This window comes from Taudactylus pleione, unplaced genomic scaffold (assembly GCF_031769625.1).
Source record: "Taudactylus pleione unplaced genomic scaffold, aTauple2 ptg000095l, whole genome shotgun sequence".
In the NCBI taxonomy this organism is placed as follows: Eukaryota; Metazoa; Chordata; class Amphibia; order Anura; family Myobatrachidae; genus Taudactylus; species Taudactylus pleione.
In genome coordinates, this window is record NW_028284497.1 from 35,293,474 (window position 1) to 35,437,652 (window position 144,179).

The window sequence follows — 144,179 nt, forward strand, 5'->3', positions numbered from 1 at the left end:
CATAAATATTGGGACATTGACAGAATTTTCAGATTTTGGCCTCTATTCACCACCACAATGGCTTTGAAATGAAACAAACAAGATGTGATTTAACTGCAGACTTTCAGATTTAATTTGAGGGTAATTACATCCAAATCAGGTGAACGGTGTAGGAATTACAACGGTTTCTATATGTGCCTCCCACTTTTTAAGGGGCCAAAAGTAATGGGACAAACTAAACAATCCTAAATCTAACTTTCACTTTTTAATACTTTGTTGCAAATCCTTTGCAGACAATTACAGCCTGAAGTCTGGAACGCATAGACGTCACCAGACATTGGGTTTCATCCCTGGTGATGCTCTGCCAGGCCTCTACTGCAATGTCTTCAGTTCCTGCTTGTTCTTGGGGCATTTTCCCTTCAGTTTTGTCTTCATCAAGTGAAATGCATGCTCAATCGGATTCAGGTTAGGGGATTGACTTGGCCATTGCATAACATTCCACTTTTTAGCCTTACAAAACTCTTTGGTTGCTTTTGCAGTATGCTTCGGGTCATTGTCCATCTGCACTGTGAAGCGCTGTCCAATGAGTTCTGAAGCATTTGACTGAATATGAGCATATAATATTGCCCGAAGCACTTCAGAATTCATTCTGCTGCTTTTGTCAGCAATAAATACAAGGGAACCAGTTCCATTGGCAGCCATACATGCCCATGCCATGACACTACCACCACCATGCTTCACTGATGAGCTTTTATGTTTTGGATCATGAGCAGTTCCTTTCCTTCTCTTCTCTTCCCATCACTCTGGTACAAGTTCATCTTTGTCTCATCTGTCAATAGGATGTTGTTCCAGAACTGTAATGGCTTTTTTAGATGTTGTTTGGCAAACTCTAATCTGGTCTTCCTGTTTTTGTGGCTCACCAATGGTTTGCATCTTGTGGTGAACCCTCTATATTCACTCTTGATTGTTGACTTTGACACATATACATCTACCTCCTGGAGAGTGTTCTTAATTTGGCCAACTGTTGTGAAGGGGTTTTTCTTCACCAGAGAAATAATTCTTTTGTCATCCACCACAGTTATTTTCCGTGGTCTTCCGGGTCTTTTGGTATTGCTGAGCTATCCGGTGCATTCTTTCTTTTTAAGAATGTTCCAAACAGTTGATTTGGCCGCACCTAATGTTTTTGCTATCTCTCGGATGGGTTTGTTTTGATTTTTCAGCCTAATGATGGCTTGCTTCACTGATAGTGACAGCTCTTTGGATCTCATATTGAGAGTTGACAGCAACTGATTCCAAATGCAAATGTCACACCTAGAATCAACTCCAGACCTTTTACCTGCTTAATTGATAATGAAATAATGAGGGAATAGCCCACACCTGTCCATGAAATAGCTTTTGAGTTGATAGTCCCATTACTTTTGGCCCCTTAAAAAGTGGGAGGCACATATTGAAACTTTGTTGTTTTGTTGTAATTCCTACACCGTTCACCCGATTTGGATGTAATTACCCTCAAATTAAATCTGAAAGTCTGCAGTTAAAGCACATCTTGTTTGCTTCATTTCAAAACCATTGTGGTGGTGAATAGAGGCCAAAATCTGAAAATTCTGTCAATGTCCCAATATTTATGGACCTGACTGTATATATATATATATATATATATATATCACACCAATTATATGCTACAAACCTGAGTGATGCCATTCTGCCACTTCAATATAGGCAGTCTAGGAGGGTGAGTAAGTCAATGACTATTCTTCAGTACTTGTTTCTTTTATCTGCATACTGGCCAAATAAGGTACAATTACAGTTTAATGCACAGTTCAGGAATATTAGGTACAGGTTTGAATTGAGTCTAACGGAAATACATTAAAGGCTTGAAATGTTTTATACAGTAGCTTGACCTACTTCCCTGCAAGTATGCCACAACTATTGTGTGTACACTACAGCCGCCCTTTTTGCTTAATTACAAAATTGGATGCATCATGTTAATTGGACTGTTCAGCCTTTTGTGTTCCATATAGTACTACATCTTCATTTGGAATGAAACAATGGTCCAAATTGTCTTGAACCCTTATTGCCTTTTTAATATAAAATATGTCTAATGTGTGCCATAGATTTTTCCACATTTAAGTATCACTATGTTCCGAAAAAAAAGTTGAATTAGCTATCCTATTATACATCCATTACCATTTTTAACACAAAGTGCAAACAGATTTACAGTAGTAATGGTTTATGACTACTTCATGCTGTGAAGGGAACTATAGCACAGTTCTGCTATAAAGAGTTGGGTACACTCCAGGATTCATTGGGATTTAAAGGACACAGCTATTATGAATCAATGATATGTTGTACTCTCAGTAAGATCAGGAAGGTGAGACAAGTACTGTAAAACATCTAACTGATCTTATATTGTAATACATTTCTTATCACTTTGCATGTAAAGCAGAAACCTACTCTCTGATTAGAATACAAAATGTTTTAAAATGAACAAAATGTAAATATTACATTTTGAAACAATAATTTCTTAAATCAAGGGTTGGATTTCACTAAAATATATAGATGAATACCAGGGCTGGTTCTAGCCTTTGTGGAGCTCAGGGTTAAAGTTTCCTTTGGGCCCTGAGCTCAGGGGGCATGTCCTGATTTGAGGCATGGCCATGGCTGCAAAAAAAAGACATAAAAAATTCTAATTGCGGGGCACACTGCACAGGGGCTCACTGTTTGCCAGGGGGGAGGTAAGAATTAGGCAAATGCTCCTCAAATCTATCTCCCCTGCTGCCTCTCCCAGAATGCCATGTGCGGTGATGTCACACAGTGTGATGTTGTCATTCCCGTTACCAGCATTGTGGGAGTCAGTGGGACGGAACAGCATATCATGGCACTGCTACTATAAAGGGGGTGGGCAAGAGCGGGCAGGCATTACCAGATTAGACGGTGCCGTCAGGGTGACTGCAGGTGTGCTCTCAGGCCACAGTGCCCTGGGCGACAGCCCTGCTTGCCCGCCCCTAGAACCACCACTGATGAATAGAACAAAGAGACATATAAAGCTAATTTGATATATATATATTAAAAGTTTTTCAATTAAAGGCAATGTTAATAAAAACCCTTTTGAATGAAAATTGGCACAGTGATTTTGCACAATGTGGTTATGACTCAAATGTACAAATATGCATTTAGATGACTTTTACTGAATAATACATTATTTAGTCTACACCTTGATAAACTTAACTATGCTGGTATTTTTTGTATGCCTATGCAGTTTAAATTATTTTAGTATTAATCTTTGTTGACTCAGTAACATATTTTCTAAATAAAATAAATAAGCAAGTTTTTTATTATTTTATATATATATAACAATACATGATTATGCCGAACTTCTCAGAGAATATTCTAGAGAGAGTATTTGTGTCACTGTGTTTTCCCCTGCATTCCATATTCATTTAGACTGCTTTTAGAGACATTGGCAGTAAAAAGGGTGAAATACCCCTGTATTAAGGGTTTCAATAGCATTAGCTGATTTTTAACAACATTGGTGGTAACAATATACTGTTCTAAACAGTGAGATAGAACAAACACTAAATTTTAAATGGTGGGTTTCATACAAAGTGGAGCTGAGATAGTTAAATATATTAAAATGCATTGAAAATAAGTAAACTGCTGATGGCGCTTGCGAGCGGGTCTGAATCAGGCCCTAAGTCCGCAGTTAGCATCGTTTACAGTAAATACCAAGGTTAGGTTATTGCGTTCTAACTTTGTTGCTATGGTTTATGTATTTCCTGTTACTGCCTTAAGCTTAGTTTCAGAACAATGCTCTTCTTTACACTGCTCCTGTTATAGTGTTGTATTTACTTAGATTTTGGGCAGCTGATTTTATACCACTTTGTTCATTGTGTTTTATTGTGGAAATTAATGTGCTAGAAACAACGTTTACATTGTGCCTGGTCATATTGGCTAACAAGGTATCACTGGTGACCAATACATTATAATCAGAGATGAGCGGGTCCGGTTCTCTGAGAACCGGACCTTTCCGAACTTCCCGGCCAGGATCCGAGTCTGGCTCAGGATTTCCCACCTAACTCAGATCCCAAAACAAGGCAAAACATCATTATCCTGCTGTCGGATTCTCGCAGGATGTGGATTCTATATAAGTCCCTCCCCGTAGTGATCGTTGCCATTTGCTTGCTGAGTCCCGGGCTGTCAGGGCTGTGCTTCGTCCAAAGGGGGCTGTGTTGTCCAATATAGGGGTGTGCAGGAGTATGCTGTGCTGGGCTGTGTTGTCCAATACAGGGGTGTGCCGGGGTGTTCTGTGCTGGACTGTGTTGTCCAATCCAGGCAGGGTGTTGTGTGCTCTGTCCAGGGGGCTGTGTTAGTTTTATGTATTATTGCCTTGCTAATCCATGGGTGTGCTGTGCTGTCCATCAAGGGGTGTGCTGTCCAGGGTTGTGCTAGCCATCTAGTGTGCTGTCCACACAGGCTGTAAAAAAAAAAAAAAAAGTAACTTAAAGTTTAAAAAAATAATAAGTTAAATAAAGTGCAAAATATTTTCTTGTGCTTTACTCCACACTGTGACGCTGTATGCCATACCCCCTCCCCCCTCAGTGTATCCAAAACACTGTGACACTGCTGGCCATATTGTGAGTGATGCTGTAGGTTCATCATACAGCAGTGTATAATTCATAGTGACGCTGTTGGTCAGTAATACCGCAGTGTAATATTATTTATACAAGTATTGTGACACTTTTGGTCAGTATTACCACAGTGTAATATATCCATAAAAAATATTGTGACACTGTAAGGGATAGTGCAGTATATACATAAAAAATATTGTGACACTGTAAGTGGAAACGCAGTGTAATATTCAACACTTATTGTGACACTTTACGTGGTAGCACAGTGTATTCATGAAAAATATTGTGACACTAAGTGGTAGCACAGTGTATTCATAAAAAATATTTTGACACTAAGTGAAAATGCAGTGTAATATTCAACATGTATTGTGACACTAAGTGGTAGCGCAGTATATTAATGAAAACATTTTTGACACAAAGTGGAAACGCAGTGTATTATTCATAAAAAATATTGTGACACTGTAGGTCATTGATATCACAGTGTAATATTTAAAAATTGGTACAAATTGATGTCTGTGCTGTACCCCACTTCATCCATATTTGTTGATATGGAGAGCAGCCAGGTAAGAGGAGAGCAGGAACCACATACTAGTGCTGTCTACGTCATCTACTAAAGCCGATGCCCAAGGGACATACGGGGCTTAAGTCACGGCATCTAAATCAAAGAACCAATCTTATACAGTGGCAAAGAAAAAAACATCAAAGGGAAAGTAAGCTGCAGAAAGACATAAAACTGGCAATATGCCTTTCACCACACGAAGTGGCAAGGAAAGCTAAGGCCTTATGACTGCTGGTTCTGTCTCTTATGATGATTTCAGCACAAGTGAACATGCTGACATAGAAATCTAGGATACTTCTGTGGAAGCACACCAGGATGAGGAAGATATTTGTGAAGCTTACACTGATAAGGATGTTGATGATGAGGATGTTGATGATGAAGATGATGCTGTTGATGAGGATGTTGTTTGTTTAAAACAGGCACCAGTGGAAGAATCAGTTGTTGCCCATGATAAGGAAAAGCCCTTTGTCATGTCTGGGCATAAGACAAACAAATCCACTTCTTACGTGTGGAATTATTTCTACCCAAAGCTGGACAACAATTGTCAAGCCATCTGTACCCTTTGAAAAGCCAGAGTAAATAGAGGTAGGGACCCTAAACATCTAGGAACCTCCTCCCTATTATGTCATCTGGAGTGAATCCTTTCAAAAATTTTCATAAAATTCAGAAACTTTGGCTAAAAAAGTAACAACAAGCAGTTCTGCGTCAGCTAGCTCTCTTCTCTCTCTCTAGATCCAAGCACCTGCTATCTTCATCACCAACACCTTCATCAACAATATCCTCAATCATGAAGCAATAGGTTTGTTTGGACCCCCAGAAGACAAGTTACCAATGGGCAGCTGACATTGCTGGAATTGATCTCTACGTGCACAAACTGGCTTTACAGAGGCAAGATGGTGTCGCAATAATCATCCGATTCCTCACCCTCATCAGTGTCTACACCATCTTTCTTCACACAATATTAATTCATCCCTGCTGGAATCCACCATTACAGATGCCTCTGCAATTTTTGGACATAATTGGTGGTAAATGGAATTTGTAATCATTTTGATGAACATCATCTTTTCCACATTTTGAGGAAGTAGCTTCCTACGCCGATCGCTGACAAGGTACCCGGCTGTGGTGAAAACTCTTTTGGAGTACACACTGGAAGGTGGGCAGCTCAAGTAAAGCAAAACCAGTTTGTTCAAGGGACTCCAAATTGCATTTTTTTGCTGCTAGTAGTCAAACAGACTGTCTGACATGCCTATTTGGAGGCTATCATTAAAAATAGTCCTCAACCATTCTTTGAATGGTGACCATATCAGATGGAGTCATGGTAGAGGTCTCAATAATTCATTAGTAGGCAATTCTTTTGGACCCAAACAGATGTCGAAACTTGGTTGTGTTAACTCTGCATCACAGTGGGTCTTTTTTGGGGAAGTTCGGTTTTTTCTTGGCAGCCGCACTTGGTGGAGAAACTGAAGGAGGAGCCAACGCTACATCACGTGCAACTTTAGCAGACAATTTGCTTACCAACAGCTATTTGCATCTCTTCAGATCTGTGTCCATTCGGAAGAAAGACATGACATATGACTTCAACCTAGGATCCAGCACGGTTGCCAAAATGTATTGATCAGATTGGAAGGTCCTGACAACCCTTGGATCCTGGTGAAGCAAATAAAGGACTACAAGTCAAACATACTTTGCAGAATTGTTTCATTTCAGCTTGTCCTTCAGTTTCTCAAGTTGCTTTTCCAGCAGTCTAATTAGGGGAATTACCTGACTCCAGCTGACAGTGTCTGAACTCACTTCACAGGTGACTACTTTGAAGGGTTTCAGTATTTTCCACTGGGCTTGAGTAAGGTGCATTCCCCTCCTCTTCCTATGTCATAGTTTCTTGTGTAGCTTTGGATGGCTTTTTGCTATTCCTCCATCAGCTAAACATATAAAGGGTGGGTTTCACCTTGTAACTACCTCTTGCTTCAGCTGGTGGCAGGGCAAATTAAACATTTCTTGCAGGTGCTGCAATCTTCTACATGCACCTGCTGAATGGGGAAAATGTCCAGAAATTTTTCAGGCAACAGAGAGCATCTACTGCATGTCCCTGTCATTTAAAAAAAAAATTGCACCATCAAGTTGATTGCATGAGAAAAACATAGGAAATGTTGGAATTCACCCAGCTGTAATGCTCCCACAAAATTGATGGCATTGTCATAAATCACATATCCTGAGGAGAGTCCAAGTGGGGTAAGCCATTTTGCAATGACTTCCCTGAGTTTTTCTAAAAGGTTGTTAGCAGTATGCCTCTTAGTGAAACCGGTGATGCACAGAGTAGCCTGCCTCTGAATTAGTTGCTGTTTCTTATATGCTGCTGTTGGTGCTGCTGAAGGCAATACACCCACCCAGTGGGCTGTTACAGTCATGTAATCTTGCATTTGCTCTGTTTTGCTTGTCCACATATCTGTGGTTAAGTGGATAGTGGGCACAACAGCATATTGGAGGATACTAATTAAGTTGTTTTTAATGTCCCTGTACAGGCTGGGAATTGCTTTTCTACTGAAGTGGAATCTATATGGGATTTGGTAGCGGAGACACAGAAACTCAATTAACAGTCTAAAACCCACTGCATTATTGGTGGATATTGGACACACCTAATACCAGCATAGATGTTATGGAGTACGTGATCCGCTGTGCAACTGGGTGACTGCTGTCATACTTGCTCCCCCTTGCAAAGGATTGTTTGACAGTCAATTGTTTATTGTAAACTACTACTAGTAGTCTTCCTGGTCCCCTTCTAGGATGAATATCCACTCCCAGCAGCAGGCATAGCGCTCAAGGATTCTTCTGGGGCAAGGACTGATGTGAATGATTTAAATATTTTTTGTAAATGCTTCCCCTCCTCCCTCATAATTTTGCTTTGGAATCAAAAAATTATATAAAATTTAATACTAATCAAACCTTCCTTTTCCTGCCTTCAACTACATATATACTCCAACTCTGTCAGGCCTCTTGAATAATAAAAACATTTGTTTCCTGATGTGCCATGTTGGAAGTTGAACTGCCTCAGCCTCTCAAATCTTCTACATGTAGTTCCTGAATGCCAAAAATGTCCAGAAATTTTTATGGCCACAGACAGCATACCCTATCTCCCACTTTCATTTTTTTTTAAATTCTGAACCACCAAGTTGATTCGGTGGGGAAAACATGGTAGATTTTAAAACTTACCCAGTTATTTTCATTTCTCCCAACACTGACTGGTTGCCCCAGAACCCTGGTAAATTGATAGGCTGTTATTAATAACAGTTCAGCTCAATAAATGCCTTCTTCCTTTGTATGTAGGTGATTCAAGGCGAAATAACTTTATAATGTAGATTGTATATGGTGGGTTTCATGAGAGAAACCAGAAATATGAGCAGCAGCACAGAGCATCTTCCTGCCAGGATGTGTGCAATAAAGTACAAATACATTGAATACAAAAGTTAGTTGTGTATATTGTTTACATAAAATACATATTTAATTGTTACATACAGTGTATAAAGCAGGCTGAGGTAACCTGAGGCATGCCACATGTTGTTGACAAACAACTTCCAGTAGATCCGGCAAACAGCACGGATGCTGGGAGTTGTAGTTCACCTTGAGAGCTATAGGCTGCTTTCCTCTGATGTAAGCAGCAAGTCTTTGGTCCCATTATCCTTATCAACCTCCCTGAGCACAAAGTACATTAAATGTCTGTTTAAACTTTACAGTGTGTACTATTTAGCAGCACCTCCACAAGTAAGGCAACCACATTTCTATTAGATGTATTAAAAAAATCCTCCAGATCAATGATGTCTTTTAGGAACTGAAGAACTTGATCTACATTGATATTCCATCAAGTTTTCTTAAGAATCAAAACATTAAAATAATAAATACATTAAAAACGAATCAATCTTTTCCCTGTCTTCAGTCCATAAAAATATTCCAACTACCTTGGGACTCTGAACAAGTGTTTGAATAATGAAAACATTCTTGGTTTTTAAACTTCCTATGGGATCGTATAGTTTATTAAACTGCCATCCTGTCTACCACTGCAGTGCCACTCTGTACCATGTTGGAAGCTGAACTGCCACATGTTAGTGCCGCCCACTGCTGTCACTTAGCTTAGTCAGCTAGCTAGCTCGATGCAACCTTTTGCCTAAACTGGATGAAATCAATATTGTGAGCTGTGAGGGTCAAAATTGACTCTAAATGAGAGGTTAATAATACTGTAGGAACAAAAACAGGCCCAAATTATGTGATTTCAGCTGTTTTCATGATCTTTTAGGAAAAATACAGAACCAAAACCAAAACACACAAGGGTGGTTTTGTAAAACCAAATCCAAAATCTTGAAGGAGATACAGTTCCAAAACCAAAACACGGAGTTCAATGCTCATCCCTAATTATAATGGGACCAATATTATCTCTGTTCTAGATCATCTAAATCTCTCAATACAAGATTTTCAGCTCAAGACAATACTTAATGACTCAAGCTCTACTGCTGTAGCTTAATGAACTTGCCTGACAGTTTGGTCTGAGTTATAGTTAAACGCATAATGCCAACAGAACATGCACATGAAAATGCCTGTGCAAAATATGTTCATCTTCATTTCTCAGCCAATCAAAAGCAGCAAACGTAACAAGACCATTTGTGGTTCTACAAGCTCCAGCATGTGCAAGCCATTAGGCCTGCAATGAGCATACTGAGACATACAGAGCCACAAGAATTCCTAATTATTAATATTACAACAAGACTACCTGCTCGGGGAGTGGCATAATGTTTTACTGACTGGGTCCCCTTTAGGTGCTCCAGCCCCATGCATGAGCTTGGGATGGAGCACATTACATGGATGATTCAGAGTAGCATGTTGCTACAGCCGCAGCAGCATCTTTTGCCATAGTCGCATCTGTGACTTTATATTAATGCCAGTATCAGCCCATCCTTTGGTGTATAAGTGTGCGTCTGCATGTGCAATGACTGGGACGCCCACTTTGTACAACTTTAAGCACAACAAACCTGCTTGGTGAATCTATAGATGCTACCATTGGATGCACTTGCAAGTGCCTCATGCTCGATGCAGAGTCTCCAGCAGTTTACAGCAATTAAGCATTGGAGGTTGCAAGCACTTCAGTGACATGCCCGCAACACTCCCATAATACACCCATAAGACAGTGCATCTCCATACATCTCTGAAACTCCCTTCACTGCCCAGGAACACCCAATACATATCTGAGACCATGCTTCTCAATCATTGCTGTGCCTCTGTGGATACACACTATAAGATGCATGCACTGTGTGACTCTTTATAGCAACTTACATGCATGTGCAGTTGAAAAACTTGAAAGATTTTTGTGAATAACGGCATTGCATGTGACTCAGAATCAGGCCTTATGACAGGTTACCACATGCTTTGGTTCTTTCCTTATAATGTGACAAGCCCAACCTGATAAAACCTGGAGCTGATTGCCATATTTACAAGGTGGTTCTCAAACTCATTGTCTCCATGTTTTAATTTGTAACCAAGGTTGTAGCGCTGATGAGGGTTATGCCTCCAGATAGTGTCCTTTTTTATTTATCTATTACAGTTTTTCCTTTCATTTCAATAGAAAATTCTGGTAACAGATAAAACCCTTATCTGCACGTATTTAAAAGTAATTGCAACTGAGCTCTTTGGGAAACCTCTGCAGTACAATGTTGGAGAGCACCACTTTCATTACATGAACAGCAGTGTGCTATGTCTGGGATTATTGAAAGGCTTGCTCCATCCCTAGCTTGACAGATCTTCCAGTTTTACTAAATAAAATTATATTATGTGAGCAGAAATTTTCCAGTCACATACAGTAGCACTTCCGAGTGTGCTTATATACTTCTAGATATAAACTTCCATGTGTTTTGTCATATCATTTGCTGGATTGTGGGGTATATGAATGCCAGGAAAAGGAAAATTAAATCATTTCTGAGAATTGGAGTATTTGGTGAGAAAAGTTACATGAATTTTCATTCGAGGTAATAAATTTGTGCATTTTAAAGTTTTAACTACATTGGCAATTGTGTGCCTATAAATCCCATTGAAAGCAATCTTCTACAACTAATCTTTAGCTGCCATCAGGATATATGAAAATCAAGTTGTAAGTATAAAGCAACTCCATGGCAATATACAAATAGAATACCTGCCTAAACATGTTGCCTCACCACTTGAATTGTATTTACATCTCTCAGAATTAGCCCAACCACATAGAAATTTCATAGTGTTGCAAAAATGGAAAGAACAGGATTTGCACTTCACATTTGCATTATTTGCATTATTTAAACTTCAATGTATCATTGTTTTTTTCTGCATATACATATTTGTATATTATATAATGCCATAAGCTATCCATTCTGCGTCATGCGCAGTAGAGTAAACGGCCACACGCACACACCCCTGCTGACAGTTGCCACCAACTGGTACTAAAGATGAAGTAATGCAACAATCAATGCAGCAGCAAGAGATCACATTGAACTGGGCCCCAGAGTAAGAAATATCTGGGATGAGGGAAGGCCCAGGGAGCCTAAGCCTGACAATAGTGGAAGCCTTCAGAGGCAGAGCCTCCTCTAGGTGTCAGTGACATATTTCCTGAGGTGCAGGACGTTCATGGGGGGCCTGTATAGTGACTGAGGGTAGAGACAGCTACCGTAGGCCACACCTGAAACCCCAACATCTTCTATCAGCCCTCGGCAGATAAGGCTGGAGCAGTACGGAACCACAAGCTCTCACTCCCCTAACCCCCAGCATGTGACATGCTAATAGGTCCTAGAGCTTTGCAGAGAAGGCTGGAGTGGTGTGGATCCTCCTGCATTTGCTCCTTTTCACCCAGGATACAGCTTAGCATGGCTATTGGCACCAGCAGGTGGAGGGCTTTCACGGGTAGTCACCTTCACCGTGCGCTTCAGCCTGGGCAGTTATTTTTTTGCCACCGTACACTCATATGATGGATGTATGTAACAAGGGGTGAGGGAGAGAGAAAAACAGGAAAGAGAGGGATGGCAGGGGGAAAGGGAAGCAAATAGATGGGATAAGTAAATGGGGAAAAGAAAAAAACAGGAGAAAAATAGAAATAGAGCTGGAAATTGGGGGAGCTACTGACTGAAAGATGAGTTTGTAGTGTAGTGTAGTTGTAGTGTGTGTGTTTATGTGTGTAGATGTATATATATATATATATATATATATATATATAATATATAGAAAGTAGACATTGAATTTTGGCGCTCCGTATAGGTTATGCTGGTTGCAACTTTCTGTCATAAATTCTGAAATATTGAGACCTCTTATCACACTGTTCTCCTTTCAGTAGGTGGCAGCTCAATCCAATGGTAAGACCGCTTGGTAGGACAGTCAGCAGCTAAAATATAAAAACAGGACAGGATGAGTGCCTGATAGTGTGGTATTTTAAACAATACTTACAGTAATAATACATAATGAATTGTTCGTACCCTTTATACGCTTGTTAAGTTAGCGTATCCATTATATCTCAACGTATACATCAGTAGTCCCCTTAGACTCCAATACACCAATCCCAGTTGTCTTCAACCTTAGCAATTGTAAATAATCCAAGTCTATATTTCACCCCTGAAGAAGCCTGAAAGAGGCGAAATGCGTAGGGCTCCTGTGCACCTCCTGCGCATTCACTGCCACTGCTGCTATGCACCTGGTAGACCTCCATTGCTACTTATGATCTGCTAATCATACCCCTAAAGAAACCAGCCATCCCAACCTCTAAGATAAGCAACCTCTTTTTTTTTCCATTAATGTAATTGTATATATTTGTCTGAATAGAGATCAGCTAAACTTACACTGAAATATAGACTTGGATTATTTACAATTACAAAGGTTGAAGAAAACTGGGATTGGTGTATTGGAGTCTAGGGGGACTGCTGATGTATACGGAGGACATATGATGATTCATTGAGATATATTAGATACGCTTACCTAACAAGCGTATAAAGGGTATGAGCAATTAATTATTTATTATTACTCTAAGTATTATATAGAGCTTGTTGGAGGGGGCGTGTCCAATGCCACCCCCTCCCTCTTAGCTATCAGCAGTCCAGGACATGCTGCTATGTGCTGGACTACAGTGGGAGACCAGGGAGACTGAGCAGCAGTAGCAGTTCCTCTTCTCTGCCTGTGGGGAGGAGCGATCACACTGATTGCGCATCCTCCCTTGCATTTGCGCCGGGCGCCCTCATCCCCACTGCACAGCACCGCTAAGGAGCTACAAATACATTGTTATTTCTCTTTTTGCTAAAGGGGTGTGGCCATGCCTCTCACAATTAGGCCACTCCCCTGATAGTAATGGGGCCAGAGCTGGCTCTCTACAGCCCTGTATATATAGATAGATATATACACACACATATGGATAATAAGGGATACAGCTTTTCTTATTGTACACAAGTTACAATTTGAGACAAAGCTAATTGTTTATACAAAGTGACTTTCATATCCAAGTGTATGTCTATCTTCACTGACAGATATGTATTCCATCAGTGAACACTTTAAAATGGGTCATGTGGCACAAGTGACATCACTGCTCATATAAAGTGACATTTTACAGGAGTGACATAACCACATAATACTACATAATTCATATATATAATGTTTTATCACTTGGTTTGACAGAAAGCAGAGATAGAATAAATCATAGACCTGATGGTGAAAGTACAGTATACATTTTTTTTCCTATGGTTGAACTTAGTACTGGAGGTTTTATGTTCAAGCTATTAAATTACCCTGCAGTGAATTTTAAATAAAGGTAGAACTCTCAACATAGTTTTGTTAAAATTATTCTTACCACTGCTTTCTGCTTTCTTCTTCTTTTTGTCAAAAGCTTTTTAAATTATATATTAGCGGAAAAAGTAAACAGAATAAAATGGCTCATTAAATATTAATGGAAGATGTAGTGCAATTGTCCTGTTCTGCACTTAAAACAGCCTGAATGATTGAGCTGTGAATTGCTTTCCCAAGGGTATTGAAATATTCATCACTGCTATTTAATAAATGTTCACAGCCACTCATGTTTACACTACACTGCTTGCCAGAGAGCGCTTACTACAGAAAACACTTTAATGGAAGGTGATTTTTTTCTCCACAGTGAGTCAAGTCATATTATACAGACAGTGAGGATGTGGAGACAGGCAAATCTCTGAACTGACAAATAAGAGTCATGCATAACTTACCAGCATCTATTGTGGGAAAAGTGCTGCGTGGTAAAATGACTTTCTACCTTTAAAAAAAAAAAGATTTACAGACCTAAAAAATTAATCAGCTTTTCATTTTTCTGAGTAATAAACAATTCTTTGCTGTTCCAAATCGATTTCCTGAGCAGAAATGCATACAGAGATGAACAGTTTGGCTCCATAGATTTTTTTTTTTTTAGAATGTTTTTGTGTTTTAGGAAATGCACCAATAAAAAGGTTACAAATAGAAAAAAATTACGTACACATCACATTCAAACAGAATAACATGGCCTTTGCCTGTATAACAAAACATAAAAATAACTTAATTAATGATTTACTGTTATGGACTGATGATCTGTAATCAAATCTGCCATTTTTGTTGTGCACTTAAAAATTAAGTAGCAACAATTACTTAGGGATTTTGTGCCCATAAGGTATACTCCATAAATGGGCAAGGATCCATGGAATGTGTCTCATATATGACAAAGATCTCAACCAGGCTTGAGGGTCACAACTAACAGATGAAACTCATTAGGACAAATCTAAAAGTAGGTTGAGATATTTTAAATCCCAAGTCGAGATGCAATATGTTTCTAGAAGGGGAAGGGGTTCCTCCCCACAACAGCAGATATGACATGACCAGCATGCAAAGGGATGCTATCAATTTATAGAGTACTAGGAAGCTATCCAAGCCTTTCACTTCCCCTCTAAATGCACAGCAATTTTGCATGCACTACCATTAAGTGCACAGATCTACCCTTTCATGAGAAAAGCAGGGTGAAATGGAACACAACATCCATTGTATTTGCAGCTGGCACAAAGTTCGAGTGAGCTGGACAGTCACAGAGAGTTGGTACTTCAGCATTAAATTTAATAGTCTTCATTTTCAAATGAATAGCCCCTACTATCACCCAACAAATAAATTAATATCTTCCACCGACCATTATATTATTAGCCCCCAACTTTACCTAATCAATTTAACAGATTCAAACTCTGCTAACACTTACATGAAAAGCCCAGATGTTTTAGTATAGTATAAACTTTATCCAGTCCACTCCAGCACTTACATTAAAAGCCTTGTCCCTCACTGTCCGTGCACATTTATTTCTTTCATCCAGTTCTTCATCTTTCTGGTGGAACTGTATCCTGCCTTAGCTGTCTGCACATGTATCAAGTCAGGGGAGGAGTGAGGCTGGGCACACAATGGGGAAGGGCGAGGTGGAATGAATCAACGTGATGTAAGGTGGCTTACCCCAAAGAAGGGGACAGACAGCATGACCCACACTGTGGCCCAGCCTGGTCATTCACCACCCCATTACTGGGCCTGGTGTCTACCAGACAACTTAAATCCCTAAGAGCCCATTTGAATCTTTAATATGTGTTTTTAAAAATGTATCTATGCATTATCAAGAAACTCTACTCTTATAAGCCTCTATTGACAATAAATGTTATTGCAATGTGAAAGCTACAGTACTAAGAGTTACTGCATCTACAAATTTGATATAATGGTTCCGCACAGTTTAAGTACTTGATGTTTATAAACATTCCTCCTGAATGTGACCATGTTTACAGTAACCATTCTGCTGAAGGTAGTAAAGTAAAGCAGCAAACATGTAGTGTATGAGCATTTTATGCAGTAATTCTTAAAAACCAAAAATAAAATATATATCTGTTGTAATATTATTTGTACAGTATTTTAAATTTGTAATTTCATAATTCCAGAATAATACAGATAATGATCAACATATATGTATACTGCATGACATTGAACACAACAATCCAGCTGTATAAGTGGATGTAGCTCAATAATGGCATAATTAAATGCATTTCATTAGGAGTGTTAATGAAACTAACAACCTCTAACAACTCTCATATCAACATCATGGAGTGAGTAGAGTTGACGCTATACAGTTTCCCACAGATAAATAAACTGAGAGTCTGATTCAGAGATGTACGCTAATGCACACGCAACTGCATGCTCTCACGGATCACAGTTGCAAAAATATGCTAATGGCTTTCAAATCATAGCCGAGCATAGGGATGCCCACTGCTGCCTTCTCATATCCAAATATAGAGTAATGAGTCCCAGGTGGTGCTAAGTATCTCCTGCAGCCCACTTCAAATGTCTAGTTTCACCTCACTAAAAACATAACACACAAAATAAGACTAACAAGTAAAATGTGGTGCTGGATCAAATAGTCAATATTCTCAACAGAATCTTTAGATATACAACAAAAACTTTTTTTTGTTGTATTGTCTATCTTCTCCTTATCCCGATATTCTGTCCCTCTTATGATTTCACTTATTTCCAATGATACAAATAACTAACTGTACATCCATTATTTCAAATGCAATCTGCAGGACACGGTATCCAGATTCCTCAGGTGTAGCGTGTCCTAAACCACCGTCAGCGTAGGCACCTCCAACTGTTGCCTACTTTCTCTAATACTTATCCTCTCCTGCAACTGCAATATACCAGCTTGAATGTGGCTGCTGATATGCAGACACAAACTGCTCCAGACATACTTCACTTTCTATTTTCTATGCAAAGTGCTGCTATGCTCCTGATTGGTTGCACACTATGTACTAGACTTCAGTGCATGCTTCTGATTTTGCTGCATCTAATATTAAGATGCTGCTATTTTGTGGGTGGGCAGGAACAGTAGTGGATAAAGATCTTGATCCTTGGTTGAATTCTAGGAATGGGCAATGGGTGACTGCTGACCTAGTTCATGCTTGTTAAGATGAGAATCTGAAAACATGTACACTATGATCAAATAACTAACTGACTTAATCGACGTACATTGGGCAACTATTCTGCATATGCAGTATGTATGACTAGCAGCAAACACTGCAGCTCTCCTGACATGCAGAAATCTCTCCTGCTGCACAGGAGATTGCAATGTCTTATTTATGCATGCCCATAAAACAGCATTTAAATGGTCAGATATGCATACATTTGCATAGACACCAACCGGGATGCTTCCAAAAATACTCTCTCACCAAAGATCACCTGACAGGAGAAAGGCCCAATGGCTGATCAATGCATAATTGGCAATTTTATTTATTTTTGATAAAAAAAAAAAAGCATAATTAAAAAAAAATTGCTTACATCATAAAGAAGGTGACAAAGTCTCCACAATAACTATATAGTTGAGGTGATGATATATTCATGCTGCCACCCTTATGGGTGTGAGCTCAATTGGCAGGATTCTCCCACTTATTGTATGGACACGACACCAGAAAATCTACACATTTCATCCATAAATGGACTTCTTAATGGGTAATAAATCAAAAATTATAATGTAATGTCTTAATTGATGTACTGGAAATCTTTCACAAATCTTTATTCATACGAATAAACCCAAATGGGGATATTTATAGAACAGGCATATAATTGGAGGGCACTTTCACATTGTTCAATTATGTTTGGCTCTCACAGCTCATCTGCACACTAGATTTTAAAGGTGACTATTTAAAGTTTGATTCTGATATGGTAGCAGCTACAAAGTTTATGATTCTGAGTGATAGATCATGTACTTGCAGAAAAGCAGGGTCCCTTGATGGGGCTGCAAGCTTAAGTGTTTTAATCTAAATATGAACTAATGGTGAGTGCAGAGCTTCATATATATATGAACTATCTGAAGTAGCAAGCATTGTCCAGGTTTAAATCTTCAATCAATTAAGATTTACAATGTGATGTCATCCAAATCCATCCAGTGGAAGGCCAAGAACAGGCTCCCTGGGTCAAAGTTTTGCATGGTACAAATTCATCCAGTGGAAGGCACAGACCAGGCTACTGTACCTGGGTCAAAATTCTGCCAGGTGCACTCTGCTGTGAGGTCCAATTGGGACACCAACCACTCCATTAGGGATCCCAGACACCTCTCTGCAAAGTTTGCATCCAAATCCATCCAGTGGATTGCCAAGAATAGGCTCCTTGGATCAAAGTTCTGCCCAGCATACACCAACAGGAGGTCAAGATTAGACCTTAACCATCTAGTAGGTCTTATGGGTTCAAATATTATCACTCTGTGAAGTTTTGTCCAAATCCATCCAATGGAAGGCTCAACACAGGAGGTCAAAGTTCTGCCCAGCGTAAACCAATGGGAGGTCCGAACTGGACCCTAGCCCCCAAGTATGTCTTCCAGGATCCAATGTTACCACTCTGTGCAGTTTTCTTCCAAATTGTGGTTTTGTCCAAATCCATCCAATGGAAGAACCAGTATAGGCTCCTTGGGTTAAAGTTCTGCTCACCACACTCCGTGGTGAGGTCCGACCAGGACTCCAACCACTCCATTAGACATCCCAGACCAATTGCCACTCCTCTATTTTCACCAAAATCCATCCTGTGGAAGGACCAGAACAGGCTCCCCGGGTCAAAGTTCTGCTCCGACCGGGACCTCAATATCCTTGTGTGTCTTCTGGGATCCAATGTTATCACTCTATGAAGTTTTTCTCCAAATCCATCCAGTGGAAGGCTCAAAATAGGTTCCCCAGGTCAAAGTTCTGCCCAGTGTACACTAATAGGAGGTCCTACTGGAACCCTAACCCCCTGAAACATGGCCAGGATCCAACTGGACCACCTTGCATTGGTTTCATCCCAATTGGTGCAGGGGTGACACTGCATAACTGGAGAAACAAACAGACCAATGAATTTTATATATAAGATGAAAACAAATTGTGCACTCTAATGTAGTATATTAGTGAGAATGTTTTTTAAAAATGTAAAATTTCCAAGTGCATATTTAGCTGTGTATACTAGTAATAACTGCTCTAAAGGAGCCTCTAATTGTTCTTGAGGTTGTTCTTAGGTATCCTCCTCACAGGTCAAGATAAATGGCAAACATATAAAATAAAGGGAACAGAAAATAATGTAATACTTTGTACCAATAACAAGACAAGTTCTCATGAAAAAGTTTTTTCTTCAGCAGTTGACCTATATGCAATAGTGGTTCTAGGCAAACATAAACCAATTCACCAAATACCCAGTCGTATGAGCAGCGTACTAAAAGATTCTAGAGTTTTTATATCTCAAATACTGTGTATGCTGATGTTTCATCATTCAGCAAGCTTTTATGGCTCCCTCACTCCTTATTGGAACAGGCAGCTACAGAAGCTCCTTTTCTATGAGCAGTGTGCTTGCCTTTTCCTGATGACATCATATCGAACGACATGTTTATTGCATACAATTTCTTTCTCATTTCCTCTACACTGTCAGCTTGTTCCCACTAAGGCTATCTATCACCTTTGGATTTCTAACACCAACATCCATCATTATCTTGTAGGGTCAGTGGTAAACAACATGGTTCCCCTTACACTCCACAGCTCAGATATAGCAGCACAGTGGCTTCACGTCCTAGACCAGTGTTTCCAACTTCAATTTTCAAGGCAGCTAACAGTCCAGGTTTTAAGGAAATGCATGCTTGAACACAGATGGATCAATCAAAATAACTGTGGTACTAATTAAGTCACCTGTGCTCAAATATGGCTATCCTTAAAACCTGGTTTGTTAGTATACCTTGAGGACCGAAGGCTGGGAAACAGGGAAACAATGTCCTAGACCAGTGGTTCCCAAACTTTTTAAAATCACGGCGTACTAGTGTATCAGCATTGTTTTCACGGCACCCCTAAGCCAAAAGTTTGTTATTAAGAAATGTAAAAAAAAATGTATTGAAGTAAATTGTGCTTACCTGTCATCCTGTGGTGGACAGGTTTGCACTTCTGTTTGTCCACATATTTACATTTCATTGACCATAAATAATTTGATTTGGTGCTGGACCACCAACCTGAGGCACCCCTGCAAGTGTCCCGAGGCATCCCAGGGTGCCATGGCGCACAGTTTGGGAACTACTGTCCTAGACTAATCATTATAATCAGGATACTCAATATCTTATACATGCTCAGTACTTTTTTTTTCAAAATGAGACATTTTTTTCTTTTGATATACAGTATACTAATTCTCAATTTTTGCAAACTAGTAATTTTTAGCATTTTCTTTAGAAAGCCCTACACTTAAATTTAATTGTAGAATTCAAAACATTGTTACATTATTAGATTCTACTAAATAACACCTTAAAATTGAATGTTAGCAAAACTATAGTATGTGTTTAGGTGCGTACACACGGAACGATATCTTTCAACGATATGAACAATATCACAATGTTATATCATTCATATTGTTTTGTGTGTATGCAATGAACGACCAATGATGTGTGAACCCGCTGGACAAAAACTATATAAACCATTGTCCATGTATGCAGGGCAATCTGGACAATATCGTTAATTATCCATATGGGAGAACGATCGCTGGTTGTTAGTCATTAACAATATCTTTGGTGTGTGGATGAACAATATCATTCATCCAGCACACCAGGTATTTCAAGTGAGATCGTTCAGCGATATCATTTGCTGAACAGATCGTTCCTTATGTACCCAGCATTACACTGATCTACAAATCCAAAGAGTTGACATTTAGATAGAAAACATATTCAAGTAAGGTTTAGAGCAGGCCATCATTATAGTCTCACTACCTGGTGCCTTTATTTTAAGGAATATTTTGGTAAGTTTTGTTCATGACCTGGAGAAAATATTTCTTTTAAAATAAAGGGTTATATATATATCTATAGCATTCAATCAGCTCCGATTACTTTATAGACTGTACATAGTAAATGCTACTTCAAAGCTGATTGGTTGCTATGGGCAACTTCTCCACTTATTTACTCTTTATACTCTTTTTTTACTTGATACATCACTCCCATATCAATTACTCATATTCAAAACTCAAAATGTTATATGCATGATTCTAATAATAGTCAGCAACAAACCAGATCCTAATTTCAATTTTGCTACTAACACTTTTTAGCACAATATTTAAATCAATATACTGTAATAATATTAAATCAAAATTAATTTCACTAATTATTTATTAGAAAATCAGTACTTTCTAGCAATAGTACTCCACTTAGCTCAAGTGGGTTGGGAATTACTGTATAAAATGATAATGAAAATAGAGTAAAAAATAGATTGTTTACAAATAATTTTGACATTTAAAAAAGTATTTTCTGGAAAGTGTCCTAACCCAAAACAATTTAGTACAATACATATTATTGTAAGCTAAGAAAAAACTAAATATATTTACATAATTGTTATATGTGAAATATACTTTAAATATTGAGTATACATTTTTATGAAGCCTTTCATTATTTCTTAACTTTATTCTAATTCTATAGAAAAAGTACTCAAATTTAGATTTAATCAACGAATTTTGCCACGTTGACCATTTGTCTCTTGACTTTAGTGCAGTATTTTAAAATATGCAGCAAAACTTTTACTACATACTGTATTTTTGCTAAAGTATTTTTAGAAATTAATTATTTTAGGTTTTAGATTCATGTATTCATTGATTAGAACTTAATATACAAAGAATAATAGCACTATAATAGACACAAACCAATAAATAGATCAGCAAATAATATAGATTTATTAATACACGCAATTAAACACACAAAATATTACATGAAATGATATAGATCAAAAAAACTTTCTGGTTCCAGACTCAATAAAAATCACAAAATAACAAATATATACAACAAAATCATATATAATAAAACTCATTATGGGCACTTGAGAACTGCTGAGAAAGCATTGCTCGATAAAGACAGTCAAATAGGACAATCAAAGATTGGCACAAAATGAGTAGAAATAAACACACATTAAAGGACTATGGGGGAAATCAATTAGCCCCAATAATTTTTGGGGTTTGAAAAATGGGAATATCTCACATATTTAACTTCAATTTAATTATAGCCCATTCCCTCCCCCTCCCATAAAATTATCTGTCTTTGGCAAATACACATAGAATCCATGATAAGTTCATGGACCTATGTGTATTCACTGCTGGCTTCCCAAAAACAGGCTCATTATCATTATTTTTTTCAGAACCTGTTGAAGTCCTGAAAAAAATCCCTGGTACATTCTGACGGGGGTGCACTTCAGGGCTAATTGGATAGCCCCAGGGGGTCAATTGCTATGCAGTAAATTACCACGGCTAATTGAATTCCCCCTTAGAAGTGTTAATCCACTAGTTAAAATGTATCTAACAACAGTCTTGTAGCAGTATTCGTAATAAAGTATCCACCGTTAGATGTATATTAGCCACTTGCTTTAGATAGAGTTAGAAGTACCTGTATTAATGGGGCTGTAAAAAGGCTTTTCCATAAGCAAGGGTGCACTGGTCAGATGTAGTGGCCATAAATACTTCAGTGCACCAGCCAATTTCGGTTCCCAAGGAAGGACCAGGCCACAAAACCTCAACTGGGAGAAAATGCATTGAAAACAGTGGCACCAGCCAGATGGACACCCACTTTGTAGACTGTATGTCGGTAGGTAGGTATTGAGGATCTGGTTGGATGGAATGACAGAGCCATGTCTGGGGGAACAAGCATTAAGAGCCATGACACCAGCTGAAAGGTGCAGTCCAACATTGTAGACTGCCTGCCAGTTAGAAACTGCTTCAATGACCCAGTTAGAAAAGTTGACAGAGCTCCTGCTGGATGAAGATACAATGAGGCAGCTGTACTAGCAGATACTGGAACAGCTCCTGGTAAGCAATAGGATTACTGAAGCAGACTTCCATAGCCCTTGCTAATAATACCATTCACTCCGGCAGGAGGTGTTGATTGTCCTGCAAGCAGTCAATGGGTAGAGTAGCCGCTGGAGACATTAGCTGGTTAAGGGAATCAGTGGCCACTTGTAGTTAATTCTTAGACTGGACTGGCTCCAATAAGGCAGTGGCAAATTGGAAAATAGCATTCAAGGAATGTGTCCCCTATGTGCTTGATGGTCCCCAGCACTATGCTAATGTGTTTCTTTGCTGCAGCAGTTTCATCAGAGGAATAGTGGTTAATGATTAGAACTGCCTATTATCCTGGAGAAGGCATGTGGTACTATTCTTAGTTATGAGTCAAAGATAATCTGCAATATGATTTATAAATATGTATATGTCAGTGTGCTAGGAACCATTCTACAGATCAGTAGTGAGATTTTCAGTAAATAAACACTGATATAATTTACTTTGTAAAAATGTATTATTTTTAATATTTACATGTAGTTGCACAATATTTGCATATTTCTTCTTGCCCATACATGAGATAAGGGTAAAGGAAGGGGGATTTTTGCACAGAACCAAAATGTATGTATGAATAATATTTGTACCAAATATAGAGATTATTTTTTCAATTGTATAATTGTCACTAGATTATAGGATTGGCGGTGCTCCCCAGAGTCAAAAACAAGTGATCAAACAGGTTCTTTACTGTCATATACAGTAAAAAGAAGAAACTCCTTTTTGGGGGCACTCATGTCTAATGAATTATTTAAAATTTAACTTTTATTTATTTATATTTAAAATAATTTTTAGCAGCAAATAACAATATTATATTTGAACATATAATGTGCAAGAATTACAATATCCAGAATATTTTAGTCTAGCATAAATGTCTGGGTCCATTTTCAGCGTGTGTATTAATACTCTCTGAAAAGGATATCACACAATATTGTTGGGACTAATAAAATTGCTCTTTTTCTGTTTTATTGACAATCAATCTTTTCTTGTGTTCTTTATTGAATACACTGTGATACCTGATTTAAATGTTCACACACATCTTTTTAATACATGTGGCAGAATATAATATCATTTTTACATGTGTTCAGGTCTCTTTAAGCATTACTCTGAAACCTCCCATGAGCATTATGTGTGTAACATTCAATAATATAAATTAAGTGAATTATCCAATATCAGTATGTGTTTTGATAGTCTCTGAGAATAGACATCACCCAGACACTTATTATAGACTATTATATTCTGGAGAATGTCATTCTTGCACACTTGAGTTTAGACTAAGAAAATTGGATTATTTCTGTTGTATTTAATATTTTCCAGTGTTCTTTATTACACTGTGACACCATATTTCAGTGTCTAGAAACTTCTTTTTGATACCTGTGGTACAGGTTGAGTCTCTATCTTGGGAATAGGACGCAAAATACACACAGAATGCATTTATGTGTTATATACACCTTATACACAGAGCCTGCAGGTACTTTTATACTATATTTTCAATAATTTTGTGGCTCAAACAAAGTTTGTGTACAGAAATGAAATTCATTTATGTTTCATTCATATACACCTTATACACACATAGACAATGTTTGTGCGCATTGAACCATCAAAAATCAAAGGTTTCGTTATCTGAGTCATTCCAAAAATATTCCGTATTTCGGAATATTCCATATTTTGGAATATTTGGATATGGGAGACTCAACCTGTATAATATATACTAACATCTTGATCAGTGTTCAGTTCTGTTACGATGTAAGAATTATTTTGGACCCTTTCAGAAATATTATGTTATAATAATTGAGTGCCTAATAATATTTTTGCCCATGATTTCCTGAGATATATCAATATGTTCAATATACATTTAATCTATTAAGGACACATCTAAGGAATCTAACAGTTAGGAACAGTATATGTTCAAATATAAATATTGTTATTTGCTGAAAAAAAATACTTTTAAATATGAATGAATAAAAGTAGAAGGTTAATTCAATATCTATAAATAAGAGTTCCCACAAATAAGGAGTTTCTTCTTTTTTTTCTGCATCTGGCAGAAAACATCCTGTATGATATGAGATAACTAAAGTAGATATGAGGTCTGTCTAAAAAGTTCGGTGAATGGTCTGATATATCTGTATGCAAAGCTTGCAACAAGGTCGTTCATGCGCGCTGACATTCATGGACATGTCTGGACCTGCCCCTAGTCGGGGTTTGCGCGAGGCCGCCACCACACTGCCATTGCATTCTTTTCAACAGAGTGTCCCGAGCAGTGTGCGTCGAACAGCAATGGAGCAATGTCACAACATTAATTTCTGCTTAAAATTGGGTAAATCTGCGACAGAGATGCATAAAATGTTAGTGAAAGTGTACGGGCATGATGCTGAGTTTTTTTTGTTCCCTCATCTTAAGGGGGTCATGAAGGGATCACAGTTTGCAGACATCAAGGAGATTCAGGACCATGTGACAGCACTTCTGAAGACAATTCTTAAAAAATACTTTTCCAACAGTTTCCAGAAGCTTTACGAACGTTGTCAAAAGTGTGTTGTGTCTGGTGGAGACTACTTCGAAGGCCAATAAAGATATTTCCAATGTGCATTCTTTTTTTGTGTTTTTATTATACCATTCACCAAACTTTTTAGACAGACCTCGTATAAACACCTTTATTAACTATAGTTTCATGGTATAAGACACATAAACCTTTGCAGAGAAAGACAGTGTGGAAGAAACATTAGCTGTACATTAATTTTATTGCACTCTTGCCTTTAGGGATGACAATGTGAACTTGTCTTATTACAGGTAGTGCTATTAACAATGCCAGTGATTACGGCTAATGGAACACATCTTGCAGTAAATTAAAATTAAAACCATGGCACTTATTGTGAATTATTGCTCCTTTTCCAAACATAAAAGTGAAATGTGCAGCTTCTTCTTTTACTTAATTTTTAACCCAAATGTACAGTTCAGTGTTTCAGGCTAATAAATATCCATACTTTACCGCACCAAAAACATAATGAAACATAAGTTAAAACCTAGCACTTTCATTATAAATGAATTCGAGACGAGCAGGTCAGACTTGGAGAAATATGACAGAACAGAATTTAGGTGTTCCGAGTACTACTGAGTCATGACTTCAATCTTCGCGCTAAAAATCAGACCTTGGAACGGGGCAAAATTCCATTTCCTCAGAAAACTTGGATCATGCGGGTTTTCAGTAACATAAGGTGAGGCAGGATAAAGATAATTTTTTAAATCACATAAAAGTGCACTGTGAGAATGCTTATCTGCCATTTGAAAATTGTGCATGTATGCAATGGATTGCTGTCAGAAATTACAGGCGTCCATGGATTGGCTGCTCTGCAATTCTGACAACTGCTTGAATTAACAAGTGGCCATTTGCCTGCGCTGGGATCAAGTGTCTGATACCAGTGCCAGAAGTAAATAAGCAGTAGTGCCAGTGGCTGGTGTTGGGACAGTGCATTTGTTCCTAACACTGGATCAGAAACAGCAGCAGCGGGTGAGACTTGGCGCTGGCCACGAGCCAGTGTGTACTCTGAAACAGATTTTATCAAAAAAATGGGTATGCAAGTCTAGATTCCAGTGGGGATTAACTAATATTGAGGGTAGAAGTTGATGATCTTCTTGACATCACAATGAGGAGGATAATGCCTATGACAATGATGATGACATTGTTGACCACTGAGCCTTAGGCCAAAACAAAAAATAAATGATACAATTGTTTTAATATTTTTGATTTTAAAACAATTTATATAGGATGTTTGTTTTGGTTCACCTTGCTACAAGAACAAAAATGTAATTCTAAACTTATTTTATATTTATTTTCCGGGGTCCCCAAAAAACTCAAATACTGCAATCTGAAAATAATTCCATCCCCTTTGTCACAGCAGAAATACCTGGTGGTTTGTAAATTAGAATTACTTGCCCTTTTTAAAATCAAATGTGTGGGTGAAGGGGCCAAGGACAAATCCAATCCATATTGGTCATTTTATGAGTTTGCATGTTGGAACTTGGAGGTATACAGGTTGACTATCAGAGTTATTGTAGCACTCTGCCCCCTCCCTCGAGGGTCCCCAGGGGAGAGGTTGCTCCAGGAGCTGACAGCCAAAGCACTGTGGAGCATTGTACAAACAGCATGCAGCCTTCATTTTTAAGAAAAGGGTGGGGGTGGAACTGCAAGGTGAGAGGACTCTTCCTACAAGTCTGCAGCATTTTCAATTCAGCTGCAAAGTCAAACATTCTTAATCCTTGACTATAGGGATTCCAATGATGAGACCTAATTAGCAGGGAAAGGAATGGAGTACAGGCAACAAAATTGGAAGGGAGCTGCTGGTGCCAGTTGCCCTGGTGTCTGAACTATCATTTCATTTTTCTTTCTTGTTGTGCCCTGGTCTCTGGACCACTATTTTAATCTTCTTTTTTGTCATGCCCTAGAGTCTGGACCATCATTTTAATATTTTTTGGGGTTATTCACATAATTCTCAGCCCTAAAGGAGAAAATCATCCAATCAGTGCATTGCTATGCACACCTGGAAAACCTGAGACACCTTCCACTCAGACAAGCACCCCTACTACATTGGTTTAGAGCATGGAGTCTGGCATTGTAATATGCACACCAGTCAGAGGCACAATATAGGTAAGTCCTGCAAATATTTAGACTGTGTAGTGCAGCTTTGGTTCATTATTGGGGCATGGGTCCCCCTGGATTGCTTTGGTTGATCTTCCTCAGGGCACCGCAGTATAACACATTTTTCCTTCAACACATTTTAACGCTTCACTGTTTGTTTATTATATATGTATTTAACTTTTTTATTTTTATTCTTTATATGCAGCTGCGGCTGCTCTTAACTATTTCTTTTACACTTCACCTTTCTTATTAGAGCAGTGTCTTGGGGTGGCTTAGCTGGGCTAGTTTGGGGGTGTCCTGCACTCTGGATTTGACCCCTAGTATGTTAGGGACCTACCCAACAGAGGTTACCTGGATGTGGTGGGTAGGCCCATAACCTTGGCCAAAATTATGCCAAAAACCTCTATTAAGTGCAAACATTTATTTATTTATATACAATCAGTTAATTTGGAGTTGAGCACCCTGTGTTCAGGGTGTGCAGTCTGAGGCCCATTGTCTATTGTTATAACTTTACCATTTTGGTTAATAGTTTATTTTTACATATTTAAAGATGGCACATCTTTTAGATGTATGGCATGAACAAGTGACATTTGCTCAATATGTGTACATTATACATGCTTGCTGTCCCTGCAGCATGCATCCAGTTAAATAGAATTGAGTGAGGGACTATCACAGTACAGACTGGTGTGCAGACTATGCTTTGAGGGTCCCCAGATCATGCAAGAAAATCTGGAAATCTATTACTCCATCTATAATTAAAGGTAATATCAGGACTGGTGTTTTTCTTATAATTAAATTAATAAATATAATGGTATAAATCTATGATTTGCTTCTTTTCTCCATTCACTCCTCACATTATGACACTGCATGTGATGATAGGGCTGCCATATCACACAAGAGTTCATGCCAATGTCTCCTGTAAGATCATTCTTCCCACTTTATTATTATGAACACTGGATGGCAGAAACACACCTATAGACAAAATGGTTTAGGAATTTACACACATTTTGCCTCTTCCCACAAGCAATAATAAATGTTATGGCAATGGAACTCATATTGCATTAAAATATGCTAAACCTAAATGTCAATAAATAATTACCAGGAGCCATTATGCAGGTTTCCAGGACTCATAGGGTCTGATTCAGCACTGCTAATAGAAGATTCACGATTATCTGCAAGTGTGCAGAATGGGTCCTGCGTAGTCCCACGCAGACCCTTGAATGCCTCTCCCTAAATGACAGGCAGAGTCATTTAAGGGGTGGTGGGGTCAGCCTGCATTTTCAGAACTGTGGAGTGGCAGCCCAGGATCTACGTTGATCAATGCAGTGTCCTGGGCTTCCAAGCGGCCAGCCTGAGTAAGCTGAGGATTAATCAGCTGGTCGGAGGCACAGTGCCGTCCACCATTACGACCATTGACCACCGATGGTGCTGCATTTGCATAATAGCAAGGATTGCACTTGCAAAGCCACCTGCGTGGAGCTTTGCAATTGCGATACTTGCTAAATCAGGCCTATAGTCATAAGTTGCTATCCAGGGTCCTGCAAAGTTCTTCTTCTGTAAGAGTATCACAAGTTACTAGCTGTAAATTGTCAGTCTACATGTATAGCTGCCTACTTAGGAATAAGATGGAGGAGATTGCAGTAAGATAAATTAATTTCTTAACATTGTATTTGAATTACATTTTGTGATTTCATATTAAAACAGTTCTAGTTAAACCAGCAGCATGTTTTCTTCTTTTGGCTAGAAAAGAAAACACAGTTAATTTCCCCAGCAGAGTATTGTTAACCACTTATAGTTGCCTGAGAGGCATGCATTGGATCAGTAGCTGACAGGGAGTGCTGGTCCCTCCATTGCCAGTTTGGAGGCTTCTCAATTAAAAACACATGAATATGTGACATATTCTAGGGAGAATACAGTGACTCCCTTTGTTTAGAGTTAGGTCTATTAGCAGAAGTGCTGTGGAGTTGTGACTGGCTTATCATACTGTGGACTTGATTCGTTACCGATCGCAACTGCGATTATGCACGCATTCAGCCAATTGTTGCGTTCTGCACATGCGTATGCATCGCAGTGACTACGCAGGCACATCGAAGAGTGATTGACAGGAAGTGGCGTTGTTGGTGGTGATGGGGGGTGGTCGGTGAAATGCAGGCGTTCCAGAGCATTTAAACGCCGTTGCAGGTGCATAAATAATCCACTGCGATGCCTTAAACAGCTTGAGTACTCATAGCTTTCAATGAAGTTAACAATTCCTGAGTAAGGTCAGAGCTTGTGCAAGTGTGCGTAAGGCTGCGATAGTACTCGATGTTACCGATGGTTTCGTAGTCTTGCTAAGGATTACGGATGTGTGTAAGGTAAAGTGGGCATCCTTATGTTGTGCTGCAACGGCATAGCAATTGCAATGGATTGACATACTATTGCAGTGAGACTACATGTGTAATCGCTATTGCAATCGCAGTTGCGATCCGTAATTAATCAGGCCCTGCGTGTTTGCAAATGCGTAACTGATACTGCTGCATTTTATGTTTACCTAGAATAGCAGCTCTTTCCTGGCTCATAGGTTTAGACACCAAAGGGGGAGGGTTAGGTTTAGACACTAACAGGAAGGCTTAGGGTTAGAATGGGGTGGGGGGAGGGTTAGTGTTAGGATGTTGGAACAGTGGGTTAGGGTTCGGGGTAGAAGGGGGGAGGGTTACTATTCTTACCTGACCCTTGTTGGGATCCTGAGCATTGGGATGCTGCTGTCGGTATATTGACAACAGGCATCCACTGTCGGGATTTCATACCCATTCCTTTAAAACAAGTGTAGTTGAAAAAGTGGCATTAGATAACTAATAAATATGTCATTCCTGTCTGATATGCTGCATCCAGATGACAAACCACTCTCACTATTTCTTCATTTCGTCATGAACATTTAACTTTTGTTACTATAAAGATTGTGGGAACATTTGTGCAAGTGCCCATTCATCATTTTTACCTGTTGTAAGGATCTTGCCAATAAAACATAAGTTACCATGTGCTCCAAAATACTACCCATTACCCTTTGTAACACATGCAGTATCACAACAGAATGTTCACATATAAACGACAATGTATTATCTCTTTGGTGTGTTATATTTATGCCATTTATTATATACTAGCCGATGTACCTGGTTTCAACTGGGTACACCTTAGATATTTACTGTTTCCATTTCCATCTCTCCACCCCAATAACACATTAATGCTTCACCTCTATATTAATGCATCACTGCAATAGTAAGACATTACCTTCCCTCACCTGTGTACTAACACATTCCACTCCCTCATCTTTGTAGTAACGCAATTCCCTCCCTCACCCATGTTGTAACCCATTCAACATTCCCCTCCCTCACCTGTGTAGGAATACAATCCCTCGCTCACACCTGTAATAACACATTACTCTTGCTCACCCCTGTAGTAACACATTCCCCTTCCTCACCTCTGTAGTAAAACATTACCCCTGCTCCCCCTGTAGTAACATATTGCCCTCTCTTGTCGGTTTTGTAACACATTTCCTTCCTTCACCCCGTAGTAACACATTTGACATTCTCCTCCATCACCTGTGTAGTAACACATTTTCCTCTCCCACCTCTGTAGTAACACATTTCTTTCCCTCACTATTCAAATAGGGGAGCCACACCAACTGCCAGTGATGTTTGTTGTTTGAATCTGAACTATGCTGCAGCCACGATGAGACAATCAGTGAGGACATTGCACAGGGGGAGGAAACATTTGAGCCCTTTTCACCCCCTTAGGAGTCGAATTGCCAAAAATCTCTTCTTAATGGGTACCTACATCATGGAAGGCATATACTCCCTGATTTTCATGTTTCTATATCCAGGGGTTTGGGCTGGGTGTTGATCAGTCAGTCAGTCCGTGAGACAGTCAGTCAGGACATTTGATTTCATAAACTGTATATATAAATTGCTTGTTTTTTATTATATATTGCTTGTTTGTTCTATGTTGCTTGGAATCATGTTCTTAGATGTGTTACATTGCTGTGCATAACATATTATTGGTTCAGTTCACTCAGGGTTGTCTGACAGACTATAGACTTCTTGCCTTTCCTGTGTTTTCAGACAGTCTCCTTTGTATTGAAAGCTTTCCTGGCAGCAAGCATCTTTATGCAATATAAATTTGGTGTATTAAATCTCAAATTAAACAAAACATTTTAATATGTTATTGAAACTACGGCAATTACTGAACACTGCTAGTTTCTCAGTAGAGAAATTTTAATTGTCCATTGAAATCCAGTAGTTGATGCTCATTGTTTATCCATCAGGATATAAAAAACTGCTGCATAACATTTCAAGAAATATTTGTATACATTTAGCTGTTAGTTTGACTAGAAAACTGAACAGTAATGATATCTGATTTTTCTTTTACCTTACATACAGATTTAGTGGTATCTGTACTAAAAAACACAGCAGTGCAGGCAATTATTGACAGTGTATATTAGTTTTTAACATAAATATTACTTCTATGAATTAAAAATGTACAGAGGGAATGCACTTCCAATAACACACTGTCCCTGCACAATTCAACTATACACAAATGATGATTCTTTTTGATTTTCAAAAGACTGTTGCCCAGCTTCTGAAACTGTGCATGCATGTAAAATCATTTTCTGGAAAACTTTGGAGAATGGTAGAGGTTACAGGTGGGCAATAGTTAACAGTAAGGATGGTGTTAGCCCAGAGGTTCCCAAAATTGGTCTTCAAGGCAACCTAACTGTCCAAGTTTTAAGGATATCCATGTTTGACCACAGGCAACTTAATTAGTACCTCAGTCAATATGATTTTAACTACCTGTGCTCAACCATGGATACCTCTAAAACCCCAACTGTTGGGTGCCTTGAGGACTGCATTGGGAAACCTCTTTGTTAGCAAATAAGAATGAAAAGCTACTCTTTTTTGAGCTTCGCACATAAGATCAGACTGCAGTCCCTATTGATAATAATGGGGACTGTGATCCTAAGCTCTACTTAGCCCTTTACAGTAGATATATGTGCTATATTCTGTATTAGACTACTGTTACATAACACAAATACTTAAAAATCATGCAGCAACTGTAGTTTCCACATGATATAAGAAAAAAGGGCTTGATGCCTAGACTCCCAGCTACTATATGAAACTAAGTGAAAATGACTTACATAGAGAAGCAGAGTGAGAGACCTATGATGTTTGTTTAGATTTCCACCAAAGTGCACAATGTATGTAGCAAAATGGCTAATTTTTTTTAGGGAATTGATGTTTGCAGCAGCATAAGGAGGCATTAGACTGAGTAATGGTGCATACATACTACACGATATGCTCCCTGAGCAATATTGTGTAGTGTGTCCCCGGCAGGCTGTGCTCAATGTCGTTCATGACATTGAGGACAGCCGCTGAACGATATCATTAATGATATCGTTCAGCGCCGGGCTCTCTCCCCCATTCCCCAACATGCAGCAACCTGACGAGGTCGTCAGATTGTGCTGCATGTTCAGGCGATGGAAAATGTCGGAAACGACCAGCGGTAGTGCGCATCGCTGGTCGTTTCCGACATAAAAGTGCACGACTTGTGCATGATTACTGAGCGATTGCACGATTACAATGTTGTAATCGTGCAGCCGCTCAGTAATATCGCCCAGTGTGTTCCCACCATAAGTGTATTATTTGCATATTACAGAATAGGTGCATCGGTTCTTCTTGTTTTGCAGAAGGGCGAGAGCTGAATTTTGTGGGGTAAGGTGTCTGAAATGAGATAAAGGAGTTGATAGGTTTCATTTTTAGGGGCATTCCTAGATCTGCAGAAAGACACATGACAATTCCCATGAACAGCAAGTTGTTTTTTGGGGGCTCATCCTCATATATGTTTGTTTAATTTATATTTTATTAAGCACCAACATTATCTTTCACTTTATCTATCTGTTGTATATACAGGATATAATCCACAATCTGTTCTATAAATTGGCTGCTATTGGGTGTTTTGATTTTTCTTATTGTCTATAGATATTTACATATCTATATTCACCCTCAACAAATATACTGAGCACTTAGACTGTGTGTGCTTATACACATATTATTTTCTCTTTAACCATATTTTAGTTCATAACACTATTTCTGCATAAGTTAATGCAATAATTCTTGTAATTTCACATATTTACTAAAACGCAGACAAATTATAGTGAAATAGTAAATCCTAATTTGCAAGTAAATATAACTAAAAGAGAAATCATTCCAGAGTCAAGCACCTGCAAAACAGTGGTCCACAATCTCTACCTAATATTCTAACTATTTGACTTAGGCAAAATGCAATCTAGCAGTTGTGGAAAGTTATATCTTGTTGCCTGAAGAACCTATGCCACATATCAACTTTCGCATGCTGGAACCTGTAGTTCCACATACTGATTGGTAATAAAATCAGACACTTTTAGTTACTTTTTTATCTATTCCAGTGATTCTTTCATGGAATTTAAGAGACACTGTGACATACCCAAGGTAAGGGTACCGTAGCTCTGTTTGCAGAAAACTTGGGTGACCAGTGCAGATAATGGATTGATATTTACAACAGGAAAATTCTCCTGGAACTACATCTTAAATATTATTGACACTCTTGAGCCACTATCTATTAAAGTGGTGCATAGTATCCCTTCAAATGTAGCAAAAACATGGGGCATCAGGCTCCTCAGATCATGTGTTAGTTGGATCCTGGAGTGGGAATTCTTAGATGCCTCCTTCCTAGGATTGGAGAAATTAACTGTTTAGTTCCTCTTGCTTCCTCTGAAGCTGTCAATTGACATTGATACTGCTACATAACACAAATACTTAAAAACATGCAGTAACTGCAGTTTCCACATGATATAAGAAAAAATGGCTTGATGCCTAGACTCCCAGCTACTATATGAAACCAAGTGAAAATGACTTACATAGAGAAGCAGAGTGAGAGACCTATGATGTTTGTTTAGATGCTCCTGCAGCAATGTTGTCATCTGTTTTTCCCTGGTTGTAGCGGAAAGTCTCATTTCCTAATGGCCTGCATAACCTCCATGGCTGACTTTCTAAAGCTCTCTAAAGTTTCCTGCCTTTGGTAGCTCCCCTCCTGTTGGGACTCCCCTACATGTTCCTGCAGCTAGTTCACAGTAGTTAGAAACAATAGGCTGTGTGTCTGTTGGAATATAACTTGCTACCTTTTCTCCCAAAAATAAAATCAGGAATGAAGTCTCTATCTTCTCAGGTTGGATATTCCAATAGCACAGCTGGGTCAGTGTCTTTACCTTGCCAATCTACCATTTTGGGACTCTGCAACCCTGCAATGGAGAGGAAAATACAGATAACCTTGTTAATTGTGACTCCATTTAAGTTGTCCTTCAAGGCCAAACAGTTTTCAGTGTCTATATTGGTTTCTTCACACCACCTCTGCACTTATTCAGGTGACAATGTGTCTGCTTAGAGTGCAACACCTGAGTATAGAAAATGTTAATCTCAGCATTGCCTCCACTGTAACACTCCTTTACCTGTTTCTTCTGGGTAATAGGTGTGTATTTAAAGATTTTTCACTTGTAATCCTTCTCACCTTGTGGTTGTCTTAGCTTTAGTGCCTCCACCTGAATCTTGACATGGCATGCTTTTCTGGGGAGTGTTTAGGGTCAGAAATACCAGGGAAGATTTGGGGAACCCCCTGCCCAACAGGTACTCAGACCACAAACACCACAGAAAAGTAACACATAGATATGTTGCAAAAGCCACACTTGCACATTTATTAAAGGTTGTGTATAGCTACTGCTTTTATGTGTTTATATAAAAAGTAACTATGTAAGATCACTACAAGAAAAGATTTACAAAAGGGCATAGATAGATAATTGAAAAGTCAGTAATGTACACAAAACCTTTAAATGGCATGCAATGCAGTAATCAGAAAAAAATATATAGCACATGAACCTGCTCTCTTCTATCTTTCCTTTCTAGAATCTTTCTTCTGAGTACAAATAACACACATGCATTTGCAATCACCGGCTGGGTAATGGCAACATAAACAGCAATATCACAAATGGCATCCACACACACACACACACACACACACACACACCACACTCAGCATTCGGCAAAATTTTCTGGCTATCTATAGTGCACTGGTGGGTTAGAGCTCATGCTATTACATGAAGAAATCCATACTTTAGGGATTCCACTTGAATGCCAAACACTGGTAAGTTATGAGCAAACAACTTTCTCAAAGTTTCCACAACTGGATCTCTTCCAACAAAGCTGGATCTTGTGGTATTAGCTGTAACACACAAAGGGGGAAATTTTGTAAAGTACAGTTATTATATGCAGTTTTCACACATTAGATGTGCTTGTTAGAGCCAAATCACTGGATTAACCAATCTGCAGTGTGAAGGTTGAAAATTCTGGCCACATGTGCTTCTTACCCAAAACTGGGTTGTATTTGAAACATTATTTTTTTGTGTGTATTGAATTGAGTCAAAAACACTCAGGATTTTAACCTCAGAACATCTATAAAAAAAACAAGGTACTTATTTATTATCTTTGATAGGGGCAACAAGAGAGAATCGATAGGAGACTTTAACAAGTGTTAGTATGCACCTAATTAGTTTATTTCACTTGTTTGTTATCCTTACTATCTGATGTGATATATATTGTGACAAGAATCACATAGACTGGGTAAAATCCATCAGAAGCTTTTATTGCTCACCACAGGCTGGTACACAGGATATGGTAGCTTCACAGGCAAGATGTCATATACAAGGTCTTCCAATACAGCAATATTTCTTCAGTGGACTCGCAGGTCCAGGAACCCTAACACTAATCACCCCCAGGCCTATAAGCTGGGTGACTATTTCACCATCAGGCTCAGTTTCCCCAGTGTCTCTGCAGTTCTTAAATCAGCTTCTCATAGGTGTCTGTAATCAGTTGCCTTTCTAGGCACTGATTGAGGCAACAACTGAACTGGACATTTACACAATCCTAATGCCTTTGCTCTGCCAAACCTGGGAGATATGGATATTTCACATTTACTTCATGTGGAATTATGCTGACCCTGTCACACTCCTCCCCTCTTAGCTTCAACCACCCTGGTGAAGCTAAAACACTTTCAGATGAGCTATCTGCCTTGCCCACATCTATTTGAGCCATCCGTCTGGGTACACAGCTCTCTGCTATTTTCCACAGTTCGCCATCCTCTCCCTCCTCCTCCTCTATCTTCACCATAGGGTTGCTTGGAGGATCAGGCCCAACAAACTTCCTGGAAAGGGCATCAGCATTTAGGTGCTGTTTCCCCATATGATGCTGCACCTCAAACTTAATGGTTGCAAAGACAAAAACCAGCAGGTTACACGAGCATTAATTTCTTTGTTCGTGTGCATCCATTGGGGCATGATCTGTAACCAACAAAAACTCCTGCCCCAACAAATAATATTTTAATGAGTCTACTGCCCACTTTATTGCCAAGCACTCTTGTTCCACAGTGGCGTACTTGCGCTCCCTGGGCAGCAATTTCCGGCTGAGGTAGAGGATGAGTTTCTCTTCCTCTTCTACTACTTGGGAAATTACTGCTCCCAATCCTGTACTGGAGGCATCTGTCTGCAATATAAACTGCTTTTTAAAGTTAGGAGCCAGCAAAACAGGTTCTGCACACAAGGCGCACCTTAAATCCTGCCATGCAGCTTCTGGACTACAGCATCTTGTCGAGGAACTGTTTTTTAAGACACCCAGTTAATCGTGCTGCCCTAGTGGCAAAATCATGAATTAATCTACGGCAGTAACCCACTAGGCCAAGGAATGTTCTAAGCTGGGATTTACATTTGGGTTTAGGCCATGTGAGGACCGCCTCCACTTTACTGGGCTGAGGTTTTACCTGCCCTCTGCCTACAATATATCCCAAATATTTTGTCTCCACCATTCCAATGGCACACTTCTCAGGATTAGCAGTAAACCCATGTGCCCGTAAAGATTGCAACACTGCTTCTACGCTTGGTAGGTTTGACTCCCAGTCGGGGCTAAAGATGACTATGTCATCTAGATTTGCAGCTGCATATTCCCTGTGAGGTCACAGCAACCTGTTCATAGCCCTCTGGAAGGTTGCCGGAGCCCCATGCAAACCAAAAGGCAGCATTTTATACTGAAACATACCTTCTGGGGTAGAGAAGGCTGTTTTGGCCTTAGCAGCCTCAGTTAAAGGAATCTGCCAATACCCTTGTGTTAAATCTAGGGTGGTGAGATACTGGCTATTTGCTAAATTCTCCACCAGCTAATCCAAACCGGGGCATCTGATAGGAATCAAACTTTGACACTTTATTTAATTTGCGAAAATCATTGCAGATTCTTAAAGCACATGAAGGCTTAGGCACTAAAACTATGGGATTATTACATTTGCTATTTGACTTCTCTATGACCCCTAGGCACAGCATTTCCTCTACTTCCTTTATAACCACTGCCTGCTTTGCCTCGGATATACGGTATGGCCTGTTTCAAAATCACCCCTGGAGCAGTAACTATATCATGCTGGATAATTTGGGTTTTCTCTGGAATGGCAGAGAACACATCATAGTGCCGTGCTACTAAATTCACCGCCTCCTGTTTCTGGAGCGGATTAAGGGTAACTGCATTCTGGGGTTTTCTTGGCAACCAAAGAGGACTGAACAGTGCTCTCTTTCCAGGGTTTTAACAGGTTTACATGGTAGATTTTGCACTTCTTTCCATCTACCCTCCTGTCAAACCTTATAATTAACAGGTCCCACTGCCTCTATAACTTCATAAGGGCCTCGCCATTGGGCTTACATTTTGCTTTCAGTGGTGGGCACTAGAACCAGTACCTTGTCTCCCGGTTTAAAAGACTGATTAACCACGGTCACATTATATCAACGTTTTTGCCACTGTTGTGCCCTATCCATCTGCTCTATCACGAGTGGAGCAATATGCCTTTAATGGCCATACAATTGGGTCATAAACTGAATGATGTTAGGCTCTTGGCATGACTGTTGTTCCCACCCTTCTTTTAACAGATCTAAAATCTCTCTAGGTTGCCTCACATAGAGGAGTTCAAAGGGACTAAATCCCATAGAGGATTGAGGTACCTCTCCCACTGCAAACATTAAATAGGGTATGAGTCCCAATCTTGCTTTTCCTCAGACACTGCCCTTTTTATAATTTAAGGGTCTTGTTAAAGTGTTCAGCAAGCCCATCTGTTTGCAGGTTGTAAACTGAGATAGTAATCCTATCCACCTTTAACAGTCGGCACATATCTTTCATGAGTTTAGAGACAAGAGGGGTACCTTGATCTGTTAAGACCTCCTTTGGTATTTTAAAGAGCGTATATAGCATCGACAATTCCCTGGCAATAATGCTAGATTTCATGTTACGTAGCAAGATGGCCTCCAGGTACCTTGTGGCATAATCTACCACCACTAATATGTATTGATGCCCACAAGCAGATTTTTCCACTGGCCCTATAAGATCCATACTAATTCTCTCAAAAGGTACAGAAATGACAGGGAGGGGAACCAAGGGTGCCCTAAACCCTGGCTGGGGTGCTCTCTTCTGACACACTGGCCATTCCTGACAATAACTTTTTACTGCTGCATGAATGCCGGGTCAGAAGAATCTTAACTGAATATGCTGGAGAGTTTAGTCCTCTCCCAAATGGCCACCCCACAGGTGTGTATAAGCTGCCCTTAAAACCAACTGCATGTGTTTCCGGGAAACCAACAATTGGTCTACTCTCTTACCCTGCAAATAGGTTACACAATATAACAAAGCATTTTTCAATGCAAAGTATGGTACACCGTCTGCTGGTAAAGCCATGATTACTCTACCATTTATCTCTACAACATTTTCAAATGCATTTATCAAGTTCCCATCATTCTGTTGATCCTGACCAAAGTCCTGCAAGTACACTTCCTTGCCAATGGGAACCCACTGTGTCTCAGTCCCACTCCCCTCCGGTTGCTGATTGGCCAAGGAGGGTGATACAGCCACCAAACTTTGGGATATAGCAGAGCTTGGCTCCTGGGACATCTCTGATGTGGACCATCTGATGTCATTATTCCACATAACCATCTCTTGTAACAACAGAAAGTTCTGACCTAGGATCAATGGGTAGGGTGCTCTGGCAGCTACTGCAGCTACCACCTTCAGGGATCACCCTTTGATCACTATTGGGAGGTGCACTCAGGGGCATTCTTCTACATCCTCTTGTACACATATAATCTTTACCGGGGATAGCACCTGATCATCCCCAGGTGGAACCAGGTTGGCAGAGATGATGGTTAATTCACTGCCAGTATCTACTAAGGCCCAGACCTCCTAGCCTTCCACTTGCACCATCAAATGAAACAAGGTGGTTTGCACTGGTGAAGTGCTTCCAGCAGCCATACTGACCACTGTTTGAGTTGTTTTTCCAGCACTACAGCACTACAGTCCATCGCCTAGCCCAGCTTTGGGCAGTGCAGGCACAAATGATCAGGCTCACCTCAATCAAAACACACCACTGGAGGTGGGTTGAGGACTTTAACAACTGGGGACCTGGCTCCTAGGCTTAGGAACTGGCTGGAATCTCTTTTTGGCTTTATTTAACTTTCCAACGGTCAGGTACCATTCAATCACCACCGCTAATTTCTCAAACGTTTGAGGAACAGCCTGTAGAGCCCACTGTTGCACCACACAATCTAGTACATGCACAGCGTGGTCCAAAGCCACCACCTCTACTATACATTGAGCAGAGATCTTATCTGGCTACAACCATGCCTTACTCAGCCTGGCTAAGTTGGCCAGCTGGACCCTTGGAGCTTCAGATGGGATTAACCACCACTCCTGAAATCTTGTGCTTTACTAGGTCCAGTTACTCCAACTCTGCTTAATATGGCCTTTTTCAAGTGAGGATAGGAGTTTGCCTCAGTCACGGATAAATCAACATATGCTCTCTGAGGTTCCCCTGTGAGACAGGGAGCAAGTCTGGCAGCCCACTCCTCCTCAGGCAGTATGCTCAAAGGTGCACAGAAAAGCTCCAATGTCATCAGGTGGAGTAAGCTTCTGTAACACCACTCACTCATGCCCAACTTTTCTTATTTCAGTTAACTCTGCATGTAATAACTGAATTTGTTGTCCTTGCATCTGTGCTTGATGCCCTGCTGCCAGAGCTTGTTGCCCCACAGCTATTTCAGCAAAACTTTTCAAAAGCTCCTCCATATTACACTGCTTTATTCCTTTATGGACAAACTTAGGAGGATTTATAAATTCTCTTTTGGAAGCCAGATTCCCAGAAAACTATATCAGCTGGCTTCTCTTAAAAATGCACCACATTCCCTGGCCATTCACCCATACACAGGAATTAAGCAGTTTTGATATTGTGCACAATTTGCATATACACTTACATATATAATATTATCACTGTGAACAACTGCCATTTTATGGCTGGCCTGCCACACTCACCCACCCAGCTGCTAGTAAAGCAACTTACTCACCAAGCCGCTGCACAGTGGGTGGCATCCTACAAAGCATCTCACTGCCACTGTGGGTGGGTCCGGTTACTGTATCTGGGCTCTTGCTGCGTAGCAGTATCCAGCAACATCCCTGTTTGGGTGCTAAATGAGGCCAAAGCTGACAGAAGACATAAATAAACAGAATGAGTAGAGTTAAGCACAGGAACTCAACCTTCACTTTCTTGCCAAACCCTGTACTAGAAAGCTCAACAATCTCTACAGTCATTCCCCTGAAACCCCTCCTCTTTTCCTTCATATAGTACTTCCAAATATCTGCAATTCCTTGATATGTATGCTGTCTTCTAATAGACACAAAATAACACTTTAAACAAGGTCCATGATAAACAGAATCCACTCCTAGACATGGGCCATCTGTCATTGAATTAACCACTAATTTTGGCATCCTAGATTTCTTCATCTGATCACCCATATGTATATACCCTAGTAAAATCTTCACATGTCTAGGTATTGTCAGGATTTGGCCTAGGATCATTCATTACTCACCATGGCACCAACTTCCCCTGATCAGCTAAGTGGTCAGATGCCAGGTGCAGCTGCAGGAGACGTGCTGAGTATTCTCCCCAGGGCCCGGTGAAGACTTCCATGCAATTCACCATGCAGAGTTCCCATGGCTTCAGTCATGGGTGCAGCCATGTTATCTTTCTCATCTGACCAGACTTTCCTCCAATGGTAGCCTTGTGGTCTCTCAACTGACTCTCTTGTCCAATGACCAGCTACCTAAGGCTATAAAGCAGGACCCCAGGAACAAGAAATTGCCTGAACAATTTTTCTATTTCCAGTTGCTACTTTGCTGAAGTGCTGTTCCAGGCTCCACGCTGTTCTTATTTCCAGTGCTCTTTCACTAGACTCTGTTGTATTCTCTAGTGTGCTTTTCATCAGTCAGCTGATATTCTCTAGTGTGTTTCTCATCAGTCTCAGTTGATATTCTCTAGTATTTTTATCATCAGTCTTAGCTGATATTCTCCAGTGTTACTTCCATCGATTATCTGCAATGATATTAATCATCGGTCACTACCGATATTCTCCAGTGATGACCAAAATTGGTCTCTTCTGATATTCTCCAGTGATAACCAACATCAGTCTCAACCGATACTCTCCAGTGATAACCAAGATTGGTCTCTTATAATATTCTCCAGTGGTAACCAACATAAGTCTTAACTGATATTCTCCAGTGATAACCAACATCGGTCCCTACCGATATTGTCCTGTAATACTTCACTGTGGTCCTGCTATTCTCCAGTGAAACCCTACATCACTTGCTACCGCTATCTCACCAATAAGATCTTAAATTGGTTCCCATCGATTACCCCATGTGATACTATGATATTGGGTTTTATTCTAGCCACTCAGTTACCATATGCTTTGCTAGTTCCCAGGTACCTGACCAGGGGGCTGCAACCTGCTCATTGGGCACTGCAAAGACCATATCCCAATTGGAGGGGTCACTGGTGAAAACCCTGCTCCTCTGGTCTCGCCAACACATGGAATTAGCCAAGGAGGAAGACCTACATTATTTCTCCTCTTTGACTGCTCCCTCCTTTCCTGGTGGCCCCGGCTCTCAGTCTTCCAACTGAACATCTCAAGGGCCAGGTTGTGACAGGTATATAATATATATATAGGTATCACTCATGCATCTGATCCATGCCAAAGGAGGTCAAGATGCCTTTCTCCACTTCAAGCAAGACGACAGACACACAATAAATTCCACCTCAAAAGCAATGCTGGTTTATAGTATGGTAAATGAAAAACCTTAAAGTCATTAAACAATGTGTAGCTTATTTTGTTACATTTTATTATACAGTTACATGATAGCCATGCTATTGATCTGTAAATTAAGTTAGTTATTACATAGTGAAACCATAGGTATGTAAAATAAATGATGATATAATTTCCCTCTTGCCAAAAAAGCAGATTGCTTCATGTATATGTGTGGGAAAACATTAATTAAACATGTCATGTGATAATGGGTGTGTGCAGTCAACCCTGAAATAATTGGATATGTTTATGTGTCTTTATTACTGTTCCCAGTTTAACAAATTAACATAAAAAATAATTATAGTGAACCTTGCACCTAGAGCCATTTGCTAATAAATAGCTGCTATTGATATTGCTTTAAAGATGTGTCAAAATGTAATTGCACTATTAATGCTAGTTAGAAAATTGGTCTAAGGCTTAGCTGTATAAAGACTGAAATGTACTTTGCCTATTTAGTTAAAGCTATCTTACTGTATATACAATTAGGGTACTTCTTGCGCATAGCTACTTGCTCATGTGTGAAGAGGACATTTAAATTAATAAACGAAATTATTTGTTATATGTAATAGAACAGATACATTTAAAAAAATATCTGTTAAATAACATTAATATTTGTTAATGCAGAATTCAATGTACTTACAATATATTAATGTTAGCAAAAAATATATTGACACTTGTATATAGTGTAAATAGATGTCCAAAACCCAAGGAATTATATTTCACCATTATTGTGATATACCTATATAACAATGAATTTTTGATTTGCTCCAAATGCCATTTCAAATAAATGAATTGCAATTTGTTAAACCTAGGCACACTGGACTAATGCTAAAGAATAAGTAAATAATTTGCAATGAACAGGGTATGTGCATCACCAATCATTTCGGTTTTGTACTAGAGTTCCTATCCGGATGGTCCTGCACACTTCAAGGTGGACACCTAGTTTCCAGTCTTTAGAGATGGCTCTGCAATCTAGTGCCTTGAGGTTTGTGGGCAGCCAAAAAGAATCAGAAGCTCACTTTATGCCAAAGGGTAAATATCACCTCAATGTCCTACCACTTTATAACCACTGCCATCATTAAATAATACATTTCCTATTTTCTTCTAAAATAAAGCTTGGTTTTATTGTAATTTTGGTATAAATTAGTCATGAGACTGAGGAGATATTGGCACTTTTATTGTATATGACATTTTTGAGGGCAAGAAGCATTATTCTGCTTTGGGTAAAATGTTCCTTGAATGCGAATAGTACATATAGGGACAAAATCTGATCTCCAACAGTTAGAAACTGGTGCATAATCTAAGTGTTTTAAGGAGGTGGAATTGTGGTGCAAGGCTATTGTGAGACAGCAAACTTCCTTTATTGGCCATATGAGGAACACAGGTGCAAGCAATGAATAATTAGTTATGTTTTATAAAAGACAGCACAAGTGCACAACCTTTGGAAAATCAGTGTATGATCTATACGAGCAACATCTCAAAGTAGAAATGCTATTATTCAAAGTTCATGATAGGCATCCCTATACATTTTGAGTACTGCATTTTGAGGCATTGTAACCTTCAAATAAGCCACACATTACCCTTAGGGGCTGATTCTGAGTTGGGAGCAAATAAACTTTGCACCTGGGCAAAACTGCTCTGCACTGCAGGTGGGGCAGGTTTAAAATGAGCAGAGGATTAGATTTGGGAGGGGTGTGTCCAAACTCAAATCTCAATTACAGTGTAAAAATAAAGCTGTCCAGCATTTGTGGGCTACATGCAACAGCAGCCAGTATTTAATTTGCATGCAAAAAGGAACCTCTCTGTGAAAACGTGTCAGCAGACATTTCAAACAAGTGTTAAAATCTGTAACAAATATAAATACAACAACAAAGCAAGAAGGAAATAGGGTCCACAAGTGAAGACTCAGAGGGCTGCAAGCGGCTCCAGGGCTGTCTGTTTACAAGATCATAACAGTACCTATGCACATCAATGCCCGACTCATCACAATACGCTTAAAGCTTTAAACGTATCTTCATATGGACGCATTTACAGATTTATGTTGGGTTGCACATAATAAAAATGTGAAATTCCTTTTGTTGTTCAGTGTGTTTTGGATGCAACTGAGTCAAACCTTAAATGCTCCCTTACTGTGCAACTGATAAAGATCTGTAAACTTAATAAACTATTGGGTTAATTGCTAGGGTATGGTCAATTAGCAGGAAATAGAGGAACTTACAAGAGGAATAATTTCAGCTAACTTTATATGGGCGTGCAAGGCAAATGGTGGAGTATTTCCACCATTCTACCAAGTGCTCACAATGGAAGCCTATGATGTGCTTAACTATGAGTAATGGGGCCCATCCATCAGCGATGGATTGCCGAAATCCCGCGATGCTGCAACCCGGCATTGCGGGATTGCAGAAATCCAACATGTTGGATTTTCCCGATTTGATGATCGCGATCAAAAAATTATCGCGATCGTCAAATCGCCAAAATTTAACATGGAAAATGCCTGTGATCCGGCGATGGATCGCAGAACATCCATGGTGGGAGGTCGGCATTTCCACCCGGAAACGCCGGCACTTCCCATCGCATCGCCAAATCGCAAAATCCAGTGTCTGATGTATGGCCACCTTTAGATCCAAGAAACAAATGTAACAATGTGTATATACTGTATGTTCAGTAAATACTTAACACTTTAAATAACCCAACTGACCCTTTAATATCAGGAATTACATAAAGCATAAATGGGGTTAAATAAGCAATATGCTAAAAGCAATATCACTCTGGAAGTATTTGTCTATAAATTACTCTGATGTCATCTTCAGACCTTCTCACTTTGGAGAGACTACTGTACTTTGAATTTTATGTTCAAACTAATTAAGAATTACTATTTCTTTAGAAACAGAAATATTTGTCTCCAAGCTAAAACAGGTTTATATTTTCTAGTCCTTGTGACTTGGATAGGAAACATGAATAAATTATTAATGACATACAGTAGCTTTGCAAAATATTTTGTTTCTACATGATACAAAGTCTATAATAAATAAACAGCTACTGCCTTTGCCATAGTATATGTTAAATTGCATATTTATGAATTACATTTAATTAAAAGTTTACTGCAGTAAAATTGTTTCTGTAGCATAACATTTGAGTCAATTATTTAGTTTTAATCATGTATTTTATGTCATCATGACATAGATCCCTGCCTATGACATATGAGCTAGTGTGTTGTCTTTTCTTAGGTGATGTAACAGAACTGATATACAGTATATTCTCATTCCTAAACTCATTACAACAAGCTTCCCATCCATCTAGTAAAATGCTGTGATACAGGGTTGGAAGGTGTTATAAATCATTTTATTGCAGCCATGTCAAGTAAATTCATTAGAAGTGCTCACCATATATATAGGAGCATGTAGAAAGTCAATGTAATAGCTATTTTTCCTACCTTTGAGCACTCTTTGTTATGTATTGAGAAAGATTAGGAATTTGGTCAAGTTGGCAACATGATGTATGGGGTTTATTCCTTTGTAGGTAGGTAAATATCTGTTACCTGTGCCCTATTGTCTATATCCAATATATGATTTAACTCCTGACAGAAAACAGGCTAAATGCTGACACTCTGCAAGAAATAAAGTGTGCTGCCACAAGATTTGAGAATTCAATCACCAGAAAACTTTTAGGCTTAACCTGCCTAAAGAAGTGGGCAGTGGTTCCATGAAATGCGTAACAAAAGCTTATGTAGAATTGATATATGTTGTATCGGATTGTCACCTTTTAAGGCATGGATGTTTTTGAATTTTTGATCTGTGATGAATCCTTAATAAATACTCAAAGACTTTTGATTTGGCAGAATCTTCGCCAGTAAGGACTTTGTCTACAATTAAATGCATGTAATAGGTTTCATACTGTATGTAACCTGGTATAATTATCAGTATGTGTTGATTAATCTTACTCTCACTGACAGATTATTCTGTTCAACCATCTATAAGAGACATTTCTATTAGTTTATCCATGTTCCCAGGCCTAGTCTGTCTGTGTATTCATGATGGATTTTTTTGTCTTTCTTGTGGTTTCTCAGACTTCTTCATCACCCTGCTGTCTGAAGTTTCTAATCTGCCCTGTGTATTGTATTATTAGAATTACTTATAAGTTTCTTACAGGGTATCCAATTATCCCCAATAACCCCTTATTCTCTAAAAAGTTTTCACCGGTGGAAACTTTTCTTCAAAAATGGTTATCAGGCTATCCTATTAGCTGCAGTTTTCACATATGCAAAAAGCTGTATAGGAATTATTGTGAATTTCTTTTCACCACTGCTGAGCATGTGTTAAGTTGTATGAAACCCCTATTTTTGGCTAAAAATGTCAGGACTTGGAGCAGAACCACTGCGACACCCTTCTTAATAAGGTAAATATATTTTTTTAAATTAGCTTAATTTGGCCAATGATGACATGTAATTTTTGGGGTGAAAAAGTAAAAAGTGTTGGAAAATGGGTTTAAAGTAATGGGACAGGTATAGGAGTGTGCTGTATGGATGGGACAGGTGTTTTAGTCATTGCAGGTGTAAGTGACAGTTGTATCTTTAATATTTTTCAAAAATGCCCTATAATGACACAAAAATATACAGTACTTATACCCATTTTAATGTACCCCTAATTTAAGTACTGCATTTATTTTAGCCCCAAAATATTGCATATTATATTTTTTTAATTGTTAGAGAAAAATACATATAACAACCATTTGACACAATTTAGAACCCCAAACCCATGGATTATGACCACTAACACACTTCTATACCATTACCCTACCTTAGTTTACCTTTTTAGGGGTACAGGCTGATTTTCCCATTTTCACCTGTACTTATCCCCTGTCATCCTTGCAAATTGGTTATCTGCTGTAGGATCATACCATGCGCATCAAAGAACAGCTGAAGTGTGACTTTACATGCTGAAGGAATCACACAGAATTTTTTGGGCAGAGGCGAATTTGCGTGTTTCCATACACTGGACTGCTGTTTGGATTCCGGATGATAATGATGAATCCAAGATTCGTCACATGTCACAATCGATGTCAGGAAATCCTCTTTGAAATTCAAACAGTGTCTTTGCACAATCCAACTCATCGATGCATCTGCTCTTCTGTGAGATTTCTGGGTACCCACGTGGCACACACGCAATGCATTTTCTGGTCTTTTGTCACACTATGCTTAACCCGTTTGAATGAGATGCCAAGTGAAGCCGAAAGTTTGCATAAAATAACCTTCTGTCATTTTGCAGCATCTCCAAAACTTTGGCAATGTTCACATCTGTAACCGCGGTGAATGGTCTCCCAGAACTTACGTTGTCAGTCATTCGCGTATTACCCTCTTTGAAGTGCTTTCACCACCGAAACACTACAGCGCAGCTAATTGTTTCTCCACCGTATGCTTGCCTTTTTTCAAGTTTAAAACAAAATTCAATCACACATCTCTGACGTAATCTCACAGACGCGTCTTCCTCATCCGCCACGATAAAACATAAAAGGATCCTCATCTCACTGTGACCAAACAAAGAAGACTATGGCAGTCCAAACGCAAGTTCAGACACATCGATGTATGAGCTTCACAATAACCAGCATAGCGTTGCCATGTCTACCAATGGGACAGAAAAACAGAGACAGTCTTACTACTTTTCAATGAGCCCTCATATTTTTTAAAACACAATTTTTATATTGTTAAAAAAATTTCCTAGTGCCTGAAGGCCCTGAACACAAAAGAAATCGCCTCACAGTGCCCCTAGTATAAGCCGGGGGGGCACCCTAGTAAAGATGTTTAATGCCATCGGTGTTCACTAGGGATCCCCGCAAAGAGGTTTGAAATATTCCATATGAAACATAAAACATAACAGTTATTGGATATATATAAAAAATTATAACTGCCAAAATTCACACATCAGAAGCAGATCATTCAAAAAACCGAAAGTTAAAAGAATAATTTCATATAAAGGAAAGCTGGTGAAATATAACAAGGTGATTTGACAATCATGGTGTAGTAACCAATTCTTACTCAAGATATACCAAAATCACGGTACCATTCCCAATTAATAATCAAGATATATAGCATAAATAGAGGTGCAATGATCATTCAACATATCAGCGGTCACGGTAATATTAATTGTCACATTTAGTAGTCAGAATAATAGAGAAATTCCATTCTTAAATAGTACATAGCAGTATATGTCATTACATGCAGGAGATAAAATTAATCAAGACATCAATCGTACGTCTCCTGAAATTAAATGTGTTCACTATGGGACACCAAACAACCGCATATGTTTCCTGATTTAGGTACCTCGAACAAATAGTATTAAGTTAGATAGGCTGAATTAGATCATTATAAGTGTGTATTTGCATTTTGCAGGCACAAAAGGTACCCCTGATAACAAGCAGAAATGTGCATTGCTGCTGGTCTGCAGGAGAAGCATTACAGGATCATGCACTTACTGAACTCTGCCTACATGAGAATGCCCCTTCACTTTGCTCACTTTCTGGGCAAGTGCTGTGCGCCAGTACATAAAATATGTCACACCAACTGCAGCTGTATGACTATGGGCCCTATTAAACATGTTATATATCGGGGTCCGATAATGAACGTTCTTACTCGACACATGCGCCAGAGCAATTCATCATTGCTTTGGCGCAGAGACAGCTGATCCAAAAATCAGCTGTCTCCACAAGTTTTTTCACTGCTCCTTTTGGAGCAGTGACACTAGTGTGCATGTGTGTATGTGTGTTCTACAGGTCACGCATGCGCTCAAGAGCCCGGACATACCGGTGGAAGGAGCCCTTTTCGCGACCTGGGACGCCTTCCCATAAGGAAGGAGCGGGTAGCGGGAGCTCTCGCCATCTTAAAATGGTGAATGTTCTTGCAATTAAGCTCTGAAAATATTGTATTTTCAGAGCTTGATAAATTCTGTCCCCATACTAGTGTATGGGGACAGTGGGCCATTCCAGTAAGCTTTACCCTTTTGATCAATGGCCCGAAAATCTATTTTGTTCAATTGCAGGTTTTGTAAAAATGATGTGATGATGAATAGAGCCTTATGTGAGTGTGTAGCGGCACAGTTATGTTGCAGTTACAGGAGTGCCTAAGATAGTACTTTTTATTTTATTAAATAAGCATATTTTATGTACTTGTATTGTAAATCATCACACAAATCAGTCATGACATGAATGAATAAATAAATAAATACAGATATATGTATTACAATAAGAAATGATGGTGTGATACTGACAGCCCAGAGCTGAGAGTTAGTAAGTTTATAGAAATACAATTAGACAGGGATATGAAGACTACAGCTATTAAGTCAGTAATATCATTACAATCTATTATGGATAAAGTAAAATATATTCTTAAATATATAATTAAAATGACATGTAACATGAAATATAAGCACTCCGCCCTTTTTAGCAATGTACAGTACTAATATAAATATATGGTATACCATTTCATAGCCTGTAATTAAATGTTACATGTAGGTGGAGTCTTTTAGTTTCTCACATGCTTAGATTCTGATGTAATTGCTGCCTTGTGTACACAGTCATTTAAACAACAAGGTTGTAGAAAAATGTCTCAAATTTTATTGCACTTAAGTGAAAGCCACGCACACACCATGAAGCTGCATGATAAGTAATTATGGGAGTGCTGAAGCCTGATGCTTTTGCTGGATTGCTATTGATTTCAGCAGAAATATCCCACTTAGTTTCAGGACTGATTTTAGGTGTATTTGATTGAGCTAAGTATGGCTTTAATTATTGAGATCTCTAAGTGTGATATTGAAGTTATTATTGAGCCTTGCAGCAATTTTTTTTTTAACAAAAAGACATTTAGCAATGCGCAATTTGTTTATTAGCACGTAATGGCTTCATTTCAACTGTGCAATATTTGATACATAATTTATTTTGTTACATATAAAAACCTCAGTGAATAGAAACTAGAACATCTTATTAGTGTGTAAGAGAAAACAGGTACACCCATGAGTTGTACAGTTTGCACAGTCTTTCTGATTAATATTATATTAATCTATTTCAAATAATTATTGGTAATCCAATTATAATATGAGTCTTAATTCCAGGAAATTAGCATTTTTATTTTTCCAAATACAAAAACTGATGTATCCCAAGGTACACCAGGCATATGAGACTTACTGGCTCTGGGAGACCAGATCTATGTATTTATGGATGAGTCACATATATCGGGGCTGATGCAGTGTAAGTACTTAACCAGTTGTTTTAGCATATCTTGCATTAATTCGCACTACAAATGCCAAGAACAGCATGTGCTTCCATCCAGATTAAGTGATTCTTCCACTACTCATCTCTCAATGGACATAATGTGTTCTAAGATATGCCATAAACAGTAAGGACAAGTTTGAGCAATAGCAAACACATACAGACCAGGACAAAGATATATTCCTGAAAAGGCCTTTTATTTGTGTCTTAGGCAGTTGAAATGCCTTATTAAAATAATGATGGTGAGTGACAGCACACCCCCTTTGGTGGGCGTGCCGGGGGCGTGGCTGCGCAGACAGAGGCATTCCCATGGGAGCGCCTACCATCTGGGGCCGGCCCCACTGACATCACAAGTGATGCCAGTGGGAGTGCTTGCAGCTCTGATAGAGCCAAAAGCACTGTAGGGCCTGCGGCAACGAGACCCTACCACAAGGGTTTTGTCGCAAGCCCGATGGTCGTGATGGTCTTGACCATCGCGACCATCATTTTGGCCGCTCGCTATAGCTGTGGGTGGTCACCCACAGCTATGCGAGTGGCCAGGAGGCCACTCTTAAATTCAGAGGGACAGCCCTGATTCAGTGCGAGCGCTCTGTCAGAGCGTCCGGCTCTGAAACAGGCCCTTGCTCCATACTTGAGTGCACAAATCTACAGGCGATTCCAAGTCCTATGCATCTCATTCACAACTCCACTTGCAGATCCTCTGTTTAACTTGACCAAAAATGCACTAGAAAAAGGTGCCTCTGAGCAGCGGGATAGTTGCGCTATCTGGTCAGATACCTTATTTAAATAAGTAAATAGAAATAATAGACAAAAAGCTTTCATATACATTCCTTGCATAATATTATCAACACTAGAACTGCTATTCTAGGCTGCTAGTGATAAAATTGCATATATTATGAGTGTAGAGTTATGAAGTGAATTTGTAAAGAATGTCCAGGTTAACCTGTCATTGGCATTGAGGCTTCTCATGTAGCAAAATGTGTATCATCTATGTGCTTTAGAGCATTGATCATGGATTCTACATGGACTCATAGGAATATAACAAAAAAAATTATTATTAAATGAAGGTTGTGTCTGAGAGTTTCATTTCAGTAAAATATTTTTTTCTTTGTTTTTATGCCCTGGCAGCCATTAAAATTGAGCACAACAAAGCTTGTTAGGACCTATAGTTCCCCAGATAAAAAAAATCAAACAATTAATTATGTTATTAAACAATGTACTGGTATACAGGTGTGGGAAGAGCTCTAGTTCTATCATATACAGTGTAGGAGCTGTTTTTTTCTGGAGTTGGGTAACATTATTTTTTGTGGGACTTTCCACTTAGAGAATGCAGCCACAATCTCACTTGCCCAGGGCTATTTTAGACACAGTGGTGGAAAGACTTCAGGATGCAGGCTTCCCTGATAAAGTGCCATCAGTTCTGGCTGGTAAAACAATAGTTCTGGATGAAGCACACATTTACACATACATAATATACACACAGCATATGCACTGTACAATAACAGAGAATGCATACCCATAACATACTGTACTTACACACACATACATAACATACACACAGCATATGTACTGTACAATAACAGATAATTCATACCCATAACATACTGTACTTACACACACACATACACACACACACACAAATAACAGCTTGTCCTGTGATGTGTGAACTCAGCTGCTAGCTGTGGGCCTCCTCCATGAGCCCTAGGTGCTGGGCTCTTTCTTGATCCCTCTGTGAGTGCTGTGATTGCGGACTGCTGCCCGGCCACTGCCGGTTCAGTTGTCAGTGCTTCCGCGTCCGGTGGTATGAAAGCCACCTCACATGGAATCACTGACAACTCAATAGGCAGTGGATGGGCTGCTCCAATCATGGGTACCACCTTTGGGATATATCTTTCGCGGACCAAAGGCACTATTGAGTCACGGAAAATGTTAGCGGTGATTCTGTATGGAGCGACAACGGTAACGATACTTACCAAGATAATCCATATCTGGGACACTGAATTAATTATCCCATCTTCGGATACGCCAGCATGTGGTAACAAAATCTTTTAAAGTATGTGCTCATTACCATTCGGATACTGTGCAGCTAATTTTCTCCCTTCTTATATGGAGATAAAGACATTGGGCCTCATTCAGACCCACTCGCAAGCGGCTGTCCGCTCGCAAGTGGGTCGATGGTGTGCACTGTGCATGCGCACGACGGAGGGAGCTCCGTCGTGCGCATGCGCCAGACGCGACGAGCGAAGGACTTTCCTTAGCTCATTGTGTCTGATCAAAGGGGGCGTGCTGTCGATGTTGATTGACAGCACGCCCCCTTTGGTGGGCGTGCCGGGGGCGTGCCTGCCAGACGGAGGCGTTCCCAAGGTAACGCCTACCATCAGAAGCCGGCCCCACTGACATCACTAGTGATGTCAGTGGGAGTGATTTTGGCTCTGATAGAGCCAAAATCACTCCAGGGCTTGTGGTCGAAAACCCCGACCACAGGCTTCTGGTCGCACTGGCGATGGTCGTGATGGTCAAGACCATCGCGACCATCATCCTGCACACTCGTATGTGCTGTGGGTGGTGACCCACAGCTATTCGAGCGTCCAGGAGGACGCTCCATTTTTATGGAGGACGGCCCTCATTCAGAGCGAGCGCTCTGCTCAGAGGGCCATTGTTTGTTTCCATAAAAATCGAGACTACTTTGAATACTTTGGGGTCTGTTTACTAAGCAGTGTTAGGAGACAGAGTGAAGAGTGATAAGAAAGTGATAAAGTGCCAGTCAATCAGCTCCCAACTGTCATTATTCAAACACAGCCTGTGAGATGACAGTTGGGAGCTGATTGGCTGGCACCTTATCACTTTCTTATCACTTGTCACTCTGTCTCCTAAAACTGCTTAGTAAATAGACCCCTTTATTTCCAATATCCTAGTTTTGTGGACTAAAAAATAATTGCTTTGACATACAGTATATAAAAATAGTACTTCATTTTGAGGGACACATTATCTCTTAGTCTATGTGCAATAAATTATATGTTTTTAATACATGTTTTTCTGATCTTGTGTGTGCTGGTCAAAATGCACACTCATTGTGTTTAATTGTTTGCACATATTATATATCTATTTCAATCTGAAGCAATCAAGATTTGCTTATTGGGGAGCAGCATATGTAAAATTTTGGTTGTTTTAGTACATTGTTTGATTTTGTAAGTATTTGTTCATAACATATTACATACAATCCAAAAGAGCTGCTCCCGGTATTAGAGTCACATTTAGTGACTCTCTATTGTTACATTCCCACATATGAGGTTGTTTAATATTTCAATTATATATTTTGCTTCAATGGCTAGAGTAGTAGTCATACAGTTAAAATGTATCTGTCAGCAGTCACTTTAAATATCAACATGAAGGTGATCCATTATAGTAATATGTTTGTTTTGTGAATACATTTTATTAGATGAACCCCCCAATTGTTTATCTACTGTATTTCACTTGCTCTACATGAACATTTCTCATTTTAGAGAAATGTACAGTATAACCTCTTATGGCTCAGCAACAGAAAAGAAGTCTTTAGGCCTGGTACACATGTTTTGGGCCACCTCCCCATCCCTCCCTGGTGTCACATCACTGGGATTTTTTGATTCAGGTCTGGACACCTGGAGCTAGCTGTATGTGCTGGAGCATAGTGAATGGCCAGACTATACTATTCCTCATGCAGACCACTGGTAGTAGCAGAGATTGATACAACAGAATCATATGGAATAGATACTGAGACTAGGTGCAGGCTATCAAGCTAGCCCTTGGTAGTGATAACCGTATATGTGTAAATCTGGAACAGAGTGCAAGCCAGGTGTAGGAATCTTAACTGGAGTAGGTTGTTGAAGCTGCTGGAGCTCGGTGTTATAGCACAATAGAAGCAGAATGCAGATACTTATAACTAGGTGCCGGGAGCCCAATTGAGGCAGGCTGCAAGAGTGTATCAGGATAGAATGCTGTGAAGCAAATACTGAGCAGGAAACTGGATTACTGTAGGTGCATAATGCTATAAAGCAAATACTGAGCAGGAAATTGGAATACTGTAGGTGAAGAATGCTGTGAAAGTAAATATGAGAAGATAACTGGAACAGGCGCAGAATGATATGAAGGAAATACTGAGCAGGTAACTGGAATAGGTGCAGAATGTTGGGTAACCCAATACTGAGTAGGTAACTGGAACAGATGCAGAATGCTGTGAAGCAAATACTGAGCAGGCAGCCAGAACAGAATGCAGGAATGCAAAATAGAATCAGGATCCAAGGTACTGATCTTCAAGGAGAGAAGTTGTACTGGCAGTGAGCTGTCTGCAGTTCCTGGTTTAAATTAATTATGTGAATGGAATTGTTGAACACTGGTTTCTCAGAGCGGATCATGTGATATTGTCCAAGATGGTGACAACCATGACGCAGAACAGCGAGAACAGTGGCATACCAGCCACAGGTCTCAGGGATGCCGTAGGAGGCCAGCAGGGACACAGATGGCAGTAAACACAGTGAAAGGTTCTGGTTTTCTCACCTATCATTTATTCAATTTACATTGTTACAGTATGTACTCTCATAAAATGACAAATATATAATAAAAAAAAAATAAAAAAGAGCATGAACTATATGTACAAATGTATACAGTATATTTCCTTGACTGGAGACAATTGCAGGCACAGAACAAAGAAAGACAAAACTCTCAACTCTTCAAGTTCTGGGGTAAATAAAAAAGAAAGTATAATGGGCTTGATACATATAAGATGCAGAAATGCTGAATATTACATTTAAAATAGTATCCAGTTAATGAGAAATAATATATATGTCAAAAGGTAAAACTATTATTTAGATATGAAGCATTTTAATTAGAAAGGTTTTGTAATTCATACAAGTGAATTTCAAAACTATGTATTGATCATCATCATAAGATGTGGGTGGATTGTTCTTCACAGAAATGAATAACCAGGAGAAGCATTGAAACTATATGTCTCAAAAGTATGAGGGCTTGCTCCTCCGGGGCACTCTGCCAATTAAGTTATTTGGCATGTTTTAGTTTTAATATGCAGGCTGTGTTTCATTTTCTGTAGATCTTAATTTAATACAGTACCTTGGCATCCACAAATAAAACTGTCATGTAGATTAACATACATTAAAACTAATTGCCATGTTATTAAAATAATAACTACATTGCAAAGAATGTCATCACATCTCATGAAAGTAATATTTATAAAGGCCACTAATGAAAATAGAGCACATGATATAAAAAAACAAATTGTTTTACCCTATGATACATTGCACCATAAACATTAGGTGCCTTCTTACTTCATTACAAATAGTGACACCACCACTATTTTACAACAAGCCATCATATAGTATCATAGGCGTTTTTTTCCTTTCCTACAATACTTAGTAGCATGGAAAATAAAATTATCCTGGATAACCCATTTTAAACTTGGCATGCTCTTAAAAAATAGGAGATGTACTGTATTAGGAGCATACTTTATCTGGATTATCAAATTGCTTTAGATACCCTAAGAAAACCTATATGTCTGGTTATACTGTTAACCCACTGATTTACAACATGCAGCACACCAGCCATGTTTTGCGGCATGCAGGAAGCAGGACAGATACAGGGAGACATGGGACCATACTTGCCGACTTTGCTGCCCTGTGTGGCAGCTGCAAAGGTGGGCTGTGCAGGGGACGTGGCAGCACGATCACATCATTGTGACCGCACCCCATGCTATCCAGTGCAGAAAAAACCTTTGCCTCCCTCAGACAATAAATGCTCAGTCAATGCATTTCTATGGGAAATGCAGTGGCTAAGACCTCATTCACCAGTAACCGTCCTTAGAAGGATTCCAGTTTTTTTTCGGTTTGTTTTTTTCTGAAGACTTGGATACCTACATGGACAGAAGAGGATGTGAAACTACAGTTTCTGCATAATTTTATGTATCACATCATTGTACTAACTATGAAATCATATGCTAGTTACATTTTCCAGTGCCACCTCCCAGCCTTCCCTCAGGCATGGAGAATGGTGCTGTGTGGTGGTCCCTGCACCTCGGGTCTGGATCATGATGTTACCAGGCACAACAGGTTGCATGGAGAGTTCAGGAGCAGGGACTGGACAAGTAACATAAGGTAAAAAAATATTGACCTTTATAATAATACACACTGAAACTACTGTGGGCTCCTCTTATCTTCCAGCCTTGGTAACAATCATCTTCATGCCCAGTTGGTGGAACTTGTCCCACAGCACCTTCATCTCCAGCTGCACAGTGATGTTGGCCATCTTTGGGTTTTTCTGCACTGGAGCTTTGATGCTGTTGCTGTTGGTCCCGGGAGTGGATATAGAGGAGCAGCTATAAGATGAGGCTCCACTCTCAGGCTCTGGGCAGGCATGACTGGAGCCATGGTCAAAGCTTTACATGTGTTGTGCCACAGAGCAGGGCTCATAGTGGGCTAAGTGCTAGTTGTAGAGGTGAAGGAGAAGGGTGCATTTAGGCTGCTGAAATTGTTGGCTGTGAAAGATGCAACATGACAAAAACAGGACAGCTTGGTGAACTAAAGGCTGGAAATTGCTGAAATCATTCCAAAGAAAAGAGGGAACAAGAGAACAAATAAAACTAGTGTAACCCTATGTTACGAAGAAGTAGGAATGCTTGGAAAGATCTTCCTCTCTGCTTGTGCTGAGATGATATAATAAGCAACTAGGACATACAGTGCCGCCATCCATGCCTTACATATTAGACAGCAAACTAACAGGAGCTGGCTTGGGGGAACCCCTAATTCTAGTAGTGAGTGTGTAATAAAGATTAACCTCTATTATCACCTTCAAATACAGACAACAGACAGTTAAAGTGTTAGACACAAAAGAGTTTAAGCTTTACTTTACCAGAACTCTTTATAATGTACAGTAACTCCTATGAAAGAAGGTTATGTAGAGAAATCACAATTGTTTAAGATGTACTTCACACAAGAGTAGTTGTCACATTAGTTACAATTTCTATCTTCTGAGGAAGGACTGACCAGTCTGAAACATGTTAAGCCTGTGATGAAAGATTTTGTTGTTTCCTGGACTCGCTGCTGGAGTTTACCACCTTCCAATACCTGAGAACCTCTGGTTTATCCCGGGAACCATGAGCATCTCGTATCTTATACCATCTAGAGGGGTAGGATCGATTCACTGTCTGGGCAAACTGTCATAACTGGCTACCACTACATGTGGTTTATATGCTTTTTTTATGAAATGTGAGTGTAATGTGTAAATAAATTTTGTCTTATTATACCACACAGTGGTGCTCTATGATATTCTTTTCTCTTTGAGATTATCATCATATAAGGGATGATCCAAGTGAATGAATAAAAACAACACCATATATTCCTTGTGCTAAAGGAGGAGGCCAAAAGAACTGTTTATTTTCTGGATGGACTTTCTTGAGACTCTAAATATAGAGTAAGATTCCTTAAATATATGTCTATTATGTATGTAATCCTACCATCTGTGTACCTTCACTATTAGTGCCATACCCTATCTCTATTGTCATAAACATTATTATTACCACCCGCTGATAGCCAGAGTAACCACCATGTGAAGCACGGACAGCAGATAGACAGACTGGGAGTGACTCAATTAGGTGCTGGTAGGTTGGAACAGGTATCTGGAGCCAGGACAACTGCAGTGCATGCCACAGCTGCTGGAGGGTGCATGGTGGAGTATCCATAGAACAAACACAATCATCAAGGTGGTCCCACAGATGCTCAATTGGGTTCAGGTCCAGGTACTTGGAAATCTTGGTCATGCTCTTCCAACCACTGTCAGAAATTTCTAGCTGTGTGACATGTCGCATTCTCTTGCTGGAAGATCCCATCTGCCAGGAAAACAAAGCAGCATGTATGGGTGTACAAGCACTGCAAGGATGGGTTCATAACCAAATCCATTGAGGGTGCTTTCCCAATGGATGAGTGGGCCCAGAGAATGCCATGAAAACATTCCCCAGACCATAACACTGCTGCCACCACCACCTTGTGTTCTTCCAGCAATGGTATAAGGGTGTTTGTTTTCCAGTGTTTCTTGACTGACATGCCGATGTACATCCATTAGATGAAGCAGAAAACTTGACTCATAGGAGAAGGCAACCCTTCGCCTGTCAGTAGAGGTTCAATTCCCATCCAGGCGTGAAAATTTAAGTCATTTCTGCCAATGCACTTTCGTTAGCATAGGTGCAGTGACCATCCGTTTGCTTCGGACCCCTATACACAGCAGAGTTCACTGAACTGTCATTTTAGACACATGTCCGGTGGCCCCCATGTTCATTTTGATGGTGAGCTGATCGACTGTAGCGTGTTGGTCGGCCCTCATGCAACTTTGTAGCCGATATTCACCTATCACATCAGTGGCACTTGGTGCTCCACAGTTTCCACATCAATTATTTCCAATGGTGCCATTTGTCCAATCATTATACACATTCACCACAGCAGTATGCGAACAGTTCACAAACTGCATTGTTTCAGAAATACTGCCACCCTTCGCCCGAAAGCCAATAATCATCCCTTTTTGCAACTCCAATAAATTGCTTCTTTTAGCCATGACAGCAATGAGTGATGTGTGCAGACAGCCTATCGCACACCTTATATACCCACCAAGCCAGCACACGCCACGTGACATACTTTATTTTCTACATGCTGCAGATGTCAATCCAGTCCCTTTTAAAATTATGTCCAGGAACAAATGTCCCAATAGCATTTGTTTGTAAGAAAAAGCTGGTCTCAGATGATATCACAGCCGGTCTTAGGCACAAAAAATATCTTAAATCAAGTCGACGTCTACCCCTGTACACCCAAATTTACATCTCTGGGAAGGATATTGCTAATAAATAGAAGAAACACAGGACTTTGTGGTGCTTGGCCAGCCCTCTGACAAAGTCCTTGTGAAGAAACCAGTAGGGGCATGTTGTGAATGATATGCGGGTGGTGTCCCTGTGATACATGGTATGCATGATATCTATGCTGATGAACTTGCGGTGTTTGACTGCCACCTTTGGTAGGCAAGCTGTTTACCTATATAGTCTATTTGCTTATTTCAAATGTCTTTTAATGCACTATGAAGCATCCCTGTGTTTCTTCTATTTATTAGCCTTAGTTGTCTTCTTATTGTATCTACAATACGACCCTCACTCCAGAGTTCACCCAAAAATGCACTCCTCGTTTTCTGTATACTTGATACATAATTGTTTATTATAAAAAGTTTAAAAGGTTAAAAATCTTACATAGCACATGCAGAGTGGCCTATATGGGCTAGATGTTAATAACTTGATGTCCCTCTCCTTCAGGAGTATGAGCTCTTTAACAGCAAGTTAGCCCACTTTCAGTCACTTTTGCATTATCACCCAACGCGTTTCATTAAATATCGACTTCTTCAGGGGTGCCCTTCCATAAAAATGGGTGTCTCATAAGTCTCAATTAGAACAATACAATTTTAAAACTATTAAATACATATTGGTTTTGCTCAGACCAGTGTCATACATATGATGACACTAATATCAATTAGTTTACTGTGATAATATATATTTAGAAATTTGCTTTCAGTATTATTTTAAACAATTGCAAAACTCTGTTAAACAGACTTACTTAATATCCGAACAGATATTCCCAATGGATATTTCAATTCTTTATCTGGCCACTGCTGGCTTAAATAAGTACATCCTTTTGCATATACCTATTAGTAATAATGTCAGCTTTTTAGTTAACAATATTAGTTGATTACAAGACTCCAAATAAACTCCAACATAAGCTTACTTAATTTCCAATGAGTATTTAATGCTTTCCTGAGGCAATATATGGTTTTGAATTGATATTCCTCAGATGTACCTATTATTAACATTATTGTTATTAGTATAAATAAGTATTAATCGATTATATTTGCAAATTGTAGTTAGTATGGTACTTACTCAATCCTGTAAGGATCACTATTCTCAGTATGTGTGCTCAGTTCCCTTGTCAGGCAGTGAATGATCTATACTGCTAGGGTTTTTCCTTTTATCCCTATACCCCATTACATCACTTCCTGTTTGTATCAAATTACCCTTTTATACTTTTTCTTTAAGTTCCTATATAGTTTCACTACTTTTCACTATCTCTATTTGACCCTTCTAGCGCTTTCATGTGCAGGTTGAGTCTCCCATATCCAAAATGCTTGGGACCAGCGGTATTTTGGATATCAGAATATGCTGTAGTTTTGAATATTTACATTTCATAATGAAATATCTTGGGAATGGGACCCAAATCTAAACACTGAATATATTTATGTTTTATATACACCTTATACACAAATCCTGAAGGTAATTGTATACAGTATTTTCAATAATTTTGTGGCTTAAACAAAGTTTGTGTAAATATATGAAATTCATTTAGGTTTCATATATACCTTATACACAAAGCCTGAAGGTAATTTTATACAATAGTTTTAAAAATGTTGTACCTTATACAAAGTTTGTGTACATTGAACCATCAAAAAGCAAAGATTGCACCATCTGTCATGCTCAAAAATAATCTGTATTTTGGAATACTCCGTATTTCGAAATATTTGGATTTGGATGACTCAACCTGTCTCTCTCTTTCTCTCTCTCTCTCTATCTATATATATATGAGTGTTGTGAAACAATCGTTTTTAACCTTTTTTTTTAGAAAGCTAAATTTGGATTCCAGGTGTGGTTCATATCAATACCTGAATGTGTTCCAAGCCTCTCATTGAGTTCCAGGCCTTTATTTTTTCTTTCTTTATTAAGACTAACTGGCTGGTGTCAACATTTTTTTTTATTATTTCTGAATTAGGACTTAGTGATGACACAAGAGCTTGTCTACTTTTTAACAACACTAATATTTAATTTATTTGTTCTCAAAATATATTATCATTTATTCTATGTGTTCTCACACACCTGCATTTATATTTGGTATCTGGGGAACATAAACTTAATGTCTAGGGATTTAAGGTACTTTGTCTGGGGATATAAATATTAAATAGTGTTAAATAAAAATGTTTTCCATATTTGATATACTTGAACCTGGCGTTTGGGGATATATATTACAATGTGTTCCCATTATTTGGGATCTTACATTACTTGTGTCTATTTTATGTATTCTCATAAGTGCTAAACTTTCTTATATCAGAGGACATAACCTACAATTAAATCTATGCTTTGGGGATGTGTACTTTATTATAATCTACACTCATACCTATTGATAAATACAATAACTGAAACAAAACCCGCGCTCCAATAGGTGCAGCTTCAGCGTCAGTAGGTACTCCTTAAAAATACCAAAAAAGATATATGCATACAAAAAACAGATAGTCACCCAAGAGCAATGAATTTAGAAGTGTAATGTGAATAGTTCCTAAATAACGTGATCCTGGGTACAGTTCTTGTTTTTCTATATTAATAAAAGATACTACACTATGTTAGTAATTTCTCCCTCTCTTTTTTCTGTTTTATAATTGATGTGGTCAATGGGAATGTGAAGACGAGGAGAAGCATCTTTTGTGTAACTAGAGGAATTATTTACCTAGTTAACTCAGCTGACTATTTGGATTATCAACTTCATTTCCTACCTCTCTTTCAATGAACTTCCCTTAAAGGGATAAAGAACTGTACCCAGGATCACGTTATTTAGGAACTATTCACATTACACTTCTAAATTCATTGCGCTTGGGTGACTATCTGTTTTTTGTACTCATACCTATTGTTTGGGGACTTATACAATATTAAAAATTAAATATAAAAATGCTCCTTCTCCTTATTTATACCTGTTCTATGGGAACTTATAACTTTAATTTGTTTTAATGGCTTCATCTCACTTTATATTTATCTTATAATATTCGATAAGGACTTACATTTTAATACTGAATATAATGTGGGATGGAATTGAGGAAACCCCACAAAGATAATTTGAACTCTGCATTCCCCCCAAAAAACTCCCCACCTTACCTATGCATTTGACATTTGTACAACAACTGGATTCCCAAATAACCAATGTTTCACAATATTATTTTGCAGGATATAAATAATACAATATAAGATAGTCACTTATCCAAAAATGACACAGCAGCTGACACATTAGCAATACTTTCATTTGGACCCCTAGATGATAATGGTCCAATATTTAACCAATATTTCACAATATTACTTAGCAGGATAAAAAATACAAGATAATCACTCAATCCAGAAATGACACACTATCAATAACTTAATTTAGAATACTAGGTGATAATGAGTTCAGGGTATAAATCCAGTATAACTCCCTTTTAGAGAGTTGTAAATCTCTACTCCTCCCTCTAGGGTCTTACCTAATGTTTTCAAGAGTGGTGAATTTCAAATCTCTCACATCTGCATTGTGATGTTCTAAATAGTGTTTTTGAGGACTAACAGGGGTATTCAATTTGGAGCAAAAATTTCGGAATCTGCGATAAATTATCACCGATGACACCATTATCGCCGATTTCAATTATCCCTGTATCCAATTTCAAAGACTTTTCGCAGGTTCGAAAAGTCTTTGAAAAAAAACGGGGATAATTTTTCACCACTGAATAGGTGGCGAAAAAAAGTGCAGACTTGGGGTTTAGGGGTGCAGGCTTAAAAAAAATAGCCTGCAACCCTGGGAATCTCATTTAAAAATAAACTGCCAAAAAAAGTAAAAAAAAAATTAGGGACACCCCACAAAAATTATTTAAAAATTGGGGTGAAAAAAAATAAAATGGAAATAAGTGTTTAAAAATAGGTTCAGGGCTATTCTGCAAGTATGCGGCAGGTGTTTTCTAGAATAGCCTATTAGCGTCAGGTGCATTTTTGCTGAATTTTTTAAAAATTAGTTTAGGGACATAAAAATATGCTACTACCCATTTTCATATACCCTTAATTTGATGGGACCACTTAAAAAAAATGAAAAAAATAACCTAAGTGCTCTTCTGCATTACTTCTTCAATGTCGGAAAAAAACACCTGCCGTGGCTATTTAAAACCCCGACTTTCATTTGCAGGCTAAAACGGGGGTACCCATAGTGATTCCCCATGTTTTGAGAGCTTTAGGGGGTCCTACAATTTATTCCAGGTAAATAACGTATTTTTCCGCCGATCCTATTTCACCGGCTCTCGTTTTTGTAGCTTTTTAATTGAATATGAGGATGAAGCGGGCACGCACACCGATACTTTATCCCAGGAAAATCAGCTTTGTGGAGCAAAAAGTCCAGCATGGACTTTTCGCTTCAAATTGAATACAACTGCAAGTGTTCTGATTTTATCTTTTAGATTTCTCAAATGCTCCTGTATACAATGTTTGATACTTCTTTTGGATTCCACAACTATAAGTAATCCTATAAATGACATATATATATATATATATATATATATATATATACACGAAACGGTGTAGACAACACCTACAGCTAGGTGTTGTCTACACCGTTTGGTGTATAAACATATGAAAAAGGGTTGTTGCACTTGAGTCTTGACAAAGGTCCTTTGGGATTGAAACGTTGATGATGACTACAACCGCATCTGCACTATGTTGATAACAAACGATTAAAGCGTACTGCTCTTGGTGAGTGTCCTCTGTTTTTCCTATTTATGGAAACTGTACTGAACTTTATATACAGTCAGGTCCATAAATATTGGGACATTGACAGAATTTTCATATTTTGGCCTCTATTCACCACCACAATGGCTTTGAAATGAAACAAACAAGATGTGTTTTAACTAGGGGTGTGCACCGGCCACTTTTCGTGTTTTGTGTTTTGGTTTTGGATCTGGATCTTTCTTCGTGTTTTGGATCTGGATTGGTTTTGCCAAAACCACCCTTCCGTGTTTTGGGTTCTGGGTTTTGTGTTTTGGATCTGTATTTTTTTGAAAAAAAGCATAAAAACAGCTAAAATCACAGAATTTGTAGGTTTTTCTGCTCCTATGCTATTATTAACCTCAATAACCTTAATTTCCACTCATTTCCAGTCTATTCTGAATACCTCACACCTCACAATAGTGTTTTTATGTCCAAAAGGTTGCACCGAGGTAGCTGGATGACTATGCTAAGCGACACGAGTGGGCAGCACAAACACGTGACCCATCTAGGCGTGAAACTGCAGTGGCAGACAGGATGGCATTGAAAAACTAGGCCCCAAACTGTACATAATGCAAAGAAAAAAAAGAGGTGCAAGATGGAATTGTCCTTGGGCCCTCCCACCCACCCTTATGTTGTATAAACAGGACATGCACACTTTAACAAACCAATCATTTCAGCGCCAGGGTCTGCCACACAACTGTGGCTGAAATGATTGGTTCGTTTGGGCCCCCACAAAACAAGCTGGCAATTAATCTGTCCCTGCACAAACTGGCTCTACGGAGGCAAGAAGTCGTCCTCATCCTCCTCATCCACAGATTCCTCACCCTCTTCAGTGTTATGTACATCCTCATCCTCACAGAGTATTAATTCGTCCCTGCTGGAACCACAGGTCCCTCTGTACGTTCTGGAGGCTGGTCTCCCTGGAAGAGTTGATCATTCATTTTATGAACATCATCTTCTCCACATTTTGCGGAAGCAACCTCCTACGCCTTTCGCTAACAAGGTTCCCGGCTGCACTAAACACTCTTTCGGAGTACACACTGGAGGGGGGGCAACTCAGGTAAAATAGAGCCAGTTTGTACAGGGACCTCCAAATTGCTTCTTTTTCCTGCCAGTACAGGTACGGACTGTCTGACATGCCTACTTGGATGCTGTCACCGATGTAATCCTTTAACAGACAGACGCACGCTTGTCGCTGCTGCTTTGAGGATTCAAGTGCGGCTACAGCCCACACAATTCACAAAGATAGAAAAAAAAAAAGAATATTTTTATTGTTTGTGGAGCACACTTTGAGGGTTACACCAACCTCTAACAGACAGACGCACGCTTGTCACTGCTGCTTTGAGGATGCAAGTGCGGCTACAGCCCACACAATTCACAAAGACAGAAAAAAGAAGAAGAATATTTTTATTCTTTGTGTAGCACACTTTGAGGGTGTCACCACCCTTTAACAGACAGATGCACGCTTGTCGCTGCTGCTTTAAGGATGCAGGTGCGGCTACAGCCCACACATTTCACAAAGACCGAAAAAAAAAGAACAATATTTTAATTGTTTGTGTAGCACACTTTGAGGGTGTCACCACCCTTTAACAGACAGATGCACGCTTGTCGCTGCTGCTTTAAGGATGCAGGTGCGGCTACAGCCCACACAATTCACAAAGACAGAAAAAAGAAGAATATTTTTATTGTTTGTGTAGCACACTTTGAGGGTGTCACCACCCTTTAACAGACAGACGCACGCTTGTCGCTGCTGCTTTGAGGATGCAAGTGCGGCTACATCGCACACAAGTCACAAACACATAAAAAAAATAGTTTTTTATTTTTTGGAGCACTTTGAGAGTTACACCACCCTTTAACAGACAGACGCACGCTTGTCGCTGCTGCTTTAAGGATGCAGGTGCGGCTACAGCACACACATTTCACAAAGACCGAAAAAAAAGAACAATATTTTAATTGTTTGTGTAGAACACTTTGAGGGTGTCACCACCCTTTAACAGACAGACGCACGCTTGTCGCTGCTGCTTTAAGGATGCAGGTGCGGCTACAGCCCACACATTTCACAAAGACAGAAAAAAAAAGAATAATATTTTAATTGTTTGTGTAGCACACTTTGAGGGTGTCACCACCCTTTAACAGACAGACGCTCGCTTGTCGCTCCTGCTTTGAGGATGCAGGTGGAATCTAGACGGGATTTGGAACCGAGGACACACTACCTCCATCAATTGTCTAAATCCCACTGCACTAATGTTGGATACCGGACGCACGTCTAACACCAACATAGCAGTCAAGGCCTCAGTTATACATTTTGCTTCAGGATGACTGCTGTCGTACTTCATCCTCATCGCTAGGGACTGTTGGAGGGTCAATTGTTTAGTAAAAGTAGTGATGTTCCTACTTCCTCTCTGGGATGATGAACAACTCCCAGCAGCAGCAACAGCACTAGTAGGAAGTGGTTCTTGATCTTTCCCTATTTTATTTTTATCAGAGAAAGTTTGGTCCTCCATTTATGTTATATTGATATATATATACGTGCGGCTAAAGCGCACACAAACACAGAAAATATTTTTTTATTTTTGCTGGAGAGTAGTGCACTTTGTGGGTTACACCACCCTTTAAGAAATGAGCCAGCCGGCTCTTTACTTATGGGACACAGGCGCATGCTTGGCGCTGCTCCTTTGTTGATGCACGTGCAGCCACAGTGCACACAAGTCACAAACACAGAAAATATATATTTTTTTGGTTTGGAGTGTACTTTGGGGGTTACAGAACCCTTTAACGGTCAAGCCAGCCGGCCCTTTACTTATGACACAGGCGCACGCTTGGCACTACTTTGTTGATGCACGTGCGGCTACTGCGCACACAATTCACAAACACAGAAAATAATTTTTTTTTTGGTTTGGACTGGAGTGTACTTTCGGGGGTTACAGCACCCTTTAACGGTCAAGCCAGCCGGCCCTTTACTTATGACACAGGCACACGCTTGGCACTACTTTGTTGATGCACGTGCGGCTACTGCGCACACAATTCACAAACACAGAAAATAAATTTTGTTTTGGTTTGGACTGGAGTGTACTTTGGGGGTTACAGCACCCTTTAACGGTCAAGCCAGCTGGCCCTTTACTTATGACACAGGCGCACGCTTGGCACTACTTTGTTGATGCACATGCTGCTACTGCGCACACAATTCACAAACACAGAAAATAATTTTTTTTTTGGTTTGGACTGGAGTGTACTTTGGGGGTTACAGCACCCTTTAATGGTCAAGCCAGCCGGCCCTTTACTTATGACACAGGCGCACGCTTGGCACTACTTTGTTGATGCACGTGCGGCTACTGCGCACACAATTCACAAACACAGAAAATAATTTTTTTTTTGGTTTGGACTGGAGTGTACTTTCGGGGGTTACAGCACCCTTAACGGTCAAGCCAGCCGGCCCTTTACTTATGACACAGGCGCACGCTTGGCACTACTTTGTTGATGCACGTGCGGCTACTGCGCACACAATTCACAAACACAGAAAATCATTTTTTTTTTGGTTTGGACTGGAGTGTACTTTGGGGGTTACAGCACCCTTTAACGGTCAAGCCAGCTGGCCCTTTACTTATGACACAGGCGCACGCTTGGCACTACTTTGTTGATGCACATGCGGCTACTGCGCACACAATTCACAAACACAGAAAATAATTTTTTTTTTGGTTTGGACTGGAGTGTACTTTGGGGGTTACAGCACCCTTTAACGGTCAAGCCAGCCGGCCCTTTACTTATGACACAGGCGCACGCTTGGCACTACTTTGTTGATGCACGTGCGGCTACTGCGCACACAATTCACAAACAGAAAATAATTTTTTTTTTGGTTTGGACTGGAGTGTACTTTCGGGGGTTACAGCACCCTTAACGGTCAAGCCAGCCGGCCCTTTACTTATGACACAGGCGCACGCTTGGCACTACTTTGTTGATGCACGTGCGGCTACTGCGCACACAATTCACAAACACAGAAAATAATTTTTTTTTTGGTTTGGACTGGAGTGTACTTTCGGGGGTTACAGCACCCTTAACGGTCAAGCCAGCCGGCCCTTTACTTATGACACAGGCACACGCTTGGCACTACTTTGTTGATGCACGTGCGGCTACTGCGCACACAATTCACAAACACAGAAAATAATTTTTTTTTGGTTTGGACTGGAGTGTACTTTCGGGGGTTACAGCACCCTTTAACGGTCAAGCCAGCCGGCCCTTTACTTATGACACAGGCGCACGCTTGGCACTACTTTGTTGATGCACGTGCGGCTACTGCGCACACAATTCACAAACACAGAAAATATATTATTTTTTTAGCACTTGGGGGGAGCACCCCTGATGGACAGAGCACCCCCTGGACAACACTACAGCACCTCTTTAGGACTGGGACACTGCACAGGACTTTGGAGTGGACACAGCCCCTATGGAGAACTGACTGCACAACACAGTCCAGCCAGCCCCTATGGACTTTGAAGTAGTGGACACAGCCCCTATTAACAACAGCAGCACAGCACAACACAGCCAGCCCCTATGGACTTTGAAGTAGTGGACAACAGCAGCACTACACTACACTACACTACACTACACAGCCCTAACTCCCACCCTCCCTCTTCACTGTCCACAGCCGAGTGAGAAAATGGCGCCGACGTGGGTACCTTATATAGGATCCAAAACCCGCGAGACTCGGAAGGCGGGAAGATGACGTTTTGCCTCGATTTCAGAATCCGAGTCAGGCGGGAAAAGTCGAGCCTGACTCGGATCGGACTCGGATCGGGGGGGCTCGGGGGGGTTCGGATTTCAGAAATCCGAACCCGCTCACCCCTAGTTTTAACTGCAGACTTTCGGATTTAATTTGAGGGTAATTACATCCAAATCAGGTGAACGGTGTAGGAATTACAACGGTTTCTATTAGGGGTGAGCGGGTTCGGATTTCTGAAATCCGAACCCCCCCGAGCCCCCCCGATCCGAGTCCGATCCGAGTCAGGCTCGACTTTTCCCGAATGACTCGGATTCTGAAATCGAGGCAAAACGTCATCTTCCCGCCTTCCGAGTCTCGCGGGTTTTGGATCCTATATAAGGTACCCACGTCGGCGCCATTTTCTCACTCGGCTGTGGACAGTGAAGAGGGAGGGTGGGAGTTAGGGCTGTGTAGTGTAGTGTAGTGTAGTGCTGCTGTTGTCCACTACTTCAAAGTCCATAGGGGCTGGCTGTGTTGTGCTGTGCTGCTGTTGTTAATAGGGGCTGTGTCCACTACTTCAAAGTCCATAGGGGCTGGCTGGACTGTGTTGTGCAGTCAGTTCTCCATAGGGGCTGTGTCCACTCCAAAGTCCTGTGCAGTGTCCCAGTCCTAAAGAGGTGCTGTAGTGTTGTCCAGGGGGTGCTCTGTCCATCAGGGGTGCTCCCCCCAAGTGCTAAAAATATAATATATTTTCTGTGTTTGTGAATTGTGTGCGCAGTAGCCGCACGTGCATCAACAAAGTAGTGCCAAGCGTGTTCCTGTGTCATAAGTTAAGGGCCGGCTGGCTTGACCGTTAAAGGGTGCTGTAACCCCCGAAAGTACACTCCAGTCCAAACCAAAAAAAAATTATTTTCTGTGTTTGTGAATTGTGTGCGCAGTAGCCGCACGTGCATCAACAAAGTAGTGCCAAGCGTGCGCCTGTGTCATAAGTAAAGGGCCGGCTGGCTTGACCGTTAAGGGTGCTGTAACCCCCGAAAGTACACTCCAGTCCAAACCAAAAAAAAAATTATTTTCTGTGTTTGTGAATTGTGTGCGCAGTAGCCGCACGTGCATCAACAAAGTAGTGCCAAGCGTGCGCCTGTGTCATAAGTAAAGGGCCGGCTGGCTTGACCGTTAAGGGTGCTGTAACCCCCGAAAGTACACTCCAGTCCAAACCAAAAAAAAAATTATTTTCTGTGTTTGTGAATTGTGTGCGCAGTAGCCGCACGTGCATCAACAAAGTAGTGCCAAGCGTGCGCCTGTGTCATAAGTAAAGGGCCGGCTGGCTTGACCGTTAAGGGTGCTGTAACCCCCGAAAGTACACTCCAGTCCAAACCAAAAAAAAAATTATTTTCTGTGTTTGTGAATTGTGTGCGCAGTAGCCGCACGTGCATCAACAAAGTAGTGCCAAGCGTGCGCCTGTGTCATAAGTAAAGGGCCGGCTGGCTTGACCGTTAAGGGTGCTGTAACCCCCGAAAGTACACTCCAGTCCAAACCAAAAAAAAAATTATTTTCTGTGTTTGTGAATTGTGTGCGCAGTAGCCGCACGTGCATCAACAAAGTAGTGCCAAGCGTGCGCCTGTGTCATAAGTAAAGGGCCGGCTGGCTTGACCGTTAAGGGTGCTGTAACCCCCGAAAGTACACTCCAGTCCAAACCAAAAAAAAAATTATTTTCTGTGTTTGTGAATTGTGTGCGCAGTAGCCGCACGTGCATCAACAAAGTAGTGCCAAGCGTGCGCCTGTGTCATAAGTAAAGGGCCGGCTGGCTTGACCGTTAAGGGTGCTGTAACCCCCGAAAGTACACTCCAGTCCAAACCAAAAAAAAAATTATTTTCTGTGTTTGTGAATTGTGTGCGCAGTAGCCGCACGTGCATCAACAAAGTAGTGCCAAGCGTGCGCCTGTGTCATAAGTAAAGGGCCGGCTGGCTTGACCGTTAAAGGGTGCTGTAACCCCCAAAGTACACTCCAGTCCAAACCAAAAAAAAAATTATTTTCTGTGTTTGTGAATTGTGTGCGCAGTAGCCGCATGTGCATCAACAAAGTAGTGCCAAGCGTGCGCCTGTGTCATAAGTAAAGGGCCAGCTGGCTTGACCGTTAAAGGGTGCTGCAACCCCCAAAGTACACTCCAGTCCAATCCAAAAAAAAATTTATTTTCTGTGTTTGTGAATTGTGTGCGCAGTAGCCGCACATGCATCAACAAAGTAGTGCCAAGTGTGCGCCTGTGTCATAAGTAAAGGACCGGCTGGCTTGACCGTTAAAGGGTGCTGTAACCCCCGAAAGTACACTCCAGTCCAAACCAAAAAAAAAATTATTTTCTGTGTTTGTGAATTGTGTGCGCAGTAGCCGCACGTGCATCAACAAAGTAGTGCCAAGCGTGCGCCTGTGTCATAAGTAAAGGGCCGGCTGGCTTGACCGTTAAAGGGTTCTGTAACCCCCAAAGTACACTCCAAACCAAAAAAATATATATTTTCTGTGTTTGTGACTTGTGTGCACTGTGGCTGCACGTGCATCAACAAAGGAGCAGCGCCAAGCGTGCGCCTGTGTCCCATAAGTAAAGAGCCGGCTGGCTCATTTCTTAAAGGGTGGTGTAACCCACAAAGTGTACTACTCTCCAGCAAAAATAAAAAAATATTTTCTGTGTTTGTGTGCGCTTTAGCCGCACGTATATATATCAATATAACATAAATGGAGGACCAAACTTTCTCTGATAAAAATAAAATAGGGAAAGATCAAGAACCACTTCCTACTAGTGCTGTTGCTGCTGCTGGGAGTTGTTCATCATCCCAGAGAGGAAGTAGGAACATCACTACTTTTACTAAACAATTGACCCTCCAACAGTCCCTAGCGATGAGGATGAAGTACGACAGCAGTCATCCTGAAGCAAAACGTATAACTGAGGCCTTGACTGCTATGTTGGTGTTAGACGTGCGTCCGGTATCCGACCTTAGTGCAGTGGGATTTAGACAATTGATGGAGGTAGTGTGTCCTCGGTTCCAAATCCCGTCTAGATTCCACCTGCATCCTCAAAGCAGCAGTGACAAGCGTGCGTCTGTCTGTTAAAGGGTGGTGACACCCTCAAAGTGTGCTACACAAACAATAAAAATATTCTTCTTCTTTTTTCTGTCTTTGTGAATTGTGTGGGCTGTAGCCGCACCTGCATCCTTAAAGCAGCAGCGACAAGCGTGCGTCTGTCTGTTAAAGGGTGGTGTAACTCACGAAGTGCTCCAAAAAATAAAAAACTATTTTTTTAATGTGTTTGTGACTTGTGTGCGATGTAGCCGCACTTGCATCCTCAAAGCAGCAGCGACAAGCGTGCGTCTGTCTGTTAAAGGGTGGTGACACCCTCAAAGTGTGCTACACAAACAATAAAAATATTCTTCTTTTTTCTGTCTTTGTGAATTGTGTGGGCTGTAGCCGCACCTGCATCCTTAAAGCAGCAGCGACAAGCGTGCGTCTGTCTGTTAAAGGGTGGTGACACCCTCAAAGTGTGCTACACAAACAATTAAAATATTGTTCTTTTTTTTTCGGTCTTTGTGAAATGTGTGGGCTGTAGCCGCACCTGCATCCTTAAAGCAGCAGCGACAAGCGTGTGTCTGTCTGTTAAAGGGTGGTGACACCCTCAAAGTGTGCTACACAAACAATTAAAATATTGTTCTTTTTTTTTCGGTCTTTGTGAAATGTGTGGGCTGTAGCCGCACCTGCATCCTTAAAGCAGCAGCGACAAGCGTGTGTCTGTCTGTTAAAGGGTGGTGACACCCTCAAAGTGTGCTACACAAAGAATAAAAATATTCTTCTTCTTTTTTCTGTCTTTGTGAATTGTGTGGGCTGTAGCCGCACTTGCATCCTCAAAGCAGCAGCGACAAGCATGCGTCTGTCTGTTAGAGGGTGGTGTAACCCTCAAAGTGTGCTCCACAAACAATAAAAATATTCTTTTTTTTTTTCTGTCTTTGTGAATTGTGTGGGCTGTAGCCGCACTTGAATCCTCAAAGCAGCAGCGACAAGCGTGCGTCTGTCTGTTAAAGGATTACATCGGTGACAGCATCCAAGTAGGCATGTCAGACAGTCCGTACCTGTACTGGCAGGAAAAAGAAGCAATTTGGAGGTCCCTGTACAAACTGGCTCTATTTTACCTGAGTTGCCCCCCCTCCAGTGTGTACTCCGAAAGAGTGTTTAGTGCAGCCGGGAACCTTGTTAGCGAAAGGCGTAGGAGGTTGCTTCCACAAAATGTGGAGAAGATGATGTTCATAAAATGAATGATCAACTCTTCCAGGGAGACCAGCCTCCAGAACGTACAGAGGGACCTGTGGTTCCAGCAGGGACGAATTAATACTCTGTGAGGATGAGGATGTACATAACACTGAAGAGGGTGAGGAATCTGTGGATGAGGAGGATGAGGATGACTTCTTGCCTCCGTAGAGCCAGTTTGTGCAGGGACAGATTAATTGCCAGCTTGTTTTGTGGGGGCCCAAACGAACCAATCATTTCAGCCACAGTTGTGTGGCAGACCCTGGCGCTGAAATGATTGGTTTGTTAAAGTGTGCATGTCCTGTTTATACAACATAAGGGTGGGTGGGAGGGCCCAAGGACAATTCCATCTTGCACCTCTTTTTTTTCTTTGCATTATGTACAGTTTGGGGCCTAGTTTTTCAATGCCATCCTGTCTGCCACTGCAGTTTCACGCCTAGATGGGTCACGTGTTTGTGCCGCCCACTCGTGTCGCTTAGCATAGTCATCCAGCTACCTCGGTGCAACCTTTTGGACATAAAAACACTATTGTGAGGTGTGAGGTATTCAGAATAGACTGGAAATGAGTGGAAATTAAGGTTATTGAGGTTAATAATAGCATAGGAGCAGAAAAACCTACAAATTCTGTGATTTTAGCTGTTTTTATGCTTTTTTTCAAAAAAATACAGATCCAAAACACAAAACCCAGAACCCAAAACACGGAAGGGTGGTTTTGGCAAAACCAATCCAGATCCAAAACACGAAGAAAGATCCAGATCCAAAACCAAAACACAAAACACGAAAAGTGGCCGGTGCACACCCCTAGTTTCTATATGTGCCTCCCACTTTTTAAGGGGCCAAAAGTAATGGGACTATCAACTCAAAAGCTATTTCATGGACAGGTGTGGGCTATTCCCTCGTTATTTCATTATCAATTAAGCAGGTAAAATATATATGATTGAATAGGGATTCACTGATATCCACATACATCTGAAAAGGACAGGTTCCCAACTTGTAGCATTTAGACAGATTTAGACGATTGAGTAGAAATTCACTGGTATCAAAACGAATGGGAAAAAGACCAGAATCCGCACCGAGTACTCTGACCAGCAGCTCCTTGATGTTTTTTTTAATTTATATATATATATATATGCATATAGTCTATTGTCCGGCACTCCTTTTAACAAAGTAGATCCAGGGTGCACTTTCTGACAGCCATAGGGCTGTATACATGTCCCGTGAAATGTTTGAAAGGCACTCCGATGATAAAGAAATAAATTCACACCACCCGGCATCTATAGTCAACGTTTCAGAGGACTTCAACGTCTTTTATCAAGACATGATGTCTTGATAAAAGAGGTTGAAGTCCTCTGAAACGTTGACTATAGATGCCGGGTGGTGTGAATTTATTTCTTTATCGTCGGAGTGCCTTTCAAACATTTCACGGGATATATATATATATATATATATATATATATATATTAGAGATGACCGGAAAAGTACCCACCCGGACTTCCAGATCCGAGGCAAGGACCGAACTAGGCTCTGGTTTTCCCGCGTGACTCAGATCTCAAAATGAGGCAATATGCCACCCTCCCACTGTTGGATACTTGCGGGTTTTAGATTATATAAAGGTCCCCACGATCTGTGCCATTTTCACTATGGCTGTAGAGAGAGAAGCTAGCAGATGTAGTCAGTCACTGTCAGTCACTCAGTGTGTGTATTCAGTCAGGGTCTTGGCCTGAAGGCTACTGCTGTGTTGTCCATAAAGGGGCTTAGGTTGCAGTATATAAAGGAGGGCTTCCTTCAGTGGGTGCTGAAGCTGCTGTGTCACTTGTCCTGTCAATTAACTGTGGCTGCTACTGTGTTTTTGTCCTGTCGTTCAGGTTAGGGCTGCAGCCCATAAAGGGGTGGTGTGTTGTCCAGGGGGGGTGCTCTGTCAGTTAGGGGTGCTCTTCCCCAGTGTGAAAAAAATAAAATTGAAATTAAATTAATAATATCAATCCACAAAAAGTAAAAAAATATATTTTTTTTGTGTGTGTGTGCATTTGATGACACTGCCGACCAGACCGCAGTTTATCGTCGACGTATTTGTGACTCTGCCTGTGGTCTGTCCGCACTCGGCAGGGGTGATTTGTTGTCCATAAAGAAGTGGAGCTGTCTGTGTTGTTCATCAAGAGGCTGCTGCCTTGTCCAGGAGTGCTCTTCCCCAGTGTAGTTATTCTTGTTGTTATTCTTTTCTTATTTATAAAAAATATTGTGACACTGTAAGTGGTAGCAATGTGTGTTGTTTTTTTATTATTCATAAAAAATCTGCTGACACTAAGTGGTAGCACATTGTTATTCTTTTCTAATTCATAAAAAGTTGTGTGATATATATATAAGTGGAACTGCAGTGTAATATTCAACACGTATTAAATTAATTTGTGACACTCACAATTTTACAATTTAATAACACAAAGTTAGCAATAAAAAACTGCAACTTTTCACTTCTTTCCTCAATCATGAATAAATGATTAGTCTACACGTTGACTACAAGACCACAACAAAGTGCTAGATAATGTGCATAATATATTAAACATAATGACATCACAAACGCCTCAGCTGAGATTCACATAAAAATATTTTCAAAAGGTGAAATTAGAGGATATGGTTTAAAAAATGGAATAAAGCAGGTAAAACTGCATTCTCTGATATAGTGTCCAGAGAAAGAACAAAATGAGGATCAAAGGTACCCTATAATAAACCCTCTGGCCTTTTCTGCAATTTCCATCTCTCCTGATCCTCCTCCTGGGAAGATATCTGTGGCACCTGAGTTACGAGGTGTAAGACCTTTTTTTGCAAATACGGGTCGACATCCTTGAGTTCCTGAGCTTCAGTCAATTCCTACTGTGGACGTCCCAGCAGGTAAAGCTACCCTCCAATATTTTTCTGGAATTTGGAGACAGGTACATAAGTGTCTTAGGAAATCCTCTCATAATTATAAAACCTTTGCTGATAGAAAACATTTGGCTGTTCCTAAATAGGTACCTACCATGAAGTTTGCTCCCCGGTATATTGGTCCTTTTCGTATTATAACAATTATCAACCCAGTGGCATATAAATTACAGTTACCTCCAACCATGTGTGTACCTAACTCCTTTCATGTCTCTTTGCTTAGACCATTGATTCTTAATTGATTTCATGACAGCCTGCCTAAGGTACCTCCCATAACACCTGCTCGAGGTCTGGCGTTTGAGATCGATAAGATTCTGGATTCACGTAAGCATCAAAATCAATTGCAATATCTTGTAGACTGGAAGGGTTATGGCCCGGAAGAGAGATCTTGGATTAAATATTCTGACGTCCATGCTCCTAAGCTGATATATAATTTTCATGCTAAATTCCCTTTTAAACCTGGTGGGTGTTCGGAGACCACCCTAAAAGAGAAGGGGGGGTACTGTCAGGACTTTGACTATTTGAGTACACAAAGACACACTACTTTTGCCAAAGTTCCATTGTGGTCATTGGAGGAGCTATCCTGCTTGCTGGCATGCTTCTCATTCAGGGGACAGAGTGTTAAATGATCATCTGTTTCCCAGGTGTTGTCAGGTTGTGGGATTCCTAGATTACTCATTACTTCAAACCTGATTCCATTTTGGTCACATGTTCTGAAACTTCCTATGGATCACAGACCTCTAGTATAAAGCTTGTTACTAACTGTGTCTCAGTGTCTGTGCAATGTTATCTCTAGGTCTTTCTTGGACTCCTGCCAGATCCCTGCTGTGCCTGTTGGTTGCTATGGACTTTGTTATATCCTTGCCCATGTTCCAGTTGAACATCTGATGTCAGTTACCAGCCACACTACAGAGCCCAGCATTACCATTGACTAAGCATTGTCTTTTGTTTCACTGCAGTGGTTCACTCTTTGCTGTACCATTTACCTTGCCTGTTGTTTTCTTCTCCTGCGGACATTGAACTTATCTTCATCACAGTTGTCAACTGCACCATTACAGTTACCTGCATTGCACCATGGGGCTCGCTGCAGGGCTCAACCCTGTCCTGGAACTACACTGCTCCACTGGGCTCAACCCTGCTTCAGTCATAATTTCACCACAGGGCTCATCCCCGCTCTGAACCATAGTCATACCATGGGGCTCAACCTCGCCCCAAACCCGAGCCATATCACGGGACTCAACCCTGCTTCAGTCTTCATCACATCACAGGGCTCAACCCTGCTCCATCTTTCTTAGCATTTCAGGGCTCAACCCTGCTCCATCTTTCTACAGCATCACAGGACTTAGCCCTATTGCCAGTACTACAGGGTTATTGGACTCGGGGTCCCTTACCCCATTACTTCTTCTGTGTTCAAGACTATATTTTGCTTGTATACCCATCATTGCATATATGAACTTCTGTGTTATTGAAACCTTAAGTGAGACATTGTTATTATTTCTCTTGTGAATAAATCCTATTTACTTTTACCCTGTGCTACTGTGATTCCATGAAAAGGTCATTCCTCAAACCACCCCAGTTTATTGTACCTAGTAGGCCTGCCTCCTTCCAGGAGTCTCAAGTATTGGCAGCCATGACACATCTTCACACAATATACATTTTTCCCTGCTGGAATCCACCATTACAGGTGCCTCTGTAATTTTTGGACATAATTGGTGGTAAAGGTCTCTCTCTTAGAATTTGTAGTTCATTTTGATGGACATCATCTTTCCCACATTTTAAGGAAGTAGCCTCATAGGCCGATCACTGACAAGGTTACTGGCTGTGCTGAAAACTTTTTCTGAGTACACACTGGAGGGTGAGCATCTCAAGTAAAGCAAAGCAAGTTTGTTCAAGGGCCTCCAAATTACCTTTTTTTCCTGTCAGTAGTCACATGAACTGTCTGAAATGCCTATTTGGATGCTATCATTAATATTTTTTAAATTGTCCTCAGCCATTCTTTGAATGGTCACCTTATCAGATGGATTCATGATAGAGGTCTCATTAATTGTAGGTAATTCTTTTAGACCGAACCAGATGTCAAAACTTGGTTGTGTTGACTCATCTGCATCACCAGTGGGTGTTTTGGGAAAGTTTATTATTTTTCTCCGCAGATGCACTTGCTGGAGAAACTGAAGGAGAAGCCATCACTGCATTACATGTCATTTGAGCTGACAATTTGATTAACAACAGCTCTTTGCATGTCTTCAGATCTGTATCCATTGGGAAGAAAGACACAATGTTTTCATCCCTTTTGGGATGAATATCCACTCCCAGCAGAAGCAGGCAGGCTCAAGTACTGTCAAGAAAGACACAACATAAAGACTTAAACGTTAAATCTTAAATCTTGCATTTGCTCTGTTCGGCTTGTCCACATATCTGTGGTTAAGTTGACAGTTGGTACAACAGCATTTTGGAAGCCACTATTTGTTTTTTTTATGTCCCTGTACAGGCTGGGAAATGCTTTTCAAGTGAAGTGGAATATTTGAAAAGGATTGTTTAACAGTCAATTGTTTTTGAAAGCACTACTAGTAGTCTTTCTGGTCCCCTTCTGGGATGAAAATCCATTCCCAGCAGCAGCAGGCATAGCACTCAAGGATTCTTCTGGGGCAAGGATTGATGTAAATGAGTAAAATATTTTTTGTAAATTCCTCCCCTCCTCCCTCATAAATTTGCTTCTGAATCAAAAAATGTAATTAAATTTAATGCGATCAAGGTATATACTAAGGATACTGAATTAAAACCTCTATGCGCTCCTGTCTATACCTTCTAAAAGCCTGCCTATACCTCCTGATATTGACGCTATTTGTGTATGCAGTCATACAGTAAAATACTTTAGACCTTGAACATGTGTTTCCAAAGCACAAAGTTTTATTCAAGTAAAGTACAGTCAGGTACACGCTGTGATCTAAGTACAATTTAGCGCAAATAAATTATACAGACCCAAGATACAGTTATACATATGCACGCGCTCTGGACCAGATAACGGCATCAGCAAGAAACCTCCATCACTCAGCAATCAGCAAGAAGATGCCAGACTGGGGTCACAACACACACATTTATACCCTTACAGAAACAGACAACACAATAGAGAGGTTTGTTGCGATCCCATTGGTTCTCCATCATGATGCGTTTGTTACAGGACATTTAACAGGTTGATTCAAATGGACACAGAACAGCCTCTAACAGCTTGTTGCTTCTGTTTTCCCGCATCATGCAAATCTATTCTGTTGGTTTTACAAGTACATTTTGGTGCTTTAAGTCTCTACGGTCCATAAGTTGAGAATGCATGTTGTGATCTTCATACCAATGATACTGGAAAGCTGTTGAGAAAGTGCAGATCAGTATAACACCAAACACGGCTTACTTATCATGTATTAAACCTTAGATGGAGTAAACAGTCATTTCTTTACACGCTGGCATTGTGAATGAATCATGTAATAACCCTTTTGCGCTACGGAATTATTGCTTTAAGTGTATGTATGTAAGGGAGAACGACACTAAATAGCGTTGTGTGTCTGGGGGTCTGTGGGGTACTTAGCAAGCAGCATTAAGCTGGAAAGTTATCTCTGAGTGTAAGGGACTAAATTGGTATTGGTTGTGTAGGGATAGTTAAAAAGCTGAACGTGCTAATAATTAGCTATTTTGCGTTTTTAACATCGCGTGTATGTGTTAATGTGAATGCAGGGAAAACACCACTAATTTGCTACTATTTTGCACTGTTCATTATTTAAGTTCATGGTGATTTGAATGTGTTGGAAAGTCATTTTTATGTATGTTAAACACCGTCGGTTTGTGTTTGGGGAAGATTGTTAAAAAGCTGGCCGTGCTACTTATTAGCAATTTAGCGTTGTGTTTTGTGTACTATGTAGTTTGGACAAAATGGCGCTGTGTGACCTATTTCTAAGATGGAGTCTTGTCGCCATTCGCAAGATGGCGTCGTGCAGATACTTATTTTTAAGATGGAGTCTGGTTGCCATTCGCAAGATAGCGTCGCTCCAAGCTAATTTTACACTGATTCTACTGAAGAACACAGGTCCCTAAACATACTCCAGACTGAATATAATAATAGTTAAGTATAACACATAAATAAATAATATTTGAATAAATAAATATCAGTGCCATGATAGTTATTATTTTTGTTTTAGATACCTTGGTCACATTTGTGACTAATCATGCTGTAAGCATATGTTGTGATACATTCTAAAGTGTTATAATGCTGTAAGACTATACAAGCTGTGCATACACTCTTTGGGTGTCTCTGTACTCTTGTCCCTTCACTTATTCAGTGTTTATCTGTTTGTTTATGGTTGCTAGGTGATACTACCCTTCTCAGCATCAGCTTATCCACATACGTTGCTTTCGGTATGCGGGTGCTGGACATACTGTGGGACATGGGTTTCTTTCTTTCTATATAGGTGAGTAATGTTTTGTCTTTTTTTATATAACTTGATAAAAGAGTCGGGTGGGCTCAGAAACGTCGGTCAATACCTTTTTTGCATATAAGTCCCAAAGTGCCGCCTTAGTTTATCCTAGGATTGAAAACTACCTATTGTATTACTACCCCTCTGGAGGGCACTACCCCTCTGGAGGGCACCTGGGCACCCTATATTTTCTTTGGACTGTGAGTGCCGATTCTTTTGTTCATGTGATATACATTTATTTATATATATATATATATATATATATATATATATATACTGTATATACAAACTCGTAAAACTGATACGTTTTATAGACTGCTTATTGAAGGTGAATGGATTCATGTGGTAAATTCTCTGTGGAAGTTTGAAACAGGATAGATACCTAAATTTATCTAATAATGTTCTTAGACTATCTTGACTGAGGTTTAGTTAATTAAGTCCCTCAAATTAGGTTCAATGGGTGTTTCCTTTGCTGTGTATTGGCTGCCTCTATGAGGAACCTGCATGCTTCTAAAATCTCCTGACTCCATAGTAGGTAAAGCACTACCTGCACAATAGATTTTACCTGCTTCTTATTACAGAGTTCTAATTATAATAGCAACAGGCAGCCTATTTTTAGTCAGGCACTGATACTGCAGCCTGGATACTCTACTTTGTGAGGAGAGCTACAGAGGTATTTATGTATTTTCTATTCTGGCCATGGTATATCTGTCACCAGAATTTTATAGACTCAAATAGGAGGCAGTGTTGTTTGTGAAAGACTATAGTTCTGTCCCCAGGGAGAGAATACAGACCTCTCCTGATGTCTCCCTCTCAGAGTTCACTAACTGCACTGGCTGCTGATTCTCAGCACCACTCTGGTGCCTCATGCAGCTCTCTCAACTCCCCCCTCTTCTTTTAAGCTTTAGTTTCTCCCTCCTATTCATGTGGGCTGGACTCTGCTTCGTTTCCCCACCACCTCTACAATACACAGATATTGAAATAACATATTCTACTCTCGCTTTAAACTTACAACATTACCCCCGATGAAGGGTTCTTTCTTTTTCCCTCCTTGTGTATTTATCCTGCTTTGTTCTATTTGTACCTGCCAGCAATTGCCAGTTTAACCCTAATATATCTGAAGCAAATATTCTACTTTTCATTAAATAACCTCAGGTTATACATAATATATATATATATATATATATATATATATGAACTCGCAAAGTGTTTAACCAGAATTATATACCTTTTAAATCGTTTGGATCATTTCATTTGAATAAAAGTATTGCACACAAGATGTGATAAAGTAAAACATTTTTATTCATCAAGTCAATTGTCATATAACAGTATTAATTAAATCAATGCTTATATAACAGTATTTAAACTTTACAATACTAGTCAAAATACAATCAGCGAACGGGAGGGGAGAGAAAGAGAGAGAGAGACCAAGAGAAAGGGAGAGAGAAAAGTGTGGGGGTGGGATGGCACATGTGCTTTTGCCCAAACATCATGGCACAAGGATAACCTCCATTTTGAAAACTCCCATAATACACTCCATTTTGAATGTAACAAAATTCACATAAAACTAGCTCTGGAATATCCACGTAATGCATTCAGTAATTCCTACTATTATTATGGATATGTAAACTGAATATTGTATGCCAATTGCTAATACATCAGGCAAACACTGCACCATTTAATATTCCAACATGCACAACACAACCTGATTCCAATGTCCAACAATATCCTCACAACCCAGACCTCACAATCCCTGTGGGGGAGGGAAGGGGAGGAACACATGGGGGCATATCCAATTACCCGTGGGCCTTCTCCCGCGAGTAATTGAGGCTTAAAAGTCCCACGGTGCGGTGTTAAGCTATTCAATAAAATAGCATTTTCCCCGCGCCATTAAATCGGCTCTCGCGCACGGGAGCATACTGTTTCCATGAGAAATGCGGAAACAGTGTGTTATTGCTTCTCACGCTAGGCCGATTCGGGTGGCTTCAGGCAGATTTTACCTCGCACCTACATGAGGTGCGAGGTAAAGCCCGACAGCGGGGACTCACGCACGGGGTCTCGGGGACACCCACATGTGCAATCCCCACTCATTGAATTCCGACCAGCGCGATAATTAGCACGCGGGGTAAACCCCACGGCTAATTGGATATGCCCCATGGACTTCCTTTGTTTACAAGCCTCATGGTCCCTAGACAAACTCCATTTTGAAACTCTCATTGAAATCTCCCATAATGCCATGTTCTAACCCACATGGTGGCAGCCATATTTAACAAAACTGCAGACTCCATCTTGGTATGTTGGTTGTCATCCTTATCCCATTCAAAGCTGTTATTAATTCAACTACCATTATATAACACTGATACCCCAATGATTACCTCCATGATACTATACAAACTTATTCAGATACTATAACATTGTATAATACATATGAACTGATTCCTCTGTATACCAGTATACAACACATAGTACACAATTATATCATAATACTGAAATAACACCAAAACTATGATAGTATTATAACTATGATAACAATACTAGTAATTCACAACTCCATTGAATCAAGCACATGGTTCAAGGCCCTAACACAGCTCACCATCTGGTATTAAACTGAAATATATATCACAGCCAGCCATATATATAAAACTGATGTATGAATAGACAAAACTCCACTATGAACATTATTCCAAATCACTACAAACTTGTTATGTATAGTCTACTACAGATTAACACAAACTTGCTACAGACACACTACTTGTACAGACATTACATTATCTACTTAACCATATTTAACACATGATTTCAACATCTTCCCTGAAAGCCATGTGTGGTTGGAAAGACAGATACTTATCCACCAGGTAGGTTAGCAGATAGCTTCTCCATGCCGCCAGGAGATTGAGGTTGCATCTTGGCAGCCTTCTGGGGGGAAGTCTGCTCTGCAAGTGTTCCTGCTCCAAGTGCCTACTGTACAAATATCTGTGTGTGAATGCCAGCCTGTGTTTCTGTAGAGCCCATCCTCCCTTACCTGTGTCGTGCCCATACAAGTGCATCCCAAACCTTATTATGTTATGTAGAGCCTCAGGCAGGAGGTGGTCTATATGTGTGAACTAAGGCTTTAGCTAGGTCTGTTGATTGATATGTAAATAACCCTGATAAACAGGTTTCTGGGCCCTCTCTGGGATGAGTGATTACAATTATATATTTTTGATTCTAGTTGTATAAGGATGTAATATTAATTTATATATATTGATTTTAATACATACACTGTTACAACCCCCATCTCCAAACTGTAGTAAATGTGGGTTACACTAGAGAGAAAGCAGATCTGTGATCTCTCTCACCTGAGGGGGGCAAGGGAATCCAGCAGTGCTGTTGCTAACTGAGTCAAGGCTAACATACCTGGATGCAGGAATTTGGGAGAGTAATATAGCTGCTGATGACTGCTTCCTAGTGTCTACTCAGTAGATATAGAGGATATCGCTGTCACTGTGGATCAGCCGAGCTTATCTGCTGGTGTACTGCAGAATGGTTGTGTACTGTGCAGCCCCTATCTGAACTGTTGCTGTGGACTCCTACCCAATCTTAAGATATCCAGCCCCTGTTGAGCTGCCTGATCCTTCTTAGCAGTGTTGGGAGACAGTGAAACACCATCTAAGATGATCCAGCCAGCCACTAGGACAATGTGGGAGACACCGGGGAGGGATACATGGGGCTGTGTACCAATCACATGAGTCAGTGTCTGGGACTGGCGCAGGACCAGCTGAGTGACAGTGACTCATTGTCACTGACTGCAGTGGTGTCACATGTCAACGTGCAGCACCCTCATCAGTGTGGCGCCTTAAGCAACTGCATACCTGGAGTAGTGGTAGGGCCAGCCCTGATACCTACCTTATGCTACCCCACCCACCGACGGCAGTCCAAACCTCTCTCACCTAATCTTCATATATAACTTTACTTGTACAGTGGCACATCAATTTCATATAATAGCTATATTTAATTATCCATACCACATTTTATTTATTTATATGTACACTGAATTACAGTATGTGCTTTATGAAGTAGGTCAGGGTTTCAGAGGACATATAATGTGTGACCTTTCTGTACTATATCTTAGTGCAATCTCAAAAGTATCCATTTGCTATTGTTCAGAGTATTTTAACACAACTAACAAACAAGTCACTATTATGTTATGGAACATTTATGCATGAACTGAGAAATTTAAGACCTTCTTGGATTGTATTTTTCTTAACAAAACATAGTCTGGATATAATATTTTATCAATGCAAACACTACAGTTTTGAGCATGAAAGCAGTGGATTGGTTGAGCACCAATAACTTCTCATCACTGTATATATCTCCACCATAAAATAACCTTGACTAGAAAGAATATACTCAGTAGAGATGCTTGGTAGAGATATTCAAAGTTATTTCAAAGTGATTCTAAAGTTCAAAAGTTTTCAATAAAGTTAAAAACATTCAAGCTACAGTAATATGAGCCGGATGAACACATTTCAGCTTGTTACATTGCATCCACATGAAAAGCAAATTTAAACTTCCAACTCAAAATACTGTAGAACTTTGAAAATAATATTTGCTGTTTAAATGAAACATAACACTAAAATAATATAAAATATAGACATTAACACTCAAACATGGCAAGACCAGCCTGAACATGGTTGATTCCATGCATTATTGGGACATTCAGTGAAATTAAATATTTATATACATCTTCGATGTTTGGCGATCTCTGCATGCACAGGAGTCGTACTGCCCATGTGCAGATCTTTTTCTGCAATGTCACTCACAGTGCTTCAAAAGATGCAGCATTTTCTGGGTGTTCCAAAACTAGTGGCTGCATTCTTGGATGTATTTCACTGGCCTCCATCAGCGTGATTTTGCCGGACATCCTGAGTAACCTGCGGGTTATTCAAAGGTCCAATGTTCACGCAGTTGATCTGATGCAGAGTCTTCGGAAGCAGCAGTGGATCACAGAAAGACACCTCCTGCAGATAGTGTATACTTTAGCACAGCCACTGTGTACAGAGATGCAGTAGCTGAAGCTATAGCGCACATCTCGGAATCAAGCCCTATATTCTTTATTCTACAGTCTTTTAACTGTTATTTGTAGGGACTAGGATAATGTGGCGCTCCAAGAAAGATAAATGCAGCCTCTTACCAACACCTGAGACCTATCCCTAAAGGTCTCGCATAGAACAAAGGCAATATAAAAGTGTGGTGTGGAAGAAAGGCACTAATATTACATATCTTTTTAAATATTGATAAGTGTATAATAAAAAAAATATTTTCTTTTATACTTAGCTTCAAGATAGTAGGTGTGTTTTAAATTTCTTAGAACTTGCAGGGTTGTTGTCCTCAGAAATATTGTGTGGAATCATTAGACAGCAAACAAAGAAAAAAATAATGCAATGTGTAAACCAATTACTGTTTGGATATGTAACCAAAGACTGTGCTACAACAATAGTGAATAAGTGGAGTGTATTCCCACTAATTCTTCCGAGTAGGGTGAAGTTCCTTGAAAGGTGTCTTTCTGGCAGGGTCTTGTTACTAGTCAGTGACAGCCACTTGCCTAGAAGAATTACTTCAGTACAATGATCTTCTTGTGGAGGAGACGACGTACCTTACTTACATAAATAGAAGGTATTATACACTTATAAAGGTTCCTTTTGAATATGCAATAATGATTCGTACAGATACTCACGTAGAAAGTTGTGTGGATGATCTTGTAAAGGTATCTTTATATTCTCATAAATGAAGAGATTAACCCTTCTTAAGAAAATGGTTTAATTGGTACTATATATATATATATATATATATATATATCTATTAAAAAGAGGTAATAAAAAATAATAGCAATCAATAGGGGAATATTACATACAGATAGTGTTGTCTGGGGAAACACAGAGTACAGAGTGGCTAAAAAAAGTATATAATACTGGGACCGGTCCCCAGGAAAAATAAATTATATTCTAAAATGGTTCTACCTGGTCTCTGTTATATAGACACAAGAAATGAAAAGTAACCCTTCAGACAGCACTTCCTCATAGGGTCAATGCGTTTTGAGAAGTATATTCTCTTTTTCAAGGCATAGAGGGCTGGTAGCATACTGTTCCTTAAATAGTATGTCCCTATCAACAAAATGGAGGCACTTCCGGTTTCGGGTGCCAGACCGGAAGTGTGTGTCCGTGGTGTGGTTTGTTGCTGAAAATAAAGACAATAGGTGAGAGGCACATGAAGCTAGATCTGTATTTAAATGTAGTAGCTCAAAACATAATTTGCCCAATGGATGAACTAGATTCACTATGAAAACAAAGCTGGCACCGAGTACTGCCATTGTAGTGGTGATCCGGACCAGAAGTTACATCTTCCCATGGGGGCCGGAAGTGGTCACCCGGACTCATGGTTACTGGGAAATGTAGTTTTAGTGCATATGGATGATGCATCAGACTTGGGTGTTGTTTTGTCAGAATTCTTGGGAAATTAAGTCCTTTATATCCAAATCTTAGTTCAAAGAAGCTTAAGAATATGTATCTAAGGTTTAAACAACCAGTGATTTAATATATATATATATATATATATATATATATATATATATATATAGATCGCAGAACAGGCGGCACTCAATGAGACTTCCCATCAAACAAAAGAAAAACTCAGCAATACTTTGCTTCTAGGTCTTCTAGAAGCACAGTATTGCTGAGTTTTTCGCCTGTTCTGCGATCTATACATTATTTCTTTGGGAAGGCATCAGAGCATTTGTTTTACTACCAGGTTGAGTGCCGGATTTAGAGGATATGGTATATATATATATATATATATATATATATATATATATATTGGAAGAACCACAAGGCCACTAATATTGCGCATATCCGAACATCTCAGGAACATTAAAAAAGGCCTGGAGATGCACCACCTCTCCAATCATTTTAAAAAGACCCATAACTGCTCCATTCAGAATATTAAAAGATTTGTAGGAATTCAACACATTAAAGCTAATTGGAGGGACAAAAATGTTGCAAAGTCTATTTTTAAATTAAAAAACCTTAAATTTAGCTAAAATGGATCCTGTAAATTAAGTTTTTTTGTTGCTGCATTTAAATTTAATTTGTGTTTTTAGCATGTGATGTATAATTTTTATACTTTGTCATCTCCATTTTATTTATTATTGGTTATATATATATATATATATATATATATATATATATATATATACACATATATAATCCACAATCTGCCGGCACTCCCAACAACAACACAACTGCCTCCGGTGCACAATCCAAGTAATCCACATGAATCCAAAAAAGAGATTGGCACTCAGAGTAATCCAAAAATGCATGTAAAATGTATTATAAGAGGTCATATATATATATATATATATATATATATATACAGTCAGGTGCATAAATATTGGGACATTGACATAATTTTCATATTTTGGCCTCTGTTCACCACCACAATGGCTTTGAAATGAAACAAACAAGATGTGCTTTAACTGCAGACTTTCAGATTTAATTTGAGGGTAATTACATCCAAATTAGGTGAATGGTGTAGGAATTACAACGGTTTCTATATGTGCCTCCCACTTTTTAAGGGGCCAAAAGTAATGGGACAAACTAAACAATCCTAAATCTAACTTTCACTTTTTAATACTTTGTTGCAAATCCTTTGCAGGCAATTACAGCCTGAAGTCTGGAACGCATAGACTTCACCAGACGCTGGGTTTCATCCCTGGTGATGCTCTGCCTGGCCTCTACTGCAAATGTCTTCAGTTCCTGCTTGTTCTTGGGGCATTTTCCATTCAGTTTTGTCTTCATCAAGTGAAATGCATGCTCAACTGGATTCAGGTCAGGGGATTGACTTGGCCATTGCATAACATTCCACTTTTTAGCCTTAAAAAACTCTTTGGTTGCTTTTGCAGTATGCTTCGGGTCATTGTCCATCTGCACTGCGAAGCACCGTCCAATGAGTTCTGAAGCATTTGACTGAATATGAGTATATAATATTGCCCAAAACACATCAGAATTCATTCTGCTGCTTTTGTCAGCAGTCACATCATCAATAAATACAAGGGAACCAGTTCCATTAGCAGCCATACATACATGCATTATCCATATACACTAAAACTGTTCTTCCCAGCAACCACCGAGTCCGGATGACCACTTCCTGGTCCGACGGTAGGACGCCACATCTGGTCCAGACTACCACTTCCAGTCCCAATGGCAGGAATCGGGGCCAGCTTTGTTTTCATAGTAAATCTTTGTTTTCAGAAACAAACCACACTACAGACCCACGCTTCTGGCCGGGCAGGTGGAACCGGAAGTGCCTCCATTTTGTTGACCGGAACATACTTTTTAAGGAACAGTATGCTACCAGCCCTCTATGCTTTGAAAAAGTGAATATACTTCTCAAAATGCATTGGCCCTATGAGGAGGTGATGCCTGGAGGGTTTTCTGGGGACCGGTCCTGGTATTATATACATTGTTTGGTCTCTGCGTACTCTCTTTGACATTGTCTCCCCCCAGACAACACTATCTGTATTTAATGTTCCCCTATTGATTGCTATTATTTTTTATTACCTTTATATATATATATATATATATATATGTATACATTTATATATATATATATCTATTGTACCAATTAAACAATTTTGTTAAGAAGGGTTAATCTGTTCATTTATGAGAATCCAAAGATACCTTTACAAGATCATCCACACAACTTTCTGCGTGAGTATCTGTATGAATCACTATTGAATATTCAAAAGAAACCTTTTGTAAGTGCACATTGCCTTCTATTTATGTAAGTAAGGTACGCCATCTCCTCCACAAGAATATCATTGTACTGATTAAATTCTTCTAGGCAAGTGGCTGTCACTGACTAGTAACAAGACCCTGCCAGGAAGATACCTTTCAAGGAGCTTCACCTTACTGTGAAGAGTTAGTGGGGGTACGCTCCACTTATTTACTATTGCTGTAGCACCATCTTTGGTTACATATCCAAACAGTAATTGGTTTACACATTGCAATATTTTTTTCCTTATTTTTAGTCCTAATGATTACACTTGATATTTCTGAGGACGTCAACCCTGCAAGTTCTAAGAAATTTGAAACACACCTACTATCTTAAAGCTAAGTATTAAAGAAAATATTTTTTTGTTTATATACACTTATCAATATTTAAAGAGATCCGTGATAATAGACCTTTTTTCCACACCACACTTTTATATAGTCTTTTAACTGTGAATTGTGAACACAAACTTGAACTCGAATTAAGTAAACAGCTTAGCAGTTATAAAATACACACATTGTTTTTCATTCACTAGTGACTATAAAAATGTCATGTTTTAATTTTAACACACATGGCTATGTTCATTTGTGAAAGATTAATTTATACTTTTTGAAACCCTGTTTGCAGATATTTGTTTCTGATCATACTCAATGGTACACAGTACAGGCACATTTTTTGGCATTATTTCTAATCCTTTTAACTAGTTCCAGAAACAGGAAAAAATCAGTTAATTTCAGAAATGAATAATATATGCATTTGAAGATGTGACCAGAGTATGGAAGCTATAAAAATCATTTTTTTAGCTTAGGTGAGTACTGGTACCAATTTTCATGGCATAAAAAGACCTGTAGATAACTATACATGTATATATAATTTGAGAAGCTCCCGTCAAATTACTGACAGTTGGGTTGCAGATGCTTAGAATGCCAGTGCTGGAATTCAGACACCTGTCAGAAAATTAGCACCAGCATCCTGACCACCGGCATCCCAATGGTAAATACTGGGGTTAGGGTTAGGCACTAAGGGGGGAGTGTTATGTTTAGGGTGCCAGGAGGGGGATGTTAGGTTTAAGCACAAGGGGGAGGTTATGTTTAGGTACCGAGGAGGGAGGGTTAGGGGTAGGGAGAGGGGAAGGGTTAGGATACTAACCAACAAGTGTTGGTATAATAACCCTGTTGGGATGACAGCAGTGGGATTCTGACCACCGGAATACCGAACGCCGGCATCCTGTACCCAACCCCATTCGAGCCTGTTGCTGTACAAACTACACAAAAGTAGTTAAAAAGTAAATAAAAGGACATAATGATACAATGGCTCAGTTGAAGAAATATCAAGGAATATCTTTGTGATCTTCTATTGATAATGAGTTGCCAGTATCTGAGGTTTGTTAAAATATGTTTGGTGCACATCGGACCAATGGGCCGGTGGACCAACTGAACAAGCAAATGATTTTGGAAGCATACCACACTTACCAATCATCCACACAATATGTCTGGCCAGAATACCCAGCTGTGATGTAATTTTCACTGGTTTCTGTGGCCAGCAAATAGGTCAATCATTTGGTCTTGTGCACACATGAGCAGATGTAAACAACATTTTTTTCAGATATATCACATCTGCCATACTGCTCAGCCAATGCCATATATCTGTGAAAGCCATCATTCACAGCTTTATTGTGTGTACACATGAGTATTGCATTAAACTGTATATCATTTGTTAGCTGCATGCACAGTATATTGAGTAGTTAGTAACCAGCAATGGGTTCAGGCCTAAATAAGCATCTTTGTGTGAAAAACACCTGGCCAGTTTATTGAGTCTTGTCTTGGATTCTTAACTTTGTACATTGCTGGCTCCTTTCCGATTATTTGACCCTGGCTTATGGATGACTATCTCTTTGACTCCTGGCACCTAACTCTTAGATGACCAGCTTATCTGGTCCTTAAACCCTGTATCTCAGTTGGCTATTCAACATCATCTGAACCCCACTCTATAACTTGACTTATATATTTTAGTAAGAAGTCACTTTATCTGTACTTAAGAAGGCACTTTATCTGTACTTAAAGGTATAGTAAACATTTTTCAGTAGAAAATGTTCTTGCCTTTGGAATCCAAAAATCGGTGACAGAACAAATTGCACTAAAACAGTTTCCACAGCATTCAAAATCCCTCTTTAATTCAAACTCCAGATAATAGTACTTGACCAGCCCTTACAGGATGTCCTGTACAAATTTCTTTATATCTAATTCCAGCTGGCTATACAGCAAGCACAGTATGGACAATATCAATTTATAGTGCCATTCACTATTTATTATGAAGCCACCCACCTTCTAACAGATCAAATAAAGATGGGAACAGTTTCCTGAGATGCCTAGATTTAACTAGGAAGTAGTTACAGCTAAAATAAAAAGAATCTCCGATGCTTGTCCAATGGATATTTTGACCATAATGGATAGTCCCTACTCTCTATAAAGCAGAGCTATAATTGAAATAAGTCTATACAATTAGTTTACACAACTTCCCATCACATCAAGGTCAAAAACTTTTGACTTACTACTGGTGTGAGCTGCACATTGCTATGAGATGACCCAGAAATAAATAGCAAAAATGAATGCTTTTATTAAATAATAAACATCAAACTCATGCCATGGATAAACTAATTTTAAAATTCAAAATGTTTTTACAATTACAGACAACACATGATGTTAAAAAAAGTAAAAATTAAAAGTACTGTAAAGGAATATGAAAAGTGTCACAGGATAAAAAATTAGAGCTGTGCACCCGTGTTTTGGTTTTGGATCTGTATCTCCCCGTGTTTTAGATCTGGATTAATTTTGCCAAAACTGCCCTTCCATGTTTTGTTTTTTTGTTTTTGGATCTGTATTTTTTCTTAGTCAGCTAGCTAGCTGACAAAGTCAAGTGGCAGCAGTGGGTGACACAAACACGTGGCAGTTCAACTTCCAACATGGCACATCAGGAAACAAATAATTTTATTATTCCAGAAAGACCTGAGGGAATTGGAGTATATATGTTGTTGAAGGCATTAACAGAAAGGGTTGATTGGTAGTAAATTTCATTTCATTTTTTGATTTTGAAGTAAATTTATGAGGGAGGGGAGGAGGGGAGGCATTTACAAAAAAATATTTTACTCATTCACATCAGTCCTTACCCCAGAAGAATCCTTGGGCACCATGCCTGCTGCTGCTGCTGGGAGTGGATTTTCATCCCAAAAGGGGACCAGGAAGACTACTAGTGGTGCTTTCCAAAACAATTGTCTGTTAAATAATCCTTTGCAAAGATTCCACTTGAAACTTTTCCCAACCTGTACAGGGACATTAAAAAAACATAGTTAGTGGCCTTCAAACTGCCATTTTACCCACTGTCCACTTAACCAGCACAGATGGACAAGCGGAACAGAGCAAATGCAAGATTTCAGATTTAAGGTTTAAGTCTTATGTTGTGTCTTTCTTGAGAATCCTGTGCCTGCTTCTGCTGCTAGGAGTGGATTTTCATCCCATAAGGGACCAGGAAGAGTGCTTTCCAAAAGATTTGACTGTTAAATAAACCTTTGCAAAGATTCCACTTGAAACCTTTTCCCAACTAGTACAGGGATATTAAAAAAAACATAGTTAGTTAGTGGCCTGCAAACTGCCATTGTACCCACTATCCTCTTAACCAGCACAGATATGTGGACAAGCAAAACAGAGAAAATGCAAGATTTCAGGTTTAAGTCTTATGTTATGTCTTTCTTGAGAATCATTGAGCACCATGCCTGTTGCTGGGAGTGGATTCCCAGAAGGGATGAAGATGTTGTTTCTTCTTCCCAATGGACACAGATCTGAAGAGATGTATAGAGCTGTTGATAAACTAATTGTCAGCTCAAGTGGCACATGATGCAGCGATGGCTTCTCCTTCAGTTTCTCCAGCAAGTGCATCTGCTCAGAAAAAATAAACTTTCAAATCACCCACTGGTGATGCAGATGAGTCAACACAACCAAGTTTTGACATCTGTTCGGGTCAGAATTGCCTACAATAAATGACACCTCTACCGTAACTCCATCTGATATGGTCACCATGCAAAGAATGGTTGAGGACTATTTAAAAAATTCATTTGACTACTGGCAGGAACAAAAAGGTAATTTGGAGGCCCTCGCACAAACTGGCTTTGCTGTACTTGTCAGAGATCGGCCTATGAGGCTACATCCCAAAAATGTGGAAAAGATGATGTTCATCAAAATGAATTACAAATTCCATGAGGAAGACCTTTACCAGCAATTAAGTAAAATAAATACAGAGGCGCCTGTAATGGTGGATTCCAGCGGGGATAAATTAATATTGTGTGAAGAAGAGGATGTATACACTGATGTAGATGATGATGATGACATCTGATGGATGCGCTGCAGATGACATAACAGGGATGAGGTTCCTAGATGGTTATGGTCCCTATCTCGATTCTCTACTAATTTTGGCTTTACAAATGGTACAGATGCCTTCACAACTGTTGTCAGGATTTGGGTTAAAATAATTCCACACCCAAGATGTGGGTTTTCTGGTCTTATGCCCTTGTGTCACCCCAATTTATATTGTTACCCCAGCCTATACCATCACCCCAGATTATACCAGCACCCAAGCCTGTATCATCATCCCATCCTGTGTTGTGTATAAATTACAGCTGTGCTCCCTGCTATAATGGGAATTCATTGTCCACTTTAGTGGATGTGAGCTCCATTTTAGTCCATATCACCACACCCCTTACACATCTTCTGACCTGGGCTACAGGAGGAGCAGGTGCACCCTGGAATATGGTTGCATGGAGTTGTCCATCTAACTTGCTGAAATTCAAGTAGAGGGGCCATTGGTAGGGAGTAGGGCCATTATAACCAGAGAATGCAGTTTTAGCTGCTTTATTCAATTTTTTAAACCATATCCTCTATTTTCACCTTTTGAAAATATGTTTATGTGAATCTCAGCTGAGGCGTTTGTGATCTCATTATGTTTAATATGTTATGCACGTTATTTAGTACTTTGTTGTGGTCTTGTAGTCGATGTGTAGACTAAACATTTATTCATGGTTGAGGAAAGAAGTGAAAAGTTGCATTTTTTTATTGCTAACTTTGTGTTATTAAATTGTAAAATTGTGAAGTTTCCATTTACAGTGTGACAATATTTTTTACAAATATACAGTACTACATTTTCACTAACAGTGTCAATATTTTTTATGAATACACTGCGTTTTACACTTACAATGTGACAATATTTTGTTCCGAATACACTGCATCTCCACTAACAGTGTCAATAATTTTTATGAATACACCCATGCAGCCCCTGCTCCAGGATGGACACAGTACCTTATTCAGACCCACTCGCTAAGATGCATACTCTCGCTGCATGCCTTAGCAAATGATCACAATTAATTTGCTCACTGCACATAGACAGCCCAGCAGAGTGAGTGACAGGGGAAGTCGTTTTTAGGTGGTAACAGGGGCTGGCCATTAAAAATGGGGGAGTGGAGGTGCAAACGCAGGCATGACTGAGTATCTCAATGGCGTTATAGAGGTGTGCATAATTATAAGACAGCATCATAGTACACGTCACCTGGCTTGTTTTTACACTGAAGTGCTCGTAGTGCTTGCAGCAGGGTATGGTCAACCTCAAGTGCTGCGATAGCATCCGATGTACCAATGGTTGAAAACACTTCCTGGACATGATGTGCACAAATGGGCATCTTAAAACAGGCTGGTGGGTGTCTACATACACTATGTGTCAGGACTGCGACTATTTCAGTACATAAAGATAGACTACTTTTGCCAAAGTTCCATTGTGGTCGTTGGAGGAGCTATCCTGCTTGCTGGCGTGCTTCAAATTCAGGGGATAGAGTGTTAAAGTGACCATCTGTTTCCAAGGTGTCGGCAGGTTGTGGGATTCCTAGATTGCTCATTATTTCAAACCTGATTCCATTTGGGTCACATGTTCTGAAACTTCCTATGGATCACAGACCTCTAGTATAAAGCCTGTTACTAACTGTGTCTCAGGGTCTTTGCAACATTGCTTTCAGGTCTTTCTTGGACTCCTGCCAGATCCCCGCTGTGCCTGTGGATTGCTGTGGACTTTGCTATATTTTAGATAAACTTCTGATGCCAGTTACACACCACACTACAGGGCCCAGCATTGCTATTGCCTAAGTATTGCTTATTGCTCCACCACTGTGGTTTCATCTTTTGCTGCACTATTTACTTTGCCTGTTGTCTTCTGCTCCTGTGGATATTGAACTCATCCTTGTTATAATTGTCAACTGCACTGTTACAGTATCATCTCTGTATCATGGGGCTCAACCCTGCTCCGAACCCTAGCCATGCCACAGGGCTCAACCCTGTTCCGGAATCTCATCACATCACAGGGCTCAACTCTGCTACAACCCTCTCTGCATCACGGGGCTCAACTCCGCTCTGAACCCTAGCCATGCTGCAGGGCTCAACCCTGTTCTGGAATCTCATTGCCTTACAGGGCATAACCCTGCTCCGACTTCACTGTATTACATGGCTCAGGCTTCCTCCATCACTCACTGCACCACAGGGCTCGGCCCTGTCCCAGATCAATATTATTCTGCAGGGCTCGCTCTGCTCCATTACTACAGGGTTCTACCCTGGCAAAGGTTCTCAATGCCATCCTGAGGTGTTAGCCTCATACTGGACTCGGGGTTCCCTACCACATTAGTTCTTATATGTTAAAGACTGCATATATATATATATATATATATATATATATATATAAATTTGGGGATTTTCTCCTATACTTATTATTGCATATGTGAACCTCTGTGCTGTTTGAGACTTTATGTGAGACCATGCTAATTATATTTCTTTTGTGAATAAATTCTATTTTACTTTTATCCTGTGCTACTGAGTTTCATGAAAAGGTAATTCCTAAGACCACCCCAGTTTATTATGCCTCCCTATAGGAGTCTCAAGTGTCGGCAGCCGTAACACTATGTGATCGCTCTCTAAGAAATATTGGGCGTGCTTATGCATTGCTGTGTGATAGCACTGCCTACGCAATTTGCATACACATCGTGCAAGCAATCGCATCTAGCGAGTGGCTCTGAAACAGGCCCACAGTCAGAAACCTCTGGATGGACACAGTAGCCCCTGCCTTAGATAGACACAACAACCACTGGATGGACCCAGCTGCCCCTGGATGGACACAGCAACAGCAACCCCTGGATGGACACAGCAGACCCTGGATAGACACAGCAGCCCCTGCCATAGATGGACACAACAACCCCTGGATTGACACAGCAGCCCCTGGATGTACACAGCAGCCACTGCCCCTGAATTTACACAGCAACAGCAACCCTTGGATGGACATAACAGAGATAGACACAGCAGACCCTGGATAGACACAGAAGCCCCTGCCTTTGATGGACACAGCAACCCCTGGATGGACACTGCAGACTCTCTTGGATGAAGCACAGCCCTGACAGCTCGAGACTCAACAAGCAAATGATGCCGTTCATGGTGGGGGAGGGACTTTTATACAATCCAAAACATTTGAGAATCCGACACAGCGGGTTGATGACATTTTGCCTTACTTTGAGATCTGAGTAAGGCGGGAAAACTCGAGCTGGACTCGGATCCTGCCTCAGGTCTGAAAGTTTGGGTGGGTCTGGTTCTCTGAGAATCGGACCCGCTCATCTCTATAAAAATCAGGCAATAATTAATAAGCCTAAATATACAGCAACAAATAAAATTAAAGGTCACACTATAATGTTGTTTGCTAAGAGTTTCATGACATTAAGGCAGTGAATTTCTCCATTGTATTATAGTGAGGCTTTTGATTTTTATTTAAGTTGGCTCCCAATCCATTTAATCTTCACACAACTATGCATGATTCCTTTTTACTGTATACTAATCAATACACACACCACCAAAGCCTCTAATCCATTTCTTTCACTATGTAGTATTAATGTATTCAAGAACAACATTATTCAAGTTATTTATTTGTCTGTATCTCAACTGTAAATATTATAATTAATTTCACTTGATTGGTACAAGGGGCAAATAAAAAATATATTTTCATAATACTACCCAACATTCTAAGGGTGAGCCCTAATATATTCTCTCTGTTTTCTAATGTCTTATCCTTTTATGAAGGCTGTTCCAGTTTATTCATAGTGTAAAATGTTTATCTTTCAACACACCACAACCTCAATGACTGTTCTGACAAAGTATGCTCTAAACCATTCGATGCAGAAACCTACTGTCTGGACTGAGGAGGTGATTCAGAAAGGATGAAATTGAACCCCTGACACCCCCTGCTGCATTTGCGATCCCAGCACTGCGACCAATGGTCGTGATGTTGGACAGCGCTTGCCAGCTGGGTAAGCCTCAGTAAACTGGCCTTGCCACTTCTGGAAAACAGGGCCGACACTCCCCCATTTCTGGGAATGCTGGATATCCCCACCAGCACCACCCCATAAATGTCCCTGCCTGTCAATCAGGCAGAGGTATAGCAGGGCCTGCGCGCTAAGATGCAGGACCCATTCTGCACATGAGCAGAACAAGTCCAATACATGCGCAGATTCCCAATAATCTAGCATACAATGCTGAATTAGCCCCTGAGACATGTAAAGCAATTGAAACGTTTAAGATCTCTGACTGTTTGCTGTTAATAGGTGCTTCCATTTTCATACAGTACTTGGTATTGGTTAGTTAATAAGAAGCATTTTTCATACCTCTACCCTCTATTACATGTGTGAAGGATTTACTGTATCTTTAATTCGATACATTCTACTAAGGATGAAGATTATCTTTGATTTTAAAAAACATCTAGTAACGTGAGTAGCCTCTCTTTTATTTATTAGATAGCTTTAAAGCTTTTATCGGAGTATGATGTGAGTACCATGTTTAAGAAACACATCTAGTAAAATTAACTGTTTAAAGTATTAAACATATAGATTTTAATAAAAAATACTTTTTAACTTTCTACACAAATATAATATTATAATGTTAAAAAAATTCCCATAAACAAGCATTCCCACTTACACAAAGCTAGCTGTTTAGGCACAGTGCACTCCACGTTTGTATATGAGAAATATTAATAAGGCGCAACAGGAGGAATATCACAGAGACATAAATGCAAGTGATCATGCCTTCAAGCCTGAAGATAATGGAGCCATTTGAAATATGAAGACAATTTTTAGTAATACAGAAATAATTTCAGCAAATGGTGCATAGAACTATTTTGCAATATACAGTAAATGGCAATTTACAAATGCACATGTCGAAGACACCCAGTGGTTTAAAATATACCAAAACACTGTATTATATTGGATAAAGTCTATGATTTTGTAACAAGTAAGCAAAACAAGTCAAGCAACAAAACCCAATGGCCCTTGGCTGTCATCAAGTTATATATTTCCATCACTTTCTCAGTTCTCATTATGCACTCAGTCAGCGCTGGTGATAATGTCTTCAGAATGTGTGTTCGTGTGTTACTTTCAATTTAAAAATATGATAGTTTCATTCAATTGTCTAATGCCTGCTGTGTAAATTCCCGTAAACAGTGACTTGGTAGAGATAAAAAATAAAATAAATACTAATATTTTCTATGAGTTAATCAATTATTTTAAAGATAATTGAGATCTATGTCTATTGAATATTACAATAGAAAAAATACATATATATAATATAATGATGGGATTTGAGATATAAGCATTACTGTATAGAAACTGTTCAACATGGGAAATAAAAATATTGCTAATGCTACACTGTAATACAGCAAATCTTTTGAACAATTCAAGTAGGTCAGAGAGGAAACAATCAAAATAATTTTCCACATATTTCAATATTTAAATTAACATTTATTCCTCATAATAGTAAGTATTCAATCATTTGAATTGATTTTTCTATTAAAAAATGAATGTGACAAGACATTATTTGTCATTAGCCAGATGGAATATTTATGTGAGAGTATAAGTGGCTAATTATCATGCAATTGAGTACACGGCAATGTGTACTGAAGATATGCAGCTGATTATAAGTTAATTGGGTAATCTGCAATTTTCTTTTTTTTTCTTTTTTTTTACTGTAGATGATACATTTGCTAATTACTTCCTAATTAATACAAGTGGATATCCTGCTAATTTCAGATCAGCAAGCTAATCCTTGTTTCATAAATTAAATAGCTCATTATGTCCTGTTGTTCTGATTGATAATGAAAGGGTCATATGTAAGAATTCTAATACATGAAAAACATATTTATGAGGATAAATAATATATTATGTAGCAGGATTTCTCCAATATTTATTTGCAGCTGCATATTTAATTACCTGGGATTTTGCAAATTAACAAAGAAGTTAAGACTTTTTTTAAGGCCATTTGTTTCTTTTTGTTTTTTGAGACTATCAATAAGATTGCATCTGATGAAGTCTTTGACTGACCATGTATAGAACAGGAGTCAGTATGTAGTTAGGAGTCATAAAAAGGGGCGTCTTTAGAGAGGAGGATGCCCATGTGCATCCCCCGTCAGGGGCCCCTTCTTCTCACCCCAGCAGCCGACTGATGCAGCTGGCTGGCCACCACAGAATCAGTAGACTCTGGGTACTAGAGTATGCCCAGAGTCTACTGCTCATGTGCAGATCACCAGGGAAATGGAGTGGCTGCCATATTCCCAGCAATTTGCTCACAGAGCAAGCACAAAAATGCCGGAAAAATGGCTGCAGCAGCCATTTTCCGGCATTTTGAGCAGTGCTGACCAACCTGATGCGGGACCTCGGAGAGGTCAGTTTTAGATATGGGTGCAGGGTGTGTGGTGCGCCACACCCCCTGGACTTGGGGGACTGTGTGCACACCCTGCACCCATTAAAGATATTCCCCTGCTTATAAAGATTATTTATAAAGCAGTGGGGTTTTTTTACTTTATTAAATCCACATCATCTGGTAATTAGTCTAAGCTTACTGATCTCCCAATATTATGTGAGAACTTTTTTTTGCCTTTAAGGTATACTTATTTGTCTGTAGTTGTTCTGTGCTGTTTATAGATTTTTGTTTTGGTAGAGCTCTACAGTAGGTGTGAACTGTAGTTGGTGGAGGTCCTAATGCATCAAAATCTGTAATAGTCAGGTGCTCATTCCACAATTAACATTAATACCATTTATACCTTCTGTATACTGTTGATATGTGTGTACTATTTTGTGGTATACACAGTTATTAAATACCGTATATACTCGAGTATAAGTCGACCAGAATATAAGCCGAGGTACCTAATTTTAGAACAAAAAACTGGGAAAACTTATTGACTCGAGTATAAGCCTAGGGTGGGAAATGCAGCAGCTACTGGTAGGAATCCCCCCTCTGGTACTGTCCCCAGTAGTAATCCCCCCTGGTAGTGCCCCCAGTAGTAATCCCCCCCTGGTAGTGCCCCAGTAGTAATATCCCCCCCTGGTAGTGCCCCCAGTAGTAATCCCCCCCTGGTAGTGCCCCCAGTAGTAATATCCCCCCCTGGTAGTGCCCCCAGTAGTAATACCCCCCTGGTAGTGCCCCCAGTAGCAATATCCCCCCCTGGTAGTGCCCCCAGTATTAATCCCCCCCCTGGTAGTGCCCCCAGTAGCAACATCCCCCCTGGTAGTGCCCCCAATATTAATCCCCCCCCCTGGTAGTGCCCCCAGTAGCAATATCCCCCCCTGGTAGTGCCCCCAGTATTAACCCCCCCTGGTAGTGCCCCCAGTAGCAACATCCCCCCTGGTAGTGCCCCCAGTGTTCCCCCCCTCCCTGGTAGTGCCCCCAGTAGCAACATCCCCCCCCTGGTAGTTCCCCCATTATTAATCCCCCCTCTGGTAGTGCCCCCAGTAGCGATATCCCCCCCTGGTAGTACCCCCCAGTAGTAGCCCCCCCAGTAGAAAGAAATGTAAAAAAAAAAAACACTTACCTGTAACCCCGCTCCTGGTCCCGACGCTGCTACAGGCTCCTGCGCCGCTTTGCATAATGGGAGAGACATCGTCATGACGACGTCTCTCCCATTACCCACTGCGGGAGCCGGAAGATGGCTCCCGCAGTGGGAGCAGCAGTAGCCGCTGAGAGTCTGACAGACTCTCAGCGGCTGCTGATTACCACCAAACACATAGCTGCCGGCTCCGGCGGCTGTGTGTTTAGCAGTGTGTAGTGCTGACCGAACTCCGTCCGGTCAGCGCTACACACGTGGTGCAGCTGTGTCACAGTGACACAGTCTGCACCGCGGCCCGCATGGTACGCTACTCAGCAGCGTACCATGTGGGCATGACTCGAGTATAAGCCGAGGGGGTGCTTTTTCAGCACAAAAAATGTGCTGAAAAACTCGGCTTATACTCGAGTATATACGATAATAGATACAAGATACAATGCTTCTGATGCTGATCTCTGCATGTACAGAAATCAGCTGCAGCAGGCGGGATTGATCATCAGGCCTCCCCTGACCCGCACTTTGCTGCACTCTGTATCAGGGGTGGGGCAATGGCATAGGGGGAATTGGATACTTCAGGGGTAGAAAATATTTTACCAGTTTGTGTTAGGGGGAAGGGTGAGAAAAAAGTTATAATGACCCTTGAGGGGGAGGAGATATGGGGAATATTGCCACTAGGGATCTGTTGCTGCTGGGGGATCTATAGATACTGGCAGCTGGGAACTAACTTTACAGTGGGGGCCTATGGAAATGGTGGGTGCAAGAAACCCATAGGCATTATTTTTTCAGTTAAATATTTAAATATATTTGAAAAAATTGCTTAATTGGTGGAAATTTATTTAAATCATGTTGCTGTGTTTACCAAGTACTGTATATAATTATTTATGAATTGAACGGCAAATATATATATATATATATATATATATATATATAATTATAAGCCAACCACATTAATGCTCCTTTAAATTGGTATTGTTATTAAAAATAATTTTAAATGATTATGGCAATGTATTTGAATGACTATGGCAATCTGCTAAAATATGCTGTTAAATTGTATATTTGATATATATTCGGAATCTGTGAAACCACTGCTTATTTCCATGTATAAGCTGTAATTGAAACAAAGTGGTTTAAATTGAATGATGATTGACAGCATGATATTAGGCAGTGGTGAAGACACTTAGACACACCCACTGATGAATTCTTTGATGACGAAATGCGTCTGGCTATGCCTGGGAAGGGGACTCTGGCAATTATTCTGAAATCGGACCTCACATGCAGATAGCTGCACTTTGGAAGTTCCAGGCCAGTTCTCTGGGAAGTTCGGGTTGTTTCTGTACAGCACAGAGTGGCAGTGTTCAGAATGAGGAATATCTCCAACCAGGCTTGTGTTAAGCTGAATTGTTTTTACCTAAATGTAAATTTTTATGAAATTTGTATTTATATAAAGTTTACATTTTACTACATTGTCCGCTCCTGTTCTTTTCCTAGAACTACCTACTGCTGGGGTGTGGTGAAAAAAATCCTAATGGTAAGCTGCATTGTGTTAAGGACAGACTATGTCCTAAATGTCTGATTATTATAAGGACAATCAAGTTTGAGAGTTGGATTAATAGCGCAACATATTTCCTTCTATACTTGAAAAAATATATTCTAGGTAGGGATGCACCTAAACCCCCATATTTTGGTTTTGGATCTGTATCTCCTTCAAGGTTTTGGATCTGGATTTAGTTTTGCAAAACTACACTCAAGTGTTTTGGTTTTGGTTTTGGATCTGGTTTAAAAAAAAAAAAGAGATAAAAAGTTTTAAAAACAGATGAAATCATGTAATCATGTAATTTATGCAATCCAGAACCCGAAATTTGGATTTAAAATTCAAATTCTGAACTGCAAAAAGATCAGAACCGTGACACGGATTTACCCGGATTTCCTCAGAAGATCAGAACCGTGACTTGGATTTACCCGGCTTCATGAAATTCGGGTGGATTCGGATTTCTGGAAAATTGAACGGCACATCTCTAATTCTAGGCTTAATTAAATTTTAAGAAAAGTCAATTTTTGAAGTTGTCAATTCAAAGTAGTTTATGTCTCACTGCTTTGTACAAGCTGAGAGTACTTGATGGCACTCCAATCACCATTTATTGGCCTTGATGAGTCAACTTCTCCGGAGGGAGGGAAGGAAGGGAAGGGAGGCTCTATAACAGAGTCTAGAAAGCACACCCTCTACTTCCTTCTTTTTTTTATTAAATATGGCAGCTAAACACTGATGACATCTGCATGTATGATAAACACAGTTAAGAAGAGTGGTTGCAATATAAAGATGTCTAACCAGTAGAGCCTTATCATATCAACATGATGTGACTAAACTACTAGGGATGTTGGCCAGTCATTCAGATCTTTGATTCTAGTTCATGCATGCCTCTTCTGTATAGATGAGCAGCTGGAAAATTATGGGTTAACCTAAGAAGCTGTCCCAAATGTATGTGTGATGTTTACACCATTTTAATCATGTTGTGTCCAGTTAAAACACCACATGAGCAAACTCTGAATTAATAGGCATCTGAATGAGTCCTGGTTTCAAAGCATAAAAAAATCTTACCAAAGTGCCATTTCAATATTATAACTTATCCTATGAACAACCATGTATTGCTGTGAAACTTTACTTTTGCAGTGTGCTGATACTTAAGTCGATAAATAAACATCTTCAATTATATTAATTCTAAAGCTGATTATAAGCATAATTAACATTTAAAAAGTTATGGTAATTTCTTTAAACTGGTGTTCTATTTTGTAGAGGGCACAGAAGAAAAGAGGTGAAGAAGTGAAAGTATCCAGATAGACTGTAAGTGATACTTTAATGAGGAATTAATTATCCTGGCATAAAAAGGTAGGTAAACGAAATAAAAACAATTTATACAGAAAGCAGCTCTGCAGCTGTGATTGCAAGAGGGCTACATGAGTTTTTTTTAATAAAAGATCCTTAAATAATAAATTGATGTGGGAGAGAGTAATGACACCCAGGTGTACATCTTAGTTGAGCACTGTGCTGAATACCTAATGGCTTAATTACCTCAAATTCAAAATTGTAATTCCGACTGTCATCAGTGAGACTGCATTTAAATGCAAAGGAAACCTTCTAAAATTCAGAAATATCATAAGCAAAACAGTGGTTTAAAATATTATGTTATATTGTGTACTGTATATAAAAGTAACAATATATTCTTCATATTGTTAAAGCTGAAACATTGGTACCATTTATAAACATATGTAAGGCAGGTGGGTCAAAATGTGAAGGGCACCATTTTGCATGGTGATTAGTTACTATATGTGCAGGAATTTGTGCTGCAGTACTTTATAGCATCATTAATCTAAATTTTGCAGCAAGATGAACTGAATATCACATGTATCAATAGGTGTAAAATAAGCTTATATGTTTAGATTGTATAGCTTTCACAAATCCATGATCACCAACATTTAAAAAATAATAATGTGATTCATTTGTCCTATAAAAATAGTAACTATGGGGTTACTGTACACCAGCCAAAGAAACCATTAAAACTTTCACAGACTTGTAAGATTTTCTCTGTAAGTGAGTATGATGTACTGAAACTCACACACACCCTTCTTTAACTGCACAACCCTCAACAGGTATATGTATTGTATGTGTAAACTGTACACAATCACATTGGGACAAACATACAAAAGATCAACATATATAAGAGTTTCATAATGTTCTTTCCTGTTATCCTCAGCAAGTCATGCAGTATTCTCATGTCTTTATTAATGATGCCCCATTGACTGCTGTAATTGAGTGAGTCGGTAATAATCCCAGATGTATGTAGACAGGATCAAAGCAGGAAAAGAGAAAGATAAGAAGTCTGTAATCTGAATAAGCGCTTCTTCACAGTATAAGTGCTTCTTCACATCTTTGCCATATGCATAAAATATATATTAGAGTTTACGCTTTGAGCACACTATTGCACTGAAAGGACAGAGGTGCGGGATAGTCTCAAAATTGTGTCCATGAATGAAAGTCTCTCAAAGAAAGATAATTGTAAGGAAATAGAGAATTAAAAAACGTTTATATCATTTTGTCTTTTTAAAATGTTCACTGTACAGACTAAAATCAAACATTAGAAATAGTAATTGCAATCATCATCATTATTAAACATTCTATCTATTAATCTAATTTGTTGATCATCTGTCGTCAACGATTCAAACTCCGCCGCAATTAAAGCTGGCCACACAGAATGATATTAGAGTTGATAGTGGAAATTTGGCCCAATAAAAACTATTGTTATGCTTTATTGCAAACTGATCAAAATCTATAAATCATTATCAGTCATGTTTGCAAATTAAGTCAGAATATAACTTCATATAATCAATATCAGTGTGTGGTAATCTTCCAACCACAATAACTGGGCAGTAATATGAATGATTCCTCAGATGAAGTCTAATTTTGCCACCAACATCTATACCTAAGTTGGACACACTGTCAAGTCTGAGACTGGGGTAGAGGACGTGGTGAGCCTAAGTTGGGGGAGGAAGCGGAGATGAGGGGCCTGGATATATGTTCTCCTCATCCACAGGTCTTGAGTGTCGGCGAGATCTGGGCAAAGGTGCGGAATCTAACCCACAGGATGGTGTTCACCAGTGACCCCCCCAATTGGGATTTGGGCTTAGCTGCACCCCGTGAGCAGGTCGCGGTCCTTTGACCAGGTACCCAAGCCCTGCAGGGATAGAGACACAACACCCGTGGCCCAGAGAGGTTATGCCTGCTTAGGCACAAAGCAATACCCTAACCATACAGTAATACACCTTGACACGAGGATCAAATATCAATAAGGATTTCAAGTGGAGAGCGACTCACGGTTACTTGAGAATTTACCAGAGATAGAAGGCACACAGGTAGAGGTGGTATACACTGTAGCACGGATGTTCACCAGAGACGAGAGGCACACAGGTAGAGATGGTAACACTGCTGCAGGGATATTCACCAGAGACATAAAGGCACACAGGTAGAGATGTTAACACTGCTACTGTAAGGAAAATAGGAACCTGGACCGGGAACTCACTAAGGCACGCTAGGAGACAACCGTTGTTCAGGCAACTTCCTGTAACCTGTGGCACAGTTATATACCCAGGGGAACCCTTAGACAGGTGCACAGCATCAGCTGATCACAGACCTATCAGGAAGGAGGATACAGTCACATGGGCCGACTGTCATGGCGGCGCCCATGTCCGGACTTGCGATACCAGACACCAGCCCACCAGGAAGCCACTGCATGCGGGGAGAATGCAAGCTGCCCGACCACCCAGGATGACAGGGGAAGCCGGCGGCGCGGTAAGCGGGAGCCGATCCCCGGCTGAGCCCTGACACACTTATTGTGAAGCTCATGTTAAGCAACAGGTGGATCTTTGTGTGACTAACTTAAAAGGATGTGAGATTTCCTAGATCTTATGCATAATTTATATATATATATATATATATATATATATATAAAGAAAAGCACAGAGAGTCCACACTCAAAGACAAAGGTCCTTGGACTGGACCGAAACGTTGATGGCTGTAATTTTACTAAGATAATTAAAATTAAAATTAACATTTTCATGAAAGAACTTATGAAGTCTGGTGAGTGCACCCCTACCCTTTGGATATATATATATATATATATATATATATATATGTCACTGTAGAAAAGGGGCACTCACCAGAGCAATTCCAATAGGCAAATATTCAATTTATTTGTTACATGTGTCGGTCAACATTTCGGTCATCCATGACCTTTATCAAGACAATCAACATCACCATAGAAAAGACAGCATATGTCCTAAGAACAGCATCACAGATCTCCTTACCTGTGTCCCCTTAAATAGCCAGCCTTCCCGCGTGTCACATTGCCGGGAAGCGCCGGACCAGAGGTTGGATGCGTTCCACCATATGGAACGCAAGCTCACAGGGCCGGAACTAAATGCTATCTGGTCACATGTGTCCCAGAGGGCGGAACTGATCATCATGGTGACCGCTAACAAAGCTCCACAAGCATTGCATACAGATGCTAGCCACCAGGTCACAGGGTCTGCGAGTCACATGATCCATTACCTGATCAGTGATAGTATAATAGATAATAGATGTTCTCAAGTAATTGTTATAGAGATTATAATCCATATTCACATAGCTCCAACACTGAGTTAAACAAAGCTAGCAACCAGATTGTAAAGCTGTAGTATAAACATGACAGTTAGGGAAAGCGGACCATCGCTGGGGACACAGTAATCCAAAGCCTCCAGGGAAACTATGTAGGTGAAACCCATATCTATTATATTGACAAATATAATCCACACTATTGTTATTGGATTTTTACTATATCATATCAAGAAAAAAACATTTGTAAAAAACTATGTTTATCTAACATTTTTAGTTTTTAACCTTTTATATAAAAAAGGAAACAATCCTATTATAGATAACTCTACACCATACCATCCTAAAAGGGCACCTTATCAATCCAAGGTCTCCATACTCCAAACTTATATACTAAAAAGTATAATAATGCAACCTAAACCAAAAGATAAAAAAAAAAAAAAATCCAAATGTAAACAAAAAACAGACAAAAAATCCAAACTAATCATCTATAAAAAAGACCAAGGTGGGTAGTTTATCTCCAAAAGACATTGAAGGAGTTGAACTCATTTAGACCCCTGGGGGCCACAGTGTCCAGATGGAATATCCACTTGGCCTCTAACTAGCAGAGGCTAAGTTCCCGGTTCCCACCTCTTGGAGATTTGGTAACCCAATCAATGATCCGGCATTTGAGGGATGACACTTGGTGGCCTGCTTGGGCAAAATGTGTACCACAGGCTTGTCCAAACTGCCAGTAGTGATGGCTTGTCTGATAGAGCAACAGTGGTTGTCCATTTGCTCGTGGAAAACGCGAGTAGTAAGGCCAACATTGCCAGGAATGAGGACCCAGTGAGCTTTTCTGGCTTCACCGAAGCCTTCCAGAATTTTCTGTGCCCCCACAGTGTGAAAGTGACATGTGCATGACACAGCAGCCTGTCGCTGGCAGCAATGCCTGAGGGGAGGAGAGATCACTGGACCTTAACAGAGGGGTAAGTAATGTTGAATACCAATAGAAATATTCATTAGTATTACTGTGATACTAAACAAAATATGCCACTGGCATTAAGGTTCATTGTTAAATGAGGCCCTTATTTATAGAATTGTTTTCATACATAAAACTATCTGTTTGGTTGATGTTTACCTAAAATGAATGTAACAGTCCTTCTCTCACCCTAAACATTTTACTTTTATAATAACTTCAATTTGCACATGAGTTTATTCAATAAATATTATTTTCTCATAATGTATTTTTGCATTTACTTCTTCCACTGTATGTGTAATATGCCAGTTGTCCTCATTTTATGACTTCTTTCCCACCCCTTCAATTTGGGATTAAATTACCTTCACAGTGGATTTGCTGTCTATTGCAACCTGCTGAACATTGCAGGTGGATTTCATTATGAAACTAGCCATCCTATATTTCCATTAAAACCCCATGAGATTTGACACTCTCAATAGAACCTGCTGTCAAATGGAAATTTACTTAATTTTTTTTTCAGAAGGTTCCCCCCCAAAATGATAATCAGTACAGAGCCTCTGAACCAAGCCTGGTATGGAAAATAGGGGGTAAAATGGTGTGGAGTTCCCAATATTTCCAATAACAAGCACTAGGCTAAACAAACCATGGCAACTGATGCTATAGCAGTGAGACCCACAGAGTAAGGTTCCACTGCCATAATGGCAACCAGCCCTCAACTGTTCAGCCTGGGGCTGGAATGCCTAGGGAAGTGGGGACCTCATGCCATTTATTTAAATGTTTTACAGCTTTTAAATAGTTTTAAAAAGAACAACATCTGCGCAGATCACACTAATCTGTGCACTGCTTTAAATCAATTTGTCTGCCAGAGGCAGGTCTAATATTTGTTCTGGTTTGCATTGGCTTTGCAGTGGGCTCTAAACCCGTTACATAATGAATGAGGGGTTTATATTCTAACAGTTGAAATGACATTGATTGTGGACTGATGTTTTGTTGCCACCTAAAGTCAGTGTTAAAGGTGGATTTGGCTTTAGTAAATCAGCAGATTGCAAACCTGCCAGGAATCCACCCAAAAACCCCAAACCCATACTATATTTACCAATGAAAATCTACCCCATGGGCTCACTCCTTTAAATTTCTGCCAATGTACCTTAAAATTCTAATCATCCAATGGCATTTATGTAGATAGGTGGTGCAAAGAGTTTTTGCACTATTGAAGTCAATTTTTTAGATGGCCACTTGCATGGTTCCAGCTGTCCAGAGAATGGATTTTTTCATGTCTCCAAATGGCCAGTGTAAACATTTTTGCTGTCTAATAATAATATTGTTGTGAGTAGTAACATTTGACAAAGTGTGAAAATGAGTGATGTCAGTGAATTGGATGGGTAAATGGCAGATTTTGCATTTTACAAGTCAGTGTATAAATTAAAGTATGATAGATTTGCTTCTTTTTTGAACCCACAGGCAGCTTTGTTGGCAGTTGTAATAGTGTATCTTATTCTCAGTCACCATATTAACAGTGCTTTCTTCTAAATTATTGAGTGTTTCACAGCAATTGAGTATGCATACTGTACTATGTCCTGGGTCTTCAGTAATGTGTGCATACTGTAGCACAAATGTTATGATTACCAGAACAATTGCTGATTTATAATAAATGATTTGACCCGCACATTAATAGAAAGTGTAATATGTTTTTAGGGATTCTCATGTCATTTTGCTGCTGTCATGCCAGATGACAGAATGCACATGATGCATATTACATTTTATGATTTAACTGGGAGTTTTAGAGAGGGATATAAATGTGACCAATGAACCCCTCGGTTTCACTGTATGGGAGGTTCAGTGTAACATACATATTACTTATTGACGATTTAACTTTTCTAAATGTCGTCAAATATGATATAGATCTTATATCAAGATCAGACATTTTCTATTAATTTATTGGAACAATATAATCCCCCAAAAAAACACATAAATAATTTTGTTTGTACAAATAGTGAATCATATTAACGATAAGGTATAATGGCCTAACTTTTTAGATTAACAATACAAATTGCACACCTGATAAAATATTATAGTGTACCAAGAAAAAATGCATTTGAGGCAGAACTATTAAAATTGCTGCCATTAATACATCTACATTTGGGGTCAGCAACCCCTGGCACGTATGACAGATGTGGCATGTGGAACGGTTCTAAGTCGCATATAGAAGGCCTGAGACCAATATTTAAGTTCCAAACTTAAATTTAGGCTTCTAAATTTTATTATTAAAAGAGCCACATTATGTGTTATTTATTCAGTAACAGATAGCAAACAATACCGATAAGTCTAAATCAACTGACTTACCTGTACATTCGGTCTGTGTAATGCCCTTATCGGTTGCCACCAGCTCTTTGATCCTACCACTCTCACTACTTACCCCACTCTTGCCTGTTCAAATCTCTATGCAATAGCAGTCAGTGTGTTTTCCGTTCTGTGGCAACACTGCAAAGATAGTTATGTGTGGCATCTTGTGATACATTTATTTTGATCAATGTTTTGTGCTGACAATGCGCTTTGTTGTGCTTGGTGGGAGACAAATAAAATTTGTTTTTCTAGCCTACACTTTCCCAACTCTCCTGTTCTACCTTTACTTGTAAGAGATCTGGACACAAGTTTACATATTATTAGGAATTTGATGTTGGTGAGCAGCAGAGCCGTAACTAGACTTTTTGGTGCCCTGTGCCAGAAAGAGCATTGGCGCCCCCCTCATTTTTCAAAGGGACATAATGCACCCAAAAAAGGGCCATGGCTTCATGGGGAAGGGCCAGGGAAGAGATAGAAGAGGCCAGGAGATGCTGCTGATGAAATAAGAGGAAGCTACAAGCAAGAATGATAATAAACAGAAATTTGACAGGCCCAAACAGCGCCTCCTGACCTGTGGTGCCCTGTGCGATGGCACCAGCCGCACTACCCTAGCTACGGCCCTGGTGAGGCGCACTCTGCACAGCCTCTGTTCCTAGCCTCAGAGCCGGTGGCCGCTAGGACCTGACCCGGTTCTCCCCCGAGTTCTGACCTCTGGCATGCACTACTGTGCATGTGCGGCTACACTGCACATCTTTCTACTGTCACATCTGAAGCCACAAGAATCCCAAACTCCACTGTCACCACCACTAAGCATAGCTAAAACCCTGCTGGCACTACTGATTACCTGGTGCACTCCAAAGCCCAGCAGACCCCATACGCTCCAGGCTGCAACCTGCAATATTTCCACAGCCTGTACCTACTAATTAACCCTGTCTCATACGCTACCTGTTTCTATAAACTGACTCACTGGTTAAGCCGATCTGCAGTGTGGACTCACCTCCATATGCACATCTGCTGCACACTTACGGCACTCAGCATATTAGTTAAACTCTGCCAATACATGATTAAAAGTTAATTAAAAGTTTTTGAATCTAGTATTTTCCATTTGTACCATCAACAGCTACTGAAGCAACAAGATGACCACAGTCTGGCTACTTGGGAGTCCTGCAGTGAGAAATTGCCTTAATAAAACAACATTGAAAACATTGTTCAATATTATACCTCATGGAGGATTCATTTTGGAGGTTTAAGTAAAAGGAAATGGAAAAAAAATTGGAAAGTAAATACTGTAAATATGTATTTATGCTAAAATGATCAAGAGATACATAAATTAATGGAGAGAGAAAAAAATTGTTTAAGTAGTAATATATACTGTATACTCCAAGAGTATACAGTACATGCAGTACTAAGGATAGCATTAAAGATTTGAATTTAAATCCTGTTCTACTAGTACTGGTAATGTTTGTATTTGTGAATCAGAGCTGATTGTGCAGAATGTAAATCCTGATCAGACCAAAATTTGTAATAGCTGTTGGGACAGAGATGCCCCAATCTTTGAGGAGTTCAGAGAAAACGATGCTCCTTTTTAAAACAAACCATACTGTAAAAGCTATAAATACAGTTGTGAGCTGTCTTGTCAATTTGAAAGAGTTACTATACAGAATCTTGAAATGAAAAGTATTTAGCTCCAAAACTTTACTTAACACTTTATCGCACAGCCTTAATTATATTCACAAATAGCAGAAGCCATAAAATGATAAATTAATTAACTGAAATGTCGCTGTAAAGGATGAGATCCAGAACAGGAATCTGAAAGCAGAAATATAGCATCCAGCATCCCAGCAAAAACAGTTCACAATGGAAAGCAGTACCAATGGTCATACTAAATTACCAGCACTTAGCCTCGCATAGGTTAATAAAAAGCATATAAGGATCGCACCTCCCTCTCAGCAGTGGTCAATAGTAATGTAGCAACTGGGCCTTATAAGGAACATAAGCCTAAGGCACAGCTTCTAGAACACAGGACTACCCCAAGCACCATATCTTAGGCATCAGTTTGGAGCATCATTGACTGGGACTGACTTTGGCATTGCTGCACCTAACAACACTACAGTAAAGTTATATAAATTGGATAATAAGATCAAACTTTATAAAAATAGAAATACATTTTATGTAAATATTTTAAACTGCACAGCTAAATTTAGCTATTTGTATTGATGTAGTTCCCATTTCATGACAGCTGTACTTCAATAGATATTTAGATGAGCACAAGTTGTATCCTATTTATTTATTAAAAAGAGAAAAACCCTCCCAATTAACAATATGAAAACAGTTCTTTCTGCACAACAAACATTCATTTATATAAGCAACCACATGGGCTTTGAATACAAGAATGGCATTCAAATACTTGTGTATTATAATCATCTAACCAGCTGGCTCTTTTCTTTATTACCACAAACAAAATATTTGAAGACAGAAAATGATTTCAAGGAATGCATTCATAACATTCAATAACAAATTGTAATGGTATAAAAGAAACCTAAAAAACAAAACTGACAGGCAATGGTGTTAATTTACATCCTGCAAAATTTGCTGAAGCATGGGCCATTTTATTTTGTGCCCCTGACCCTATCTGAGCCCTAGGCACAGACATTGGTAAATGTTTCTAATGTCTCTGTCCTGTTTTTTTTTATCTTATAATTTGTCCTTGCAGGAGTTTTTCTCAACACTTTGTGGGCTCGTTTTCCCTAATAGAGACCAAGGGCCTGATTCAGACCCACTCGCGAGCGGCTGTCCGCTCGCAAGTGGGTCGATGTTATGCACTGAGCATGCGCACGACGGAGGGAGCTCCGTCGTGGGCATGCGCCAGACGCGACGAGCGAAGGAAAGTCCTTCGCTCGTTGTGTCTGATCAAAGGGGGCGTGCTGTCGATGTTGATTGACAGCACGCCCCCTTTGGTGGGCGTGCCGGGGGCGTGCCTCCCTGACGGGGGCGTTCCCATGGGAACGCCTCCCATCAGAAGCCGGCCCACTGACATCACTAGTGATGTCAGTGGGAGTGATTTTGGCTCTGATAGAGCCAAAATCACTCCGGAGTTTGCGGTTGAAAACCTCAACCGCAGGCTCCGGCTCGCAGTTTCGATGGTCGCGATGGTCACGACCATCGCGGCCATCAAAATGAACGCTTGTATAGGCTGTGGGTGGTGACCCACAGCTATACGAGCGTCCAGGAGGACGCTCCATTTTCATGGAGGGCAGCCCTCATTCAGAGCGTGCGCTCTGCTCAGAGCATACGGCTCTGAATGAGAGCCCAAGTTACTTATTTATATATTTTGCCTCATAATGTACTGCTCATTGGAACTTCATTTATTGCCTACGTATATCAAAAGAGTTAGAGGACAGGGCTGTGTTTATTTCCTGCATCTAAATTGTACATGTTAACGTTTTATTTATGATGGTTTATTGTGTGCATACAAATAAAACATCCCAATGCAAATGGAACCTAGATGACTCAATGGTCATTTTTTTAAGTGTTTCCTCTGAAGATTAATAAAAATCAGATATGTTTAGTTCAGCAAAAACCCGGCGGGCAAAATGTAATAGCCTGCAGAGTATAGAGATTTCAGCGATTGAGCTGCCAGATTTAAAGCAGCAGTTTTTTTACAGGTAAAACCAAATTTGTTTTGCCTTAAAAATTTGCAGGTATAAATCTTGTGGCAAAATAGATAAAATCACTGCACTTTCCGTAATCTGCAGACTGTTATATTTTGCCCAGTATCTACTATACTGTACAAGGAATGCCATCTTGACCCCCTAAGCACTTAATTGATGTGGTCATATGGGATGCGAATGCAGCCAGCTGTTCTTCAAGCTGGCAAGGTGTGACTGCACCACCCCATTGTGTTTTCGAAGAGAAAATCCATTCTACACATGTACAGAATGGATCTCCTCTGAATCCCCCTACTCTTCTTCAGACCCGGCCACTTTTGACCAGTTTTGCTGGAAAAATCATCAGTTAAGGGGTTAAACATCATTATAATATCTTGCCCAGCAAGGCAGAATCTGTTTTTGCAACTTGTCTCATCATAAGGAAATACCTTGACACTCTAGTCCAGAGGTTCCCAAACTCCGCCATTACAGTCCACATTTTAAGGATATCTATGTTTGAGCACAGATGACTTAACTAGTACCTTAATTTGATCTAACCATCTGCATGGATATCCTTAAAACCTTGACTGTAATGGCAGAACTTGAGAACCTCTGTTGTTGTCTAACATATGCACATACATATAAAAACAAGGGTAAAGCCTCAAGAAATATGAAATTGCAAAAGACGAAACTGCCTTTGCACTCTGTCTTTGTAATATTCCTCAGTCATAATTACCTTTCATTGTTTTAACTACTCTGACATGGTGCACACTCCAAATTCTAGGTTCTATGCAATAAGTTAAAATAATAAAGCAGTATAGCAATCAGTAGTGAAGGAAGTACTGTAACACATCGATGCCTTTTGGCTTTGCAGAGCTAAGATGGAAGCAATTACTATATCTCATCCTTGTGCTGGAAAAATATGTGAATATCCTGGAGTTTAATCAAGTCATAATCTTCACATTTGCTCTGAAACTGGAACTTTCAACTACTGTAACTACTTGCCTTTGGAATCGAATTTAGTGAAATCATAAGAAATCCAATTTGTGTCCTCAAATTGCTATCCAAAATATGGTTAAAATAATTCCCTGAGGGGAAACCTTAAAACAGAGTTTTATTATTTGTGCTTTCACATCACGTAGAATGAGTCTAAAAACATCAAACAGGAAAACCCACATTGAATAAATTAGGTCACTCATGTTACAGCTTTCAGATCTCATAATGTGTGGCTTGTGGTTTTGTCATGTGTTTTAGATCTGAAGTTGGCTGATGATTTCCTAAAATACCACACTGCCCATGATCTTTAATGCACCTCAAGCATTGCCATTTATAATCTGGAAGTGATCATGCATACTTTTAGAATGTAGACCTCTTCGTTTAATTGCTATGAAACATTTTTGTGGCATGTCTTAGAACCGTTTAATTATTTATGTGCCCAACAGTAAATATTAAATGTACAAGGCATAGGAAATGTGTCTTAATGTGCTTGGGAAATTATATATTTTGGTCTAGATGATCTTTGGCTTTGGTGTTTTTGAAGTTTATTAACTCCATTGCAAAAGTCACAAAAGAACTTTTCATGCTATGTCTTCGCTCATTAGTGTAAATAATGAACTGCAGATTTTCATTAACAGGCTGACAAATGTGATTAGAAAAAAAATAAGAAATTTCAAAAACAGTTAATTTGTGATTTAGTACCCTGTGAATATTAAAAATGTACACAGGAATTTTTGGGGGCATTTTCAGCCTTGCATTTTTGTGCAAAGCCATCTCAGTAAATGACACACTGTATAAAGACTTAATTAAAAAAAGCCCTTTTAACCATCTTTCAGTATCTTAAGCAACACATGTAAAGAAAAGCAAATTAGAGTTGCTAATAGGTGGTGTCAGCAGTATGCTACAGATTTATAAATAATGAGTATCAATGTAAGCAGGTAACCTCCACGATCTTTAGATCAGAGCATATATTGCTGTTTAGCCTTTGTTTTATTTTTACATTTTCTTAGATATTTACTGTTTATATTTACTGTCAGTGTGGTTTAAAATGTAAATACCTTGGCATGCTTGTCAATGGTATCACAGCACCTGTTTAATGCAATGTTGAATTTATGGTTCAATATTTGCACCTTACAACAGCAAATTTGAGTGACTTTCTGGTGTAGAAAACTATGTTTGCCCACTGTTTGCCAACTCTAACATTATGAAGAGCGTATTGGTAACGGTGTATTTGCGATATAATGCTGCTCACATCTTGTTATACTGGTGATTTTCCATATGTCTTAGTTTTCTTAAAGAATTCTCATTAAAATTGTAATGAATCTCTATATTATCTGTGACTTTTACAGTGGGCTGACATCATCTGAACTTAGCACTCCTTGGAGATTTTCCACTGTGCAATGGTCTGAACTTCAGCAATGGCAAAATGTATGAGAAAAAAGGAAAAGAACACAATGCCATCATCTAGGCAGCAGTAGAAATGTAAAGATAAAAGCCAAGCAGGATAAAATATTTGGCTTTCAACCAAGAACATTAAACCCTGAGCACTCTCAGATAAATTAGGAACAGATACAATGAATCTTATAAAAACCATCCAGCAAATGAATAATAACATGGATTTTAAAGTTCCTTATGATTTATATATTTTCCCCTGACAAATGTAGGTGTTTTCTTCCTAGAGTGTGGTGGAGTCTGTATACTAAATAGCATTGTTGAGTTTTAAAAGTGTAATGTCAGCTGATGTAGTTCTATGAGTGGTATTGCTAAAGAAAAAGCATTGTCATGTAAGGTAAAAGTTAAAGGGGCATATTTATCAAAAAATTTTGCTGGATATTTTCTGAAAACACCCATTTTCTGAGGACACCAATAGATATTAAGGAGCCCCTGAATGTATGTACAGGATACCAGAGCAGATATCAGAGATATCTGCTGCGATGCCCCATTTTCATGTCCAAAAGCAGAAACATAGGTTTTTTTGGGGGCTGCTAAAATGCCAAATTTAGAAGGTTTTAGCCACCCATTTATTTATCTGAAGGGGGAACCAAAGGATCCGTCCCTGGCACATTTGTGGTCTGATAACTGTGCATGTGCAGTAGCTGAGCCTAGTCCCAAACCTGAAGTCCCTGACCCTGGATGTAATGTAATTTTTTTAAAATTTTGGTCAAACTTAATTTTTTTATTGCCGTGATAAGCAGTGATAATAAATTGTAATTATCAGGACAAAATCCTGATAATTAATAAATATGGTCCAAAATGAGGCCTTACAAAAGCTACAGTATACCTAAGTTGTTGCTGAATAAACCCAAATAACCCTAATATTTTATGTCAAGCTGGGATGTATACACTGTTTGGGCCAGCAAACCAGTAGCATTCTATTTGGTCAGTCAGAGAGAGTTACTATAAAGAATATGCTACAATAGTTTGTTCCCTTCCACTTTTAGTATAAAGCCAATACTGATAGATTAGAGTTTCTATCTATCCTGACCTCTGGGCTTTCTGTGGGTGATGTAAGTTAATAAGAGGTAATAGTCTTTATTGAATGTGCCAAATTACAAAATAAAAAACCTCACTAACATGCTACATAGACAAAGTGGCAACTACAACGTTGACACCTGAGTAATAGGATATTGTAATCCTTTAAGTAAAAATACATTTCTATAAGCACTTCAGTGCAATATCGGTCATATATTTTTTTTTTGATATATAAAGTCATTTATGGGCCCATTCCATTTATTAATATGAGTGGAATTCTCAAATTGGCTGATCTGTCAAAGTGATATAAAATAACTATAGATAACAATGGAAAAATGCTTCACTTATGGAATCTTATAAATATTTATAAATGAGAAAAATACAAATATTTATGCTATAAAGTACTGCATATTATTTTCAAACTGTAACATTTTAAACAGTGCTGTTGTACTTGGTGGTGCTTGTTATGTATTTGAAGTTTCATTGATAATGAAAACTCTGATTTGTATTATAACAAACATAGTGGTCCATTCTTTTATAAACAGCAAATGTAAAGTTCAATCAAATCCTCCTGTGCTTTACTTTGTTGTACAAATTCAATACATCCACTATACTTACTCCTTTTTTATGTAAAAAGGTACTGGTGTCTTCCTGGGCTACAAAGTAACTATAGCAGAAAAGTCTGGTGATACAAGTTCTAGGCATGCGTGTTAAAATATACTAGTGATGACAGAAGAAGAACTTCAAATTTCTCAATAAAAGGTGCTGGTACTCAGTAACATTAGGTACCATCAGAAAAAAAGCACTGGTCTATATTCTTTGCTTTGAGAGTCCAGAATCTTGCGAGTAAAGGTTTCACCCCAAAAGTCATGCAGAATCAGCAGTTTCCACATTATTTATATATCACTGCAATTTATATTACAGGTATCTCCTTTGTTTATTTAAGTAATAAAGGATACTGCACTCTTCATTTATTAATGGGGGTCTTTTCTGAGCTTGGTTCCTTGATAGCTAATGTCATCTTGAGAATTCAGTATCTGATATCATGTTTGTGGCCTTACTGAAAACTTGCACTGTATACAGTAATTGTGCACTGAGCACAAACTATAGATGAGACTGAGGACCTTATTCAGAGGCGGCCGTACGGTCTACGACCACACGACCCCTCAATGTTTTGCCAGTGTGCATGCGCACGAGGGAGCCGGCTCTGTGACCGACAGCACCGGTTGTAGCAGGTCTCTTTCCAAAGGGGGCGAGCTGTCAATGTTGATTGACAGCTCGCTCCATTTGGAAGGCGGACCGGGGGGGTTGCAGCCCAAATGGAGGCGTTCCCATGGGAACGCCTGCCATTTGGGGGGGCCCCAATGACATCACTACTGATGTCAGTGGAGAGCTTACGGCTCTGACAGAGCCAGAAGCTCTCCGGGGCTTACAACAAGTGAGACCCTACCCTAGGGTCTCCTCATAAGCCCCAATGGTCGCGATGGTCTATGACCATCGCGACTGTCACCCGAGCGGTTGTTAGAGCTGTGGGTGTAAACCCACAGCCTAACGACCGCAACAGAGGTGGGCGGTCAGGATGCAAGTGGCCGCCCAGTTTCTGAGCGACCGCTTGCATCCTCCGACCGCCTCTGAATGAGGCCCTGAATCTTTATAAAAAGATTCTGGGTAGCGATCTCTTTATGGGAATCTTTCTGTTCCTTTGATAGTGTTACTTTGAAACACTATCGAATTTCAGGAAATTGTAATGAGTTCATTTGTTTACTACCATTATTAACTAGAAACAATGAACAGACCTCTAAAGGGGTCCCAGACCCTTCATAGTTATTTAAAAAATATTTTTCTCCCTGTTTTATTCTGTATTCAGCTGTTAAAACACTGTTTAAAAAATTAGAATCTTTACAAACAAGCAAATCTAATACATATTGTAGCCAGGATACTAGCTCAGATATTGCTTTTATGTTTTAGTGCAGAAAAATGGCCTCCCTCCCTCTGAATCTCAGACTTTTGAACATAAATGAGCTTTTATATCTTTTGCTCTACAGCTTTCCCTTCCCAGTGCCATGAATGTAAAAGAAACATGTATCCCCTTTTCACCTCGTATTTTTTTTCATCTTGTTGCTTTTATAGTTGTTTATATATCCTCCTACTTTATTACACTAATGACTAATTCATATCTCTGCCTTGCTCAAATCTATTGTACCCTCTGGAAAGTCTTGGTGATAAATCACACAGTGGGATGAGTATCCTGTGCTCACCCATCTGCACCTTTTGTGTCCTAAATTCTGTTCTCTCATTCACCCTCTATGGAAGTCCACACATGTATTCATTCTAGCCACTCACACTCATATTAACATGTAGATGATACCTTTCCCTATACCCCAATTCCTTAATATTTTTTCTCCCTGGCTTCCACATTTCCTCTCTTCTTCTTCTCCACTTTATCTACTGTATATGTATTAAATGTTGCCTACAGCTCTTAGATACTACAATAACTTAATTTTAGAAGGGATGTAATTCATCATCACCACCGTCATTAGCATCAACATTATTGTTACTTATAAGGCATCACAAAGCTCCATAGTGCTGGACAGTTTTTAAAACAAATCATCCCAAAAAACATATCATACATAAAAATAAAACAAATAAATGGTAGGCTGATAAAGAATGTGAAAAGGCCAGATCTGCATAAGGATTTATCTTATGACTTTTATTTTGCAGTCCTGTGCAGTATAAATGGTTGCATAACCCCAATGAGAGAATTAATAAGGGTTTTAGTAGTGTTCTGAGTGAGAAAAGGGCATATTCAGGCAATGTATAGAATGATGATGTGACATGACAGCACAACGGACAGAATGTTTGAAAAGCTGAGCCAGAGGCAAGGATGACATCTAGGCAGTAGACATGGGGATTTGGGGAAGGTGTGATATTGTCAACAATTAGGCCAACTAGACAAGGTAGTGACATTGGGAGTAGGAGAGTTCTGTTTTGGACATGCTGAAAATTTTATTAGCATTAGGACATCAAATGGAGATAGCAGGAGTCACATGGACACACAGAATAAAAAGCACACCAGGGCATGACCGGTAGATTGGGTGTTATCAAGAAATGTGGTAGTGGATGCTGAAGAAATAGTTCACTGAGTGAAGAGGTATAAAAAACAGAGTGATGAAAATAAAACTTTTAGAGATTCCAACAGAAAAAAGTGGAGGGGAGTATATGCCAAATTTATAGACATCCTGATGGAGCACTCAGAAAGGTAGGTGGTAAAGAATGAGAGAAGAGTGCCAGAATGCCAAAGGTGTAATAGGTGTGCAAGGAAAGATGATGGTCCACCATATCAGTGACAATGATGCAAAGGTGGAGCAGACTATATGGATTGTATTGACTTCAAGGAACAGAATTAAATGGGGGGATCTGGGAGTATTATACACTGTGTGCAGCCAAGGAACAGTGGCAAGCTACTTGTAGGTCATTTGGTTGAGGAGTGTGTGTGAGGGTGATAGCCATGTAGGAGAGCAGCAACAGCAGTATCAAAGTGGGAAAGCCAAATGAAAGTAATTATAGAGTAATAAGTTGCGGATAGATGGAAGTGAGCTTATTGGTATTAGATCTAACATTCTGTTTAGCAAAAGTGGATATAGAGATTTGCGGAGAGGCAAATGAGATGTTTTTTAGTGTTAGAAGTATGTGGTGTGTGGAAAATTTTGGGGTGGAAGGATGATCATGAGCATATAGAGTGGAAAGATTGAGAACTAATGTCACCAGAATCTTAGAAAAGAGGTTGAAGAGAAATAGAATAAGGGAGGGCAATATGTGAAGGTGGTTGCAATTTCTGTAGACTTTGTATTAAAGGAGTTGTGGGTGGCATAGCATTTTGTTTCTGTAGACAAATGAAGTAGGGAAATTTAGAGGGAAATATTGAGGGGAGGGGTAAAGCCAGGAGGTTAGAAAGAGAGTAAAGGGTGATATACAGTAAGTAGGATAAGGTTAGGTTAAGGCTTGCATTGAGGGGTGATGAGAAGGAAGAAGATACAATATGTGATGGTAGAGTAATGAAAGAAGAGCGATTGGATAGGAATAGTTAATTAGGTAAATGTGGGCAGTGGAGAAGGCATTTGAAAATAGGGATGTTCATAAATAGGAAAACGGAGAAAGTGGTTACACAGAACATTTACTAGAAAACGTTAAGCTATGAAGTAAACTAAGGTGAATAAAATAAAGTGAGCATCTGGAAGCAGGTAGGTACTTAATAAATGGTTGAAAGTAAAGTCACACACAGCACCAAAATACAGTAGTAAGGGCATTGTAAAAATAAAGTTTGAGGGAGTATGGGTTGTTAACAGTTCAATAAGTGCACAAAGCAGATACATGAGGCATAAGATACTGTAACATTAATTCACTTGATAGTATTGGATTATGTCCTCTTGTAGTGTTTCAGCTCCTGTTTAACACTTGTATCAATTTAAGAAAATTCTAATTCTAATGCACAAATGAATACTTGATATGCACCTGCCACTAAGCTTACACACTACACAGACATCACATTATTGCAGTTGTGATAATGTATGACTGAGAACAACTGTGTGAAAGATGGTGATTCAACATTAGAAAAAAATAGATTTCTTGAGGTCAATGTCCTCATAAAACAAGACAAATAAAGCCATGACAGCAATTAACAGTTTATGTTCATTCTTAATAATAACATGTTGACTCTCTTTTAAAAAGATGTGATAAGGGAATTTAAGTCTACTGTCTATCAGCAACTTATTCCTGGATAGGAATGAAAATATGTTGGTAAGTAATTACATTTTAATCAGGCTATTAATCATGATGATGGTGATGATAAAGAAAATCATTTAGATTTACTCATCTCTACATTCAAACACACAGAACTAACAATTGGAGTTCCCAATTAAAGGTCCTCTATATATAATATGCAATTAGCTTTATCATATAATTTCTTGGAACCAAATGGAATGACAAAGTTGCCACTCTGGGGGTCCCAATTAACTATTACCCAGATCCCCATCATCCTGAGGCATCTGCAAGAGCCCCAGCAATTTACAGTACTTGGCTGATAAACTCCAATGTGAAAGAGAACATGTCATAGTCTAGCTAGGATCTGGCTGTAAAAATTGCATTCGGACCATAATTATAATATTTTAATTTATTTACTTTTTTTTTTAAAGCACTGTTTCGGTTATCCCAGACAATCTCTGCATAATATGACAACCAGACATTGTGCATGGTTTGGGAGGCTAACATTTTGTAATAGCAATTGATGTTATAAACAACAATACTCTGTATTGGTAAATAGACATTTTAAATTGACTTCAATGCTCTACCTTGTAAAAATCAAAAGGGGGCAGCAAACACTATTGATTGCCAAATTGCAATTTGTGTTTGGACATACAGTATATATAAATGACTCTTGATAAATTGTTTTAAGCCCTTCAACAATCCATTGTAACTATTTGAGGTGTTCATACACTCTGACAGACATTTTATTATTTTTTGATACCTGTGATAATTATTATATATAATCACACTAGTAAAGTTTAATATGACTATACAGAGCATTTTCTGTAAGATATTCAGGATAATTCTTTCTGAATAATAGAGTGCCTCTTTTTATATTTTCGCCCATATACCTTATTCAGTTATTTGAGTTTCCTGAAACAAATCTACGTGGTAAAAGTTTAATTTTGCTTATTTTAAAAACATCTCAGCAATCTAAAGTAAAAGTTTTTCCTGCAAGAGTTACACATTGCATGATATTAGAAATAATTAATGTTAACATTTATTATTTGTATTGTTTCATGCTGCTATTTATTTTAAAACGATATGAATAAAGCTTCATTTTTAATGTAATTTTACTTGTTATTTTAACACATTAGTGCCCCAAAAAGAGTTGTTTTTTTCTCTGTACTCTGTCAGAGAACAACTTGTTTTGATAACTTGTTTTTGACTCTGGGGGTGCACCGCCAATTCTGTAACTCTAGAAGAATTATAATTTTTAATTTACCATTATTGTTGGTATTTGTAATATATCATAGACTACCAAGTCTTGTGCAGAAATCTCCCTCCTTTTTACCCCATAGTGGCTATAAATGCCAGCACTACTATACTATCTGGATCAGTACTTTTATAATAATAATAATTATTGTTATTGTTATTATTTTTATTATTGTTATTAGTGCTGAATAGCATGAAGAGGAATCCAGCTCATCTTTGGCTTTTATGCTGAATGACATAATAAGTAAATGGTACTCCACAGGTGGCAAACCTGTAAGATCATTAACCACTTTAATTACTAAAGTCACAGTTTGAACTTGATGAGGAAACTGTGGATTAAGGGCCTGATTCAGAGATGGACGCTCTGAATCAGGGCTTTTTTTTTTTTTTGGTGTGGCCTCCTGGCCACTCGCATAGATGTGGGTGACCACTCACAGCTATTGCGAGCGGCCAGGATGATGGTCGCGGTGGTCAAGACCATCACGACCAATGGGCTTGTGACAAGACCCTTGTGGTAGAGTCTCGTTGCCGCAAGGCCCAGAGAGCTTCCGGCTCTAATAGAGCCAGAAGCTCTCCCACTGACATTACTGGTGATGTCAGTGGGGCTGCCCACAAATGGCAGGCGTTCGCTTGGGAACGCTTCCATTTGTGAAGCCACCCCTCCCCCGCCACACCTACAAAACGGGGCGAGCTATCGATCAACATCGACAGCCGTCCCTTTTGTAGTGAGCCACGGAGCGAGTGCTTTTTGCACTCGCTCCTGGGTACACGCACGTGCAGTGCGCACACCGTGCATGCATGCTTGCACACCATCGACCTGCTTGCGAGTGATATGCGCTCGCAAGCGGGGCTGAATCAGGCCCTAAGTTTGCAAAAATGTTTCCGGTAGACATGGCAATTTTGCTTAGGTACAAGTTCCAGAGAGAAAACCTTTCAGTTCTGCTTTTTCTTGACTATTCTAATAAATGCCATTCCACATTGTATTTTCACAGAAAGTTCACAGTTGGAATGCTGATCATTGGGGATAACTTACTAAAGGTCGATTTTAAAAAGTTATCTAAATCGATCAATATTGCTCAACATCGATGTTGTCTTTCAGGAGCTACATCACACATTTACTAACAGACAATTTCATCACATACAGATGAATTTGCTTGTACCATAATCATGAGGTAGTATCCCTGATACATCTAATAATTTGGCACCTAAGAATTCTTCCCATTTAAATGTAAAAGTGCTTCAGGGAGAAGATGGAAATAGGTCAGAGTAAAGGAGAGAGAGATTACCAAGCAAAGTCTTCAGTGCTGAAATAGATATCTGCAGAGACTTCACCAAACTAAGCATGTTGAAGTTGTAAATACCTACAAAATACAGTGTAAGGGATTTAAAATTTTTCCCAAAGCAGCTCAAATAATTTAATATTCAAGTTAAGCTTACACAGCTCAGTGAAGGTGCTACTAAACCATAGAGGGACATCATAATCATTACCAGCACCTGCAAAAGACTATGACTATATCGCCACACAGCAAAAGCCTGTTAGAGAAATAGTGTAACTAAAGTTGACCTAGTATCTGCGAACAACATCTGCAAGGAGGTTAGAAGAGACCCTGTGCTCAGCACAGAACACCGCCAGTATGCTGCTTTATGAATCCCTATCCAGTGCACTAATGTGGCAAGCTGAGTTGCCACATAACAGAGTAAAAAAATTGCCACGGCTAAGCCTCAAGTGGCTTTAAACTTACATAAAGTGGTAAACGTAAATCTTGCTCTTTTCTTCCCCCAAACAAAAGAGGAGACAATCTGGTAAAACATATGCAAATCTATTATTAGGGATTTATTAGGGATATAGGTACCAACCAGTCAGTTTCTAACAGTAATTTTACATGCTGTGTTTGAAAAATTACAGTTAGGAGTAGGGGTGAGCGGGTTCGGATTTCTGCAATCCGAACCCCCCCGAGCCCCCCGATCCGAGGCCGATCCGAGTCAGGCTCGACTTTTCCCGCCTGACTCGGATCTGAAATCGAGGCAAAACGTCATCATCCCGCCTTCCGGGTCTCGCGGGTTTTGGATCCTATATAAGGTACCCGCGTCGGCGCCATTTTCTCACTCGGCTGTGGACAGTGAAGAGGGAGGGTGGGAGGTAGGGCTGGCTGTGTAGTGTAGTGTAGTGCAGAGTAGTGTTGTGCTGTGCTGTGCTGCGCTGTGCTGCTGTTGTCCATAGGGGCTGTGTCCACTACTTCAAAGTCCAAAGGGGCTGGCTGTGTTGTGCTGTGCTGCTGTTGTTAATAGGGACTGTGTCCACTACTTCAAAGTCCATAGGGGCTGGCTGGACTGTGTTGTGCAGTCAGTTCTCCATAGGGGCTGTGTCCACTCCAAAGTCCTGGGCAGTGTCCCAGTCCTAAAGGGGTGCTGTAGTGTTGTCCAGGGGGTGCTCTGTCCATCAGGGGTGCTCCCCCCAAGTGCTAAAAAAATAATATTTTTTCTGTGTTTGTGAATTGTGTGCGCAGTAGCCGCACGTGCATCAACAAAGTAGTGCCAAGCTTGCGCCTGTGTCATAAGTAAAGGGCCGGCTGGCTTGACTGTTAAAGGGTGCTGTAACCCCCAAAGTACACTCCAGTCCAAACCAAATAAAAAAATATTTTCTGTGTTTGTGAATTGTGTGCGCAGTAGCCGCACGTGCATCAACAAAGTAGTGCCAAGCATGCGCCTGTGTCATAAGTAAAGGGCCGGCTGGCTTGACCGTTAAAGGGTGCTGTAACCCCCAAAGTACACTCCAGTCCAAACCAAATTAAAAAATATTTTCTGTGTTTGTGAATTGTGTGCACAGTAGCCGCACGTGCTTCAACAAAGTATTGCCAAGCGGGCGCCTGTGTCATAAGTAAAGGGCCGGCTGGCTTGACCGTTAAAGGGTGCTGTAACCCCCAAAGTACACTCCAGTCCAAACCAAATAAAACAATATTTTCTGTGTTTGTGAATTGTGTGCGCAGTAGCCGCACGTGCATCAACAAAGTAGTGCCAAGCGTGCGCCTGTGTCATAAGTAAAGGGCCGACTGGCTTGACCATTAAAGGGTGCTGTAACCCCCAAAGTACACTCCAAACCAAATAAAAAAATATTTTCTGTGTTTGTGAATTGTGTGCACTGTGGCTGCACGTGCATCAACAAAGGAGCAGCACCAAGCGTGCGCCTGTATCCCATAAGTAAAGAGCTGGCTGGCTCATTTCTTAAAGGGTGGTGTAACCCACAAAGTGCACTACTCTCCAGCAAAAATAAAAAAAATATTTTCTGTGTTTGTGTGCGCCTTAGCCGCACATATATATCAATATAACATAAATGGAGGACCAAACTTTCTCCGATAAAAATAAAATAGGGAAAGATCAAGAACCACTTCCTCCTAGTGCTGTTGCTGCTGCTGGGAGTTGTTCATCATCCCAGAGAGGAAGTAGGAACACCACTACTTTTACTAAACAATTGACCCTCCAACAGTCCCTAGCAATGAGGATGAAGTACGACAGCAGTCATCCTGATGCAAAACGTATAACTGAGGCCTTGACTGCTATGTTGGTGTTAGACGTGCGTCCGGTATCCGCCATTAGTGCAGTGGGATTTAGACAATTGATGGAGGTAGTGTGTCCCCAGTTCCAAATCCCGTCTAGATTCCACCTGCATCCTCAAAGCTGCAGCGACAAGCGTGCGTCTGTCTGTTAAAGGGTGGTGTAACCCTCAAAGTGCGCTCCACAAACAATAAAAATATTCTTCTTTTTTTTCTGTCTTTGTGAAATGTGTGGGCTATAGCTGCACCTGCATCCTTAAAGCAGCAGCGACAAGCGTGCGTCTGTCTGTTAAAGGGTGGTGTAACCCTCAAAGTGTGCTCCACAAACAATAAAAATATTCTTTTTTTTCTGTCTTTGTGAATAGTGTGGGCTGTAGCCACACTTGCATCCTCAAAGCAGCAGCGACAAGCATGCCTCTGTCTGTTAAAGGGTGGTGTAACCCTCAAAGTGCGCTCCACAAACAATAAAAATATTCTCCTTTTTTTTCTGTCTTTGTGAAATTTGTGGGCTATAGCCGCACCTGCATCCTTAAAGCAGCAGCGACAAGCGTGCGTCTGTCTGTTAAAGGGTGGTGTAACCCTCAAAGTGCGCTCCACAAACAATAAAAAAATTCTTCTTTTTTTTTCTGTCTTTGTGAAATGTGTGGGCTGTAGCCGCACTTGCATCCTCAAAGCAGCAGCGACAAGCGTGCGTCTGTCTGTTAAAGGGTGGTGTAACCCTCAAAGTGCGCTCCACAAACAATAAAAAAATTCTTATTTTTTTTTCTGTCTTTGTGAATTGTGTGGGCTGTAGCCGCACTTGAATCCTCAAAGCAGCAGCGACAAGCGTGCATCTGTCTGTTAAAGGGTGGTGTAACCCTCAAAGTGCGCTCCACAAACAATAAAAAAATTCTTTTTTTTTTTTCTGTCTTTGTGAAATGTATGGGCTGTAGCCGCACCTGCATCCTTAAAGCAGCAGCGACAAGCGTGCGTCTGTCTGTTAAAGGATTACATCGGTGACAGCATCCAAGTAGGCATGTCAGACAGTCCGTACCTCTACTGGCAGGAAATAGAAGCAATTTGGAGGTCCCTGTTCAAACTGGCTCTATTTAACCTGAGTTGCCCCCCCTCCAGTGTGTACTCCGAAAGAGTGTTTAGTGCAGCCGGGAACCTTGTCAGCGAAAGGCATAGGAGGTTGCTTCCACAAAATGTGGAGAAGATGATGTTCATAAAATGAACTATCATCTCTTCCAGGGAGACCAGCCTCCAGAACGTACAGAGGGACCTGTGGTTGTGGATTCCAGCGGGGATGAATTAATACTCTGTGAGGATGAGGATGTACACAACACTGAAGAGGGTGAGGAATCGGTGGATGAGGAGGATAAGGACGACATCTTGCCTCCGTAGAGCCAGTTTGTGCAGGGACAGATTAATTGCCAGCTTGTTTTGTGGGGGCCCAAACGAACCAATCATTTCAGCCAAGGTCATGTGGCAGACGCTGGTGCTGAAATGTTTGGTTTGTTAAAGTGTGCATGTCCTGTTTATACAACATAAGGGTGGGTGGGAGGGCCCAAGGACAATTCCATCTGGCACCTCTTTTTTTCTCTGAATTATGTACTGTTTGGGGCTTAGTTTTTCAAACTGCCATCCTGTCTGCCACTGTAGTGTCACTCCTAGATGGACCACGTGTTTGTGCCGCAACCTCGTATCTCTTAGCATAGTCATCCAGCTACCTTGGTGCAACCTTTTCGATATAAAAACACTATTGTGAGGTGTGAGGTGTTCAGAATAGACTGGAAGTGAGTGGAAATTAAGGTTATTGAGGTTAATAATAGCATAGGAGCAGAAAAACCCACAAATTCTGTGATTTTAGCTGTTTTTATGCTTTTTTAAAAAAAAATACAGATCTAAAACACAAAACCCAGAACCCAAAACACGGAAGGGTGGTTTTGGCAAAACCAATCCAGATCCAAAACACGAAGAAAGATCCAGATCCAAAACACAAAACACAAAACACGAAAAGTGGTGCACACCCCTAGTTAGGAGCTGATTAGTTGGTACTTTCACTGTCTTCACTGGAGAATTTATAGATATTTAGGCTGGGTCACCATGTTAATGAGATTAATGCAACAACATTCATATCTACAAAACTATTGTAATGTATACTAATAACTGAAAACATATTATTTAATTTAATTTTCACATATAGCAGTATATACCAAAAATATGGTTAACTTGCAGGCAAGAAAAATTAATTTAAAGAAAATAGATAAATTTATTGAGCACTAGCCCATGTGTCTAAAACCCAATTTTTCAATAAGGGGGATTGAAACTAAATAAAAGAATACTTACATAACTTTAGATTTTCTGAAATGTAGACAACTCAGAGGTTGTAGGTGAGCTACACCAAATAGTTATCATTTATTTTCAGTTAGAAGCTACTCCCTATAAGAAGTTGAACTTTGTAGTTATAGAGGTCACGCCAGGATGCCGACTACATCCCGTATTAAAGATAGAAGCTCTTCCTTTGAAACAGTGGTGCAGCTTTAAATAGAAGGGTTATTAGTCCTAGACAGGAAACATCTGTAGGGTATTTGAATTCCAGACTTGTGTGTCATAAAACTGGTAAATGTCAATGAAAAGACTGTTAAAGCGGCTACAAAATATTTTTTTTTTTCAAATATTTTACAGTTTGTGGGTTTGTTAAAAATATTTGCTGTCATCAATTTTAAGTTTTTAATGCATGCTTAATTTCCTCAGTTCTATTTGATGTCCACAATCTCCTAATATCAGGTAAACCAAAAGCTAATATTAAAATATTTTTCTTTTCTCTAATTAACTAATTTCATTATTACTGATTTACCAATTATAGGCTCATTGAATCAATAGCAGATTTTTAACACTTGTATCATCTTAGTAAAAAAAATACATAAAATAGATCACAGCTCATACAATAGCATTATGATAACCTTTTATAAAGCTATTAGCAGTTATTACTACTGCTATTGTACCTTGCTCTGCCAGTTATCACAGGGGTATTTTCATAAACAGCTGTCATAAAATGCAATAAGTTGTGAATGTTGGTGAAGTTGGGGTAAGTTAGACCGCAGTGAAATACAGTTCATTAGGCAGAAGCATCATAAAGCAGATGGTTGTTATGGAAAAACCGAAAATGTATTTATTATTATTATTATTATTATTATTATTATTAATAATATTATTTATGACCAGTTATTTATATGACGCACACAAAAATATGTTTCTCTCTCTAGACTGCACTGTAATACTGTCCTGCTGCTGAAGCTAGCCTGATAATAGTAAAACAAAGTACAGTAAGTCACATATTGACTTGGGTCTCTAATATCAGATTAAAAAATGCTAAAATTCAACATCAAACATTTTTAATTTGCACAACATCTAATAAACATTTATATTTCATATTTTATGTACTTCATTGAAACCAATAAAATAAAGAATTTAATAACTAACATAAAATTTTAAATAAATAGCATGCTTTTAATGTAATCTTTTTATTTAATATACCAGCTTTAATTAAAAACAATTGCAATATTTTAAACAAATGGGATAACTTTGATCAATATAGCAAGTACACAGCTCTCGACCCAAATAATAAAGTGCTTTAGTTAGTAGTAATTCACAGTCCATTCCATAAGTATCAATGTTCCATCAAAGGAACCTCTCTATTGTATTTTCACTATAAACACATAATACCCAGTAATCTACAGAGGAACAGCAGTTGTTTCTGCCGCAGGTAAATTATTTTTCTTCTACCATCACTCTTTTTCTAACCACTCGGCTACTGCCATATATAAGGGTCTGGTTACACAAATATATCCAATGCAATACTTTTAAATTATAGAAACATTCAAATTTGGCTGAAAACAATCACAAGTGTGATAATCATAATAATCCACACTATAGAACTTTAATTTTGGTAAATATTCTTCTAATTGTCTATAATGTGAAATCCTGATCAACAGAAACTGTAAAATATACAACACATGTATTATCACTTCCTTATCACTCCAAACTAACATCTTCATAGGAATAAGATGAGCTGCATTATAAAATTTTAAAGCAAAGTTTAGGAGGGATCTGTAATGGTTATACCTTGCCAAACCGCTAACACTATGAAGGCAGCATACCATCTTGAAGTCGATTTGGATGGTGTACAATGAATGGCTCCCTGCCAAGCACTGATAGACTAAAGCTGGCCACACACTAGACCAACTTACATCCAACCAGCCAACTTGTTGATTGGTTGGAATGAACATCTGGTAACGTATGGAAGTAAATGATGATCTTCAATTTGCTCATAAATGCCAGAAAACAGATAAAAATTGTCGTTCAGACAAGTTTGTTAAATGTTTGATATAAACTATTTGTTCAAACAATAGTTTTGGTCCATTTTCCAGAGTTTGGGACCAAATTGCTGATTGTATACCTTACCAGATTTTCATTCCAACCAATCAACCAGTTGGCTGGTTGGACAGATAATCTGTAGATGTGTGGCCAGCTTAACTGTACATATTCTCCCAAGAGTAGCTACAGGAGAGGGTACAGAACTGCACACGCTATACTGTATATCTTCTTGGGGTGGAGCAATGGAACAGCATAAATACTACTTGATTCCATCTGAAGAAGGTTGTGGTGAATCTTCAGCTAAATTCTGAGGACCCTGAGGACCAGAACATAACCTAGTGCATGGGGCGATATGCAACCCTCTGGCTCAGTGTCGGGTTCAAATTCTAAAAGCCATGATGGCTTTGATTGCCATCTTCAGGATTCACCGGGGCCAGTGTAAGATGGATAATCTTGGGCAATTTATGGCCCAGCAAATCATATCACAGTATTCAGCTTTTGTTTGAAGTTTAGGAGCATTAAGGTAATAATGTTGCAATGACATTTGGAGCAAATAATCTTAGGGCCCGATACTGAGATTTACACTAATGTATTCGTAACTGCATTCTCTCACGGATTGCAGTTGCTAAAATATGCTAATGCCTTCCAAAGCACAGCCAAGCATAGGGACGCTCACTGCTGCCTTCTCATATGCATCCGATGATGTGCAACAGTGTAAACATCAGTACCATTGATGCACATTGGACAGTAATACAGCATGTAAGTCAAGTCTGACCAGCCACAAACACTGCAGCACCTCTGAGATGCCAAAATCTTTCATGCAGTGAAGGAGAATACAATGGCTAATTTATGCATGCCCATGAAATGGTGTTTAAAGGTCAGACATGTCTGCATTTTTCTAACTGCCCACCAATACTACCCCCAAACCCTGACTACCTGTCACTCACTTTGCGAGTGGTTCCTCTGTACGAGTGTAATCGCAATGCAATCACAGCACATGCGCAGTGCGACTTTCATGTATGTGCAATAGCAAACAGTCACTCTATCTGCGAAAATATTGGCTTTGTGAAAATCTCTGAATCAGGCCCTTAAGTTGGGTACATAATGATATATATCTATAGTGCATTGCTGGGTGTGTACAGCGGATATGTCTGTGAACCAGAGGAATAGATCTCAGGGGGGTGGCACCGCACACCCTGTACATATATTATCTAAAACATACGTCTCCGAGGTCCCATGTCGGGTCGTCTTATCACTGCACAAAATGCTAGAAAATGCCCGCCGTGGCCATTTTTCAGATGTTTTGTGCATGCGCAGTGAGGAAATTGCTGGGAAAATGGTGGCGCGCCATTTCCCCATCAATCTGCGCATGTTCAGAAGGCTCTGGGCACACCCTAGTGGCCAGAGTTTACTGATGCTGCAGTGGTTGGCCAGCTGCATCAGACAGCTGCCTTCTGCCGGGGAGAGAGTAGGCAGTCCTGTACAGGGAATGCACACGTGCTCCCTCCTTTCTTAAGGTGCCCCTGCTGTGAACAATGTAATTCACAGTCATATCCGATTTGCTGTGCAGCACAGCAGGTTGCTAATATATCTTTCAGATATATCGGTAATCTGCTGGGCTGTATGGGCGACCCACCGATCCCCCATACACATGCTGCAGGACCTGGCGGTGATTGAAAGCTCAAATGGATTGGCAAATTTAAATGCCTATCCAGTTGAGCTGTCAATCCTGACACATTGGGCAGATGATTGGTAAGTGTGTATACACTTACCAATCGTCAGATAGGTCGGTGGGTCAACCTAGTATATATATTGAGTCAATATGGTCACAGATAATATGGTCTTAAGTGTTAGTGTAGCCAACAACTTTAACTTTAATATGCTGTAATAGTCTGTATCCTCCATGCCTGTGCTTACTATGCTACACATCTATGGTGAATTGTATGTGGCAACAGGTGAGAGAGTATAGTTTTCTGACTGTATCTGATTGGACTACCAATGTTTGAAAATCAATGATGGCTGTAGATCATCCAGACATAGAATTAGTATATAGAATCCTCAACTTCTAACAAATTATCATTTACATAATTAGGAGTTTTACCTGTTTGCCAATCATAACATTTTCTATGGCATACCTTGGAATAGACTTAATTTTTCTACAGAATATTTTAGGGATGAGTTTGGTCACATTAGTGCCAATGGTGATAGCAAAACACTACCAAAGGTGAAAGCTACATTAGTAAGACTACCAGAGGTGGAAGCTACAGTAGTAAGACTACCAGAGGTGGAAGCTACAGCAGTAAGACTACCAGAGGTGGAAGCTTGTCTGAATTCTGTCTTGAAAGGAGGAAGAGTCTGAAGAGATAGAATATGTCAATTGCTCCCAACAACACCATTTAAAAAAATTACAGGCTGCACAAGAGCCAACTCAGTGATCTGTTAATAATAAATTACTATTACATGTAATATAATATTTAATGTCCAGTAGAATATAATATCTCACTTATGGGTCTATTAATTAGGATGTAGCAATGATTCCAGCAGTCAGATATTAATGCTCAGAATATTGGTGCCGGAATTTCAATAGCAGTTTGAATCCTGTTGCCAGAATCCCATCTCGGTGATAAGTATGAGGGTTAGGGGGAGGTTTAGAAGTAGGCACTAGGGGGAAGGTTAGGTTTAGGCTGAGAGGGAGAAGGGATAGGATTAGGCTGCAGAGGGAGGATTAGACTGCAGGGGGGAGTTAAGGTTACCTTCCTAGTTGGGTCAGGATTCTGACTGTCAGGGTGCCACTGTTGCTTTTGTTACCTCTGGCTTTACCGTTCCCAACCCTATTAACCACATCCCACATTTTAAATACGTTTGGGATTTATGTAATAATATTGACAAAATTTGTAAGGCAAAATTGTATATTTTAATTTTCACTCAAATTTAGCAATACAGGTTGAGTCTCCCATATCCAAATATTCCGAAATACGGAATATTCCGAAATACGGAATAATTTTGGCATGACTGAGATAATAAAACCTTTGATTTTTGATGTTTCAATGTGCACAAACTTTGTCTAAAGCACAAATTATTTAAAATATGGTATAAAATTACCTTCAGGCTGTGTGTATAGGGTGTAAATGAAACATACATTTATTTCATGTATGTACACAAACTTTGCTTGAGCCACAAAATTATTGAAAATATTGTATAAAATGAGCTGCAGGCTGTGTGTATAAGGTGTATATAACACATAAATGCATTCTGTGTGTATATTGGGGTCCCATTCCCAAGATATTTCATTATGATATGCAATTATTCCAAAATACGGAATATTCTGTTATCCAAAATACCCCTGGTCCCAAGCATTTTGGATATGGGAGACTCAACCTGTATTCTCTTACCAGAACATACCATTTAATAAGAGACTATCTCGATGAAGACCTGGAGTGATAGCTTACACTATAACTTTGCTTCCGGGTTCAAGCACAGCAAGTCAGGGCCGTATTATTCATAAGGCTGGCTAGGCTAAAGCCTAGGGACCCCACATGGAGAATTTGCAAAGCACACTCATAGTCAGCGGAGGTTTGATTTGAGACAATGGGGGGGGAGACAGCAGACCAATAACAGACTAGCATCAGAGTTGTTACACTTCCATGAGAGGACACATGACCTCCACCATCAGAGCTGCTGTCATCGCCACTACCTGGAGAACATTCTCTCTCCCCCAAACCTCAGCACTCACAGGGACAGGAGATTTTGCATGAATTCCATCTGCCCACTAGAGAACCACCACTGAGTCCAAAGGAAGGATACCCCAGCATAGGGATGGAGCCAACTGGATTGAAGATCCAGGATAAACACTGCAGCCTACTGGTAAGTGCATAGTGCTAGACACCGACACGAGACACACAAGGACATCCAAAACCATGATGACCACCTTAATGGCCTGAAATACCTGAAAGCCTCGGAACCTACCATTGGTTAATACAGCCCTGCAGCAAGCCTAATGTGCATGTGTAGCCATCAGGCTAAGCAGACATCAGTGGGGGCTGATGGGGAGGGATCTGAAGGATCCATCTCTCTAGTAAAAATTGCAAAAAGATTCATATGGATATCCCACAAATTTCTTTTGAAAAGTATGACCTTTAGAAGCCTAAGTGACATGCAATCTTTTAAAAAAAATGTCCATTAGATTGTACTATGTTAATAATTATGCCAAGTAGAGTACAATTTGCCAAACTAATATCAGCAAACTATATTATATCAATCATAAGTTAAGACTACTACCTAAGGAACAATTCCCAGCAGAATGTAATATTTTAGAAATTGTTGCCCAAAGTGTGTAATATCCAAGTTTTAATTTTATAGTATAATGTAATGTACCATTCATAATATCTGATAATATAAGGTAATATGCCTATAAGAGTATAGGGCAGTGTATATCTACCTGCACTGCTTCTAATCATCATTAAAACTGTCTTCTCTTTCATCTTTTCTGTTGGTGGTCAGGTTCACATGTTAGATGACATAGTTGGGTTTGCTGATAGCTTCTATTTGGCCACTTCTGTATATCGCATCATTTCACCCCATGATTTAACATGTACAGATGATAGCTGCAACAAGGGGGGACAAAGCATTGAGCTGGCCTTTGTTTTGTATTTTTTAAGAAAATTGTTTTTTACTTGTACATTTGATACATGAGAATTTAAGGTTGCATTGTGGATAGTCATGCTTACCCTGCAAAAAAAAATTCATGCTGTTCATATTGTTTAGCTGAATAGGGATAATGTAGATTTTGTTTGGTTTTATAACTAATGCTGGCTATGTCAATGTTGATTCTTAACCCTAACCTTAAAAAACAATAAATTGTGCAGGAATATCAACATAAGCATGCGCAGAAGCTGGCACAGGGTATGCCGCTTTGGCACTTCCCTATCTCCGACGGGTCATAGACTACCCCGTTCCCCCATCTATTCAGGACCTACACTTCTCACTCAGATGTGCACCAACTATCATTGAAAGTCACTAAAGTCTTCTATTTTACAGTACCTCCAAACAAATTGCTAGGCATCATAATCTGTAAAGCATCGATACCAGAATTACACAGCATTAACAAATACAATAATAATGACAGATCAGCACATCAAATGTTCTTGCAGTGTAGCCAACACAAGCACACCCTGGTATGTAGTCATGATGTCTGCAATCAATGTCAACAGTCAAAAGGTCAACAACATAATGTCGAATGTCATCATGGTCGACACTTGTAAAATGTCAACATATCAAAAATGTCAACACAGACAACAATAGAAATTTTAGGGTTAGGGTTTAGAGTTAGGTTTAGGATTAGGCCCAAAATTGGGTGTTGACATGTACTCATTGACATTGTGGTTTGTAGACATTATGAACACGTCGACATTTGTACATGGTGACATTCTGGTATCTATATAGTGTCTATATAGTGACAGTTGACACTGTGATTGTCAACAAAACATAGCAAAACCGTAATTATTGTAGCTATGTATTGTGAGTTGCAATGTTCAGCAACTGCATTATCTGCATTATCATCATCTGTAAGCAATAAACATTTTGACCTTAAGTATTATCATCTTATTATGTATATGTCGGTGTACCACTAATAGCATATACACTGTTTAAAAATATTTTTGTTAGATCAGAATATTCCCTTAACTCTATGGTTTACACTTCTGTACTTTGCCACATTCAAACAAATATATACAAAATGTATCAATTAATTTCTATAAAATAAATTTGCATTCTCATTTTTGTCAGATCAGCCAAGTTTCCTTTTTAAGATACAAGATTCTATTACAGTAATATTTGCAATCTAGTGGTATAAATAGATATTTTTTAGAGTAAAAACACTTCTATAATGCACAAGTAACTCTTAGGTCTATGTTAACACTTGAGTTTTTTCCTTCAAATCATTGAGTAATGTCCTATTTAACTATATTCTTCAGATTGTGCATATATTTAGTGGTTTTCATATATTATATGGACCATGTTAAAACTGTAAGAGAGTTTGTGTTGAAAAAAAGCTTCAGTAAAGTTTGTTTTTGAGCATAGTGAGGACATATAAGAAGAACACATTATTCAAAAAACAACATTAAAAAGTCCCTAAGGATTTTGATATATAGATAGATAGATAGATAGATAGATAGATAAGAAAAAATGGGGTCTCTATAAATTTCACACTGTTTTTGAACATATTGTAGATGTAGATAGAAACTCAGAACCTCATTTTGGATTTTTGCATTACCACCACAAAATTTGAAACACATGAAAAGCATTTTTACTACCTATGTTCCTGTATCATGGACCAGTGAAAAGTAAATGCTAAACAAGAACCCCAACAAGATCCAGCTCCAAGGGATTTCATCCCTCAATTTATCTCTATCTCTCTCTCTCTCTCTCTCTCTCTCTCTAGCTATGAGTCAGAGGTTAATGAAAAAGACAAAATGCGTTGGGTTTATTTTTTGAACTGCTATTGCTAAAACCTTCAACTGTGTGCCCTCAATTATGTTAGATAATCTGAGTGGAATCAGCACTATCATATAGATATTTTATTGTTTCCCAAGCAGATATCATCTTGTTGGACATTTTCACTATCTAAGTAATCCGGATATAACTTTAAAAAATCTTTTATCATACACATAGTTTTTATATACTACATTATGATGTATTTTGCCCTCATTTTCCTTACATCTCAATCAGAAGGATCTATAATTAAACAACATACTTTTCAGATATGCTCTTACTTCACTTTTATTTTTTTACAGAGTTTATACATCTACATTAAATATATATTTTTTAAACATATTACACAATTTTAGGTTTTGTGTTTGTTCCTATTCTTGTGCTGAGGCAACAAGCCAGTAGGACTGCCTAAGAGGAATGATCAACTAGGAACATTTGAATACAGTCATTCAGGCAGACAGTGAGAAATATTAATAATATTTTAAAGGAAATTTGTTTTCATCTATCACTTTCTATAAAAAATATTTATTTGTTTTTCATGCAATTTGATAGTATTTTTAAGTAAACTATAATAATTAAATGGTGTCAGTTAATTATATTATTTGATCCAAATGTTTCATCTTAGATGATATCTGACTCTGTACTTGCTTATCACCTCTGTGTCAGTCATCCCAAAGAGGCTCACACTTCTGTCATCTTTGGATGAAATAAAATGCTAGTTGATGAGTAATGTACTATTTATCAGAAAAAGCAGTTCATAAAATGTACAGTATCTGTATATGTGTGAATATTTTTTTGCTCATGAGCAGTGCAAATTTGTACATTTTTATTGGCAGATGTTTACAAGTTGGTAGGTGCATAGCAGATGTGAGCAAGGGGGTTAGTCCACATGTTGATTCCAAACCAGAGTAGGATTTATTGAACATAACAGGATACAGGTGATAGAAAATAAACAGCAGTCAATATGATAAGGTAGTAATCTCTCTTGTTCTAAGTACTGTGATGCTCCAATAACACAGTGACAAGCTTAACCACAAACTGACCCTTTTATAGAGCCAATTAAATCAATCTTGCACCTGCAGTCTAATTTTGTTGACCTTTAAGTATGGTGACTCAGACATGTGAGAAGTCATGCACTATAGACCATTATTGTGGCTGATGAGTCATACATAGTCAATAACATGTAATTACTGTAAGAGACAGCTTGTAGTGTTTAACCATTTAACTTCATGTTAACAATTTTATGTTAAAAAATATATAATTTGCTGCAACCCATCAAAAATAGTTTGAAATTGGATTATCCAACAGATACACATTAAGATTTAATTACATAATTCAGAGAAGCTGTTCATTTCTGAGTAGGGATGTATTTAAATTTTCCACTTCTAGTACATTTTGTTCACAATAACATATGACAAATGTTTCTCTTGGTAACCCATAAATGCACAACCTATTTTACTAATGTATCTGCTCAGATTTATCAATTTTCTGTTCTTTTTCAATTTTATGAGTTGCATTGACAAAGTAACAAAGGTATTTAAAATAAATAAACATAATAAATTAAAAAGCTGTCTGCAGGATACCAAATATTGCAATAAAAATATTGCAATATTTGGTATCCTGCAGACAGCTTTTTTTTATTTTATTTTTTTTTTTACATTTCTATTCGCATTTAACATGCCATGTTTGATGCCATTTCTAAACTATTTAAGAATATAGTAGGTTTAATTAGAAACGTTCTTCATTCAAACAGTTCTTTACTTTATTATTAGATTTGTCAATTTCTTAATAAAGATTTAACATATTTAAAACATGTGACACATCTTAAGTAACAAAAGAAGACTTGGGTCAGTTAGAGCTCAAGCTTGTTACTGTATGTGTGTAATGTGTTGTGCTTTGGTGTACAATGTATTATAATTGGCTCAAAGGCATTTATTTCAAGCAGTTCATTTCCCTTGGTTTAGTGGTGGGAAGCTTTTTTAGAAGTGCTTAGCAAAAACTATACTGATTAAAAGCTTACTTCTATAATCCAAGTGAATGCTAAAGCTTCAGAAAATTGCAGACAGCTTTTGCGAAAATGCAGTATTAAATGCTTTGAAGATAGCACAACTATGTTGTTTTATAATGTATTAGTAGCTGTTTGGCAGATGCAGTGATTAAATAAATGTGGTAAAAAGGTTGGCAAGGATGGCATAAGTGTACTTGTGAGTGCTGCGAACACTATACAATACCCTTATTATTTAAGATCCTAATTCTAATACGGCCCTACCCAAAGTATTAAGCAGAATGGTATTATAATGTATTTCCCCTCTTGGAGGCATAATTTAGGACTTAACTGGTGTAATAATTAATTAAATTATATTAGACTGTTATCTATTGATGTATGCCAGGCACCATTGGCTATTGTGGTGATGTTTACAATAAAGTATCTTTATCTGATGTAGTGTTTGGATGACTTCCCGTATCTAAAGGTACTGGTGCCATCCTGTTCTATTCTGCTCTAATGCCTATTCTGACTCAGCAGCAGGGCCAGATTAAGGTTCTGGGGGGGGGCCTGGGGCACTTAAGACTATATATATATATATATATATATAAAATATATGTGTGTGTGTGTAAGCAAATAAAGTCAGCATTCCAAGGTCTAGAATAAATTAATAAACCACAACTATGTCAGGTTCACGTTCAACATTTCAGTCTCCCGACCTTTATCAAGAACACTGCAAACAGACACAGAACATGCCTTAAATAGCCTAAATTCCAAGTGTCGTGGTGCAGGCCCACATGATCAGGTCTGTACTGCCTCACAAGTGACCTTTCGGCACACCTGCCACGCTGTGATTACAACAGCACAACCTAGTGGCTTCATGGGACAAAACAATGTGTACTACAAGTAAAATAAAAGTGAAAGTGAAAACAACACCAGACTAATAGCAGCAACAATTAATGCATTTGCAAAATACAGAATAGAGCATCAATAATCATACTGAAAGAAATGAAAAAAATAAAATAAAAATTTCATCAAATTGCATCAAACAAATAACTATGATAGTGGTCAAACACAAAAATAGCATTTCCTTGAGACATGTTCTCTACCAGTTAGACCGGGTCCAATGATACTCGAAGTTGATGAGCAACTGTACCAACAGCCTCACAACACTGGATATGCCCAATCTCATCTGATCTTGGAAACTAAGCAGTTTTGGGCCCGGTCAGTATCTGGATGGGAGACCAATCAGAGAAGACCGGGTGCTGTAACTCCTACATGACTCATAGCAGTGTTTTCATGGTACCCTATGCTGGTTTTGGACTTTTGCCTGCCATACATGACTTACTTGGATATATGTCTTTCCAATTCAGTTATAGAGCACTTATAGAGCAATACTGTGCTATATTTCCAGCAAAATACAGGCTTTGGTATATGTGCTCTGTTATTCCCCTACTATTGTGTTTGACCACTATCATAGTTATTTGTTGCCTCCTTTCCGCTCCCATTTGTTTTTTTCAATTTTTTGCATGAGTGGGTTTTCTGGATTACCCTGTTTGATGCCATTTTTAATTAAATTTTTTTTATTTCCTTTATTATGTTTATTGATGCTGTATTCTGTATATTGCAGTTGCATTAATTGGTACTTTTATTAGTCTGGTGTTGGTTTCACTTTCATTTTTAATTTTGGACACATTGTTTTGTCCCATGGAGCCTCTAGCTTGCATTGTTGTAATCACATTATGGCAGATGTGCCCTAAGGTCACATGTCAGGCAGTACAGACCCACCCATGTGGGCGTGCACCATGACACTTGGATGTTAGGCTATTTAAGGTATGTTCAGTATTTGTTTGCTGTGTCCCTGATAAAATTCAGGAGACTGAAACATTGAACTTGAACCTGACACAGTTGTCATTTATTTATTTATTCAAGAACTTGGAGTACAGCCTTTGTTTGCTTGTATTGGGGTGTTCGGATGACCCTGGAGAGGGTACCTGGGCAAGTATGCATAGCATTATGTGGAGTGGCGGTTTATGTGAGTTTATACTGTGTATTTATATATATATCAATATATATATATCCAGGAAGGCTAAATAAATAGCCAAATGAGGGCACTCACCGCACTAGCAAAATGATGAATCAATCGGATTTATTCAGATAATAGTATTCCACCATGAATATAGTCGACGTTTCAACCCCTAGGGGTCATTATCAAGACAAATCACCAATGACAAATGTCCAGCATGCTGACAGAAGGCATACTGGTTATACCCCATGAGCTCCCTTATAAAGCCTGGGGGATCAGCACTAATTCAATTACATTAATTACGATCGAATACACCTGAAGTAATACGTCACAATCTGTAAAAGTGCAGGCACATACCTGATAGATGAGAGGGCAGGAACACAACACAGAACACCTCCCTATTGGCACTATAAGCGCTGTCATCATGGCAATTAATCACAAAATCTGTGTGATACAACGGAGCAGCATTATTATGTGGAACATGGAAACCGGGAGTGTCTGTGCATGTCAGACACTTATCGTCATAACGATGTAACTATGCAACCTGTCAAGCTTGCGGGTCAGGCGGCTTCAATGCGTGTCATATCACCGGAAGTGTCAGCGTGCGCTGTGGCTAAATTAATGTAGTACGGTGACTAGGCAACATGTCTAGATAGCCAATCGAGCAGCAGCGCATGTAAGACAATCATCATCTTAAAGATGTAACTAAGCAACCTGTCAGGCTTGCGGGTCAAGCGGCTTCCATGCGTATCACATCACCGGAAGTGTCAGCGCATACTGGGGCTAAATCACTGTAATACTGTAACTAGGCAACATGTCTAACTGGCCAAGCCTGACAGGTTGCTTAGTTACATCTTTAAGATGATGATTGTCTTACATGCGCTGCTGCTTGATTGGCTATCTAGACATGTTGCCTAGTCACAGTGCTACATTAATTTAGCCACAGCGCACGCTGACACTTCCGGTGATATGACACGCATTGAAGCCGCCTGACCCGCAAGCTTGACAGGTCGCCTAGTTACATCGTTATAACGATGAGTGTCTGACATGCGCAGACACTTCCGGTTTCCGTGTTCCACATAATAATGCAGCTCCGTTGTATCACACAGATTTTGTGATTAATTGCCATGGTGACAGCACTTATAGTGCCAATAGGGAGGTGTTCTGTGTTCTGTGTTCCTGCCCTCTCAGCTATCAGGTATGTGCCTGCACTTTTACAGATTGTGACGTATTATTTCAGGTGTATTCGATTGTAATTAGTGTAATTGAATTAGTGCTGATCCCCCAGGCTTTATAAGGGAGTTCATGGGGTATAACCAGTATGCC